Raw genomic sequence first — 144,179 nt, 5'->3', positions numbered from 1 at the left:
ATGTCAGCCGAGCAGTGAGCCGGGTTGAGTCCCCAAATTTCACGAGAGATGCATTCATATCATTTCACGAATACACCAATCAGTTTAATCTGGAAAGGACGATCTATCCGCCACCAGACAAAAAGCTCGACAAAAGCCAGGAGGTAACGTGGCGTCGGCTCCAGACGCGAGCCTTCTTTAGCCCGTCGAGACTAGCACACATGTATCCAACACAATACAACGCTACTTGCAAACAATGCGGCGAGATAGCCGGATATGACCACATTTTATGGAGCTGCAAAAAAGGCGCCGCCACCGGCGGACCTACTGCCAGTCCCTTCTCTAGACCGGTGGGAGGCTATACTGGCCAGCTCAGACCCGTTGACACAAGTCCGGGCCACTGAGTGGGCTCACAAGGTCGCCAAGAGCCATGGGCTCGAAGCCACCTAGTATAATGCCCACTAGGGCTCAGTGCTGACAATAAACGTTTTCCAATCCAATCCAATCCCCTTTCTTCCATTTCTCACTCAATTTTTCTTTTTAATTTTTTTGTTAATTTTGTTTTTTCTTATTTTTTTATGTTCATTTCTTTTTCATTGTTTCTGTATTTTTTTTCATTTGTCAACTTTTTTCTCACTCCCTTTTTATATTCTATCTTTCTATATCAGGTTCCTTCATTACTATCAGCGCTAATGCTATCATCATCATCACTATCACGAGCTCTCACTCTAGCTATCATCATCGCTTTCATCACTATCACTGTCTGTAGCACTATATCACTAACTCTAGCACTATTACTGTCAGTAGCTACCATTGTCAATATTACTATTTTTTATTATTTACCATCCCTACTCTCATTACAAACATGTTGCTTGTCAACTTTTACATTTTATTTTGATTACCATGGAACTAATGATTGATGATTTGTGCGGACACCTCCAGACAACTTCCGTCCATTCCACTTGTGAACCAACAAAGGTTTACGCCTTAAATATTGCAGATCGTGTAGTATGGTTTAGAATGGCTCAGCATGGAATGCCGTGAAATAGAGCTAGTTATGATGGGCACTTAAGGTCCTCACAGCCCTTTAAAATAAAGGCCTTTTGCCTAAGAGACTTTTACCTGAGGTCTTTACCAGGAAGACCTTCACCACAAGGCCTTTACCATCATCCTTTACTCTGAAGAAATTTACCTTGAAGGTCTTCATCCAGGTGAACGCTGAGGCACGCCGTAAGGGCAGGCTCTTATGGTGTACCTCGGTGGCTAATTCGCTTTGGCATTTAGATACCGGGTACGGAGTTGCAGGTTCAATTTTGGACACGGCGGTAAAAGTTTGATTGAAAAGCAACAGACAAACAGTCGTGTTCAATGACCTAAATCAAAATTCTAGGCATTGTTGCAAAGCCACGAATCACATAGTGCCTCCTCATCAGTGAATTACTAGCACCCCATAATTAAATAGAATTACTACACGCAACGCACTACCATTAGACGCTATTGTTTGTACGACATTCATTCGGCAGATTTTGCTGGCTGAAGAGACATTAAGGAGGAGAAAACATTTATCGCGACACTGTACTGAATTGGGAAAGGGAGGTGTGGATGGTCATTGACCAGGGTGGCAGTCCCTGTTCTGGGACACCATTGGCCGCCGCCAGTGCCCATGCTCTTTGGACCAGGGACCGCTGGGCCTACAGTTCTGAGCTGGACAGGGCCACCTCCCAGGCCTTCCTGGAAATTGGCTGATTTATAACTGCTATATTTGTATTTAACTGGCAGGCCCACACCATGTGGTATAGGTCAGCATACTGCCCGCAGAATTTGCACCTGCTATGAATGTCGGATCCACGTGTTTTAGTTTCAGGATCAGAGCTAGGCGGCTAGGCCTAGCCAGTTACAGAAAATACCAATGTCTTCCAGGGCCGGCCGGTGTGGTCGAGGCAACCAATATTGTGCTTTAGTTTTGATGGTAATTGTGATAAAATAGACATGCATTGGTCACCTCCAGTCTGTCCAGCGAGGTAGTTGAAAGCCGTTCCTCCGCAGCGCGCAGAACGTTCGCTTGCAGTACGGGGCTCACCACCTCAAGATCTCTGCCATTCCAAGAGCGACGTGCACCTCAGTCATGGTGGCTGGCAGCGGCGCATCACAGTGCGTGGCTGCACGCCAGCACATACCATCTATAGGCATTACATCAGTTACTCAAATAAAAAACAACTCAGTGTATGGATGATGAACATGATTAAAACTTTATTTCCATTGATGTAAGAGGCCCCCTACTCTCCACCCCTGGCATGCGGGCCTAGGGAACGAGTCCTGAACATCCGTGACTAAAGACTGGCGAAAATACACTGGTTCTTCGTGGCTTCAGCTGTCAGGCGGACAGCCCATTACTGGTCGATGGAGAGCTCGCTCCGTAGAAGGGCCTCCCAGGTTTCCCCGCTCAATATTTTCCCCAGCACCCAGGGATCTGGCGTCGTCCCAAATTTTGTGAACGAGGGTCGCCCTCACTCTGCAAGTTTTATACATTTATCACATTTCTTATTGTCTACCTGGGTGCAAAACAACCAAAAGAGGTTTCCAAAACTTTCAGCGTTTAATCGTCTCCAGGCGACAGCCTCTTTATTGTTTAAGCCTCGATCTGGTGGTGGCATCAGACATCTTCCTAAAAATAGTTCCTGACGATTTCCACGTATGTTGGCAAACTTTCGTCCATGAAAGAACAAAATGTTTTTTCCCTCCATGCGTTCGTCCATCCCCTGACATCGAGCGGCCGGGTAGCCGGAAGAAGAGATCTCGGGCTAACACGTTTCCGGGTACAAATGTGTGTGGTTGGGCCCAAATTGTGGAGAGCTTGCGATCGATTTTGGCTTCGGACAGGATGCGAGCCATTTCCAACGCGACCCAGCCCTTTCGGATCTTCTAGATTGCAGTTTTCTTGTCGCTAAGAATCAAAATAGCCCTGGTTTCGGAGCAAGTAGGCGGTATCGCGACCACCTCAGCCGTATCTACGTTTCTACTACTAACGGAGGTGACAGCGGCTGGTGCACCTCGGCTTTTGGCTACCGAGGTGACCGCCGCCTCCGACCTGCGACTCACTGCGTCCACGTAGGCTACCTCTCCTGCCCTAAATTTCCTGGCCCTTTTAGCTACTACCTCCACCCTCTTCTTCCGCCTTTCCCTATGGTGTTCTGCGTGGATGTTGCAGGGGAGGGGGGAACTATGATATTCTCGCGATATTTTGGCGGTACGGCAATCCTGTCACATATTCTCCGATTGATTTTTCAGCCCACCCACTCCCAAATGCTTCGGCCCGTACTCATTGTACTCAGTCTTTCTAGCTGGACAATTCGCACTGCCTCGGCTTTTATATACCCACATTGCGAACTGGTGGTCAGTAGCGGTGGAGATAGGCCTTTGCTAGGCCTTTACTATGAAGACCTTTACTCTGAAGGAATTTACCTTGTAGGTCTTCATCCAGGTGAACGCTGAGGCACACCGTAAGGGCAGGCTCTTACGCTGTGCCTCGCTGGCTAATTCGCTATGGCATTTAGATACCGGTTATGGGGTTGCAGGTTTAATTTTGATTGAAAAGTGACATTTTGATTGAAAAGCAAGAGAGAAACTGTTGCGTTCAATCACCTAAATCAAAACACTAGGCATTGTTGCGAAGCCGCGGATCACATGGTGCCTCCACATGAGTGATTTACTAGCCTGCCGTAATTAAATAGAATTACTACACACAACGCACTACTGTTAGACGCCATTGCTCATATGATGCCCATTCGGCAGATTTTGCTGGATGAAGCAACATTAAGAAAGAAAATTTTTCAAGATTAGAGCTAGATGGCGAGGCCTAGCCAGTTCCATAATATACCAATGTCTTCCAGGGCCGCCTCGTGTGGTCGAGGAATCATACATTGTGCTTTAGTTTAGACGGTAATTGCGATAAAATAGACATACATTGGTTACCTCCAGTCTGTCCAGCGAGGTATTTGAAAGCCGTTCCTCCACATCACGCAGAACGCGAACGTCCGCTTGAAGTACGTGGCTCACCACCTCAAGATCTCTGCCGTTCCGAGCGCGACGTGCACCTCAATCATGGCGGGTGGCGACGGCACACCACAGTGCCATGGCTGTGCGCCAGTGCATATCGCCTATAGGGAATAAATCAGTTACTCAAATAAAAAACAACTCAGTGTACGGATGATGGTCATGATTAAACTTTATTTCGAACAATGTAGGAGGCCCCCAATTCCCCGCCCCTGGCATGCAGGCCTAGGAAACGGGGGCTGGGACATCTGTGACCAAAGACTGCCAAAAATACAGTGGTTCTTCATGGCTTCAGCCATCAGACAACAGCTCGTTACTGGTCGGCGGGGACCTCGCTTCATAACAGGGCCTCCCAGGCTTCTTCACATTCAATATTTTCCTCAGCGTCCAGGCATCCGGGCTCGTCCCAGATTGCGTGACTGAGGGTTGCCCTCGCTCTGCAGGTTTCTCATTTATTGTCTTTCCTATTGTCTACCTGGATGCAAAACAACCAGAACAGGTTTCCAATCTTTCGGCCTTTAATCGTCGCCAGGTGATGGCCTCTTTACTGTTTAATCCTCGATCCGGTGGTGGCATCAGACGTCTTCCTAACAATAGTTCTTGACGATTTCCACGTATGTTTACAAAAGTTCGTCCACGAAAGAAGAAAATTTTTTTTTGTCCATGCTTTAGTCAATCCCCTGGCAGTCGATCTGCTATTTACCTGGAAGTAGAGATCTCGGGCTAACACGAGGGCCGCCAAGTTACCAGGAAAAATGTGTGATCTTGAGCCCAAATTATGGAGATCTTGCGATAGATTTTGGCTGCAGACAGGATGCGAGCCATTTCCAACGAGGCCCTGCCCTTTCTGATCTTCTAGATTGCAGTTTTGCTGTCGCTAAGAATCAGACTAGCCTTGGTTCCGGAGCAAGTCAGCGGCATAGCGACCTCCTCAGCCGTATTTACGTTTCTACCCCTAACGGAGGTGGCAGCAGCTGGTGCACCTCGGCCGTTGGTCCCCGGCCTGCCACTCGCTGCTTCCACATAGGCTACCTCTCCTGCCGTAAATTTCCCGGCCCTTTTATCTAGTGCCTCCGCTTTCTTCTCCCGTCTTTCCCTATGGTGGTCTGGGTGCGTGTTGCCGGGGAGGGGGGCAACTAAGATATTCTCGCGACATTGTAGCAGTAGGGCGAACTTGTCACATATTCCCTGATCGATATTTCAGCCTGCACACTCCACAATGCTCCGGCCTGTACTCGTTGCACTCAGTCTTTTGAGCTGGGCAATTCGCACCACCTCGGCTAGTTAAGTCCAACTTTTATGTACCCCCATTTCAAGAGGTGGTCTGTAGAGGTAGAGATAGGTAGGACCAGTGCCCTCTTGATACAACGAATAATAAGTGCGTCAATACTATCTTTCCTGTCCGCTCTCATATCGAGGAATGCTGTGGCGTAGTAAATTCTGCTAATGATACACGCCTGCGTGAATTTCGGGAGGCTATGTTCTTGAAGGCCTCTGCCCTTGAGCGCGACCCTCCTTAAAGCACCTGTTACTTGCACAGCGTAGTTGCTGAGTTTCTTGAGAAATGCTTTGTTATACTCCTCCTCTTGGTTCGAGAGTCTGAGGATCCTGCTTTTATTAACTTTCGGCACGGTTTTGCCTTCAACATTAACTTCGAAATTCCAGTCGCACTTCCTCTATCCAGAGTGATGCAGTGCATTATCGCTACTCGCTGTAATAGTGATGCTGTCACAAAGCTGCTGGCCTTTGCCTTTGCTAGACTATCAGAAACTTCATTGACTGTCACATTGCTGTAACCTGGTACCCATATCTTGTGTAAAAGGCTGAAATTCGGAAGGAGTAATAAGAAGGATGTGTTGCAAGTGCTTAGCATTCATTAGGAACATGCCATCATATACAATTTTCATAAAAGACCCATTGTTTTATGTTGGAGATATATTAGACAAGATTACATTTAAAGGTTGAATTTTTGTACGGTACTACCTATGGCGTATGAAATCTAGGCCAGTGGATTCCAAAGAGGAAGTCGGTTGCAAAACAAAAATAGACAGGGAGCGATGGAAACTTGATTCATATATCCTGAGGTACGTCTGAAGAGTGAGAAATTTAGATATCAATAATGAAGGTGTAATTCTTACAAATCTGGGGAGGCCAAGGCACAACCGTAGAGCCTCCCGCTCCAGATGAACCAGTGAGGCAATTTTCTAAATAGCTGTACCAGAAAACAGCACAGATAATTCACAAATTGGTTAGACGTACATAAAACAAATCAATAAAAGTCCATTTCTCCGCATTCCAGACCGAGGATTACTTAATCTACGCAAGATGCCCACAGCGCGAGCCCCTTTTACTGCAACATGGTCAGTGTGAGATTGCCATGGGAGGTTGTCGGGATAGATAACACCATGATATTTTAAAGACTGAACTTGAGGAATATTTTGTTGCTCATGAGTTAGAGACAGATGAACGGTATCTTTGATTAAAAAAACAAGGATAGCGCAATTGTTAACATATGTGAGTCGCAAGGCACACAACCAACTCTGAAGCAAATTCAGGTACGCTTGCAGACGCGCATAAAGAGATTGAATGTCAGAAGAAGCCAAGAAAAATGCAATGTCATCTGCATAAACGTACGTGCAAATTTGGTGATGGCTGGGAGTAGAGCTCAGCAGAATATTGAAGAGCATGGGTGAAAGGACTGCCCCCCAAGGAGCAACTCTAGTTTGGTTTTATCTTCCAGAGTTGACACCTTCGAGCATACAAAAAAACTCCCATTTTTTAGGAACGCAGATATTAGGAATGCAGATATATAGGAACGCAATTAGGTAGTATGGAAGCTGCAGAATGTGCAGTCTTTGCTAGAATATGTTGTGTCCCACACAGTCATAAGCTTTGGCTACATCTAATGTTACCAAAGGGAGCACGCATTTTTTATCGCCGCGCAACGAGAATTTGACTCTCGAGGTCGGCATGTGCGTTCCATATGGAACATTTTGGACAGAAACAATTTTGAAAGTGGCTGATGATATTTAACCATTTAACCACGTTGGATTTCAATAAAATAGGTCTCATATTGTGAAGAGAATAGCTGCCACCATTTTTTTAGGTAAAGGGATCACATTGTGGTGAGTTTCTAATCAGGAGGAATCCAACCATATTGAACGCTTGGATCAATGCTGTAATAAAGGGTTTGGAGACTCCTCAAAGAGAATCTTTATCATGTTAAGCATTACCCCAGGTTCACGGTGCAGCTAGTGGTAACCTCATCACTGATCGGGAAATGTTCTTAAAGGGTAATTTGGGAGATATTCTTAATCTGATTCACTGATGCTACAAACACGGATCATGAAAGGAAGTACAGATGAGAAACGCCTCTAATCCTTTGGCAATAGTTTCAATAGTTTCAATTGATTCTTGCAGAGTCAATACACATGAGGATGGGTAAATTTTCTGAAGCTGATGTCTTTTCCAGGCTTTTAAAAATCCAAAGAGTTCACGTCAGTTTCCTGATTTCATTAGGAGATCGAAATGCTCATGTTCATAATGGTTGTTCACTCGTAAAATTTGTGCGTTTAAAAGTAGCTGCAATCAACTTGCACTCGTGCCAATTTTTCGGGCAGAAATTGCAGAGGAGCTTCTTCCATTCCGCCTTTCTCTGTCTGTAGTCCCGCGAGCAATCTGCAGTCCACCATCTTGTTGAATTGCTCCCTTTTGATGTATGCATCAGAAATTCGAACATTTTACCAGTATTCTTCAGTAGGCGAGCATCCTTTTGAATTATGTTCTTCAGCAGAATTACCCGTTGACGTGAGACTAGAGCGCAAAGTAAACAAACTGGTTATAAAGAACATATGACCTCATCTTTGAAGACGCTGAAGGTAAGCGGCATTTAACATCAACAACGATACGTATGTCATCGCTAGATGTACCACAATCAACTGTCAACCGATTCAGGACAAGAACAAAAGGACTGAGAAAGTTAAATCTAACACACATGATGCGGATTGAGCATAGAGAATGCGGCCAAAGCTGAATTGATGCATGCAAGGTTGTTATTTGTAACCTAATCCCAAAAGCATTTGCTACAGAGATCCGTCTTATATCCCCACGACACATGATGAGAATTGAAGTCTTTGGCCAAGAGAATGGACTTCTAACAATTAACGAGTAAGAGATCTAGAGGCCTGGTGTTCTGCACACCACAAGGGACATAAACATCCACTAATGAAGAGGGATAGCACTCTGGAATTACAAAGCCAACAACTCACAGTTTAGAGTAGAGGACTGAAAAACAACCTTCCGGGCAGCAGGAACAGCCTGCCCCAAAGTATTTTCCTTTTGCTTAGAGCCCAGGTGTTTGTTGATTTTGGCAGAGGATGTAGAGATGACTGGTTAGACAGAGAAGCCACTGCATTTGATGATTGGCGTATCTAAATCCACCATGTCTGAATCATTAGTTATTGGGACATCATTTGAAATACCGGACCTATGAATAGGAGAAGGAGCCTTAATTTGTTCCTGGGGTGGAGATATTAGACAAGGAGGGTTGAGCCAGTAATGAAGGCATGGCTGTCATGGTAGAGGTCATTGCAGTTTAATCTGCTTTGCCAAGCATCAGATATGCACTCGGACAGTGGATAGAATCCTGTCAACAATTTTAGCCGCAGAGGCTTCCACAGGATTAACTATGGCCTGAGAAATAGAAGGATCTGGGGACACTCCTGAACGGGCTGACACACCTGCATAGCAGTGTGCCCTCTTTAATTTTGCTTATTGCTTCTTTGAGATCGATTATTTCAATATTGGAAATTCGTGAGCCCGAAAAGGGGCAATCCAAAAAATTGGATGCGTGAGTACCCCCACAAAAGCAACACTTGTCATTCTGTTCTGTGCATGAAGTTGATGTATGGTCATTATCATTTTTTCAATCATTTTTTTTGTTCTTCCCATGCTAGCCACCTTCTGGCTTCACCTCTTCTACCCTACAAGTGGAGAGGGAATCTCTCCCTCCCCTTCCCACCACCTGACAGCCGTGGTAGGTGGATGGTAGTGGCACGTGGCTCCACCTGCCAGGTCGCGAGATTGAAATGTACACAACAGCCCACCGCCGGAGGGCTGAATGGAAGGCCTGGGGTGTCTAATTTCACATTGTACAACCATGGACAAAAGTTCGGGTATGCGGATTTTCTAAAAAAAAATTCCACACAGCCTCGCCAGTATATCAGCTGGTATTATTCCAGTGGATGCAGCACGTGTCTCCCCTCGTGATTCAATGCTGTTCAATGGCGTGTTTTGGCATAGTGGTCTGAAATATTTTGCATCGTAACCACATACCGCAAGCTTTTGTGCATGGCTATGTAGTAATCACACGCAGAACACAAATTTTTGGCACGGAATTATTGTTGCGTTAAATAAACTGCGAAAAAGTACATAATGTGCCATGACTTGTAAACATAATGTGCATGGCAGCACAATACGCAATAGCGATGTATCAATACTGGGCCAAAATTAAGTAACTTGGCTCCTAAGTCTCGGAAAAACATACAAGGCCGCCTCTGTGGTCCCAAGTGTGTGGCTCCACTGGTGTCTCTCCAAGGCAGCCACACAACAGTCGTTGTCCAGCATGGGCCGGTCCTGCGCGGCCCTGTTAGAACACATAGCGACACAAATTCACAAACTAGCGAGATTTCTCATGTGGTCTGCAAAAACATTTGCTTTGGTCCAAGTGTTATTGTGCGGAGCAACACTTGTTTACCAGCACACAGCTCAATGCGGCACGGAACATCTGGGAATCTAAGACAATCATTCTACATGGGAACACGCAGCGCAAGCTCTTACTCAGTAACATCGCTGGGTTCGGCGCGCTACTGGTGGTACTACAAGGCCGTCACTGAGGCATGTCCTACATATCCGGAACATCCTGATTGTGTATTTATATTTTATGCCGCCTCTTCCACAGGAAATGCACAATCGCCAGCTCACCTTCACTAACCTCTGCTAAAGAAGCCATTGAATAGAAAGGCAGCCAGCAAGGCCTTTATGCCTCTTTCCTGAACTGTGGGGGCGAGGCTGAGAGCAAGAGTTTGCAATGTGTCGTGGACCACGATATAAATACCTATCAGTTGGAGTACGACCTTCCATTGCATAACCTCCTGACACCCTATACCGCACAAAACCTCCCCACTCCCCCTGCCACATGAAAACAGACTGTATTAGGACCGTAACTGAGGTTGAGGCTCGGCTAACCCCCTACAGAAATTTTCAAAAATATACAGCCCACTTGGTTTGTTTCTGGCGGCCCATGACTGAGGCTATTTAGACTCGCGGGTATTACGAATCTTTCGAAGGTGACACAGGTCTTGCCCTGAGCAGTCCTAAGCACATATCCTCAAGCATTTAAAAAAGAGCCGCACTACAAGGCTGAAAAGGAGAAGCTTTCAGCTGTCTGTTAAAATGATAAGGTTAAGGCTTCCATTCTGCAGAAAACCCTGCGGCGGTAGCGTAGTGAGTGAAAGATCCCCGGAGAAGGAGTCTAAATGAGCCACCTAGGTCAAGTGGCCTAGTGGCGTCATCACAATCTGTCCACCGGATTGTGAGCAAACTGACCACTGTGGCAGGTGGCAGCTCAGTTAATGATTTGTTGCAAGAGGTTGCTCGCGAAGAGTGAGCTGGGTCTCAAGCCCCACCGGTGGCACCACCGGGCAGTGGTGAATAGGTTATTCGCTGCACCACTCTGCCAGGGGTCGTATGAGAGCTCCCAGGGATCTATGCATGTGAAGTTGAGAATGACCAATTCCGCATGTAAGGGCAACAACCGATTAACGGTTTGGATTGGTTTAGGGGGTTTAAGGTCCCAAAGCGACTCAAGGTATGAGAGACGCCGTAGTGAAGGCTCCGGAAATTTCGACCACCTGGGGTTCTTTCACATGCACTGTCATCGCACAGTACACGGGCCTCCAGAATTTCGCCTCCATAGAAATTCAACCGCCACGGCTGGGATCGAACCCGTGTCTTTCGAGTCAGCAGCCGAGCACCATAACCACTGAGCCACCACGGTGGCTTAGCCCATTAATGCTACCTCTCTTTATCGTTATTAACAAATTCACACTTATTGTGATTAACGCTAAGGTCATGCTTAATCTCGACTCCATGTTTTTTATTGACAAAGATTGTACATTACAGTAATGAGTTCAGTATAACTGCTGAGACATGACACCAAGTAAATGCGGACACATGTGCATTGGTGTCTGTGTCCCAACTCATTTGTGGCCTCTCCTTACAGTTACGCTGGTTCTGCATACATATGTATACTGAACATTAGGAAACAGCATTGGAACAAAATGAGCAACAAATTCTAATTGGTTTATGTGGTTTAACGTTCCAAAGTGACTCAGGCTATGAGGGGCGCCGTAGTGAAGTGCTACAGAAATTTCGACCACCTGGGATTCTCTCACTCCAGGTGGTCATAACTTCCAGAGCCCTTGGCAGGAGCCTATGCGGAGACAGCACCTCTCACCAACTACCTAAAAACACCTCACCCCCCTTAACTAAAATACTGCCTATATACGCACCGCCACCCTCTGTCAACCTCCTCATCCCCGCCCACTACCACCTTCCAGAAACACCAATTAGCAACGAAATCTACTTTGCAGATGCACTACACACCACCAGCCTTCCTACCTCTCCTTCCACAAATTCCTCCACCCACTAGAAACCCCCGCAGGAGCTCAACCAACAATGCAATAGCGAAACATAATTTAAAGAAGCAGTGAGTAAATCAGCTGTCCTCCAGAAGCGCCACCCACCAGGTAGCTCCTCGTATCTTGGGGACTGCCCCACAGCCACCGCCAAACTTCAACCACCTGCCCTTCCCACCTGCACCTTCCACAGAACCAACCACCTCTACTCACTCATATCTGTACCTATTCACCCCCCCCCCCCCCAAGAAATCTCTAATTGCTTTTTCAGAATTGTCGCGTCATTGTCTGATCGTCCTGTAAAATTTTTTTATTCAAACTGTGAGCCAACCGTACGGAGGAGAAACTTTTCACCAGACCCAACAAGAAGTCTGTGTACCCAAAATACGCCCAAGAAAACCACAGGTGAACTCTAGCATTCAAAATAGTATCATTAGGTTAGAAGGGCCAGAAAAAACACAGAAATAGAAAACACTTCGAAAAGTGGCACAGAGATAACGCCGTTGAGTGCTTCATTTTCGTTTGTTCTCTTTAAATACTTCAAAAAATTTTTGTGGCAATTTCGTGCATCACTCTTTTTTCCTACTGAGCCAAGCTTGACATAGTTCCTGGCGCAGGTTAGGGGCCATAAATTTGTGCATTTCCTTTCAAGATTCCGCCCAATATTCCACAACATCGTATTGTTGAGCTTTCAGAGACTGCCTCAAACAGATGTTTTCCTAGATTTGAGCTTGGCCATTTTCACGTTTTTCTCTAATGTCACTACGATACTGGCATTGAGAATTAGTGTGCGAAAAGCACATTTTGTCTGGTGACCCTGAAGGAGCTGTTGATGACTTAAACATTACCACCATCCTCTTTTCACAGCCAGCTGGGGGCAGTGAGTAGTTGCAGGCCTTTTCCCACGGCTGACACAACATATGGTAGCGTGGCTCGAACGTCGATGCACGCTATGAGCTGCAGGAGGGCGCCCAAAGACAAGGCTCGTAGGCCGATCTTTTCCTCCTGCGGGAAATCAAATCCACTTGTGTTAGATTGCACCTTGCGTTTCTTCGCGGACCGCGATGAAACAAATTGAAAGTCAAAGGAGAGTGAAAGAAAACAGTGCGAAATTGAGAAAAAGTTAGGATTAACTACACTAGTCATTTGTATTTCCAATGTAATCTAAACCTAAGAACCATAAGGCTGAAACGAATTTCAACAGAGAATTCTCAGCCCATTCCTCTGATTCCTTTTTTCCCTTCTACCTCTTGGTCACTTTATGCATCGGTTACGATAACATGCTTCGCATTGTTGCTCTCAAGAAAATAAAGAAGCAGCCTATTCAAAAGCTCACTGGAAGTAAAAAATTCTTCGCAGTCATCTGCTCGCCAATGCAACAAGCGCTGTTCATACTGTGTTCTTCCCCTTTCAGCACCCTTCGGGTGTGCTTCTGCATTTGGTTTTTGAACAAAGCAATTAGTAACTCCTTATGATGATGAGGAACTTATGCGGATGGGAGTGAATTTTAACATCTCTGTTTGTCCTTAACATTTTTATTCATAACAAGCCTTTATTACCTCTAGTACTGATCTGAACAAGGATTAGGAGAATGTAAATAAACTGGACCACTGCAGTTTTCTTCATTGCAGAAATAAGTGTTTGCACATCAGCAACTTCTTTTGCAAGTCATCGTTGTCACATTACACTTATCGCGTGATCCTCGGATGATGTTGGCAGCTTTTCAATCTCAATCCTTTCATCTCTTCTTGCGTAGTTTGTAAGGTTTCAGTTATGTCAGAGAGAAACCATGTATGTTTATATAATAATCTAAAGAGTTCAAACTTGCTCTAAAATAATTTTTTTTTGTAACGTTTCTTAAGAATTGTGGCAAGGGAACTGTAGGGAGAAGTGAATATTTGTGCACTCGTGGTATTGAATCGAATCACACCCTTGCATATACCTTCAAGACCCGGAACACTATTTGGCAAGTGGATAGCTCAGGCATATTTTAAAATGCTGAAAAATACTCCTTTGGTTACAATATAAGAAAAATAATAGAATAACACAAAGATATGTTTTCATATCTATTACGCACATTTACTACTCTGAGGCTTAATCCAAACAGCTGTTGACACTCACCTGGTGCATCATTCGAGTTATCCGTGAAGAAGCCGGACAGGTTGAGGCGGTACTTGGGCACCACGACCTCCAGGTCCACTCTGGCCACTAGTGTGACACCTTCTTGCCGCTGAGGAACAGCAGGAGCGCTGGGGCTAAGCCAAGCTGCGGCAGCATGATACCCTCATGTAGGCATCCATTATGCCGCTTCAAGGTACCCATCTTGGAAGCTGCATTCAGACATACCAAAGAAAAATGTTACGTAGTGAATCAATTTTGTAGGAGTCGGAGCCATGTGTCCTTCATGTGATCTGCAACTATATCCACCACTTATTAATAGCTATGGTCACTAGCTCTACCATCACTATCTATGGCACTAACTGTCACTATCAGCAGCTACTATTAGCACTGTCACTATTTTTTGCTATTTACCATCACTACTATTATTATATACATCTTGCTTATCAAATTTTACAGTTTATTTTGATTACCACACAACTTAGATTCACAGTTTGTGTGGACACTTGCGGACGACCTCCGTTCATGCCACTCATGAGCCAAGGAAGGTTTACGCGTTAAAAATGGCAGATGTTTGGCATGGTTTTGCAAGGCAGTGCAGAGTATCACACAGTAGCACTAGTTATGATGGCCACGTAAGGTCCTTTTGTGCCTTTACCATAAAGGCCTTCAGCCTAAAGGACTTCTACCTGAGGTATTTACCAGGAAGGTCAAGGCCTTTACCACAGAGACCTTTACACTGAAGGAATTTACCTTGAAGGTCTTCATCCAGGTGAACTCTGAGGCACACAGTAAGGTTCACTTGCCACATAGCACTAAAAAGACACGGACACAAAGGAGAGACACAGGACGGGCGCTAGCGCCCGTCCTGTGTGTCTTTTTTGTGTCCATGTCTTTTTAGCGCCCGTCCTGTGTGTCTCCCTTGTGTCCGCGTCTATTTAGTGCTATGTGGCAAGTGAACCATCACCAACTCGCCCAAGCTTCTACACCGTAAGGGCAGGCTCTTACATTGCGCCTCGGTGGCTAAGTGGCTTTGGCGTTTAGATACCGGGTGCGGAGTTGCAGGTTCAATTTGGACACGGCGGCAACATTTTGATTGAAAAGCAATGGAGAAACATTCGCGTTCAATGACCTAAATCGAAATCCTAGGCATTGTTCCGAGGCCGCGGATCACAGGGTGCCTCCACGTAAGGTACTTTCTAGCATGCCAGAATTAAATACAATTACTATACACAACACACTATCGTTAGATGTTATTGCTCATAGGGCACTCATTCGGTACATTCTGCAGGATGAAGCAACATTAAGGAAGAAACTTCTTCAGGATCAGAGCTGGGCGGCTAGGCCTAGCCAATTACTGCAAATACCAATGTCTTCCAGGGCCGGCTGGTGTGGTCGAGGCCACATACATCGTGTGTTAGTTTTTACGGTAATTGCGATAAAATAGACATGCATTGATCACCTCCAGTCTGTCCAGTGAGGTAGTTGAAAGCCAATTCTCCGAATCGCGCTTTTCGAACGACAGCTAGCAGAACGTGGCTCACTACCTCAAGATGTCTCTCACTCTGAGACAGGGTTGCCAGGTCCTAATCTCAAAAAATAGCCACGAAACTGATAAAAGTAGCCAGAAAGTAGCCAATCTATGGCCACGGTAGCCCCGGTCTCAAAAGTAGCCAGAATTGGCAAGGCTCCGTCCGAGTCCGTCGTCAGTCGGTGTGCGGCAGCTAGTGGAGGAGTACGGCTCCCTAGGCGACAAAGGCTTTCGCCTAGCGCACTTTAGGCTGCCAAAGTGCCCCCATACTTTTTATGCTCGTCGCCCGGATTACGGCGAGGGACGCCACCCAACCAACGAACAGGCGCTTTAGCTGAGCTGCGCTGTAAAAATTTACATTTACGCTTTCACCGAGTCTGTTAAACTGTACACGATGTCGGCTCTGCGTGGCACGCACACTGCACATGTTCTGGCAGTCCAATGGCTATAGCTATTGCCGTGTTTCGTGCTTCACGCAGAACACAAAGTGCAATCTTTTTTTGTTTGTTTATGCTTGCGGAACCGCACTTCCCCATACACTCTTGCCGCGAAGAAACCTGTGCACCAGCACCATCGATTCGTCAAGACTGCCTTGTGATCGGTGAAGTGGTTTCTCCACTCGCACGTTCAGTCTCAAACAAGTATTTCACCGAGTGCATACACGCTTCGCTTTCGCGGGTGACACGTAATCCAAGCATATAATGACGCGTGCGGCGCATATCACCACCTATTATAGGTGTGACGCGGTGTTCTTTATTGTCCATGAAATGTGTGCGCACCAGTGGGGTAGCCAGAAATTTTGTTCGGGGGGCTCATGTTGTAGCGCGGCCTCCTCATAGAATTTGTGGAGGCCTCAAATGCAAGAATAATAACTGCATTGCCATTGTGTATTAGTTAACGCAACGCACTGTCTAGACAAGTGAAATATGTATTTTTTTTTAATGAAAGAATGCATTCGTATGTCTTAAAAACCGTGGCAGACATAACTGATACCAATGCTTCCATGTTTTTGAGTATATAATAAGTAAAGAAAATATCACATGATGTCTAGAACTATATCAGTCCGAAACCAGCAAAGCTGTGCATGCCGCTGATATGAAAAACTTACAGGACATGAAATTAGCAAGTAACCAGGACAAATATTTTAATGAATCTTTGTCATTCAAGAACCTTGAAATTTTTGTACTTAGAACGTCCAGGAAGAAATCTCAACGACGCTATCCTTCATTCCATTGTACTGGGCAGCAGAAGCTGTCACCGATCATGTATTGCGAGTAATTGCACCAAAAGTTTAGTCGCAACAACGAGAATATGTATAAACGAGGAGTTCTGCAAAATATACATTAGAAGTGCAAAGATAAAATGGAGTATTAGAAATGCGAAGGTACAACTTGATAAAGGACAAAAAAGTGTCAAAGGAAACAAAGTCACTGTATGTATACACAAAACCTCGTAACAAGATATTTAAAATACGTATGTCTCCATTAAATCTATGTTTCTAAGCAAAAGTCACTCTATATAATGCGTCAAACAAGGCAAATAAACACCTTGCGCAATCACAGATAGTAAACTTTGCACACGTTAGACAGACGATTCAGGCAAGCACAAAACTATAATAGCTGAAGTCGCGATACGTACTTGGGCCATGCTGCGCTCAGTACAGCACCATATGTTTAGAATAATAGAGGAACAATGCAGAAATCAATACGAAAGTTCGTATTTTTTAAGTGCCTGCACAGCAAAAATTATTCTGCACCCATAATTACAGAACGGTATTCCATTGGTTCAAAGAAAAGTAAAAGCAGTTAGCTATAAAGGAAATAGAAGGACAAACGAAAGCCACAAATGATGCTGCAAGCTGAAATAAGCAATAACTGAATGTGTATGTTGGGAAACGTCGCCTGGGCAGGTCTTTCAATAAGCACTCAGTGAAGATAGGTTTTTGATGTTCTCAAAATTTTCGTATTCGCATGGTAATTTTGACCATGATGCTAACTGATGCTTGGGTTCCGTGACTCCAGGTGCATGGGCGTTGCCACGAAATCCAACCCGAATCAGCAATGTTCGCTCCAAAATGTCTTTTCTAGTCTGAAAAAGACATTGTAGGTAACAAAATCCAGAATGACTTCCGGCGCCGGTGGTTGTTTTGGTCACCGGTGCGTGACAGTTTGAAAAAATTTCGGGGATGGTGGGGGGCTAAAGCTCCATAAGTACCCCCCTGGCTACGCCCCTGGTGCGCACAGACTTGCGGATCCCATCGGGCAGAACGTTTGGCGGCAGCGTCCCAAGCGTGCTCCATAACGTGCCAGGTGTATGCGGAGTTTGGCCTCCTGGTTACATGCAGCCTACAAATGCATTTCCTAGCGTTTGGAGTTGCCTTTCGACCGCGCGCGTACCACCCAATGACAAAGGTTTCACGAGGCGCGAGGCACAGGGTGGTCACGTGATCACGGATGCCCCATGCAAACCCGAAGGGAATAAGGTAACGTTCGGCTGCCCGCGCATCACACAACTCCTCGAACATAACAGATATCGCGCTAATCACAGTAAAAGCAGTTGTCGTTATTTTGCTTGCAGTTCTTGTTTTTGTGATGCAAGTTCCTATATATCTCACTATCACAGCTATGTTTCTGTGTAAAACAGCTTTTTTCGAGTAATAACAATCATTTAAGAGCAGGCACTTCGTCTGTCTAGTCATTTCTTTCTGTCTTTGCATCTTCGTTATCAGTTTGGCATGTTTTCTTGCACAACGAAGCGATGTACACAGCAGAAAACAACACAGGTAGTAGTCACAAGTTATACTGCTCATAATGCAACAACTAGTTGATCGTAAGCAGCCAAATCATACTATCCCAGTGCAAAATATCTTGAAATCATATGTTGATTTATTTGCAATATGTAACAGCTGGCTGTTCCAGTCTGTTATAATGCGGTACATGAATGACCTTCCATAAAGCAATGTGCATCACGTTATACATTTTGATTTATCATGGTCGCAGCACCTGAAGATTGCAGGGGGTGGCAGAAGGAAATCATCATACAGTGTGGGATGACAGTAAAATTCATGAAATAACGCAAGGCTCGCAAACTGCCGCCAACGTGACAATGACTCTAGCTCAACACAGTTTTTAATTTGCTTTATTTACTATTCATACAGTCTTGCTTGACGCTTTCTGAACTTCCAATGCTGACCACTTCACTTCATAAGTGCCTGTCATGCTGACATATCGGTCGGAAGCAAAGTGGGGGTATACCACTCAAGCTTCGCTTTGCATTGCCATGCCATTTCTTGGCAGCATCAACTGCCAAGACAAGTGAGGAGGTTAATGCTTTTATCTAGAGGCAAACCAGTATGCTCCAGTTGATCCTCGCCATTCCTGCACAACAAAAACATAAAAAGGCATCGCAAGAGCAGCAAGCAACACAGCATCACGAAGCATACAGCAGTTTTGCGCCTGGCAGTACACGTAAAGCTAGCCAACCAAAAGGCCTCTCACCAATTCCAAGGTTATAATTGGAGCGTGACCCCATGCAGACAACCACCAGACAAGTATGGCTAGTGTCAGTACTGGCTGCTATAATGCATAGGAGATGCTTCAGCGATATTTTTCTATATTTTGAGTGTCATATGCTTTTATAGGCCATGCGGAGTGGTGCTCCATCAAAATGTACTCATAAGGTGATGTCTACATTGTTAGTGTAGATGACACCACGCCAACCAGGAGAGAGAAGCATTAGGTTGCCACAGGAAGCATACGGACAGCCAGAGAAGTGGAATAAACACAGTAAGCTCATTGCGTAAGTGAACCATCTGAGGGCCGGTGAGCTAGAAAGCAATTGGTTTTGAGGAAAGGAAAGACGCGGTAATCTCCATGAAGACCTCAACTGTGCTATGAGAGGAGGGATGAAGGAGGGAGTGGAAGAAGAGAGAAAGTGCCATAGTGGACGGCTCTGGAAGAATTTCAACCACCTGGTGCTCTTTAACTTGCGCTAACATCGCACAGCACATGGGTACCTTTTGCATTTCATCTACACCAAAACGCAGCCACTAAACTGAGCTATGCTAACTCTGAAAGCATCATGCACCAGTATTGTTGCAGCCAGTACCTCATCACTGAGCTGTCTCACGGAAGAAATGTGACAGCAGGTAAAAGAAAAATAAAGAGCCAAAGCAGAGCTTGCTCATCGTGCGAAAACCCAACTCCAGACAGTGATGTTTTGCCCAAAGGAACAAGGAAAGAGGAAAAAAGCCCGCACACATGCTCAAAGTAAAAAAAATTTAATGTGAAGGACACTGCACAAGAAGGAAAATTCCAATACTACATCTTCAGTGCTTGCTATAAAAGAAAGCAATAGTGAAGCTCAGGTTACGATGGCAGACAAGTGCCTCAAAACTTGTTTCTCAAAAAGCCACTTCAGTGCTGTATTCAATGTATGTGTGAAACACACAGTTCCCATCTGACATCTTACTTCTGTTACAACACAAGCACCTTCACAAAGTATTCTTCACAAAAGAAGGCACACATGCATGTGTAGTTTGCTCTAGATGCAAAGCATGTTTGAACAACACTGGTATCCTAAGATTCTCCCGGTGCAATAGCTGCTAGTACCCTACTATATCATGAGCATCTTCTTACCCCAAAAAAAAGATCACTTTTGCTCAGAACTCAGTTCACAAACACTCTAACAGTACTGTCCAGCAGGTCATTCAGCTTTTCGAGCAGTCCTACAAAAGCCTGTGCTGTGCAATTTGAAACAAAACTGCATTGCTCTGGCATCAGTGCAAAAGTGCCCCGTTACAGCACAAGACCCCAATGCGATACCTGTGAGGGAGCCAACTTGTGTGTACTGACACGACAACATTTGCCATTGTGCTCAGAGATCATTTACAGCAAAATACATAGAAGCATGGCTCGTTTGCTAAAACTTCATTTTTTTATCGCTGGTCCTATGCCAAGCACTAAAATAACGAGAATCTCACAGACTGCAATTCTATCTCTGCACCCTGCTTGCCATTCTAGCTCTGGTTTCTCCTGAAACAGGCTGAACGCTTATTATTTCATTGCTGAGTATTTTTTAGATGTACTATAGGGAACCAAGTCTGAAGAGACGTATGTGGCAACCAAAGCCAACAGCTGTTTTTGCACTGTGGCTCAAGCCCAACTTGTAGATATGGGATGCCGGTTTATGGTTTATGGGGGTTTAGCACCCCAAAGCAACTCGGGCTATGAGGGACGCCAGCTAGAATCCTCTAAACTGTGGTAGTCCAATGGAAGTGATCCTTCACAGATATGGCAGCTATGTGCTTGGACCACTTTTTGCGTGTCCTATGGCCGTATTTTGTAATGGTTCCTTTCTATTCCATTTGGTCCTCTGCAATTGGTCACTGCTCCCATTGCCACAGGGCATTAGAGCAGGTGTCACACTGGTTACAACAGAGAGGGGAGAACAGAGGAGACTTTAATGAATAATGGAGAGGTCTGCCTGGTTATGGGCCTGGCATGCTACTCCAGATGAGTGTGAGAGAAGAGGGTGAAAAAGAGAGAGAGAGAAAAAAAGTTGACATCAAACATGCTCAACACTCACGCACTCACAAACACACATGATTGTCAAAGTATGTCCCCTAACATCGTGTCCCTTAGAAAACTAAGAATGCTTTTGTCCCTCGCTCAGCCAAAGTCGCATTAGTCCAGGGTCCAAGGACATGCTCTAGGTGCATGGGGTCGTCCTGACGAAGTCCTAAAGCACTTAACAGTGCCTTGCGATGGGTATTAAAGATTTGGCAGTGGCAGATCAAGTGTTGAAGATCCTCGTGCAAACCACAAGTCGGGCACAGAGGGCTACCTGATACACCAATTTTATAAAGATAGAATTTAGTAAGGGCAATGTCCAGACGAATTCGGTGCAGGCAATTAAAGTCACGTCTATCTAAATTACGTGGCATGCGGAATTCACAAGTGGGGTCGATGCGAAGGAGGGGTCTGTATTGACGCTGCGGATCACACCACAAAGAGCGTTGTGTCTGCCAGGATTTAGTAGCGAGAAGTCTCGCGCCATCACTACGAAAAAAGGCTATGGGTAGGAACAAGGAGGTGTCGCCATGCGCCGACCATGCTGCACCGTGAGCACGATCGTTGCCTGCGAGGCCGCAGTGACTGGGTAACTACTGAAGCACAACACGGTGATGTAGCTCACAGGCCTCAGTGTGTAATCTGTTCAAGTCATCGACGATCTGCTCCTGATGGCTTCCTGTTGACTTTATCGATTGTAGAGCAGCGCAAGAGTCACTGAAGATAACCCACGCTGTTGGCGGTTGTTGTAGAATGTAAGTAAATGCAGCACGCAGAGCAGCCAGCTCGGTAGCAGTAGTCGAGGTGCGGTGACTGAGTGTCGCTGAAATTGTGGTGCACGTTGACGGAATCCAGACGCCAATCACTGATAAGGACATGACAGAGCCATCAGTGTAGGTGTGGCGGTAAGCATTGTAGCAACCGTGGATGTGCTCAAGCGCAAAGTATTTAAGTGCAGGGATTGGGGTGTTTGTTTTTCTTTTAATGCCAGGGATTGTAAAAATGTGGAACGCTTCACGATTTTGCGTGTCATCCTTGGTAAATTTAACAAATTGGTAAATTTAACAGAAACATGCCTATGATGCCACCTGCATGCACAAACACATCTCGAGCTCATGTCACACTGGCTGACAAGCACAGACACCTGCAGGTGATGGTGAACGATGACGCCTTTGACATGCCTGATGAGCTTTATTGCACTCTGGGCAAAGAAACTGGATGTCGTTTGTGTGACAAATTGGCATGGCGTGGTCCATGTGACTCAGCCGGACTGGCTGAGGCAGCAAGATGCTGGCTAGTGTAGCGCCATGACCAGACCGGCTGTGTATGTGATTTAGGCATTAACTTTCCCACCTGCTGTTGCTTTTGGAACATTGACGTCATGGCCAAATGCAATGGATTGTTACAGAATACAGCCCCTGGAAACTTCCCCCAGTAGTAGCTAGTGCCACTAAAAGCATTTTTTTTTTGTGGTTTAATCTCGATTTCTGCACCCTTTGAGTGGTGCAGATGATGGAGAGGTAGAAGGAGAGCACCTAGAAAGGCGAAGACCATCAGCTTCAAACATCAAGGCTGGCATTTCTCACAAGCCTTCACTCTCTCTTGCAACTCTCGCTATAAATTGCATGTTATGGCCCACTTAGCAACCTTGCTTGCTCTTCCAACTTTGCCTCTACAAGTGTTGAGCCAGTGTAGAATGTACTCACATTTTACAGCGAGTTTACTATAAAAGCAAAGCACGTTATCCAAGAACTTTGCCTCAAGTGTTGAGCAAGTGATGAATGTACTCACATTTTCCAGCAAGTTTCCTACAAAGTACATTATAGTAGAGAATGAAGGTTTTTCTTCAGCTTCAATCCCATGTGCTGTTTTTGCAGACATTCTTGCACAGTCATTAACACTTTCATTCCTTGCACTATACCTTCAAATAAATGACCAGTCATTTTTCCTTGATGTACCTCAAGCACAAAAAATTTATTATCTAGTGAATGCATAGTGAAAGTTGTTGCTGTAAAAAAAAAGCACAAATCTCACACTTATTACTGAATTTTGGGACACAGTCATTAGGTTTGTCAAGGGTAAATGCATATAAATGATACAACAATGCACGTAATGTGAAACACAAAAGATCATGCACACCTAAGAAGGCCCCTTGAGGGCTTTTATAAAGATGGAGCACGCACTATTTTTGGTACAAAATCATAAAGTTCAGTCAATGGTAAATTCATCCACTTAACAATGCACACAAACTCAAACAAAAAATAAATGACCATCCACACCCGAGAAAATGTCATACTTGTTTGTATAAACATCAAAAACAAAATATCATGCACACTTTAAAAGGCACCATACGAGTTTTTGTAAAGGTGGAGCACACACGTAACTCTTCTTTGATCGACTGTCTCATGCCTTCATACAGTCAGTTACGTTAAAAAGCATATCGTCCTTGAAAAAGAATAGCCTGACATGCAGAAGTCCGTCCGAAATTCGGACAATTTCGACAAGGAGGTCTTTGCAAGTGATGCAGTCCAGAAATACCTCATTCATTTCCGTGTTCAAACATGTCTTGTCACCTGGACAGCTGAGTCCATCTGCCACAATGCAAGCCGGATACGCCTGCAATGGGAAGTGTGCAAAGCATGCATTGAGGGCTTTCACTTCCTTCACCGGTAGCCACTCACAAAACCCAAAGTCCACGAAGAACACCTGGAGAAAATCATTGTGGCCAACTGACACAACTTGTCCTCTGTACCAACACTTGTCGCAATTGCTCCTGGCAGCCACAAGCTCTCCTTTGGCCTTTATGAAAAATCTGTCCTCGCTTAAATTCCTGAGATTGCACTCATGTTGCATGTCTTCCACGAGGCCTTCCAAAGACAGCTTTGATTTGAAAGCTACATCTTCAACAATCTGCTCAACTGGACTTTCCCCATAAGGGAATATAAGGTAGAAGAAACTTGGGCTCTTCCATGCAGACACCTGCCCAAATACCCAGCTCTCCATAACAGGTGGCCGCATTTTTCTTGAAAGGCTGAGAACAGGCTCATTGACGTGCAGTAGCGCTGAGTTGGCTTCTTCAGCAACATGGCTGTAAACACAATATTGTCCCTGCTTACAAGTGCCCTGTGCACTGAAAAATTTACAGATGCGGTGACCATTTTTGACAGTAAACTTCGAGGTTGCCACGCCTGGGTCATCGGTGTTCACATCGTAGCTGTTGAGCACATCGTTGTAGTCATCCTGCATGGGATCAAACTGCATGTCTGTGAAATTTCCACTTTTTACAGGCGCTTCCTTTCTCGCCTTTCTTTCAGTCGCCATTCTTGCATAGCCACCTCTGATCATGCACTTAGCCACATTGCCGTGAGTCTTGCTAAACAGCTTTACTAGGTGGACTTTGTCTCCAAATTCGCCACCACAGCTCTGTGTCTCCAGAATTTTCACTGTAAGTGCCGTGTCAGCATGAGTGAGTGCTTCAAAACTCGAGACAGCTGCCTCCGTCCACTCTGACCATGGTTGAATGCCAGTAAGATGGAACCTCAGTGCAAGAGGGCTTATGGAACAAAGCCTTCTGTCCATCCTGAACAGGCACGAGGAACTCACGACTCTCCTATTGCCATAGTCTATTAAAAAGTTGCGACATTTTTTAAAGTTCAGAACCTCTTCAACTCGTACCCTGACTCCCGTCTCATGTGGCAAATCACGATAGATGAAGTGTGAGCCCTTTTTGATTTCACGTTTAGAGCATGCCCTCTCAGTGCACGAGGAGCTTATAATGCTGCACACTTCCGAAAGGTCCTTCGACTTGGCACTGAGCTGTCCATACCAGTGATCAGGTGCGCAAATATATGTGACCTTAATCTGCCAGGAATGTCCCCTTGGTATTTCCGCCACCGCTAATTCATAGCAGGACGCCGATCCCTCGCTGGGAGTGTCAGCGCGGTCTGAAAGAGTCGATGGTGATGCTTCACACGTCGTGGAGGCGCCTTCTTCGCACGGTCGCACGGAGGCAATGCAAGCCTGCTTGTAACTAGCGCCTGGTTTCCGTCTATAGCCGGGATGTCATCAAAGGTAACGCAAGCGCTGGGCATAGCAATTATGGACAAGCATCTCGCCAACATTTAGCCTAACCTCTCCCATGCTCTTTGTGGAGCACGTAACGAACAGGTCAACCTCGTAGACGCCTGCTTCTGTGACGCTGTGGAATGTGGCTTCGTATGAAGGTACGCAGGAGGGCAACAATTCCATCAAGTCCATGCGCGAGCTGCGCACTGTTGGCCGTATCCCACGCAGGCAACATTCCACGGTCCCACACGGTTCGGCTATCGCCCGCGCGTCGATGGGGTACACACAGTACAGCTCTACAAAATCCTCGCGGCCGGTGTCTATGTAAAGGACTCTGACCAGTGCTTGTAAGCCGCTCAAATTTGTGCGCACGTCTCTTATCTGCGCACGAAGCCCCTCTTCCATTCTGCCGTCCTGACACACCAGGCAATACATTCCAATAAACGCTTCGCGCACGTGCCGTCTCTGGTCATCAACGCAGAAGTTCTCGTAGGGGTATTCAGGCAAGCCATCCGGGTTGTAACGCAGGAAGACTCTGGCCGGTCCATCGTAGTAAGTCACACGAACTGGGACGCAAACTTTAAATGGCACATTACGCGGACACGGTATTGAATCCGTCGCAACCGCTGCGGTCACATTACAATTCTCCGGAGCCATCGTGGATTACCCGTAGACGCCCTATGCCACAGCTATGGTCCCGCGCAGTAAGAGAGAGATCGCGGCACGACACGATGAAGCCACTATCAAGGAAAAATTAATGGAGACTACCGAACACCCCGTCAAGAAGCGCTCGAAGCTGGCTGAACTGTGAGCACCGTGGCTCCGGGAAATACCAGTCTCTCGAAGCGTTTCAACACACACCTTGCACTCTGACGCCGCTGCCGACGGCCCTTTTGCGCACTGGCTCTTGGGAAATAGGCCCTCCACAGTTACCAGACTGCCAACCAGCGGTGTTTTTTAGTGAACGTCCGTGCTCCGATGTAGCGCAGAAGCGCAGCGCCTGTGTTGCAGCTTTGGCGGAATGTGTACCGAGCTCGAGGTTGTCTGAAGGCTCCGCGACTCAACACTTCTGTTGATTACACTCGAGTTTTTGGGTGCACTGTAGAAAACTGCAGGTAAACTTTTTATCAAAGGGTGCGGCCGCGACCTCGATCGTCACTGTTCAACTGTGGTTCATAAAGAGAATGGAGAGGAATTCGTTTCGTCGTTATACACACATACGGAGCGTTTATTTCAGCGCATGCTATAAGCGGAGAACTCGAGAGTAGGCGAAGAAAACGAGCCTCTAAAAAGGGCGCAATGGCTTCCAGAGCGCTCGCGGCGGACGGACGTGTTTAACGAGCACTCCGGCGCGCTGCGCAAGATTCTGTTTCTCGGGCAGGCGGACTTCGGCCCGCCCATGGGCCCGCCGTTGTCCGCTGTTCTCGAGGCACAACTCGCGCCGAATACGCTCGCGCACATACGCGGTTCCGACGTGAAATGCAGCAGTGAAGTATTTCTCTCTCTCGCTTTACGTCTGCCCTTGCGCGGGGTCTCCCGGCCACTGCGCACAATCACTTACAAAAAGAAGTAAACTGTATTTACATAGCCGCGCGCACGTAACGTCCTGTCTCGACTAATCGCGCGCGCGGCACACTGCGCTGGCGGCCAGGGTGGGGCGCCTGGCCGCGTATACCGTCCGAGGTAGCACCCACGGAGCGTTCGTGTCACGCGTGCACTACTTGGCGAAGAGCAAGCGGGAAGTCAAGCCCGCCTGCTCGATGAACGCACAGAGGCTCACCATTGTTCTGTCACGGGTGCGCGCATTGCCGCGCGGCCACAGGAGCGCTTCGAGACTGTCCGGTATGATTCCCAGCGCCCTGTAGGCCGCGAGCATCTCGCGACGCGGCACTGCAGAAGCGGCACAGCGAAGGAGCATGTGGTCTCCACTGCGCCGCAGTCATCGCACACGTCGCTCGGGGGTGGTGGCCGCTGCGGCGAGCGAGCAGTTTGCGCTCACCACGGAGCCGTCAGTGAACACAAGCAGATGGTCGCGCAGTTGCTCGTAGAGCGAGAGAGCGAAACCGAAATCCGGCTAAGAGCTACCGCTGCCTTGTCACGTGAGGGCCTATTTCCCTTGATGCTTTCCATTAGTCTGGTTGACATGCAAGCGACTGAATATTTTGGAACCTCGCTGCTTGCCGCCGCGAACACTTAAATTAAATTAAATCGGTTTTTTTAGAAGGGAAATGGCGCAGTATCTGTCTCACATATCTTGGTGGACACCTGAACCGCGCCGTAGGGTAAGGGATAAAGGAGGGAGTGAGAGAAGTAAGGAAAGAAGTGATGCCGTAGTGGAGGGCTCAGGAATAAGTGCGTTTGTATCCGCTATGCACCCTGGCCAATCCCCAGCCGTGGGTATGTGCCATTAGGCCCGAGGACATCATCATCGCCATCATTAATTTCTTTAATGTGTACAGGCACAGCCGCGACGATTCAAAATAGGTTTTTGCGCTGCGGTGGCAGGATTCGCTGGCGTTTTCACTTGCATATGAAACAGGCTTAAAGGGTTCATCATGGCATCATGACTCGTGAGGACGAGGGTAACGAGGATCCCGTCAGCGCCCGTCATTCCCGTGTCATGCTCGTGCCAAATGCACACCTTCTGGGGGTGGCTTGAGCATCTTGAAATGCGTGCCATGTGGCTAAGCACGGTGGTGTGAAGCTCGGCCTCATGCCCCGTGAGGGCGACATTGACCTTGGAATTGGCGCCAAGACACCATAAAAGGCAGGAAATTTACAGTTTAAAGACAAAGGGCAACCTATGGGGCAAGACTGCTTGTAAATAACTTGGATGCATAAGAGGTCTTTATGACATGACTTGAAAAGTGACCAGAACGAATCAGTTTCTCTTCGGCAGAGCAAATACTGTGTTCTTTTGACGCAGTCATAGTTATTAATGCGTGAGCATTAGAGGGGACATGTCGCGATTTCGTGACGGGCAAACAAAGTGAAGCCCTATGTGAAGCCCTTGTGAGTCTTACGTGAAGGCGTACGTGGAACTCTAGGAGTGAGGCCCTGCCTACCAGATTATGAGCACTCTCCCCACCGTGGCTTGTGGAAGTTAAATTACTGGTTGGTTGAGACTGGTTGCTTGGGAAGAGCATGCCCGGGCACAAGCCCCACCAATGGCAGCACCTGCCATCGCAGGGCAGTAGCGCATTGCTTAACCACTGCACCACGGCGCCAGGAATGGTAGGACCATGGAGGAAGATAGGACTCTCAGCGATCAGTAAATGTAGAGAATGACCAATTCCACATATCTGGGCATTAACCCATTAATGCTATCTCGTCATGCCCTTAAGACAGAGCTCAAGTCTAAGTCACCGATCTTTGTCTGAAGCCTGCTTGACGTGTAAAACCGAGCCTCAAACCGAAACCGAAGTGAAAATCGAAGTGCCTGCACAACTAATTCGCATTTGGCCTAGCCCCACTAAATTGTTTCCCATTTATCGACAACAAGGCAGGTACAACAAGATAATGGTGTTCATAAATAGCACTTCAAAAGTAGCCAAAACGTAGCCAAGTAGCCAAGCTCAAATTTTTGTCGCCAAGAGCTCTCAAAAGCAACGTTCTTAGACAGTTTCAGTTTCGCAGCTCCCTATAGACCAGATTTTTTTACCCTCGCACGCAGGCTGCGGACGCGCGCCTACTCTCGACACCAGTCGCCATCTGTCGGCGCGCGCGGCCCGAGGGACTGCGGGTCGTGCCGGCGCCGCGCATAGAACGCATATTTACGTGTTCGCTTCTGCCGTTTTGTGCTCCATCAGCTAACGTATGAGGGTGTGTGCTGTGCGTCACTACTCACATTTGCCCTCTTCCAGACAGTGCTGCGGTTATCTTGTGCGCAGTTACTCGTTAACGTGACATCCGAGGGTAGTCGACCAGGTAGTGTACGGACTGGAAACCGGCACTTCGAAGCAGATTTCTGCGCTGTCGTGTCGTTTGTTGTCGCCTTTTACGTGCGATATCATCTATGATAATATTATGCATCAGAATGTAGATCTATTGACTTGACTCAGTGGAGTAGTAACTGGATAGGCGAGCTGCAGGTTGTCCCGACGGAGCGCGTGTTTTCGATCACCAGTACGTGTTCAGCATCCTTGCGCTGAGCTTGCTCTTGTTCCCATTAAGAACATTTCATGCACAGGATTGTAAGCACGACCGCTACCGATTTCAGCTGCTTTTTCCGCACGCATGTCAGAGGTATCTGGGGGGTGAAGGTTTATCTATAGTATCTTTCTGCTGTTGGTATCTACCTTAGCTTGGTTTGGTTTATTAAGGTTTTACGTCCCAAAGCGACTCAGGCTATGAGGGACGCCGTAGTGAAGGGCTCCGGAAATTTCGACCACCTGGGGTTATTTAACGTGCACTGACATCGCACAGTACACGGGCCTCTAGAATTTCGCCCCCTTCGAAATTCGGCCGCCGCGGCCGGGATCGAACCCGCGTCTTTTGGGCCAGAGCAGAGAGCCGTAACCACTGAGCCACCGCAGCGGTGCGGTATCTACATTATTCATGGGAAAATATGCGCGATTTCATTACATTTTACACACTTAGCCAAACGCCTACGCAACGCTCTCACACGCGGCGAGAGCTCCTGAATAAAATAACGCGACTTCGGACCTCAGAATTAGTGAAAGCTGGATTAGCTGCTCATATCTATTCAAGCTTTGATAAATTAAGCGAAAGTACGGTTTTATGCACCAGGTTGCATAAACCATGACAAAATTTCTTTTCTGTAGGCGCTGCGACTCAGTGGGCTCACAGCGGTAATTTGTTGATAAACTGGCGCGGCGACAAGAAAGCCCTGTTTATGGAAGGGGGGGGGGCTTTATGTCCGGCCGGCAGGAAGGAATAAGAGTGCATGGGAATTGGAACTGCATGCTAGGCGCACACCTAATGCTTGATATTGAACAAAAGTTTCTTTGCGGTGGAGCACCAAGACGGAATTCGATATCAGCACGAGCGCGTGCTAAGCGCCGGCACAATTAACCTGAATGTCAAACTAAATGTCATTAAAACGCGTCAATGTTATCGCTTTGATAACGTAAATACTTCCTGCAACACAGCCACGCAGCGGAAGTATGCTCGACAATGTTTTTTTTAGCGCCCGAAGCGCGGCTATATGCAGGCGCGGCCGCGGAACTGCCGCAGCCCCGCAGTCCCCAAAGAAACGCCCGCACCGCGGCGCGCCAGTCGGTGCAAAATGGCCGCGCCCAGGAGAGGCTCAAAAATCTGGTCTATACTCGCCGCTTGATGGCGTGCCTATAGTGGACGTCGCTGGAACTAACGGCGCTGCAGTCGCGCTTTTCTACGCATCTCGCGCGTCGTCTGCTACACCCTCGTAGAGACGGGAGGCGCCGCGCCCATACCTGCAGGTTAATTATTTTTTTCCGGCGTGACCAAACAAGAATATGGCATAACTGCTGTTGGTACGTGTCGAAAAGCTGTTCCGCTTGGAGGGCAGAAGGGTACAACCTATGAGGTTGGGGCGAACAATATCTGAAGGAGGCACGCACGATCGGCGCGGTTCGCCTTTTAGGCGTCTATAGTCCCAACCTTCTCGTGTGTGTCATTGTATATATTATGTTTTTTCTGGCCGTTATAGCACTTCACACCAACCTGTGCAACGAAATAATCTACTGTTTCTTGTGTTCATTAGGTTCGAATAATTGAACGGGATCTGAATAAGGTAAGACAAACTTGTTTAAATGTTTCACTGTACAGCTCTTTTACGGCACATCGTTTGTTAAACTGCGCCATTTTTAAAAACAATTTATCGATCTCTTGAGGAGAAAATTATTTTAAATGTCAAACGCTTCCATGGAAAGAGAAAAAAAAACGTCTTGCTTTGTAAAAAGCGTTCCATTAATGGGTGCTTAAAGCAGTTTTTCTCTCTTTCTCGCCGACTGCACTTGAGCAGTTACCAGCATTTCAGAGTTCATTTTCCTGGAAAAAAGTTCATCCTCATGATGACGTAAAACTTGATCACTTTAGGAGTGACTTCCTGGCAGTGAGCATGACAACCGACTGCAGGCACAGAGGACTCTTCATGCTTGTCTAGTACCTCCCAGGACAGGTCGCCAAATACAACGCGTTTCTCAGGGGCTTTGTGAACAATGCTCTCTATCATATTTAATTTATGACTGCGTACAGCCTTAGCGACGGCTCGTGAAGGCATCCTGGCTTGAACGACCTCAGGTCAGTCAAGTGCCTCTGAACAACATCACTTGGGCTGGAGTGTCCAGGAGCAGTCGTCAGCGTGACCTGGCAATCCTTACAATGCACTGCCTTAGCTATCTTCTTATGCACATATCCTGCTAAGTAATAAACAACCATTTCTTCTGGTCCAGCTCTTTCGTATCCATGCTCGCCCAAGTCATCACTTTCACTCGAAAAAGAGCTTATGCTGAACTCAAGCTGAACTGTATGATCGATTTCAGCTGCTTTAAGGATGTCATGAACGAAGGCGCTGCAAAGGTGGGAGATCAACCAGTGCTGTTTCAATTCCTTGATCTGTAAGCGTTGCGAGCGCTGCTTTCAGTGCCACAACATCGCTCTGTTTCTTCTCCTGCGCGGCAGTTGCTCGAAAAGCTTTCCTCTTCAAGTTCTGCAGCTTCTGGCCCTTCTTAGGTGCTGACGTTTTCTTCCTCGCTCGAACCTGTTTTCGAAAACGCAAGCAACGCGCACAGATTAGCTGTTTCGAAAAAAAAAACATAACAGTGTTTGCGAAGAACAGCTTCCGACTTCGTCGGCTGTTCATGAAGGTTTGTATTTACTCCTGCACAGATATTTAAGCCATCTGTTTCCAGCAGAATGTCCTCAAGGTCAGTGACAGAAGCTACAGTTTTTAAAAGCTGCTTGTGCAGCTTGTTGTAGCCGTTCACGAAGCAGCTACCATCTTCCACGCCTTGGGAATGACTAGACGGCTTGCCGCTATAGCTTTCTGCAGTAGAAAACTGCACACACCTTCCCAGTTATTTCGTCCTGTATAGAATCATGTTGCCACTCAGTAGATGGCAGAGTCGCAGTCGCCAGGTCACCAATCCTCAGTGCAGTCGACGTAGTACTGGTTTCCGCTGAGCGGGAAAGAGGCATCAGCTCATTCGGGCTGACTGCCTCTACGCAAGGATCGCCTGAGGAGGACGTACTGTCGCTGCAAGAATCTTCACACTTATCAGTCTGCATGACAGCACGCGTTTTTGGTGACTTCCGTCTGAATTTCACAATTTTTGGCTTTGAGAATCGGTCTGGCAGGCCGGGAAAGAGTCGAGGGACGGCATCGCGCAATAGCGCCCAGTTCCCGCGGGGAATTCGGACCTCTTGCCTATTCACAACCTGCTTGTACTCCTTGATAATATCTTCATGCTCAAAATGATGCTCACATATCTTAGACGTGTGAGAGAGCCGTCTGTACTTGCCATGCAACGTCTGCTCCCACCTTTTAAATTCGCTTGCATCGCGAGGCGATTTGAAAAAATGACGACCGGTGGCATCGTTTCTGTTGCCACTTGTGCAGCCGGGCGCAAAGCAGGATGGCATGTGTACCTCTCGCTTGAAGTCACCAAGTGCACATATTTCACCACAAACACGTTTTCACAACACTAACAGCACCACCACACGGAAAACCAGCTTGAAAATCTGACTAGCCTGTCGTAACTGCAGCGAGCGAAACTCCCGCGACAGCAGACGATGTAGAAAAGCTCGACTGCAGCGCCACTAGTTCCCGTGACCGCCACTTTAGCCACCTTCCGAGCGGAGCTGCGAAACTGAAACTGTCTAGGAACGTTGCTCAAAAGTAGCCAATTTTGCGCAAATTAGCCAAACCTGGCAACCCTGTTCTGAGACAGAGCGCTGTCAAGCATAGAGGACGCTGTGGTCAAGCGCGCGTCATCTCCTTTCTCTTCTCCCGCATTGGGGCTAAAAAATCAAAAACACCGCTGAAATACCAGAAAGTAGCGAAAAATGTAATGTAACGAAAAAATTTCGGTACCGAAGATATTATGCCCAGGTAAAAAACTCCTCAGAAAACTGCTGCGCTGCTATTCACAATCGCACAGCCGCGCCACGGCGCTGTGACGCCATCTAACGTAGGGAGCAGGCTCCCTAATCTAACGCCGTGATCGATGTGCACGTAGCACACGAACTCCTGTTCTGCAAGCACATTTCCTTCAGGGGTCGCCTGCCGCTTGAATCAGCGCGTATGGGAGATTCGACGGGAAGCCGCTGGGCGCGATAGCCGCACGTAACAACTGCGCTTTCTAGCGTTGCTCGTGCCGCACGAGAAAAAAAGCGCAGCGACGAAAGTTGGTCGCGGGTTTTGGTTCCCCTCGATTCTAGGATCGAAGCGAGGTAGTGGCCAACGAATGCAGCGCTTCTGTGAAACCGGAGATGTGGTGGTGGAAAACATTTATTTACACATACACTACTGGAGGTTACGCATGAGCTGACCCAGAGGGGGTCAGCCCTTACAAGTACTAGGTGGAGGTCCCTAGTTCGGGACCCCAGTGGCGTCGGCCTCCGCCCGGGCTCGCGCGACCGAGGCCCGTTGGGCCTGCAGGTCAGAGCAGCCGAGCAGGGTCGCCTCCCAGTTCTCCCGGGGTGGGTTGGGGTGAGGGGGGATAGCAGGGTTGGAGGGGCAGGCCCACACCATGTGGTAGATGTCCGAGGACTTCTCCGTACAGTGCAGACAGCTGACCGAAAAAGAAGGGTCGAAAAGTGTTTCAGAGCTGCCGGGCACAGCAAAGTATTAGTATACAGGCGAAGCAGAAGCCGCTCCTCTGCCTTTGAGAGACCTTTACACGGGCGGGGATAAAGACCGTGGCCAGATTGATAAAGTAAAACAATGTCTTTGAAGGAGTAAGCGGGAGTGAATTCGTGTTCCTGATCGTCGGGGTCGGAGGGGAATGTCCGCTGAGAGAGCGCGCGGGCGGCGGCGTCAGCTGCCTCATTTTCCTCAAGGCCCATGTGAGCAGGAGCCCAAACGATACGCCGGTGCGCGGGTTCCCCGGTGTACACGCTGTTTTGGAGAATGCGGTAGGCTAGATACGGTACCCAGCCCTACTCGATGTTCCGACATGCCCCTCGCGAGTCGGAAATAATTGTTTTTGAATTGGAATCAGATGCAGCCAACGCAATGGCAACCTCCTCCGCGTGTGTTATGTCACGGGCTCGGAAAGTAAGGCCGTTCACTGTTTTGGATTCGTGGACGACTCCGGCCGTGTACCATCACCCATGGTGGGGGCCGGAGGCATCCACGTAGAATACGCCGGGTTTCGATCCATAGTGGCGGGCCAAGGCTTCCGCCCGCGCCAGGCGGCGGCCATTATGGTCCTCACGGTTCATATTCGCGGGAAGAGGGCGCACGTGGAGGGCGCATCTCCACTGGGCTGGAATACGCACTCTTCCATATGATTGGTGTGTTGGATGTGCAGTCGGGCAAGGAGGCGGCGACCCGACGATGTCTTCGAGAGACGTGTGTATTGGTTGGTCAAGTGGGCTTCCCGGAGCTCCCGAAATGTGTTCACCATGCCCAGCCCCAGGAGGCGCTTGTTGGAGGTGTTCACGGGGAGGCCCAGAGACCGCTTAATAATTTTGCGGAGGATGACTTCGAGTGAATCCTCGTCTTGCTTCCACAAGTGGAGGTATGGAGTCGAATATAGAATTCGACTGGTTACAAATGCATGCGCCAGCCACAAGGCGTCCTTAAATCGTAACCCACCACGCTTGTTAGAAACCCGGCGGACCAAGCGGCCCACCTGGTCCCCAACCTGACGGAGTTTGGCCAATGTTGTTTCTGACCGTCTGTTCTGATTTATGAAGAGCCCCAGTACCCGGATTTCGATATTTTCAGGAATTGGACCTCTCTCAAGAGACAATGAAATTTTGGCTGTGCACTTTGGTGAGGGGCGTATGTGCACAAATTCACTTTTGGGTGGAGCATTGGAGGCCGCAGCGGCGAGCATAACGGTCCACTATGGTCGCCGCCTCTTGCAGGTAGGCCTCAATGTCGCCAAGGGAACCCTGTGTGGCCCACAGGGTGATGTCATTGGTGTACAGCGCATGCTGCACACCGGCGACAGCGCCCAGCTGGGCCGGTAGGCGCATCATAGCCAAATTGAACAACAGGGGAGAGAGCACTGCGCCCTGGGGTGTACCACTGGTTCCTAAATGAAAAGGGCCATGTTCTTTATCCTGGATTCGAATGTAAGATTGTCTGTCTGTTAAAAATTGCCGAATGTATTGAAATGCGTTTCTGCCGCAGTTAGTTTGAGAGAGGTGGGCGAGAATGATCTCGTGGGTAACGTTGTCAAATGCGCCCTTCAAATCCAAGGCAAGTACGACCTTGTCATTGTGAGGACATTCGACGGAGTCGAGGACATCCCGATTGAGTTGTAGCAGGACATCCTGTGCAGATCTGTGTGGGCGAAACCCGAACATGGTATCTGCGAAAAGGTGTTTGGATTCCATGAACTCGGCCAACCTGTCACGTACCATTGTCTCCATGAGTTTGCCCACACAAGAAGTCAGAGAGATGGGGCGGAGGTTGTCCGTGCTGATGGCCTTGCCAGCTTTAGGAATGAAGGTGACCACGGCGGTCTTCCAGTCGATGGGGAGTGGCACTCCCCCAGGCCAGATTGAGTTAATGTAATTCAATAAAGATAAGGTATGCTGGGTCGGGTAGGTTGGCTAACAATTTGTCTTTAATTTTTTCCCGACCCGGAGCCGTGCCGCGTTTCATTTTTGCCAGGGCCGCCCTCAGGTCGTGGCGCTGGAACGGTTGATCCAGCTCAACGTTCTCAGAACCTGCATAAGAGTACGCCGGCCCGCGGGGGTACTGGTCCCGGAGCTTGTGCGCCAATTGAGTTGTGTTGCCCTGAAAGCTCTTTGGAGGCGTTTTTGAGTTTCCGTGCGTGTTTGCCTTGGGTCAATTAGGGCGCGAAAGAGCCGCCACGTGTTCCAGCTTGACATTTGACGCGCGGCCGTATTGCATCATACCACCCAGTTGGAGTCGGCGAGTTGGGCCGCATACTCAGCCGCTCGTTGAGTGAGCTCGGCGATGCGAGCTTTAAGTTTTCGGTTGTGCTTTTGCCGGCGCCACCGACGGACGAGGCAATGCCGGGCCTCCCAGAGGTGGAGCAGGTGGTTGTCCACAGCCGAGACCGCCTTTGAGAGCTGAATTTGAGCGTCGGAGGAGCGAAGGCCAGAGACCAAATATGGTGGCCAAGACTGGTAGCCTTGCTTATGTATAGGTGTGGTGGTGTTATAATTTTGCCTGAACTTGGTCCAATCTGGGAGTCGGATTTGTGTTGTTGGTCGCGCGAAAAGATGGGTCCTAATCGTAGTGTTTAGGAGGCAGTGGTCGCTGCCGAGGGTTTCCTCGGTGTTGACCCAGTCTGCATACTGAATGTTGCAAGTGAAGGTCAGGTCCGGACAGGTATCCCTAGTCACGGAGTTGGCGATACGAGTTGGGTGGAGTGGGTCAGTGTGAAGAGAGTCCCAGCGTTGACGCAAGCTCCGCCAACTTGCGTCCCCCCTTCTCTTCACGGCAGTAACCCCACATCCGAGCGGGAGCGTTGAAATCGCCCACAATCAGGAGGGAATCCCGACCCGCAGCTCTCAGCGCGCGGCTAAACAGGTCCGCGAATGATACATTCGGCAATTTCGGATTGCAGTATACACTGAGTATGTGTAGCGGTGGGTCCTGCTTGCGGAGTGGGAGGATGGTAACTATTACATAGGAGTATTCAAGTTGCATGTCTAAGTCGACCTGGTTGGCTGTATAATTTATATGGACTAATAGAAAGGAGGAGGGGTCCGGCTGGAACGTCGTATAATTTGTTAGTGCGGCGCCTTTCCGTAGCTCTTGGAGGGCAACCACGGCTGGCAAATGCTCAAAGGTTGAAAGGAAAAGTCGGAGGTCGGCCCGCTTGGAACGGGACCGGAGCCCCCGACAGTTCCATTAAGTAATCGTAATGGGGGAAGCCAATTTGGAGAGGGGGGAGCGCCTATACCGGAGGTGTCCTGCCATGCTCAGATTTAGAGGTGAGAGGTAGAAGTTAGGTTGCCCCCGAACTAGATACCAGGAGCTGAAGCTCAGCACCTAGAGGGGGACAGCTGTCTTCGTCATCGTCAAGGTCATTTACTCGGCGGGACAATCTGGAAGGCCGACCAGATACGTCCTTAAGAGGACCGGCTCTGCGAGAAAGGCGGATGTTAGTCGCGACGTGTTGAGCTTTCGTAGAGGGGATAGCCTCCATGACTCTAGCGATGAGGCGTTCCATCGCTGTCTCCAACAGGGTGTCAAATTTGGCATTAAGACGGGCTTCGAGTTCGGCAAGGGAATGTTCCAGAGCCGGCGTCGCCGCCGTCTCGCTCTCCATAGCGTCCGTGTCGCAGTTACTAGGGGGAGGGGGAGTTGTTCTAGCTTCTAAGGCTTCAATTTTGGCAAGTAGCATCTCGTTTTGTGCCCGGAGAGAAGCTACAATGTTGTGGAGCTCAGCGTCAGCCGCCGAGCGAGGGGGAGGGGTGAGGGGGTTGGAGGAGGAAGCAACCCTGCCTGAACCGCTCAACCGTTTGCCATTTTTGACGGCGTTGGCCCAGGAACACAAGCGGTCGCGCCATTGTTGCCTTGGGAGCGAGCTTGCTTCTCCTAGCCGCCGTGTGGGGGCGGTGGTGGCACTTGACAGCTCTTGGCGTCCTTCCCGCTGGTAGGCGTCTGCCGTTTTGAAGCATCGCTGCCGATGCTGCTTGGGTGACGTGGCTGCCTGCCCGTCCCGCTGGATTTCCCGCCCTTAGGGGCGGCTGGCTTGTTATGGCGATATTTTGCAGTGCAGTCCCGCGATTTCGTGGCATGGCCACCACCACAAACCGCACATTTTGGCAGACACTCGTGAGGGGCCCGCACCCCGTCTTTTATGGGTGCCTGCTGTCCACACAGGCCACACTTGTCTTGGGTTGGGTTGGGGCAAGAGTCCGCCCTATGGCCGGCAGTTCCACACAAGCTGCAGGCCGGAATAGTGCGCAAATATGGCTGCACTGTGACAATCTCGGAGTTGTAGTGCACGTATCGAGGCCTCACCGTGCCGGCAAAGGTGAGCCTGGCCTTGTTTGAGGTGCCGAACTTGCGGATATCTAGTAAAGTGCTGCTCTTCCACTGCACGCAAGGTTGTAGAGACTCAGACGTCTCTTGGTTGGCCACCGTAATGACCCCATAGCAGACGTCCTCTTCATGTGCTTTCAGATGGTAGGCGAGAGGGACATCTCCTCTGGCCGATTTGATTGAAAACTCGCCTAGCAGACTGTCTGCGACGTGGGCGTTCCGGGTGGTAGGTAGGATCAAATTTTGCTCCTTGCATTGGAGGAGGGTCAACTCGGCCGCGTTAGGCGCCCCGAGGAAAGCGCCGAACGCTGCACCGAGTTCGCCGTATTGAAAGGCGTCCCGGATGGCCACTGATTTCTGGGGCTTGATGACGATGACAAAGTCGTCTTGGATGAATTTTGGTAGAGGTTTGGGCCTCCACTTAGTCACGGGTTTGCGGCCAGCTTGGCGGGTAGCAGCTGCCTTGTCGGTGGTTGGCGTGGCGTTCGCCGCTATCTTGGCCTCTCGTCTGGTGCGGCACTCAAGCAGACGCAGAAGATTTTCATTGCCGATCGGGTTCGCGGGTGCCGATTTGGGTTCCACAGTGACGGGAACAGTCGACCAAGACATGGCGTCCGGGTCATAGCCGCGGTGCAGAAGCGTTTATGCCATCTTGCCGAAAGCGGCTCCCTCGCAGCCGGAAGCCGTGCAGCTGTTAGGCTTAGCGTCGGCGCCGGAGGCGGAAAAGAAAACCCGCTCTAAAATTTGTAAAAGTCGGCCCACCTAGATAAAATTGGTGTCCACGGATGCCGATGAACTTTCCAAATCCAAAGGGAGCAAAATTGATGTCCGATGACTTGAGCCGTGGCTCCTGCCAAAAAATGACGGAGCCAAAGCGCTGCACGTCTGGCAAACGCCGGCTGCGACGCTCGATCCCTTATGAAACCGGAGAGCCGCATGTAGTTCAGTCACATTCGCGTGAAGATATCGGTGACCCGGCGCAACTCGCTAGCTGCGGCGCGTGTGATGTGCGGGAGCACTTATATCCTCTTTACACGGGTAGCCTAACTATAGTTAAAGGCCCCCTGCCCACCCGCTGCCAGCAGACACTCTCTACCTCACTTTGAGCGAGCCTCCTCTCCTTCCATTCCCTCCTCGAAATTTTTCTCTCCCGCTCCTCGTCGAGTAGGCTCGGCAAGGCAAAATCACCCCTTTCTTCTCCGGTGTAAGCCGGAGGCGTGGTGTCTGTGGAGTGCGTCACAGGGCGACGTCATGGCCCCGCCTTCAATAGAATTATTTTCTTGGTTTTTGCATTTTCTCCGCACACTGAACGATAGAGAGGCGCGATCGGCTCGACCACCTAGACTTGTTAGCGAGCGCATCCTTTCATACATCTGTTTGTCATTCCCAGTTAACGAGCCACCTTTTCATTTTCTTTTAGGCCTCCCCACCGTTTCACGAGCGGAGGGGCGGAAGTCGGTTGTGTTCGAAACACACGGCGAAGCGCGGACCCGGCAACCGCCCGTTTGCTTTTCTCCATGCGTGTTTGTGTTCTGTGTGTTTGTGTGTCTTTTCTCCGCTCCAAAGCATATGTCATTCATTGGAGTCAAGGCGTACGCAAGATGCACGAAAGATAAGCGGTATGTGTGCGGAGCGGTGAAGTGGGCAAGCGAGGGAAAGGCTCTGCTGCACTACTAATTAAAACCTTGTTTTGGGGGGCTCGCATAGAAGAAAAGAAACTGAGAAGGGAGCGCGCACGCAGAGCGTCTCGTGACGGGATCACGGCGGGGGGGGGGGGGGGGGGGCGAGCCAACTCCCTCAGTTTTACTGTTTTTTTACTTTTTATGGCTAGGGTTCAAGGCTGTCGCCGCACGCTCCCTCCGCAGTTTTTTTTTTTTTGTTCCTTCATGCGGGTTTGTAGGCATGAGCCAGAACAGAAGGCGCTGCGGAAAGCGTTGTGCAGACGACGCGACGCCAAGGCTACGCCCAACCTTCTCCCGTCAGTCAGAACGATGCACCAATGGAGTGCCTTTAGCGAAAGTAGCCCCCCCTTGACGTCAGCGGGGTGCAGAGTAGTGGGCCGGGCCCGTTTTTGAAGGAAGGAAAGAACGAACGGGCTTTGATTTGAATTTTCGCAGCTTTTCGGGGCGCGCATGGCTCTAGTATTTTGCAGAGGTTATCTTCGATGCCTCATCTATGCAGTGGGCTTGTTTTTCAAAAATGTCCGGACCCTGGTCAGTGGCCCTTTAACGTAACTGCAGTTATAGGTCTTAACAATGGTTAGCGCAAACCATAGTTACCTGCGCTTACACGCGGTTTGGGCATGTCGGATAGAGTGACAGAAACCAGCATGTGATTTCCTCCATTGTGAATTTTTTTTGCAACTACAGTAGTGGATTATTAAACAAGATTACATTAAAAAAGGATAAATGAAAGAAAGAGAGGTTGTTTCTCGCACTACTACCTGCAGGGCAGAGCACTGCTTGCGCATTTGCGGGCATTAACGAAAACCTGAAAGGAAGTCTACAAACAATGATCATAGTTGACTTTATAGCCGACAATAGCCACCTGTAGCCACTACTTTCCTAGGAGCAGCAATGCTTTCCTTCCTCCATGAATGTGAGCCTTGTGCCTACAGTGAACTATAATTGTGCCGCTTTTGACAGTAATTGCAACGCGTGTGCGTCATTAGAGGAGTCAAGCGCGGTGCCTCGACTGGTGTGCGATATCGTGTCTTGTGAGCGTATCATTCTTTTCCGACGTTGAACACTGCGGCTGTGATGGCTTTGAGCAGGCCTGTGGCGGACGTTGCGGACGACGCCGACGCTGAATTTTGGGCTGCTTTCGCGGCGCATCAGGCAGCACTTCAACGCCTCCGCTTGCAGCAGCTTGCTCTGAGCGCCGACATCGACATGCTGGAAGCGAAGAGCAGGCGTCATCGAAGGCGAGCTAAACGCCTTTTGTTGGTGGCGATGGTGCAATGCACACGGCAGCGTGGTGTATGGATGCACCCGCGCCCAGAGTCGTGGTATGAAACGACGTTGCCACATCTTCCGGACAGCAGCTTCCGCGAGAATTTCCGAATAAATCGCTCCACATTCCAATACATTGTGGGCGCTTGTGAGAGCATGCGGCGGCAAGATACGAACATGCGAAAGGCAATTACGCTCGAAAAACGTGTGGCGATTGGCCTTTACCGCCTCGCAACATCAGCTGAAGAGCGGACTGTCGCCAACCTCTTTGGCGTGAGCCCTGCCTCCGTCAATCTGGTATTCAGAGAGTTCTGTGGAGTGATTGTGCAGAACTTGGAAGCGCGATTTGTGGGCTTCCCGAAGTGTCATGAATTGAATGAACATATGCGCCAGTTCACAGCAATTTGTGGCTTCCCACAAGGTGTTGGTGCACTAGATGGCTGCCATATTGAGGTGTGCCCTCCAAAGGAGGAGGCGGCAGATTACTACAACTATAAAGGGTGGTACAGCACCATCCTCCTCGCTGTGGTTGACCACAGTTACAAGTTCTTGTACACGAACAGTGGGAGTCCTGGAAGGAATAATGACTCTGCCGTGTTTCAGACCTCACGTCTTCCACGTATTCTGTCCAGTAGTCTCTTCCAGTCAGCAACAAAGGATATTCAAGGGGTACAAGTTGGTCCCGTCCTCCTTGCTGACCAAGCGTTTGCTCTGCAGAGGCATGTTATGAAGCCTTACCCCTTTCCTGGTGCTGCTGGGTCGCCCGAACAGACCTTCAACTACCATTTATCAAGCGCCAGACGTGTTGTTGAAAACGCGTTTGGACGAGTGAAGGCACGCTTCAGGATGTTGTTGAAGGGCCTTGAGTGCGATATTCACAATGTGAACAATGTGATCCGTGCTGCCTGTGTGCTACACAATATCTGCGAGTGCCTCAGTGATCAGTGCGATGCAGGCTGGCTGAGTGTGGTGCAAAGCGCAAACGAAAGGCGTCCTCAGCCATTATGCACAAGTAGCAGAATAGAGCCATCGGGAATAGCTGTGAGGAATGCCCTAGCTAAGCACTTTGCAGACAACTGAAACATTTTGCAAGAGTCTGCTATGTCAGCTGCTGGTCCTAATGAGTGTGAGCGTGCCACTTTCTCCTTCTTTTGCTCTTTGAAGGATTGTCATAGCTAGTGCGACTAGGCGAGCGAACAGTACAGTTCCATCACCACTTTGTACTGTGCTTCTACTCGGGCTGTCTGCATTATGTCGAAGTCATAGCACAATGCCATATGCATCCCCCCCCTCCCCACGCACACACACCAGAACAGCTTGCATAAGGGTACGTGCTCCATTATGGCACCTCCAAACATAGAAATGATCCTCCTGATAAGCAGGAAAGGTCCCAGGCAGCACAACAACATTGGCCGAACGTCGCGCAAGTGTTGGCAAAACTTGGCACGAACATCGGTCCTACACTGGCATTTGGGCCGAGCGCTACCACTTCACACATTGGCCTTACTTTCATGCCAGTTTTGGGCCAACGCTCGGCCGATCAAGCGGCCAACGCAGTCCCGATGTTCGTTCTGCTGCATGGACCAGCAAAGGTCTCATACTGGCATCCAACTTTCAAACATTGGTAGCCAACTTTCAAACATTGGTAGCCAGCTTTCGAATAATGGTTTCCAGCTTTCGAATATTGGCATCCAGCTTTCGAATAATGGTTTCCAGCTTTCGAATAATGGTTTCCAGCTTTCGAATAATGGCATCCAGCTTTCGAACGCTGGCACATGCAATTAACCCACTCGCCAATGACCGGCACTGTGGATGGATGTACATACATACCATTCTACCTAGCAAATATTCATAAATGAGGTTGCGAAAGAATTCCAGAAAAAAGACCCGTTTATTGCTTTGAGTTACAAGAATCACGCTTCTAGCGCACACAGGATGGTTTGCGCTACCACCAGCCACCGTGGGGAGTAAAGAAAAGGGGCCCAAGAGCATGGTGGCAGAGGCTGTGGGAAAACAATTTATTTTCAAGTTTGGTGCGTGCCGATCAGGTTGGACAAAGCATCTCGGCAAGCTGCTGCGGCACGGCTAAGGCATCCATAAAGCGCTCAACGGAGCTGTCCTCCAGTGAACTGATCAGTCATATCCAAAGTAATCGTTGCACTCCACTTGCAAGGGGACTGCTGGACTGCATTCAAAGAAATTCCTCGTCCAGTTCTTGCACGATGGCCTCACGAAGCGCCAAGCCTGCAAAGAGATGCATGATGTCATGGTAAGTTGAATTATGGCCATCACAGAACAAAAATGATTAAATAACACCGAATTCTGTGAAACACAGTCATCGTGAAGACACTAGCAACATATTTTACAGGATAATTTTGAATTTATTCTTAAGAACCAGCACCCCATTAGTTGCACAGTGGAATTTAATTTACTAAACTTCCCTTATACCAAATGGTTTAATTTAGTTTAATGCGTCGTGTCGCACTCCCAGTAAATATATTCAATGCGAGATAAGCAAATTAATGTGATATTAAAAACAGATTAATGTATTATTTTGTTTTAATATAACTCGTATCTCTAAATTGCGAGGTAATTTTTTATTCCAGTAAACATGCACAGGTTGTAGCGTCTCTTCCACATGGACGTCAAAACAACATTTTTGATTAGTTTCATTTAATGGGGTTAAAAATGCGGCTTGCGATTTTTGACGAAATACGCTGAACGCAAGGAACTCAGGGCACCATTGTTTTACCTTAGTTGCTTCGCATGCATGCTATAGTTGGATTCGAAACTGCAACTTGAAAACCACACAAAAATACTAGTCTTATAGTCCAGAGTAATTCCCTTTTTCATTGCGAGAGAACTTGGGCAAAAGCTTTAACCAGTAATTGCGGATTTTCTATTGAGTCTGCAAGAGTAGAAGGCAAAAAGAAACACTACGGAAGTATTACACATATCCTTACCAACTAGTCTGCAGTGGAAAATTAATTAAGCGGTTCTGATTTCCGTCGTGCATAAGCGGTAAAGGACATATTCCCGAATGCATCCTATCTCAAGTCATATGAGTTCAAACCCGCTGTTAGCCAAAGCAGTGAATCTTTAGTGAGTTCATCTCACCAAAGACGAAAAATTAAATTCTCACCATTCGGCCACAATTCCACTGCGCACGACGTCAAGCAAGCCATTTCGCAATGAGAGTGGGTACACAGAAGTCTTCCTCGTGCTTTTTGGCTCGCTCTCTTCTCCTGCCTAAAAAATAAAGGCGCATGTAGTCAAAGCAACATTTACTACAAAAACCACTTTAACTTCCAGACGTATATCAAGGTAAAAGAGTTTTAGTACTTACAAAAGATCTTGCAGGCGGTACGAACAGCGTTGGAGCTCTCCTAATATATGAGTGTGGCTTTTCGCGTGCACAGACTATGAACGGTGCTAGCTCGACTGTGCATGCATTTTCGTCGCGTTGGTTGTGCACGTGGTTGAGCTCTGCCGTGCAGTCAAGAATGTCTTATTGTGATGAGTCGCGCGGTTCCAAGACGAGCAGTGGAGACGATGGTGTGTGTGTGTGTGGGGGGGGGGGGGGGTTGCTGGAGGGGAGAGAGTAATTTTCCTTTACACAGGTTTTGTGGTTCCGAGAAAAGTCCTCGAGCTGAAAGGTGGAGACAGGGAGGTGGAGGAACAGCGAAGCGCGTAGCTGCGTGCGAGGGAAAACAGGTTTGAGAAAGTGACAACCAAAAAGAAAAAATAGCGCTTCGCGGGGTGGGGTGTTAGCCCGCTCCCTGGAAAAGGGCACGGCCGGGAGAACAGGTCGGGAGATATTGGACTTGAAGACTTGAAAGAGAGAGGGAAAGAGGCCAAAACACGTGAAAAGGGTTTGGAATTTTTGGAGAATGAGTCACATGGCCACAGGCAGTACAGAAAGCAATATCTACAAGAGAGAAGTGGATGGGAAACACGGAAGCGTCAAAGTATTGCTACAAAGCTGCAGCAAAAGCCTGAAAATTTTGAAGTGAAAAACTTGGAGCTTCAAGATGCATTTCGCCAAAACGACTTGAGACACTCGCGTATTTTGTGGGGCCGTATGATGTGGCTTCTGTTAGTTCAAGATAGCTTAAAATGTTACCAGATAATAACAAAAATATAAAGCAAAAAAAATATCCAAGCAGAATGCGCGCTCTTTCATAGTTTCATGTACCGTACATGCGCCAAACAAGCTAGGTTAACATGCGTCTAACGCCAGTTGTCAGTCCATTTATTCAGTGGTCGTCGAAGAATCCTCAAATTGTTTGTTGGGGTGGAAGTTTCGCGCAAAAAAAACAAACAAACAAAGGCACGTTGAATTGTGGTTCGCAACTACTTTCGATGGTTTTCATGAATAAAGGTGATGTTCGAAAGAAAAAAAAACCTGCGAGTAAATATGCAAAGACGTAAGCAAGAGCTATATAGCCCCCAATGCAAATTACGCAACAGAAGAATAAAATGGTCAAAAACAACAATTTCCAACACAACGATTTGCAGAAAAGGAAGGAAATAGCAAATCAGAAAACACGGGAAAGGCGCGATCACAGGGCACGACGTAGGGAAGCGTAGGAATCGCTTAGGACGTTTCCGCCTGAGTTTCTGAAGCACCCGCCTAATATTTCACGAGCGCAACGGATAATTTGAAATTACGAGGCGACTGCTTCGTTTCTGGACGTTGCCAAAACTGAGCACAATTTCGGTTTAGCGAATGCACTTGCGCTAATCTATTACGTTTGTATCGCGATCTCCATGAAGCAGACACCAGCTGCGCACTGCGGCAGTGAATTCCTAGAGCGAATAAAAAAAAAGTGATTTTTTTATTCCAAAAATTTAATCAAATGAAACTTATTTGATTTTTGTTGAAGGCACCTGTTGACAATTTTTGTTGAAGGCGTGTCGGGTGTAATCAGACCGTTAATTCTGATCAACAGGACTTCGATCGCAATTCTTCTAAACGTATTATTGCTGCTCACTGCGCAACCAGAGTGCAGCTTTTCCAACGGAATCATGGGTAGCTTTGCTCACAAACTGCAAAAGTGTTCGGTTAAAATATAATAATAAATCAAACCAAATCTTTGAACTCGCATGTTTTAGCGCGTTCGAAAATTATGAAATGCCGATATGGTACTCGACAATAAAAATAATTTTGAACCCATTTTAATGGATGACACAATGTTTACCAACGTTTGCCAGTATACTTTGAACACTGGATAAGCGGTGGCAATCCTAGGCCAATATAGCCAGCTCCCGGAAATGGCATAGCCAATTCTGGCAAAGAGTGGAACAACACTGGCTAACATGGCCCACGATAGCCAGGATTCGATGATGGCACAGCCAGCAATGGCAAACAGTGGGGCAATCCTGGCTAACCTGGCCCATGATAGCCAGGATCTAATTATGGCTCAGCCAATACTGGTAAAGCGTTGGACAACCAGGGCCATTGTTGGATGTGTTAAGGAGTGGCACAACCAATATCGGATGCTCACTGGCAACTCTGGGCCTAGTTAGGGCCACGCTTTGCCAGTGGATTTCCAATATTGGCCCGCTGCCGTGTGCTACCTGGGGTTGTGTCATTTGTGTTTCATGCCTGTCTACTGGTTTGGTTTGTTCATGATGAAGTTAGCGCCAAAAACAAGGACTAAAGTAGAAGAGAAGACACAACACGAGCGCTTTTTCGCAACTAAAACTTTAATGGAAGAACACATGACATATACCGTGTTCTGCAACTTTATCGGCACAGGTTTGAAAAATTCTCCCGCCACAACCGTTGGCTCGTTTGTGGTGAAACTGCGCACAAAGCTTCCTTATTGTTGTCCGTTTTAAGGCATAGTAAGTATAAAAGTGGTACTTACTAGGTTTGGTCACGCGAGATGCGAAACAAGAAGCACCCGTGTTGAGATCGAGCCGCCGTCATCGAATTTCTGCCGAAAGATACTTGTGGCGCCATCTGGCAGCGCTGAAGGAAAGCGCCGCGACGGAAGTGCCGAGGCGAGCGCTGCAACAAGCGCGGCGGCTTACTTTGAATGCGTCGTTCGGGCCATGTCGTCTGCTTAAGCGCGTGAAATATTTTTCGGCCAACGCATTTTGAAAACTATCGTAAACAAATTAAATGACTCGACGGTGATTTACCAATAAAAGATATGTTCTCCATTGTCTCGTCGTATTTCTGCCGTCTGCTTTCGCGGCGCTTTCCTTCAGCGATGCCAGATGACGCCACGAGTATCTTTCGGCAGAAATTCGATGACGGCGGCTCGATCTCAACACGGGTGCTTATTGTTTCGCATCTCGCGTGACCAAACCTAGTAAGTACCACTTTTATACTTACTATGCCTTAAAACGGACAACAATAAGGAAGCATTGTGCGCGGTTTCACCACAAACGAGCCAACGGTTGTGGCGGGAGAATTTTTCAAACCTGTGCCGATAAAGTTGCAGAACACGGTATATCCATCTCGTGATTTACTTCACGAGATGGATATGTATGTCATGTGTTCTTCCATTAAATTTTTAGTTGCGAAAAAGCGCTCGTGTTGTGTCTTCTCTTCTACTTTAGTCCTCGTTTTTGGCGCTAACTTCATCATGAATAAGATTCAACTCGCCCAACTTTCCACCTTACTACTGGTTTGGTTTGGTTTATTGGGGTTTAACGTCCCAAAGCAACTCAGGCCATCAGGGACGCTGTAGTGAAGGGCTCCGGAAATTTCAACCACCTGAGGTTCTTTAACGAGCACTGACATCGCACAGTACACGGGCCTCTAGAATTTCGCCTCCATCGAAATTCGACCAACGCGGCCGGGATCGAACCCGCATCTTTCGTGCCAGCAGCCGAGCACCATAACCACTGAGCCACCACGGCTGGGCCGTGCCTGTCTACTACTGGATGGCTGAATGAACTGGAATTGTTTTAGCTGGGGTAAATGAAGGTTTTCTTTCATTGTGGGCCACATAAATGTACTTAGGGTGAATACACAGTCTGCTCCTGCATGGCAGCTTCAAAGGAGATGCTGTTTAACACAAGTTGCCTGCTCTGGCATTGCTGGATTTTTTGTTGATTTTTATCGTTTGGTTTTCTTCAGCCTCAGTATTCATACTTTTCTTGGACTGTGGTTTAAGCCGTCATATTTTTTCTCACATGTGGGCTTCTGATGAATATGCTGCTCCTCTCTTTGAAATTATCTGCGACATTGACTTTGCGGTCCTGCGACATTGATCTGTGGTCCTCTTTTCATCACTGCTCAGTTTGTGATGGGTCAGACAGTTGCGTCTGACCGTCTTTCAAGGTTGTCTAATCCTTGGCATGTCTTTCTTGACAAAGATTGTTGTTTGGCTTCCAGTATGTTTTTCATCTGTCACGTTCATTAATATGGGTTCCAACAGCTTTGCTGCCTTTGGCAAAAATATTCTTGCACACTGACCCACCAGCAGCTGTGCCAGGCTGGAAATCAGCCTATGGCAGCGTGTTTGAGAAGTTAATTCTGGCTTGCTTTCTTCTGACAGTACAGTTCTGATGCCGTGTTTCCTGCCTTTCTTTAGTAGTGGATGGCTCGATGAGCTGAGCAATTCTAAATGCTTGGGCTTGTTGAGGTTTAGTTTTGTTCGGGGCTACGTGGATGTGCTCAAGATGAATAGATGTGTGTTCCTGCTGCGGAGCAGCTTGAGAGATGTGGCACCATGTAACAGGAGTGTGCTCTGTGTTTCTATTGAGGATTAGGGGAAGATGGTGGCCGCAGGTTGGCACACGAGTTTTGCTCTCGCTGCAGCAGAGCTGATGGGTTGCTGGTCAGCTGGCGCCATTTATTATTACTTCTGTAAGAAAAAGAGTTGGGGTTTGCTGCCTCAGCGGCTAGCGCTGCCGAAGGCGAGGAAGATGACAGAAGACGAAGCTCAGGTGCGCGCTTGCGAACGCCGGCCTGGTGAGCAGCACTGCTGGGACAAGGACTGTGCCCGACCACACTAAGTGCGAGTTTCCACATTACACTTGGTGGAGGTGCTGCTTGTTCTCCCCGTGGATCTATACCACGATGCCCAGGCTACCAGGCTCTACCATGACGTCCGACACCTCGGTCCAACCTGCCCAGGCTGTCATCTGTTCCGGTGCCGTCCGTCAGCGCGACCCGACAATCTTCAGCGGCACTGACGACACCGACGTAGAAGATTGGGTGGCCTCCTACGAATGCATGAGCGCCTACAACAAATGGGATGACGTCGTTAAGCTCACAAACGTCATCTTCTACTTGACTGACGTCGCCAACTTGTGGTTCCGCAGCCACGAGGCGGATTTTACTACCTGGGCGGCTCTCAAAACCAGCCTGACTGACGTCTTCGGCCGCCCCGCTGTCCGAAAACTTCGTGCCGAACAACGTTTGCGCAGTCGTGCCCAGCAGAATGGCGAGAATTTCACCAGCTACATCGAGGACGTTGTTGACTTGTGTAAGCGGCTCAATCCATCTATGCGCGAGGCTGACAAAATCAAACACATTCTGAAAGGGATTGAGGACGACGAATTTCAGATGCTGTTGTCTAAAGATCCTCAAACCGTCTCAGACATCGTCTCTTTGTGTCAGAGCTACGACGAGCTCCGAAAACAGCGTCATGCCACCCGGCGTGTCATTTGCCCGGACGACAACTTTTCGAGCTTGGCGGTAGGCGGTCCTGCTAACGATCAGCCGACCAAGCACGATCAGCACATCAAGCAGTTTGTGCAAGAGGAGGTCGCCCGTCAGTTATCGCTGGTTACCTCCCAACCCGCCCCAACGCCATCACTATCGCCTTCGATTCAGCGTGTAATCCAGGAGCAGGTAGCTGAGGTCCTGCCACCCACTAATTCACCTACTCTGGTCACTGCACCGTTGACATACGCTGAAGCTGAAGCAGTCATCCGGCCACGACCTCAGCCGGTTCTTCCGACTTATGCGCCGCCTGTCAACGTGTACCCTCAGCAGCAGCTCGCCCCTGCACTGCCACGCACTCACCAACCTTTGCCTCGCACCGATCCCCGCCCTGTGAATCCGTGGCGCACCCCTGACAACCACCCCATATGCTATGCCTGCGGTCTCGCTGGTCATGTGGCCTGCTGGTGCCGCACGCGTGGATCCGGTCCTTACGACTACGGGCGCTCGCCAACGAACGACGCTTCATTTCCCTCCGTCCCTGTCTCTTCTCCTCTGCCGCCTCCGAATCCCTCTACGCCTCGCTCCGACTCCTACAACCGAAGCCATCGGTCACCGTCTCCTCGACGCCGTTCGCTCTCTCCTATGCGCCGCCGGTCCCCACCTCTTCAAGCGGAAAACTAGGCACCGCAGTTCCGGAGGCAAGAACTGCGCCGTCAACGACCGTCTCAAGCCCTATGAACGTTATTCAAGTGATCGTTGAAGGTGTTACTGTTGATGCGCTTATTGACACTGGTGCTGCCGTGTACATCATTAGTCGCAACTTGTGCCGCAAATTAAACAAAAGTGATGTCGCCGCTTTCTGACCTTTCGCTTCGCACCGCCAGCGCTGACCCCATTCGCCCTCGTGCACTGCCCGCCTCGTCATCCAAGGCCTCTCATACACCATTGAGTTCTTCGTTCTCGCCCGCTCCTCTCATGACATCATGCTCGGGTGGGACTTTCTGTCCGCGCATCACGCCATCATTGACTGTGCACGTGCGGAAATTGATTTGTCGCCGCAGTGTGATGGTCTTGTGAACGCCTACCCTGTTACCGCCGCGCCTATTCTCGCCGCTGACGACGTCGACGTGCCAGCTTTCTCTTCTGTTCTCGTGCCGCTGACTTGTGCTGCCCTCTCTGACGCTACTGTCCTTTATTCACCCTCACTTCTTTGTGCGCACCGAAAGTCTGTCTTGCTCCCTCATGCCGTGCTCACACTTGCTGGTGGTTGTGGCGCTCTGTACGTCGCGAACCCGTTGCCTTTCCCCACCACTTTACTTCGGGGAGAATCGCTTGGTACGGTTGATGTCATCGATCTCGACGACGCTTCTCCTGTCCTTGATGACCCTGACAGTCATGACATCAACGCCCTCACTCCTCCCGTCGGCGTCGCCGACCCGTCCTCCCCGGATATGTTTTCCCATTCTGTCGATGCCGCTCTACCACCTCACCAACGCGCCCAGCTCATCGCTTTGCTGCAGCGCTTCCGCGCATCCTTCGACTCTCCTCAAGCACCGTTGGGTCGTGCCGCAGTGGTTCCCCACCATATCGACACTGGCACCCATGGACCCTTGCGCCAACGCCCCTACCGCGTCTCCTCCGCCGAGCGCCGCATCATTGATGAACAGGTGAACGACATGCTACATCGCGGCGTGATCCAGCCCTCTCACAGCCCATGGGCTTCTCCAGTCATGCTCGTGAAGAAGAAGGACGGATCCATTAGATTCTGCGTAGACTACCGCCGGCTAAACAAAATTACTCGGAAGGACGTCTACCCCCTGCCTCGTATAGACGACGCGCTGGATTGCCTGCAGGGAGCGGAGTACTTTTCTTCGTTGGATCTGCGCTCTGGGTACTGGCAGGTGCCGATGGTCGACTTTGATCGCCCGAAAACAGCTTTCATCACGCCTGATGGGCTGTATGAATTTAATGTGATGCCCTTCGGTCTCTGCAACGCGCCTGCCACTTTTGAGCGTATGATGGGCAACATCCTCCGTGGCCTTAAATGGCAGACATGCCTCTGCTACTTGGACGACGTTGTCATCTTCTCCCAGAATTTTGCGTCTCATCTTCGCCTCGAGAGTGTTCTTCGCTGTCTCAGTGACGCTGGCCTGCAGCTAAACTTGAAAAAGTGTCGCTTCGGTGCTCGTCAGCTGACTATCCTAGGCCACGTCGTGTCCAAGGATGGTGTACTTCCGGACCCTGCCAAGCTCCGCGCAGTTGCTGATTTCCCGAAGCCCACATCCCTAAAAGAACTCAGAAGCTTTCTTGGCCTTTGCTCCTACTTTCGCCGTTTCATCAAGAATTTTGCTGCCGTTATCGCCCCGCTGACGCAACTTCTCGCTGGTAGCCACGACTTGTCAGCTTGGTACCCTGCATGCGACGAAGCTTTTGCAACGCTGCGCCAGCTCCTCACCTCTCCTCCGATCTTGCGCCATTTCGACCCTTCCGCGCCAACAGAACTGCACACAGACGCCAGCGGCATTGGTCTCGGTGCTGTTCTAGCTCAGCGGAAACCTGGTTTCAATGAGTACGTCGTTGCTTACGCCAGCCGTGCGCTCACAAAAGCGGAGACTAATTATTCCGTCACAGAAAAAGAATGTTTGGCGATTATTTGGGCGATCACAAAATTTCGTCCTTACTTATACGGGCGCCCGTTCGATGTCATTACCGATCACCATGCCCTTTGTTGGCTGTCATCACTCAAAGATCCATCTGGCCGCCTCGCTCGTTGGGCTCTGCGTTTACAAGATTACGACATTCGAGTCATTTATCGTTCCGGTCGTAAACGCTCCGACGCCGACGCTCTCTCGCGCTCCCCTGTGCCCTCTGATCCTGACCCACCATCTATTTCCGGCCTCACACCTTCTCTCGACAGTATTGATATGGCTTTTGAGCAGCGCAAGGATCCTTGGATTACTTCTCTTCTGGATTTCCTAGCCAACCGCTCAGTGCGCCTCCCTTCTAGAGCACTCTGACGTCAAGCCCATCACTTTGCCGTGCGCAAACAGCTGCTGTACCGTCGGAACTACCTCCCCGATGGTTGCAAATGGCTGCTCGTGATTCCAAAGCATCTCCGCTCCGCCATTTGTGCCAGTTATCATGATGACGCACAATGCGCTCATGCCGGTCTCCTGAAAACTTTTACCCGCCTACGCCTTCAGTATTATTGGCGGTACGTACGCTCTTGCCTGGAGTGTCAGCGTCGCAAGAACCCACCACCGCTCTCACCTGCTCCTCTGCAACCTTTACCGTGTCCCGCCCGGCCATTCGACCGTGTTGGAATTGACCTTTATGGCCCTCTTCCCATCACTGCCGCAGGGCACCTCTGGATCATCGTCGCCATTGATCATGTCACGCGCTATGCCGAAACTGCCTCATTGCCAGCTGCGACGGCCTCTGACGTAACCGGTTTCATACTTCAGAACCTCATTCTTCGTCACGGTGCGCCTCAGGAATTGCTCAGCGATCGGGGTCGCGTTTTCTTGTCCGGCGTCGTGGAAGCCCTCCTTCGGGAGTGTCATATCGTTCACCGCACGACGTCTTCGTACCATCCGCAGACGAACGGCATGACCGAGCGCTTTAACCGGACCCTCGGCGACATGATGGCCAAGTACATTTCTGCCGATCACTCAGACTGGGACCGCGTTCTCCCTTTCGTTACATACGCCTACAACTCTGCAACGCAAGCCACTACTGGTTTTTCCCCGTATTTTCTTCCGTACGGACGCGAGTCCTCTTCCATCATGGACACCATACTCCCTTACCGCCCCGATTCGTCCGAATTTACAACCGTCTCTCAGGCCGCTGTGCATGCCGAAGAATGCCGTCAACTCGCCCGTTCCTTTACTGCACACGACCAGCACCGTCAGAACAGCTCCCGCGCCGCTTCTCCCGTCTGCCGCCGCCTTATCTTCCGGACTCCTTGGTTTGGCTTTGGGTGCCCTCCTCCAGCCCAGGACAGTCTACAAAACTGCTGAGCAAATACCAGGGCCCCTATCGCGTTGTTCAGCAGACATCGCCAGTTAATTATCTTGTGGAGCCCATCACGCCTTCGTCGGACCATAGCCGCCGCGGCCGTGAAATCGTGCACTTAGACCGCCTGAAGCCCTACTACGACCCAGCTCTCGTCTCGTGCCCTTAGGCCGCCAGGATGGCGCCTTTTCACCCCGGGGGTATTGTAATAAAGAGAGTTGGGGTTTGCTGCCTCAGCGGCTAGCGCTGCCGAAGGCGAGGAAGATGACAGAAGACGAAGCTGACGAAGCTCGGGTGCGCGCTTGCGAACGCCGGCCTGCTGAGCAGCACCGCTGGGACAAGGACTGTGCCCGACCACACTAACTGTGCGAGTTTCCACATCACACTTCTTTTAACGGCTTGGGTTTCTGCTGTTGCAGCCATTCTGCCACTGCTCCCTTCTCACAGGAATTCCTAGAATACCAATCCACCCTTCCTTTGGCAATTTCATCTGCTTGTCTCTCGTGCTGAGCTGCCATTTGCACCTTTCTGTTGGTGTCTCTTTGATTGCGTTGCATTTCATTTTAGTCTACAGGCACATGCATGCCTGTGGTAACAAGATATTCCTCAGATGCGTCTAAAGCTTCATGTAGCCATGTGATGTTTTGGTGGAAGGTGTGCCGCTTGCATACTTCTATTGAGATGGTGACTGTCGGCAGAGGGTATGAAGTGTACGGCTTCAAGCTGGACAAGACAACTCTTTTGCCAATTGTGTTGTCAAGCTTTTGCTGCTTTTTTCAAATCTCAGGCGCCGCATGAGGGACTGTTCGCGCTTATCCTCCAGAGCCCTACTGCGAGGCAGCCACTTTGCCCTCCCCTTGAGTTGCAGTGATCATCTTTCATCAAGCAGTTATGGTGACAAATATGACTGTGTGGCCAGCGTCGACAGTGTGCAAAGTGTGTGTGGGTGTGTTGTGCAGCATGGCATGAAGGTACTATCTAGGATACTTTGCTATTATGCTACTGGAATTAACCCCCTGTAGCAACATGAATTTGAATCTCTTCAACCACACGTTTGTAGTCCTGTACGTTTTGTCCAGCCGCGAGTAAAGTGCAGTGCGAAAGTTTTATCTTGCGCTTATCGTACATTATGTGCCAGGATTTTTTTATTTCTGTGTTACTTGTCATGATTTATTTTTGTGAATGATTCTGCTAGTGGACAGTTCTGCCCGGGTACGAACCAGTCCATTCATATTGATGCACGACTGTATGCTCCTTGCTGTTACTTAGCATTTGGGGAATGCTAGGAACCTGTTCGTGACATGGTGTGCACAAATTTATTCCAGTAGAAGTTCAACTATCTCCAAGTTCAGACTTGTTTCCTTTATTGTCGATGGTTTAGGCAACACATGGTTAATTATTTTGCCATAACAAAAGTTTTTGTATGCTTATGCAATCTGAAAATCAAGAACACAGGCCCTGGTAACAAAGCTACAATAAATCTCCAGTTCATTGTGTCAAGATTCTAGGCATTTTAATTGGCTTTTGCTAGTGAACAGGACTTTGAAAAAGTGTGATGTAATAAATATGTTTGCAATGACCTACTTGCATGCAATGCACATTAGATGTGCATGATTTTATGTCAGAACTAATTCATCAGCATCAGCCTGATTACACCCAATGCAGGGCAAAGGCCTCCCATTTTTCTCCTGTTAACCCTGTCCTTTGCCAGCTGCGGCCAAAGTATCCCCGCAAACTTCTTAACCTCTCCGCCCACCTGACTTTCTGCCGTCCCCTGCTACGCTTGACTTCTCTTGGAATCCACTTTGAGAGAAGGCTATATTTAAATTCGCAGTCTCAGCTGGAATACTCACTTTCCATAGCGGAAGCTCATATAGGTACAAACCAAATGAAATCCCTGTAGCAGAGATTACTCAGTGCGCAGGCACTGCTTTGCTGCGGTGAGGCAGGTGGTATGATACTGTAAAGATTAACTGTTTTAAGCCAAATGTTTGGGAGAATAGGTACATATGTAAGGATAAAAAACAGCACAAAGCAAAGGATGAGAACTTGACAAAACAAAGTGCTGATTGTGAACTCGTCTTCTATTCCACTTGTTTCAAATTGTACAGTTTGAGAAGGGAAACACTGCTGTGTAGGAAAATGTGAGATGGATAGATGGGTTGCTGTTTAATACATTACTAAGCAGCACTGCCAATCTGTAGAAATGGGCACAGTCAGCAATTTGGCCTTGCATTACAAGTTATCCCCTTAAAGAGCTTGCCCCCTTTACGTTGTAGGACATGCGTCCTGAAAAAATGTGGAAGCTGGAGATTCACCAGCTAGGTCAGCCTGCTTGAGGGAGAAATACAAGATTGCAAGACTACACAACTCCTTTAGTGCCTTGGCCCGGGCCTTAGTTTTTGAACTTAATAAATTAAGTGGCCCTTCCAAGTTATATAACGGTCAAAAATTATGCCCAAATATTTATTACTGATTGAAAATTTAATTGTACATTTGCAATTATGGTAATTTGATACATGAAAGAGCAGCGGTGGGTTACAAAAAGAGGTTTAGTTTTTTGCTGATTAACAGAGATTTGGTTGTTTCATTAACATTTTATAAAAGAACAGCGTCCACTTGCAAAAAGGTCATGCCATAAGTAAGACAGGAGTGACAACAGAAATGAATGGCATCTAAGCATATTGAAATAATCTGGGATGAGTAACAACACAAGACAAATTGGTAACATATAAATTAAACTAAACTATGAACAAAACTGAACTTTGACGTACGCCAGATTGTAAAAACTACAGAGAATGTTTACTACATTTGAATCGGAGCGAAAGTGCGGACTTGTGCTATGTAGAAGACGACGGTGAGTAGGCAGTGCTGGAGGACGCAGCAGATGGAAGTTGGTGAAGACCACGCTCTCCAATGCACAGGGCGAGAGTGTGGTGCAGTTTAACATGAGGCGTGTTAGCTACGGCGATAGCCCAGTGAAAAAGAAAAAAACGCAAAAGAAGCCGATGCACTAAGTGAGCAAGGCCTATTCTACCAGACTCTACAGGAAGAAATAGGTTATCGTGACGCAAGGGTTCCCATTGGGAACGCCATACGAAGGTAGCAGATATTCTGTGCATCACCTGCACTTTCTTCCTCACACAGTGGCGAACCTGCAGCACAGAGGCAAGTTTGGCAAATAAAAAAATGTTGCGTTTTTTCTTTTTCTGTTTCAAATTGGCAAACAACCCTTTTTAGTAGCTGTGCTTATTAGGCGTCTCAGTGCTCATTTGCCTTTCCTGTTCGCACCGACTGGAAACACTCATGAGGGGCCTTTATGAGGATTCCTTAAGTTGCCGACACCTTCAGTTTCCTCACTGTGCACTTTTCTTTAGACTACCTATATAGCCTATCCAGAAGGCAGGCACTTACAGAGTATTTGTTTCCTGTACCGTTGTATCGGCAACCTTTTCTGGAGTTCCTTGACACCAGTGTTTTAAAACATGTTAGGTGAATGTGCATTTCTTCTGCTGCCAAAACATTCCTTAAACTACACACATCTATGCTGCCTGTCAAGGCATGGCTTCATGCTAAGGATATGCTTGCGCCATGTACGGTGAATTGCTGCCTGTGCACTACACCAGAGACAATTGACCATAGTTTTTTTCTATGCTTTGATGCTGTGCTCTTCTGGGACATATTACTACAAACAATTAAGAAGGACATGGACATCGCACCCTACAGCATCCGTTTTTTGCCTGTGGAGAAAAACTGTTGTGCCATATGATCTATTTATGTTGCTGGGACTGTTTAGTCTCTAGAAGAGCCGCATGATGGACCACCATGCTGAATCACCAGGGTCGTTGAAATCTTTGTTTCGTGAACAATGCGCTTTGGTGCGGGAAGTATATGCTGCCCTGCAAGAGCCGCCTAGCTGGCTCCCCTATCTGGATGCATGTGTGTGCCTCCCAGACTTTTGATGTTTTGGAAGGTGGGGTCATGCAGGGGTATGGTGGCCTGGTGTTTTGGGGTGTAAACATGCTTAGGTTTTTTTTTTCGGCACTATTTCCATGCAATAAAGAAAAAAAATGCGGCGATAGTCTATAGAGCTCTCGCTGAGCGGCCCTTAAACGAGATCTGTTCATGCAGCTGCGGGTTCGACTCCCAGTCATGGATATTGATTCAATTTCTTTTTCTATTTTTCATGGTTTAACCTCTAACTCAGCTGAAGGTAAAAAAACTAGGCACCCGGCGATTGAAGCACGAGGTCCCGTAGTGAAGTTTTCGCTTCAAAAGTAGCTTGTTTGAATGATGTGAGCATGGTTACAAAAGTAGTTTTTCAAAAAACTAATAATAATCAATGTATTGTTTCGCAAATCTTTCATGTCTCGTGTTTCGCACTGTGCTTTCTATGCTCTGAAAGCGACAGTGACGTTACTGGTCACCTGCACCCACTCCTTATTCACATCTACTCTTGTAGTGCATATGCATGCTTACTGAATAGAAATTACTCTTGTAAAATATATTTGTTAACCTCATCGCATGCTGTTATATCGCGAACAGCAGACCAACAAATACTCAGCACTCATGATAAAGAGTTATTTATTTATTGGTCGTTATTTTCCTTATTTTTTTTTGAGACTAGATACCTGTCGAGCAGGCGAACCAAACTGGCATTGATATCATTTCCCTCTTGTGTCATGCGCAACATTTTCTTGCGGAACTTGTGAGCCCTTTTCTCGGCTTTTCTTGCTTCTGCTGCTTCATCTTTGTGGAGCGCAAGAAGCTGCTGGACAACAGAAGCATTTTGCCGCTTGCGGCGGCTTCTGTCACCTCCAGTTCTTCCGCCACCAATGTCCGCTTGGTCCATAGTGCCACTTGTGCTGGGTAGCACAGCAAGAGCAGATGTGCTCAGCACTGCAGCAGTGGTACTGGTACTTAGCGTGCTGGCAACGCTGACTTGGGGGTCTGTGGTAGCTCTGAGGGGCCGTCTTCCCCTGAAGCAAGCACCTCCGCATCTCCTGGTGCCTCAGTGACGACTGGCAGCTGCACATGACCAAATATAGTATATTGCATTTGCATCGTCCCAGGCGAGGGGTCAAGTTGCCCTAATGGTGTGCAATCATCAGCTGTCCCAACCTATGCTGACAAAAAGAAAGGTACAATTCGAGAACTTTAATCTGCACATAACTGCATAGATATATTATTGAAAAACTTAACAGTACAGGCTAGTGAGCTGATCACTCAAAAGCAATAATGAATAGTATGTTTAAAACGAGTGAGACATTGGAGCGCCATTCTTAATATATAATCTTGGCAAGAGGCCAAACCAATTACCCAAAGTAGAGATTAGGTGGGGACTTTAGTGAACACTTTGGTTTGAACGGGAGAGGGATAGTAAGTACCTTTTTTCGTCCTTAGCTGACAGCCACGGTTGTACAAGGGTTATTTTTTTCTGTGCAACCTCTCCCTCTTTTTCCTAGTCAGTTCTCTAATATCTGCATCCGGCCTGCCTTGTACAGTATTTTGTACATTTAGATACTAGTAGTCATGGAAATCGACAGTGATTGAGTGGTCTAATAACAGCTAATGTTTGAAACTGCAAATTACCTCCAAATTTTCCTCAACCCGTCCATCATCATTGATGGGTAGGCTACCGAGGAAACTGTGAAGCGGCCAGTAAAACTGCCACGGGACACCAGGAGACCCAGTGGACGTTGCTGTTCGTCTCAGCTGCCTGGAAAGATGGAAATGATTTGATCATTAAATGTGCTCTTTGTGATCTCTGCAGTTCTCTTCAACATCACTGTGAACACTGGAGCTGCAAGACTAATGTGACAAAATTATGCCTAACCACCTGGAAGGTACTGGTAAAAATGTGACTTAACTGCACCAGTTGGAGCTTTTCTAGTGGTTGGCTCAGCTGACATCATTCTAGCAACATCTGCATAGTAGGCCAATGAGGCCTACAGTTACTCTCTCTCTCTCTATATATATATATATAAACAATTGAGAAATTTGCTTAGCTGTTACCCTAGCTGGTAGCCAGAAGTACCCAAGCACTCTATGAAGTCTCCTTAACTCAGGCAAAAAAAGTAAAACTTTGAATCACATGTATTCGGTTCACTACACAATGCTTACACTTAAGCAGAAGTTGCCTGACTGAGAATTTGGCCCGCCAGTCAATGAGTGCTAGTTAAATAGGAGATGAGTAAAGATCACAGCGCTCCGTGCTCTAGTCATGCCTAATGACTGCTCTATGGCAAGGTCACTAGCTGTGTGGCAGTTTGTAGAAAAAAAATCTTGAACGAGAACAGTCCGCGCGAAAATGAGAACGACGAAGTTTGCATGCAGAGCGGTGCATGCACGCGTACGCAAACGAAGGCGAAAAAGTACTTATTTACGAAGAGTACGAACGAAAAAAAAAACGAAGAACAGTCTGGCACTGCATTTTGAGTGCAACATACGCTGATCCTGTCACGAGGCCTTCGTTGTTCAGTTCTTTGAGACGCTCGCGAGGTAAACAATACGCGACAACGTCGAGAAGAGTTTGCACATTGGTGAACCAACACATTACTTCCGCATGTGGGGCTAACGTCGCACCATGAAAACGGCGCTAGATGAGCAATGCGATGGGGATAAAGAGCGCACTTACCGGTATTTCTTGTTCAGGTTATCCATTTTCTGCTTAACCTGTTTTGCCGAGTAGGGGCCTTCGGCCGGCGCTAGACCGGCGTTTAACTCTGCTGCTATAGCAGCATATATACGCGCATTACGCGTATTTCCACGCAATGCAGGTAGCTGGTCCTCCCAGATACGAATCAAAGCCATTGTTGTCGCATCAGGCCAGCTGACACGCCTCAGGGAGGACGATTCCTGCGACACCGCTGCTGCACCAGCCATCCCTTCCGTGGGCGTCGCCATTTTGTATGTTTATCGCAAACGGTAGTTAGCCAGCTTGGTTACGCTAACTGCAGTTAGTGGCGTAACTATAGTTTGGCTTGTCGTGTGAGCACGGCTAACTATAGTTACGGAGAACCATAGTTACATTAACTATGGTTAAGGGCGCCCGTGTAAATACAGTATTAGGGTAAATCTCTGCCAAAAGGCGCCGATTATGTCTTCTGTGGGAGTTCTCTGGACACAATGTATACACATGGCCGGACTTGGGAAGCCTTGTCACCGCTCTAGATGAGTGGTTCTTTTGCTCCAAGGTGGTCGTAGATTGTCACAGCATCCGGTAAAGCAAAAATGGGCTAGGTATCTTGTCACCCATGCTCTGTGCGCGCCATGATGAAAAAAATCGACACGAGAGTACCTGCTACCTGAAACTTGTTAACCCGCGCTTTGTCAGTGTCGTGTCTTTTTCGTATCTGCATCTGACAACACAGTGCACGGTGCAAAATTAATGTTCCTTTTTAACAGGGACCGAGGTCACCGTGCCAGCTATTACCACTCTGATGGAAGTGCAGATTTCCCCTCGTCCACGATACGAAGACGCCGGTTGGGTATCCAGGACCCCACCGAAAAACAGAGCGCATGCCGCAAGAATTAATTTCAAGGTCAAAGATAGCACGAAATCACATCGTTTCAGTCAACTTTGAAGCAAACTGTGGTGATCGTACTGCGTTTCTTTAGGATGCACTTCGTCCAAAAATTTTCCAGGACAGCGAAATCTGAAGCGGTGCATCAAGGTCCGATATGTAGTAGAGCTTGGAAATCTACAGCTGTGCACAGATACGGAGGCGCCACTTATGCAAGGAGCACCTCAGACGCGCCGCAGCTATCGAGTGGCACCTGGACACCGTTCTCATCCCCGCGAATGTGCTTGAACTACTTGCGGCTCTTTGGTTTCACAGAAGCGCTACTGTCATTGACCACTCTCCGAGCTTCTATCCCAGAACTGAGGGGAACCGATCCCGCGACCGCCATTCGTCGCTGGAAGTGCCTCTTTTGTCGACAGGATCAAGCAGCGATGACAAGCACTGCTGCCTAATCGAATTGGAGTTCATTTATGACGTCGCTACGTGCGGCTGTCGTGCTCACCGACTACCGGCCGATTCTCCGGTGCACGCGAATTCCAAACAGCAGTCTGAATGCGACACGTGAACATGCTCACAGGAGTTCGCCTTCTACGTGCACCTCCATCATGTCGGCGGCGCACCGCAGCGCCTAGGCTGTGCGCTAGTGCGGACCACCTACAGGCGTTAAATCAGTTACTAAAAAAAAACTCGGAGTACGCATGATGATGATGATTAAAACTATTTCCACCGATGTAGGAGGCCTCCTACTCCCCGCCCCTCGCACGCAGGCCAGGGAACGGGGACCGGGACTTCCGGCACTAAAGGCGAAAATACATAGGTTCTTCGCGGGTTCAGCCGTCAGGCGACAACTCGTTACTGGTCGGCGGCGACCTCGCTCCGTAGCAGGGCCTCCCAGGCTTCTCCACTTTCAATAATTTCCCCAGCGCCTGGGGTTATCGGGCGTCTCAAATTATGTGATCGAGGGTCCCCCTCGCTCTGCAGGTTTTACATTTATCGTCTTTCCTATTGCCTACCTGGGTGTGAAACAACCAAAAGGGGTTTGCAAAACTTTCGGCCTTTAATCGTCGCCAGGCGACAGCCTCTTTATTGTTTAAGTCTGGATCCGCTGGTGGCACCAGACGTCTTCCTAACCATAGTTCTTCACGATTTCCGCGTATGTTTGCAAACGTTCGTCCATGAAGGAAGAAAAGTTTTTCTTCCTCCATGCGTTCGTCCATGCCATGGCAGTCGAGCGGCCGGGTACCCGGAAGTAGAGATCTCGCTCTAACGCGTGGGCCGCTTCGTTACCAGGGTGAATGTGTGTGCTTGGGCCCAAATTGTTGAGATCTCGCGATTGATTTTGACTGCGGACAGGATGCGAGCTGTTTCCAACGAGACCCTGCCCTTTCTGATCTCCTAGATTGCAGTTTTTCTGTCGCTAAGAATCAAACGAGCCTTAGTTCCATAGCAAGCGAGCGCTATTGCGACTTCCTCAGGCGTATCTACCTTTCTACTCCTAATGAAGGCGGCATCGGCTGGTGCGCCTCAGCCGCTGGCTACCGGGGTGACCGCCGCCCCCGACCTGCAACTTGCTGCGTCCACGTAGGCTCTCTCTCCTGAACTAAATTTCCCGGCCCTTTTAGCCAGCGCCTCCGCCGTCATCTCCCGCTTTTGCGTATGGTGTTCTGGGTGCATGTTGCGGGGAGGGGGGAACTATGATATTCTCGCGACTTTGTGGCGGTAGGGCGAACTTGTCGCTATTCCCCGATCGATTTTTCAGCTCACCTACCCCAAAATGGTCCGGCCCATACTCGTCGTACTCAGTCTTTCAAGCTGGGCGATTCGCACCGCCTCGGCGAATCCAGTCCAAATATTATGCACCCTCATTTCTAACAGCTGGTCTGTAGAGGTGTACATGCGTAGAGCCGGCGTCCTCTTGACAAGACGACTAATAAGTACGTTGATCCTATCTTTCTCGTTCGCCGTAATATCGAGGAACGGCGTGGCGTAGCAATTTCTGCTAATAATGCGGCTGCGTCAGTTTCAGGAGGCTACGTTCCTGAAGGCCACTGCCCTTGAGCTTGACCCTCCTGAAGGTACCTGTTACTTGCGCAGCTATAATTGCCGAGTTTCTTGATCGTTCGTTATACCTGTCCTCTTGGATAAAGAGTCCGAGGATCGAGATTTGGTTAAGTTTTGGCACCGTTTTGCGCTCAACTTACTTTCGAAATTCCAGTCGCGCTTGCACCTGAGCAATTTCGGATTTGATAGGAATAGTTCGGACTTTTGCGTGGAACGCGCAACGACCTTTTCGGCCGCATAGGACACCTGTGGGGTTTTTAACTGGGGAGATAAATACATTTTCCCGTTCAACCGCGGCTGACGGTTCAAAACTGCCAGATCCCACCCCGTAGTCGCGTATGCTACCGAGCGCACGCCGACCACGGCGGGCCTTACTCTGAGGGAGCAATTGAACGACACTCTGGCTGACACACACAAGGCATTTATTGCTACAACAACAAAAACGCCGGGTAGCAACAAAATACGCTGAGGAATCGAGTACGTCCGACTCACCAGCACGGTTACGAGCTAATGTCCGCCGATATTTGGGCAAGGGATACTCCGCGACCGGGCAGGACGAGATGCGGGGAAACGTTCCTCCCCACGAGGCTTCTCGCCAGAGGGCGAAAAGCGGAGGCTCGCGCCGAACGTCAGCGCGCGTCCCGGTCCCGAGCCAAAGAGGGCCGTCTCCCGCTGCGCGCGCACCAAACACGCCATCCGTGGCGCTGGCGTCGCTGTTACGTCGGCGCCCTCCCCTTTTAGACAAAGTAACTAACACGACTAAGAAAGGTGCATCGCGGGGAAGCGAGCCACAGGGGACGAGATGAGAATGGATTGCAGGGAAGCGAACCCCAGAGGACGAGTAAAGTGCATCCTATGGAGGAGTCTCCTGGTCTTCATACACTTGAGGCAGGTCTTGCAGCGGAGCTCACGCGGACAGCGTCTATGCAGACTTCCGCTGTATTCTGAAGGCGGAGTGAAGGTCTCCGCTGGGACGACTCGCATGGCCCGTGGACTCCGTGTCCGCAGGCCCGCGCAGAGAAGGCCGGTTGAAAACTGCAGGCGAAGGTTCTGCAGTAGTCGCCAGGGTAACAGGAGCCGGAGGCGGCTGTTGTCTGGTCTCGCCACGGCTGGCTGCCCCGGATGGAAGCGCCAAACAGGTTACAGGCAGCTCCGTCGCAGCAGGCGGCAGCGAGACGTTCTGCGCAGGACAGCAAGCCGGAGCGGCTCCACTGGATCTGCAAGATTTCCGAAACACACTCTGCATGCCTTTAATATAGGTCACAAGAGGGGATATGGAAATGGGAAAGCTCTGAGCATATTAAATGAAATTAAAAATATTGCCCCAAGACATGAAGCACTATAGTCGGATACAACTTAAAAAAAACAGCAGTTGCTAACACTGTGCATCGGTCCGCGGCGTCCTGTATTACTCCGCTGGCCAAACGCAACTGTAAACGAAATCAGCTTTTTATTGTTTGACTATATCAAACAATGCACATATCAGAACTCTAGAGCTCACAACTTTTTTGTTGTGGTAAGAGTCTTCTTTACGTAAGAAGAAACGTTTAGGTAGCGGACTAGTTTTTTGTCGTGGAAGAATTCTGTGCGCGGAGGCTGAATGTGGGCGGAGCTTCACTGCAGAATTAAGTTGTATCCGACTATACCACCGTGGTACGCTATCCCCACAGTGTGTGACGTCACACTAACACACCTCAGGAAAACCTGTACGCCACACGACCATATAATACAAGAATATCTAGCACTACAAGAAAAATTCAGAAATTACACTGCATTTTATACTGATGGGTCAAAAACTCATGCTCAGGTAGGAAGCGCAGTAATACAAGGAAAAAATAAAAATGCAGTACGAATGCCCTCATGTGCTACAGTTTTCACCACCGAGTGTTATGCCATTTGCGTTGCGGTACAGAAAATAACAAACGAAAACATCAAAAACAGCATCATTTAGATTCACTGAGCGTCCTTACAGCATTAAACTCCAAAAATGCCCCGGAGCCACTTATAGGGAGCATCATGCACAATATTGTAAAGGTCACAACACAAAAACATGTTATAAAATTCTGCTGGGTTCCCAGTCACGTTGGCATTAGGAACAATGAAAGAGCTGACATGTGTGCTGCACAAACGAGAACCATGGAAATAAAACATGTGAATTTTCCTCCTAGGGATTACATGAAATTAGTACATAGCAAGCTAAGAGCCCAGTGGCAAGCTTCTTGGGAAAATGAAGGAAACAACAAGCTGCATAGCATAAAGCCCATTTTAAAAGAATGGAAATCATGCCGCCATAAAGAGCGTTTTATCGAAGTAATTTTATGTCGTTTACGCATAGCTCACACACACATCACCCATAACTTCTCATTAACAAAAAAAGACAAACCTGTGTGTGAAATGTGTGGGGAGGAGCTCAAAGTAAATCACATTTTAATTTCTTGTTGGCATCTCGAATAACTTAGAAAAAAAATTTTACGGTATTTTACAATGAACACATTCCATTTCATCCAGCATTGCTTTTAGGCGAGCAAACACTTGTCGAGTTTTCACTTGTTTGTAAGTTTCTAAAGAAAGCCATTGTTTTAAATCTATTATAATGTAACCTCGAGATCTATACACTTGACATAAAATCATCTAACCTTGTGTTTGGCGCATGATAGCCGTAGTTGCTTATGCGCCTTAAAACCACATACAACTAACTACGAGGGGGTACCCAAAAGAAACCGGACTTATTTTTGTTTGAACTTATTTGTTCACATTTTCAGCACAGACCTTCAATATCCTTCAAAGTACCCTCCACTTACAATGATACGTTTGTCGAATCTTTCATTCCATTTTTCAAAACATTCTTTAAATTCATCTTTTGTGATGCTTGACAGTCCCTCCGTCGTTTTTTTCTTCACCTCAGCAACATCAGCGAAACGCTTTCCATTCACCTGTCTTTTCATTCTTCGAAACAAAGAAAGTAGCACGTGGCAAGGTCGGGTGAGTATGAGGGTTGAGGAACAGAGGTTATGGCATTTTTGGTCCGAATTTGTCGTAGAGACAGGGCTATGTGAGCAGGGGCATTGCCGTGGTGGAAAAACCAGTCACCCGTCTGCCACAAATCATGCCGCTTCCACCGCACACTGTTGCCCAATCTTTTCAAAACATACAAGCAGAAAGCCTGGTTAACTGTCTGACCCTGCGGAAAAAATTCTGAATGGACGACTCCTCTCACGTCGAAAAAACAAATCAGCATTGTTTTGAGGTTTGATTTCACCTGACGAGCTTTCTTGAGGCGAGGTGAATTTGAAGTTTTCCATTGGCATGACTGTTGCTTTGATTCAGGATTTAATTCAGGAACACTAGAGTTGTCCCCATAGCATCGTCCTTGAACGTCTTTCTGAATATTTCAAGAGTTTCCGTTCCACTTTTTTCGAGAAAAAATCAGAATTTCACCGACGCACGCTGTTGACGAAAATCAGCCATTGCAAAAACGACACTCACACAAAACAGTCGTCACTCTAAAACTCTGCCTAAACTAGTCTGACCTCCTTCAGCGACGGCACTCGGCTTACTGACTCTGGAATGTTCGTTTTATGCATTCCTAGCGGCAAAACGGTGTACCACAGAAGCTGTGCCAATTCAAAAAATTATTCCGGTTTCTTTTGGGTACCCCCTCGTAACTAACTAACAAGGGCGTTGTGGCTCAATGCTGAACTCGCTAGCAAAACGTGTCGGGCTGTTGTGCAAATGCAAAGTTCGAGCGAACAAAGCCCTTTCTTGAGTTGAACGAAACAGCTCAGTTCGTGCGAGGTTACAAAATGGGTGGGCAGCAAAGTGTGCCCCCTCTCAACTCCACGGTCCGATGGTCGTGTCTCTTCCATGTGCAGGTAGGCTTGAAAAGCCTTAGGCCTCACTACTATTGTGACGACAATGACCCTCAGCAATGAAAGATCCGAAATGGTCTACGTGCGCACAGCTGCGAGGCGACATATGCTCTGTGGGGTGGCCCTACCATGCTCATTGCACGAAGCAGTTTCTGAGCGCTCGGCACCCACCGTATCGGACAGTATCGGAGCGCCCGGTTCCCAGCTGCAATAACAGCGAGCTTGTAGCGGCACCCGTGGCCGCAGGAAACCCGGAGCCGCGACTCCCAGGGTCGAAACAGAGACAGTAGAGAAAATATGTACAGAAAACTCGGAGCACCGATGCGGCTTCCCTACTCACTCGCTTAGGGCTCGGAAACTCCGCGGGCGCTAGGCCTCGCTCTCCCTCGATGCGGACCAAGTGGTTCTCGTGCTGAAGAAACTCCCGAGAAAACTTGACAAAAAATGTGCTGATCATGTAGAAAAGTTCAAACACCTCGCGCTCAAGAAAACATTCTTCAGGTCATAGTGATCAAAATTCACGCTAAGCTTGTCAATTCGGGACTAAGATCATTCCTCAAACCGGACAGTCGTCCAGTGTTCCAAGAGCAGAAGCCACGTTGGGCGCCAGATGTGAGGTTTTTATTGGCGGAGATAAGTACGTTTTCCCCGTTTAACCGCGGCTGACACAATTAAAAAACCGCCGGACCGCACCCCATGATCGCGTACGCTACCGAGCGCACGCCGACTACGGCGGGCCTTGCTACGATTGAACAAAGGAACGGCACTCTGGGTGAAACAAACAAGGCATCGATTGCTACAACAACAATAACGCCAGCTGACAACAAAATACGCTGAGGAATCGAGGACGTCCGACTCACCAGCACGGTTACGAGCGAATGTTCGCCCACGCAACGGCAAGGGACACTCCGCGGCCGGACAGGAGGAAATGGGGGAGAACGTTCTTCTCCACGAGGCTTGGCGCCAGCCGGGGAAGAGCGGAGCCTCGCCCCAAAGTTCAGCGCGCGTCTCCGTTCCCGAGCCATTAGGGCCGTCTCCCCCGCGCGTGCGCGCGCAGCAACCTCGTCATCCATGGCGCTCGCGTCGCTGTGATGTCGTCGCCCTGCCTATTTAGTTAAAGTAACTAGCACAGCTAAGGAGGGTACATCTCTGCAGAGTCGGAGGGCAGGGCGGAGCATTAAAAGTGTCTGTGCTGCCTCAGGGTGCTAACAATGGATTTGACTGATCTCGATACATTTTCAACGACTACCAAATCGCAGTGCTTGCAGCACAGCGGGGGAAAGGTGAGAGCGGTGACTACGTAATAAACTTGCTTAAACTTTAGTTCTCGTGAATATTCAAGATGTCGAGCAGGCACAGCTCAAAAGACCATCTTCTGTCTTGCATATGAGCACGGCAGTTGAGGATGAGGTTCAGAAGTTCAAAAAGTTCCCTCCGAAAAAGTGGCCATAGCTCATTTTAACAAAGTTTTAAAGGCAATACATCGTTGCAGGCATTAAAAAATCTTTGTTTTTTCACTTCCATAGCCAGCAATTCTAGACAAAAGCATTTTTGAATGGCAAACTGTTTACGAATGCAATTTTTTCATATAATGTAATCTTCCATGATAATATATCTGCCGACCACTCGACGGCGCTTTGAATTTTTTTTGCTATTAGCCTTTTTGCCATCGTCAAAAGCGTTCCCCACCCCCACGCACCGCTGCGGTGGCTCCGTGGTTACGGCGCTCGGCTGCTGTCCCGAAAGACGCGGGTTCGATCCCAGCCACGGCAGCTGAATTTTGATCAAGCCGAAATTCTAGAGGCCCATCTGCTGTGCGTTGTCTTTCACGTCAAAGAGCCTCAGGTGGTCGAAATTTCCGGAGCCCTTCAATACGGCGTCCCTCATAGTGTGAGTTGCTTCGGGGTGTTCAACCACAATAAACTAACCAATAAACCAACCAGAAGCGTTCCCATTGGTTTCCTATGAAAGTGTTCAGTGCTCGATGCGAACAATAGAAACATGTTAAACAAAAGATTTTGTTACACATCCAAAGAATGGATCATTATTTGCAAATTTCCGTAACAGCATCTGCCAATTTTTCAATATTAAAAACGTTTTCCTGAGATGTTAAATATTTGTGCCAAAACGCAATCTGGTTGAGCCTTCTACAGCTTGAAAGATTTGCCATGAAGTCAAGCGATTAATTTCCCCATGCATTACTCTCGCGGCCGTCTGCACTGTTCTGCACATTTTTTTGCATTTCTGCTCGGGATTCCAGTTGAAGGCCTCCTTCGAGTGTCGGTCAACAACTGCTCCCTACAGCTATAATTTTTTTACTAACAATTTATTTGAGCATCAGTTCTCTATTCTTCCTATAGTGCTAATTTCATTAAATATTTCTCTTTGTTGTTTTACATACGTCTACCCAGAATGATGCAGTACATTACCACTACTGGCTCTAATGGTGATGCTGCCACAAGGCTGTGGGCATGAGAACACAAACAGATTATTGCAGAAGCCCACTGTCATCGATGCGGCGACTGTTAACTTTAGGGCCTTTCACAAGAGTTACGTCACCTTTCTTGCCCAGGAGACCTCTGTTGTCCTAAGATAAATGTCTTCAACACCCAAGCAGTCTATGTGGATTGCTAATGCAGCGAACAAGTAAATTTTTTTCCCCTTTAGAGCACAGCGAGGCCCCTTCGTGATGCATGGACGATTAAGTGGCACAATGCGTAACTGGAATGTTTTTTGGCATTGACCTAGTGTAACGAAACCGAAGATGTCCGACGTTGGACTTTACAATTACATCGCCAATCACATTCTCTCCCACAAATGCTCGCATCGAATGCAGATATACAAGACTGCTTCTCCCTAGCTGTAATGGTCTGGAAATTTCCAGATACACTAAAAAAATATGGGCGCCATTGATCATCATTATGTGGTTGCATTGCCTAAGCATTAGGTATACTTCTTGCTTTTCTTTATTTCTACTTAATGTTCCTTCATATTTTCATATATATTTTGTTGTGTATTTTCTCTTCAACAAATAAATAGCAGCGCAAGGAGACGAGGACTGGACGAGACAAGAAGGGCGGCGCTGAACTTCCAACTTTTATTTCCAACGAATCGTGCGAACATATATGCACTCTGAACAATTCCGCGTCATCGTCAGTGCATGCCTAGATATGTCAGCTCTTTTTCAGAAAGAGTGATAGAAGCGGAGCTAACACATGCTTCTCCCCGATTATAAATGAACTCTGATTCAATGATTTTGCGTGTTACACGTTGATTATTCTTTTTTCTATTGACGGTGCTAGCAAGGTCTCGGGAATATTCTTCGCACGTGAGACAGTGGGCAGCCAGAAGTCCTTCAAAATCTTTTTCTTTAAAGGCATTATCTACGTTTTTGGCATGTTCCCTCAGCCTGTCACTCACGCATCTCCCAGTTTCGCCGACATAAGTTTTGCCACCGATTAACGGAATTTCGTATACCACGCCTTCTGCGCATTCAACAAAGGGCCACCGATGCTTCTTCCCACAGTTCTTTTGCTTTGCTGTCTCGGGATCAGTCATCTTGTACAGCTTTGACAGCTTGTGAGGAAGTTGTGCCGTCCTTGTTGTCTCGTCTAGTCCTCGTCTCCTTGCGCTGCTATTTATTTGTTCAAGACATGTACCAACACGCCTAATTTTCCATGTTAGTATTTTCTCGCTCTTTACAGCAAACTGCTGAGCAACTTGCTGCGCTTTTCCTTAGTATTCTTGGTCATTTTTCCTTCCGCTGAGCTCTGGTAGCAATTATTAGCCCTTATCAATTTTACAATCTATTTCTTTTTGTCCTTCCCATGCTAGCAACCTTCCCGGCCTCATCTCTTCTACCCTACACTTTGAGAGGGAAATTCCTCGCTGCCCATTTTGCCACCAGACAACCATGGCAGGTGGATGGTAGTGGCACGTGGTTCCACCTGCCAGGTAGCACGAGTCAAGTGTGTGCACCACAAGGCCGCCGGACAACGACGGACACTTTTTCATGGTGAGGCCTGAAATGCTAATTCTTTCAAATACATTGAGCACTACAAACCACCTACGAGGAACTGAATGCAAGGTTTGGGGAGGTGGCTTCACAATGTAGTTATGGACAAAAGTGCGGGGTGTGCGCGTTTGCAGGAGAAAAAAGATTTCCGTGCCGCCTCACCAGTCAACCGGCTGTTAATCTTCCAGGGGATGCAGCACACATGTGGCCTCGTGATTCAATGCTGTTCATTAGTGTGTTTGGCCAACTACGAAGAATTAGTTTCCGTCGAACCTGCATGCCGCAAGCTTTTATGCACACTTAAGTAATAATCACACGCATAACACAATTTTTTAGCACACAGTAAATATTACATTAAACAAACTACAAAAAGTCGAGAATTTGCCATGACTTGTGAAAACAAAGTGCATGGCAGTACTATACGCCATCACGTCTAATTGATTCTGGGCCAAAAATTGATTTGGCTCGAAAGTCTCGGAAACATACAGTGTCGCTGCCAGAAATCTGCTTGGAGAAGTCTTTTCCAAGCGCTCGGTCCACTGCGCTTGATAAAGCTGGTAGCTGCTGGCCATGCATGTTTGCAGGTTCCAGAGGATGACATCACCAAACCCTGTGGCTAGTAGCTGCAGGCGCAAGCATGCTGCGGCTCCAGTGGTGGATGTCCACTGGTCTCTGCAGGGCCGCCACACAACCACTGTCGTCCAACGCGGGGAAGACCCTACATTCCAAGGGTCCGCCACATAGCAACACAAATTCACATACTAATGAGATTTGTCATGTGGTCTCCACAGAACACTTGCTTTGGTCCACCACGTTGTAATGTGTGAGGCAACACTTGTTCACCTTCCGCCTATACCAGCACACAGCTCAAAGGACCAGTGGAACTTCTGGGAATTATGACAAGCATTTGATATGTGAATAGGCAGCACAGTAACATCGCTGGGTTCTGTGGGTTCCTGGTGATACTACAGAGCCATCACAGAGGCATGTCCTACATATCTGGAACATCCCCTTTGTGCAAATACAATGTGTCCTGGACCACGGTGTGAAAACCATATTAGTTGAAGTACAACCTTCTATTGCCCAATCTCCTGACTCCACATCCCGCACAAGACTTCCCCACCTCCCCCTGACACACAAAAACATACTTTATTAAAACAGTAACTGAGGTTGAGGCTGAGATACTTCCAACAGAATTTGTCAAAAATATACAGCGCACCCATTTTGTGTCCGGGCCCATGCCCATGGCTTGTTTTACCTCATAACATTCCGAATCTTTCGAAGGTGACCACAGGTCTTTGCCTAAGCAGTGCTGAGCACAGATCTTTGACAGGGCAGAAACCTCAGATAAGCAGCCTCGGATAAGAAGCACTTGACCTAGGTCAAGTGACCTAGCGCCGTCATCACAACCTGGCCACCGGATTGTGAGCAAACTGGCCACTCTGGCAGGAGGGAGTTTAATTAATTAATTAATTAATTAATGGTCGCAAGGAGTTCCTCGGGAAGAGCAACATAGGTCTCAAGCCGCACCGGTGGCAGCACCTGTGATCATCGGGCAGTGGCGCATAGCATAACCGTTTCACCACCGCACAAGGGGTGGTATGAGGGCTCGCAGAGATCTAGCACTTAAAGTCGAGAATGAGCAAGTCTGCAGATAAGGGCAGTAACCGATAAACGCTGTCGCGTGATACTTTTGAGGCAGAGCTTAAGTGTCCCCTTCAATTAGATATTTATAATGTGTTCAGTATAAATGCTGAGAAATGATGCAAAGTAAATGCAGAAACAAGCGTAGTGGTGTCTGTGTGGAAGTTGTTTGTGTCCTGTCCTGACACTCAAGCTGGGTCTACATACATATGTTTACTGACCATTAGGAAATAGCTCTGGAATAAAATTACTAACAAATACTACTCGGTATGTGAGGTTTTATGTTCCTAAGCAACTCAGGCAATTAGGGACGCTGTAGTGAGGGGCTCTGAAATTTTCGACCACCCGGGGTTCCTTAATATCACGTGATCAAAATTTCAGGTGCTTTCTGATTCGTATTTGTTGTCAAACACGAAATGAGACATGCATGATCTAACTGTTACAAAATTATCTAGTACAGTGGAATCCCTTTAAATTAAACTTGATGGGGACAAGGAACTATGTTTCATTTATTGGTAGTTTTGTTTAAGGGTTGTGACCCCCAAAGATGCTGTGCAAAGTGGTTTGCTTCAGGCTGGTGTGCCGCTTCTTTACCAAGTACGCATCCATCCTGCTTAGGCCACACGTGTGCTCTAAGCATCCTTCTCTTTGAAAGAATTGCTGAAGCACCTCTACTGCCTGGCTTGCCTCGTTCACTGACGCTGGGCAGTCCTGGCTGTCGTCGTGACCGAGCTCTTCCTCACTTTCATCACCAGATGCTTCTTCAACTTCTTTCACGATGTCGGATAAAGTGTCCTCACGGCAGGTAATTATGTCATCATCAATTGCCTCATATTCCTGGACAGATAGCATGCCAGTGCTGCACGCAGGAGCCAGAAGACTGAAAGCGGCTTCCACTTCGGCAACATCAGTGGTTTCTTCATCCATGGCCACTGCTTCCGTGAAGAAGCCCGCATGATTGAAGCATCGCTGGATGGTTGTTGCAGTAACTTTGCCCCATGCATGAGCCAAAATGTGAATGGCAGAAAGAAGGTCTATGCTGTAGACCTTCTCTCTGTCCATACACAGAACTATCCTTCTCAGGACATGGAGACGAAATAACACTTTCAGGTTGTGAATGGCAGCCTGATTCCTGGGCTGGAGTATGGCTGTCGTGTTGACAGGGAGGAACTCTACCTGAATAGCATTTAGGTCTTTCAATTCCCCATGCGCCGGGCATTTGTCCACAACAAACACTACCTTCCTGCCTTTCCTTGCGAACTCGGCATCTCTCTGCCTCAACCAGGTCTCGAAAATGGCCTGAGTCATCCATGCCTTGGTATTGGCATGGTAAAGCACGGGCAGTTCTTTCACACCCTTAAAAGCACGGGGTCTATTCGCCTTCCCGATAACCAAAAGCTTCAGTTTTTCGGAGCCGTCCATGTTGGCTCCAACCAGCACAGTGACAAGATCTTTGCTGTGTTTTCCCCCACTTCTCACCTTTGAAGCTCAGAGACTTGTTGGGAAGGAGCTTATAAGAAAGCGCCGTTTCATCCACGTTGAAAATGTCTTTGGGATCATAATTTGCGAGGACGTCTTGGAGCTTCTGCTTTTGCCAGTCTGTGCATACATCCTTGTCTACCGCATCACTCTCACCTGCTACAGTACGAAAAACAAGGCTTTGGCGCTCCTTGAAACGGCTTAGCCAGCCGTCATTGAACCTGAAATCTTCAATTCCCATTTGGAGTGCGATCTTTCTCGCCTTCTCCTCCAAAATAGGCCCGCTTAGCGGAATGTTCGAGCTTTGGCCCACTTAAACCAAAGGAAAAGTACCTTCTCGAGCTGCCCGTGGTCGGCCTGGCGCATTCTTTTTCTGTTGGGGGCGAATGCGCCGCTGTTAAATGCTGTCTCAATCTTCACCCGATCCTTGAGAATCCTCGAAACTGTGCATTTTGGAATCCCGTGCCGTTTTGTGATGGAAGTTTTCGATTCTTTGCCACACTTCAAGTCTTGGAGAACCTTCATTTTAGTGTCTAAAGTCAACGCATTATGGGGACACTTTTTCGTAGTCGACTCCATAACCACGCACGTAAAAAGCAAATAATAACGTTGAGCAACGAACTGAGTAACGTGCACAAAGTACAAAATGACGTCAGAGGAAAAAAAATGAGTGCGGGAATGGATTGGATTGGATTCTGTGTATCCACAACAACAGAGACTGGCGATGTCGATGCGGCACATCTTCAGTTTCCGTTTCAATTATCAGTGTTGCACGAAGAATGGAGTTTCGATTGTCGAGCGTGACTTAGTACAGATATTAAAGGAAATCAAATAAGTGTTTTGAAATTGCTTAATTTAAGAGGCACTTTCGTTTATGCGAGATTCATTTAGCGCGCATCCACTGTACAACAATCCAAATATGTGCAGAACATATGAACTTTCTTCGTTGTTTACTCCAGAAGTAGCTACTGTCCATTGGCAAAACACCCATCTAGTTGGCTGAAGCCTGTGTGGCAACACCATGTCCTCCCAGCCCCACTCCACACATCACCCCCCTAACTAGGTAGCTGCCCATCTATGCACTGCCACCCTCGGTCAACCTCCTCATCCCCGCCCACTGCCACCCTTCAGAGGCACCATTCAGCAATGAACTCTACTTTCTGGATGCACCACGCACCACCAGACCTCCTTCCTCTCCTTCCAGAAGGCATCTGCCCACCAGAAACCCCTGCTGCAGCCGAACCAATCTTCGACGGTGGAATCGAATTTAAACAAGTAGTGAGTAAAGCAGCTGCCCTCCAGAAACGCCACCCACCAGGCACCTCCCCTTTTCTAGGGGATTTCTCCCCACCCACCACCAACCCTCACCCACCTGCACTTTCCACAAAACCACCCACCACTATCAACTCATCTCCACCTTTATTTTCTCTCCAGAAAAACTATTGCGTCCGAGGCTTCAACCAAAAGCATTCATTAAAGTGAAAACATCAAAGTGATAATTTAGGGTAAACCTATCTGCTTTCACAGAATTGTCGCATCAATTGTGTTATCGTACCATGATCTTTTTTTTTCCTTTTCAAACTGTGAGCCAAATGTACAGTAGAGAAAACTTGTCACCAGACCCAACAAGAAAACTGGGCACCCGAAATACACCCAACAGAACCACAGGTGAAACCTAGCATTCAAAAAAGTAGCATTAGATTAGAAGGGCCAGAAAAAAACACAGAAAAAGAAAACACTTCTAAAAGTGGCACAAAGACAACGCCGGTGAGGGCTCCAGTTTTTAGTTTTTTCACTTCGATTATTTTTAAACATTTTTATGAATAGTATTTCGTGTTTCACTGTTGTTTTTTTTCTTCACTGAGTTAAGCTTGATGTAGTTTCTGGCACAGGCTAGGGGACATAACTTCGTGCATTTTCTTTCAATATTCTGCCCAAATTCCGTACCGTCGTGTTGTTGGACTTTCCGAGACTGCCTCGAATGAATCCTTTCAGAGTTTCGACCGTGGCCATTTTCACTTTTTTCTGTAACGTCACTTTGATAGTTGCATTGAGAATTAGTGTGCGAAAAGCACATTCTGTTTGGGGACCCAGAAGGAGGTACTGATGACTTAAATGTTACCAGCTTCTTGTCACAGCCAGCTGGGGGCAGTGAGAAGTTGCAATCCTCTTCGCACGGCCGGCACGGCCTCTGGAAACTGAGCTCGAATGCCCTGTGTATGCACGCTTTGAGCTGCCAGAGGGCACCTACAGACAACACTCACAGGCCGTTCTTTTCTTCCTGCGGGAAATCAAATTCACTTGTGTTAGATTGCATCTTGTGTTTCTTCATGGCCCACTATGAAACAAACCGAAAGTCAAAGTAGAGTAAAAGAAAGCTGTGGAATAATCAGAAGAAAGTTGGGAATAACTAATCACCGGTCATTGGTATTTTCAATATGATCTATACTTAAGAACCATGAGGCTTAAAGAAATTTCAAGAAAGGCCCATTGCTGGGATTCCTTTCTTCCCTTCCACCTCTTGGTCACTTTATGTGTTGCTTACAATAACGTGCTTCACGTTGTTTCCCTTAACGGTGCACTGAAGAGGAATCTGAACTCGTCTTTTTGCCATGGGAACTCGATCTACATGTTCCGAGCATTCTTAGAAACTGCGACGTTTTGCTCTATATGGTTGATTTCCCTAATTAAATTGAATTAACGTTCGGCTCCCGCCTTTATTTTTTGAATTCTCCCCGTACGGGTGAAGTCGACCAACGTGTGGAGTGCCTTTCTACCAGCTGCGTAGAGGCTTTGCTTTCGATTTGTTCTTTAGGTTTCCGTGAATAAATCGTTTCATTCGCAGATAATATAGCCACAAAATGAGTCCGCAGAAATAAAAATACGCGCAGACTATTTGCTTCTATGGACTACTTTGTATTACTTCGCTGATGGCAGAGCGGCAAGCTGCCATGGAAGTGGGTGAAAGGCACTCCACGCGTTGGTCGACTCCGCCCACCATACAGGGGAGTTAAAAAAAAGCGGGAGCGAGACGTTAATTCTATTTAATTAGGGAAATCGGCCACACAGGGCAATAAATTGTGGTTTCTAAGAATGCTTGGAACGTGTAGATTGAGTTCCCGCGGCAAAAAGACGAGTTCAGATTCCTCTTCACTGCACCTTTAAGAAAATAAACAAAGCACCCTATCCAAACCACACCAGAAAAAAGGAAAATAAAATATTTAATAGCCTCGCCTCCTTGCATTACAAGTCGTAGCAGTCCTTTGCTCACCAATGCAAGAAATGCTGTTCATGCCGTGCTAATAAGTATGCCTTCTTCCACTTTGTGCACCCATCGGGCATGTTTCGCCATTTAGTTTTTGAAGATAATTATTAGTAACTCCGTCTGGTGAGTAGAAACACAGGCAGATGGCAGTGAACATTAACAGTTGTTTTCACCCTTAACTACCTCATTTGTGCACAAGCATTTATTATCTCTAGTACTGAGCAGAAGGAGGATAAGGAGAATGCTAAAGAATGGGAGCACTGCAGTCTGCTGCGTTGCAGGAATGAGCATTTGAACGTCAGCAGCTTCTTTTGCAAATCATCAGTGTCACATTGCACTTATCCTGTGACCCTTGGAACATGTTGGCAACTTTTCAATCTCAATCCTTCTATCTCATTTTGCAGAGTGTGTGACGTCTCAGATATGTTAGAGAGAAGCTTGGATATTTATATCAGTAATCAAAAGAGTTTACTAAGCTTGCTCTAAAGTAATATTTGATTTTTCTTTGTAACGTTGCTTGAGAATTGTTTCCACAACACTGTAGAAGTATGTGAATATTTGCGCCTTTCGTGTATTCAATCGAATTTTGCATTTGCATATACATTCAAGGCCCTGATCACTATTTGGCAACTGAACAGCTTAGCATATTATTTTGAAGTGCTGAAAAATACTCCTTTGGTCACAATGAAAAAAAAATAATAAAATAAAAAGAACATTTGTCTTTAAATCTATTACACATATTTACTGCTCTCAACATCAATCAAAACAACTCTCGTTTGTCTACACTCACACTGAACAGGTTGAGCTGGTACTTGGGCACCACGACCACCAGGTCCACTCGGGCGACCAGTGTGACGGCTTCCTGAAGCCGCAGCTTCTTGCTGCTGAGGAAGAGCAGGAGCGCAAGCGTGCAGCTCAGCCAAGCTGCAGCGTCAAGATACCCTCACGCAGACATCCATTATGCCGCTTCAAGGTAGCCATCTTTGAAGCTGCATTCAGGTATACTGTAAGAAAATGTTACGTAGTGAATCAGTTTTGTAGAAGTAGGAGCCATGTGTTCTGCATCCACAGCATCATTTATCACCCACTAGCAATTCTGTAGTAGCACTCAGTGCTGCTGGGGAAAAAAATTACAAGATTGCACTTGAGTCTGCTTACGAGCTGAAGTTTAAACGATTGATTCACAAATACCAGGGAACAGCCATGCACCTAATAGAGGAACTGAAGAGCAGGTACCTTAACACAGACAAATGGGGTTCATCTCCAGCTTACCAAGGAGCAGAAAACACACAGCTAGATGCGGACATCTCGATAGCGGAGGTATGGAGAGCAATGAGTCAACTAAAAACCACGTCGGCAGCGGGGGCAGTTGGGGTAACCAACAAAATGCTAAGGAACCTAGATCTAGTCTCGGTCACGGCAGTCACAGATTACCTAAATGAGATATGGAAACGAGGTAGTCTACCTTCACAATGGAAACATGCCAAAGTAGTCTTTATTCCAAAACCCGGGAAGAAACTTGAAGTGGGCAACCTCAGGCCGGTATCGCTAACGTCCTGCCTGGGGAAGCTGATGGAACATGTCATATTAAACAGACTCCAGGAATACGCAGAGGAAAGGGAGGTATTTCCTGAAACAATGCTAGGCTTCAGGAGCAAGTTGTCCACGCAGGACGTCATGCTCCAGCTCAAAGCAGACATCATAGACCCGCCCAGCAAAGGGGGCGCCAAAACTATACTGGGCCTAGACCTACATAAAGCCTTCGATAACGTCAAACACTAGGTCATACTAACTAATCTGGCGGAGATTGCCCCTGGAAAGTGGATCTACGATTACGTAAGGGACTTTCTAACTGGCAGAACCGCAGAAATAAATCTAGGAGACATCCAGTCAGAAACTATTAAGCTGGGAGACAAGGGAACTCCGCAGGGCTCAGTGCTCTCTCCTTTCTTATTCAACCTGGCGTTGAAGAACCTACCGCCGCTATTGAAGACTGTCGAAGGTATAAACCATACGCTATATGCGGATGACATAACAATATGGACGCATACAGGGAAGGATGGGGAAATAGAACAAAATCTCCAACACGCGATCGATATTGTCCAGGAATACGCGGAATGGGCAGGACTAAAATGCTCGCCAAGCAAATCCGAACTTCTGGTGATCCGGGGGGCTAGCAAACGCGATACCAACGCAGGAGACATTCACGTACTGGTAAATGAGACTCCGGTAGCCAGAGTTGACAAAATCAGGGTCCTAGGACTTATAATACAGGACAATAGAAAGAACATAGAGACAATAAACTGGCTTAAGTCCACAATTAACATGACAACGAGGCTCATAAGGCGAATAGCTAACAAAAGACGGGGAGTCAAAGAGAAAGATCTCTGCCGAATGGTTCAGGCTTTCGTGATAAGCAGAATAGTTTACGCCGTTCCCTACCTCAAGCTAGGGCTGGCGGAACAGAACAAAATAGATGGGATCATAAGGCAGGCATATAAAGCACCATTGGGGCTGCCCCACTGCACTCCTACGGAAAGACTTCTTAAACTGGGGATCTACAACACCACCACGGAACTATGCGAGGCACATATATTTGCGCAATTAGCGAGGCTTGCGACCTCACCCCCGGGGAGAAGATCCTGAGCAACCTAGGATTACATGATAGAATTCCGGAAAGAAACGCGCAGGCAAAATGACAGACCAAAGTTAGAAAATTACTCACTATTAAACCACTTCCAAAAAACATGCACCCTGCTTTTCACGAAGGCAGGAGGAGAGCCAGAGCAAAGGCCCTTGAAGCCAAGCTCGAAGGCTCGGAATACACAACCTATGTAGATGCGGCGGAATACGAAGGAGGCGACTCCTTTGTGGTCGTGGCCGTGAACGACTCAGGTGAAACATTAACGGCCGGTTCGGTCAAAACAAAAAACTCAGGGACAGCGGAGGAGGCGGCTATCGCCATGGCAATGGCCAGCACCAAAGCAGTCACCATAATTAGCGACTCCAAGGTGGCTATCAACAATTTTGCGCGGGGTATGATCTCCCAGGAGGCAGAACGAATATTAAGACATAAAGACTGGGATCAAAGAGAGGTGGAACTAATATGGGTGCCGGCACACTCAGGGAACAGGGGAAACAAGTTGGCTCACAGTATAGCTCGAGGTTATGTCAGCCGAGCAGTGAGCTGGGTTGAGTCCCCAAATTTTACGAGAGATGCATTCATATCATTTCACGAATACACCAATCAGTTTAAACTGGAAAGGACGATCTATCCGCCACCAGACAAAAAGCTCGACAAAAGCCAGGAGGTAACGTTGCGTCGGCTCCAGACGCGAGCCTTCTTTAGCCCGTCGAGACTAGCACACATGTATCCAACACAATACAACGCTACTGGCAAACAATGCGGCGAGATAGCCGGATATGACCACATTTTATGGAGCTGCAAAAAAGGCGCCGCCACCGGCGGACTTACTGCCAGTCCCTTCTCCAGAGCGGTGGGAGGCTATACTGGCCAGCTCAGACACGTTGACACAAGTCCGGGCCACTGAGTGGGCTCACAAGGTCACCAAGAGCCATGGGCTCGAAGCCACCTAGTATAATGCCCACTAGGGCTCAGTGCTGACAATAAACGTTTTCCAATCCAATCCCTTTCTTCCATTTCTCGCTCAATTTTTCTTTTTAATTTTTTTGTTTTGTTTTTTCTTATTTTTTATGTTCATTTCTTTTTCATTGTTTCTGTATTTTTTTTTCATTTGTCAACTTTTTTCTCACTCCCTTTTTATATTCTATTTTTCTACATCAGGTTCCTTCATTACTATCATCGCTAACGCTATCATCATCGCTTTCATCACTATCACTGTCTGTAGCACTATATCACTAACTCTAGCACTATTACTGTCAGTAGATACCATTGTCAATATTACTATTTTTTATTATTTACCATCCCTACTCTCATTACAAACATGTTGCTTGTCAACTTTTACATTTTATTTTGATTACCATGGAACTAATGATTGATGATTTGTGCGGACACCTGCAGACAACTTCCATCCATTCCACTTGTGAACCAACAAAGGTTTACGCCTTAAATATTGCAGATCGTGTAGTATGGTTTAGAATGGCTCAGCATGGAGTGCCGTGAAATAGAGCTAGTTATGATGGGCACTTAAGGTCCTCACAGCCCTTTAACATAAAGGCCTTTTGCCTAAGAGACTTTTACCTGAGGTCTTTACCAGGAAGACCTTCACCACAAGGCCTTTACCATCATCCTTTACTCTGAAGAAATTTACCTTGAAGGTCTTCATCCAGGTGAACGCTGAGGCTCACCGTAAGGGCAGGCTCTTATGGTGTACCTCGGTGGCTAATTCGCTTTGGCATTTAGATACTGGGTACGGAGTTGCAGGTTCAATTTTGGACACGGCGGTAAAAGTTTGATTGAAACAGACAAACAGTCTTGTTCAATGACCTAAATCAAAATCCTAGGCATTGTTGCGAAGCCACGAATCACATAGTGCCTCCTCATCAGTGAATTACTAGCACCCCATAATTAAATAGAATTACTACACGCAACGCACTACCATTAGACGCTATTGTTTGTACGACATTCATTCGGCAGATTTTGCTGGCTGAAGAGACATTAAGGAGGAGAAAACATTTATCGCGACACTGTACTGAATTGGGAAAGGGAGGTGTGGATGGTCATTGACCTGAGTGGCAGTCCCTGTTCTGGGACACCATTGGCCGCCGCCAGTGCCCATGCTCTTTGGACCAGGGACCGCTGGGCCTCCAGTTCTGAGCTGGACAGGGCCACCTCCCAGGCCTTCCTGGAAATTGGCTGATTTATAACTGCTATATTTGTATTTAACTGGCAGGCCCACACCATGTGGTATAGGTCAGCATACTGCCCGCAGAATTTGCACCTGCTATGAATGTCGGGTCCACGTGTTTTAGTTTCAGGATCAGAGCTAGGCAGCTAGGCCTAGCCAGTTACAGAAAATACCAATGTCTTCCAGGGCCGGCCGGTGTGGTCGAGGCAACCAATATTGTGCTTTAGTTTTGATGGTAATTGTGATAAAATAGACATGCATTGGTCACCTCCAGTCTGTCCAGCGAGGTAGTTGAAAGCCGTTCCTCCGCAGCGCGCAGAACGTTCGCTTGCAGTACGGGGCTCACCACCTCAAGATCTCTGCCATTCCAAGAGCGACGTGCACCTAAGTCATGGTGGCTGGCAGCGGCGCATCACAGTGCGTGGCTGCCCACCAGCACATACCATCTATAGGCATTACATCAGTTACTCAAATAAAAAACAACTCAGTGTATGGATGATGATCATGATTAAAACTTTATTTCCATTGATGTAGGAGGCCCCCTACTCTCCACCCCTGGCATGCGGGCCTAGGGAACGAGTCCTGAACATCCGTGACTAAAGACTGCCGAAAATACACTGGTTCTTCGTTGCTTCAGCTGTCAGGCAAACAGCCCATTACTGGTCGATGGAGAGCTCGCTCCGTAGCAGGGCCTCCCAGGCTTCTCCGCTCAATATTTCCCCAGCACCCGGGGATCTGGCGTCGTCCCAAATTTTGTGAACGAGGGTCGCCCTCACTCTGCAAGTTTTATACATTTATCACCTTTCTTATTGTCTACATGGGTGCAAAACAACCAAAAGAGGTTTCCAAAACTTTCGGCGTTTAATCGTCTCCAGGCGACAGCCTCTTTATTGTTTAAGCCTCAATCTGGTGGTGGCATCAGACATCTTCCTAAAAATAGTTCCTGACGATTTCCACGTATGTTGGCAAACTTTCGTCCATGAAAGAACAAAATGTTTTTTCCCTCCATGCGTTCGTCCATCCCCTGACATCGAGCGGCTGGGTAGCCGGAAGAAGAGATCTCGGGCTAACACGTGGACTGCCTCGTTTCCGGGTACAAATGTGTGTGCTTGGGCCCAAATTGTGGAGAGCTTGCGATCGATTTTGGCTGCGGACAGGATGCGAGCCATTTCCAACGCGACCCAGCCCTTTCGGATCTTCTAGATTGCAGTTTTCTTGTCGCTAAGAATCAAAATAGCCCTGGTTTCGGAGCAAGTAGGCGGTATCGCGACCACCTCAGCCGTATCTGTGTTTCTACTACTAACGGAGGTGACAGCGGCTGGTGCACCTCGGCTTTTGGCTACCGAGGTGACCGCCGCCCCCGACCTGCGACTCACTGCGTCCACGTAGGCTACCTCTCCTGCCTTAAATTTCCTGGCCCTTTTAGCTACTACCTCCGCCCTCTTCTCCCGCCTTTCCCTATGGTGTTCTGCGTGGATGTTGCAGGGGAGGGGGGAACTATGATATTCTCGCGATATTTTGGCGGTACGGCAATCCTGTCACATATTCTCTGATTGATTTTTCAGCCCACCCACTCCCAAATGCTTCGGCCCGTACTCATTGTACTCAGTCTTTCTAGCTGGGCAATTCGCACTGCCTCGGCTTTTATATACCCGCATTGCGAACTGGTGGTCAGTAGCGGTGGAGATAGGCCTTTGCTAGGCCTTTACTATGAAGACCGTTACTCAGAAGGAATTTACCTTGTAGGTCTTCATCCAGGTGAACGCTGAGGCACACCGTAAGGGCAGGCTCTTACGCTGTGCCTCGGTGGCTAATTCGCTATGGCGTTTAGATACCGGTTATGGGGTTGCAGGTTCAATTTTGATTGAAAAGCAAGAGAGAAAATATTGCGTTCAATGACCTAAATCAAAACCCTAGGCATTGTTGCGAAGCCACGGATCACATGGTGCCTCCACATGAGTGATTTACTAGCCTGCCATAATTAAATAGAATACTGTTAGACACCATTGCTCATATGATGCTTATTCGGCAGATTTTGCTTGATGAAGCAACATTAAGGAAGAAAATTTTTCGAGATTAGAGCTAGATGGCGAGGCCTAGCCAGTTCCATAATATACCAATGTCTTCCAGGGCTGGCTCGTGTATTCGAGGAATCATACATTGTGCTTTAGTTTAGATGGTAATTGCGATAAAATAGACATACATTGGTTACCTCCAGTCTGTCCAGCGAGGTATTTGAAAGCCGTTCCTCCACATCACGCGGAACGCGAACGTCCGCTTGAAGTACGTGGCTCACCACCTCAAGATCTCTGCCGTTCCGAGCGCGATGTGCACCTCAATCATGGCGGGTGGCGACGGCACACCACAGTTTCCGTGGCTGTGCGCCAGTGCATATCGCCTATAGGCAATAAATCAGTTACTCAAATAAGAAACAACTCAGTGTACGGATGATGGTCATGATTAAACTTTATTTCGAACGATGTAGGAGGCCCCCAACTCCCCGCCCCTGGCATGCAGGCCTAGGAAACGGGGGCTGGGACATCTGTGACCAAAGACTGCCAAAAATAGTGGTTCTTCATGGCTTCAGCCATCAGGCAACAGCTCGTTACTGGTTGGTGGGGACCTCGCTCCATTACAGGGCCTCCCAGGCTTCTTCACATTCAATATTTTCCTCAGCGTCCAGGGATCCTGGCTCGTGCCAGATTGTGTGATTGAGGGTTGCCCTCGCTCTCCAGGTTTTTCATTTATTGTCTTTCCTATTGTCTACCTGGATGCAAAACAACCAGAACAGGTTTTCAATCTTTCGGCCTTTAATCGTCGCCAGGTGATGGCCTCTTTACTGTTTAATCCTCGATCCGGTGGTGGCATCAGACGTCTTCCTAACAATAGTTCTTGACAATTTCCACGTATGTTTACAAAAGTTCGTCCACGAAAAAAGAAAATTTTTTTTTGTCCATCCCCTGGCAGTCGATCTGCTTTTTACCTAGAAGCAGAGATCTTGGGCTAACATGTGGGCCGCCAAGTTACCAGGAAAAATGTGTGATCTTGAGCCCAAATTATGGAGATCTTGCGATAGATTTTGGCTGCAGACAGGATGCGAGCCATTTCCAATGAGCTCCTGCCCTTTCTGATCTTCTAGATTGCAGTTTTGCTGTCGCTAAGAATCAGACTAGCCTTGGTTCCGGAGCAAGTCAGCGGCATAGCGACCTCCTCAGCCGTATTTACGTTTCTACCCCTAACGGAGGTGGCAGCAGCTGGTGCACCTCGGCCGTTGGTCCCCGGCCTGCCACTCGCTGCTTCCACATAGGCTACCTCTCCTGCCGTAAATTTCCTGGCCCTTTTTTCTAGTGCCTCCTGTTTCTTCTCCCGTCTTTCCCTATGGTGTTCTAGGTGCGTGTGTCCGAGGAGGGGGGCAACTATGATATTCTCGCGACATTGTAGCAGTAGGGTGAACTTGTCACATATTCCCTGATCGATATTTCAGCCTGCACACTCCACAATGCTCCGGCCTGTACTCGTTGCATTCAGTCTTTTGAGCTGGGCAATTCGCACCGCCTCGGGTAGTTAAGTCCAACTTTTATGTACCCCCATTTCAAGAGGTGGTCTGTAGAGGTAGAGATAGGTAGGCCCAGTGCCCTCTTGATACAACGAATAATAAGTGCGTCAATACTATCTTTCCTGTCCACTCTCATATCGAGGAATGCTGTGGCGTAGTAAATTCTGCTAATGATACACGCCTGCGTGAATTTCAGGAGGCTATGCGACCCTCCTTAAAGCACCTGTTACTTGCACAGCGTAGTTGCTGAGTTTCTTGAGAAATGCGTTGTTATAATCCTCCTCTTGGTTCGAGAGTCTGAGGATCCTGCTTTTATCAACTTTCGGCACGGTTTTGCCCTCATCATTAACTTCGAAATTCCAGTCGCACTTCCTCTATCCAGAGTGATGCAGTGCGTTATCGCTACTCGCTGTAATAGTGATGCTGTCACAAAGCTGCTGGCCTTTGCCTTTGCTAGACTATCAGAAACTTCATTGACTGTCACATTGCTGTAACCTGGTACCCATATCTTGTGTAAAAGGCTGAAATTCGGAAGGAGTAATAAGAAGGATGTGTTGCAAGTGCTTAGCATTCATTAGGAACATGCCATCATATACAATTTTCATGGAAGACCCATTGTTTTATGTTGGAGATATATTAGACAAGATTACATTTATAGGTTGAATTTTTGTACGGTACTACCTATGGCGTATGAAATCTAGGCCAGTGGATTCCAAAGAGGAGGTCGGTTGCAAAACAAAAATAGACAGGGAGCGATGGAAACTTGATTCATATATCCTGAGGTACGTCTGAAGAGTGAGAAATTTAGATATCAATAATGAAGGTGTAATTCTTACAAATCTGGGGAGGCCAAGGCACAACCGTAGAACCATCCGCTCCAGAAGAACCAGTGAGGCAATTTTCTAAATAGCTGTACCAGAAAACAGCACAGATAATTCAAAAATTGGTCAGACGTACATAAAACAAATCAATAAAAGTGCATTTCTCCGCATTCCAGACTGAGGATTACTTAATCTACGCAACATGCCCACAGCGAGAGCCCCTTTTACTGCAACATGGTCAGTGTGAGATCGCCATGGGAGGTTGTCGGGATAGATGACACCATGATATTTTAAAGACTGAACTTGAGGAATATTTTGTTGCTCATGAGTTAGAGACAGATGAACGGTATCTTTGATTAAAAAAACAAGGATAGCGCAATTGTTAACATATGTGAGTCGCAAGGCACACAACCAACTCTGAAGCAAATTCAGGTACGCTTGCAGACGCGCATAAAGAGATTGAATGTCAGAAGAAGCCAAGAAAAATGCAATGTCATCTGCATAAACGTACGTTCAAATTTGGTGATGGCTGGGAGTAGAGCTCAGCAGAATATTGAAGAGCACGGGTGAAAGGACTGCCCCCCGAGGAACAACTCTAGTTTGGTTTTATCTTCCAGAGTTGACACCTTTGAGCATACAAAAAAACTCCCATTTTTTAGGAACGCAGATATTAGGAATGCAGATATATAGGAACGCAATTAGGTAGCATGGAAGCTGCAGAGTGTGCAGTCTTTGCTAGAATATGTTGTGTCCCACACAGTCATAAGCTTTGGCTACATCTAATGTTACCAAAGGGAGAACGCATTTTTTATCGCCGCGCAACGAGAACTCGACTCTCGAGGTCGGCATGTGCGTTCCATATGGAACATTTTGGACAGAAACAAATTTGAAAGTGGCTGATGATATTTAACCACGTTGGATGTCAATAAAATAGGTCTCATAGTGTGAAGAGAATAGCTGCCACCATTTTTTTAGGTAAAGGGATCACATTGTGGCGAGTTTCTAATCAGGAGGAATCCAACCATATTGAATGCTTGGATCAATGCTGTAATAAAGGGTTTGGAGACTCCTCAAAGAGAATCTTTATCATGTTAAGCATTACCCCAGGTTCACGGTGCAGCTAGAGGTAACCTCATCACCGATCGGGAAATGTTCTTAAAGGGTAATCTGGGAGATATTCTTAATCTGATTCACTGATGCTACAAACACGGATCATGAAAGGAAGTACAGATGAGAAACGCCTCTAATCCTTTGGCAATAGTTTCAATAGTTTCAATTGATTCTTGCAGAGTCAATACACATGAGGGTGGGTAAATTTCCTGAAGCTGGTGTCTTTTCCAGCCTTTTAAAAATCCGAAAAGTTCACGTCAGTTTCCCGATTTCATTAGGAAATCGAAATGCTCATGTTCATAATGGTTGTTCACTCGTAAAATTTGTGCGTTTAAAAGTAGCTGCAATCAACTTGCACTCGTGCCAATTTTTCGAGCTGAAATTGCAGAGGAGCTTCTTCCATTCCACCTTTCTGTGTCTGTAGTTCCGTGAGCAATCTGCAGTCCACCATCTAGTTGAATTGCTCCCTTTTGATGTATGTATCAGAAATTCGAACATTTTACCAGTATTCTTCAGTAGACGAGCATTCTTTTGAATTATGTTCTTCAGCAGAATTACCCGCTGACGTGAGAGTAGAGTAGTGAGAGCGCAAAGTAAACAAACTGGTTATAAAGAACATATCACCTCATCTTTGAAGACGCTGAAGGTAAGCGACATTTAACATCAACAATGATACGTGTGTGATCACTAGATGTACCACAATCAACTGTCAACCGATTCAGGACAGGAACACAAGGACTGAGAAAGTTAAATCTAACACACATGATACGGATTAGGCATAGAGAATCTGGCCAAAACTGAATGGATACATGCAATGTTGTTATTTGTAACCTAATCCCAAAAGCGTTTGCTGCAGAGATCCTTCTTATATCCCCACAACACATGATTAGAACTGAAGTCTTTGGCCAAGAGAACGGACTTCTAACAATTAACGAGTAAGAGATCTAGCGGCCTGGTGTTCTGCACACCACAAGGGACATAAACATCCACTATGAAGAGGGATAGCACTCTGGAATTACAAAGCCAACAACTCACAGTTTAGAGTAGAGGACTGAAAAACAACCTTCCGGGCGGCAGCAACTGCCTGCCCCAAAGTATTTTCCTTTGGCTTAGAGCCCAGGTGTTTGTTGATTTTGGCACAGGATGTAGACATGACTGGTCAGACAGACAAGCCACTGCATTTGATGATTGGCGTATCTAAATCCACCATGTCTGAATCATTAGTTATTGGGACATCATTTGAAATACCGGACCTATGAATAGGAGAAGGAGCCTTAATTTGTTCCTGGGGTGGAGATATTAGACAAGGAGGGTTGAGCCAGTAATGAAGGCATGGCTGTCATGGTATAGGTCATTGCAGTTTAATCTGCTTTGCCAAGCATCAGATATGCACTCGGACAGTGGATATAATCCTGTCAACAATTTTAGCCGCAGAGGCTTCCACAGGATTAACTATGGCCTGAGAAATAGAAGCATCTTGGGACACTCCTGAACGGGCTGACACACCTGCATAGCAGTGTGCCCTCTTTAATTTTGGTTATTGCTTCTTTGAGATCGATTATTTCAATATTGGGGATTCGTGAGCCCGAAAAGGGGCAATCCAAAAAATTGGATGCGTGAGTACCCCCACAAAAGCAACACTTGTCATTCTGTTCTGTGCATGAAGTTGATGTATGGTCATTATCAATTTTTCAATCATTTTTTTTGTTCTTCCCATGCTAGCCGCCTTCTGGCTTCACCTCTTCTACCCTACAAGTGGAGAGGGAATCTCTCCCTCCCCTTCCCACCACCTGACAGCCGTGGCAGGTGGATGGTAGTGGCACGTGGCTCCACCTGCCATGTCGAGAGACTGAAATGTACACAACAGTCCACCGCCGGAGGGCTGACTGGAAGGCCTGGGGTGTCTAATTTCACATTGTACAACCATGGACAAAAGTTCGGGTATGCGGATTTTCTAAAAAAAAATTCCACACAGCCTCGCCAGTATATCAGCTGGTATTATTCCAGTGGATGCAGCACGTGTCTCCCCTCGTGATTCAATGCTGTTCAATGGCGTGTTTTGGCATAGTGGTCTGAAATATTTTGCATCGTAACCACATACCGCAAGCTTTTGTGCATGGCTATGTAATAATCACACGCAGAACACAAATTTTTGGCACGCAATTATTGTTGCGTTAAATAAACTGCGAAAAAGCACATAATGTGCCATGACTTGTAAACATAATGTGCATGGCAGCACAATACGCAATACTGATGTATCAATACTGGGCCAAAATTCAGTCACTTGGCTCCTAAGTCTTGGAAAAACATGGAAGGGCCGCCTCTGTGGTCCCAAGTGTGTGGCTCCACTGGTGTCTCTCCAAGGCAGCCACACAACAGTTGTTATCCACCATGGGCCAGTCCTGTGCAGCACTGTTCGAACACATAGCGACACAAATTCACAAACTAGCGTTATTTCTCATGTGGACTACAAGAACATTTGCTTTGGTCCAAGTGTTAATGTGCAGAGCAACACTTGTTTACCAGCACACAGCTCAATGCGCCACGGAACATCTGGGAATCTAAGACAAGCATTCGACATTGGAACACGCAGCGCAAACTCTTACTCAGCAACATCGCTGGGTTCGGCGCGCTACTTGTGGTACTACAAGGCCGTCACTGAGGCATGTCCTACATATCCAGAACATCCTGATTGTGTATTTATTTTTTGTGCCGCCTCTTCCACAGGAAATGCACAATGGCCAGCTCACCTTCACTAACCTCAGCTAAAGAAGCCATTGAATAGAAATGCAGCTAGCAAGTCCTGAACTGTGGGGGCGAGGCTGAGAGCGAGAGGTTGCAATGTGTCGTGGACCATGATATGAAAACCTATCAGTTGGAGTACGACCTTCCATTACATAACCTCCTGACACCCTAGTCACACAAAACCTCGCCACCCCCCCTGCCACAAGAAAACAGGCTGTATTAGGACCGTACCTGAGGTTGAGGCTCGGCTAATCCCTACAGAAATTTTCAAAAATATACAGCCCACTTGGTTTGTTTCTGGCGGCCTATGACTGAGGCTTGTTTAGACTCGCGGGTATTACGAATCTTTCGAAGGTGACACAGGTCTTGGCCTGAGCAGTCCTAAGCACATATCCTCAAGCGTTTAAAAAAGAGCCGCACTACACGGCTGGAAAGGAGAAGCTTTCAGCTGTCTGTTAAAATGATAAGGTTAAGGCTTCCATTCTGCAGAAAACCCTGCGGCAGTAGCGTAGTGAGTGAAAGATCCCCGGAGAAGGAGTCTAAATGAGCCACCTAGGTCAAGTGGCCTAGTGGCATCATCACAATCTGTCCACCGGATTGTGAGCAAACTGACCACTGTGGCAGGTGGCAGCTCAGTTAATGATTTGTTGCAAGAGGTTGCTCGCGAAGAGTGAGCTGGGTCTCAAGCCCCACCGGTGGCACCACCGGGCAGTGGTGCATAGGTTATTCGCTGCACCACTCTGCCAGGGGTCGTATGAGAGCTCCCAGGGATCTATGCATGTGAAGTTGAGAATGACCAATTCCGCATGTAAGGGCAACAATCGATTAACGGTTTGGATTGGTTTAGGGGGTTTAAGGTCCCAAAGCGACTCAAGTTATGAGAGACGCCGTAGTGAAGGGCTCCGGAAATTTCGACCACCTGGGGTTCTTTCACATGCACTGTCATCGCACAGTACACGGACCTCCAGAATTTCGCCTCCATAGAAATTCAACCGCCACGGCTGGGATCGAACCCGTGTCTTTCGAGTCAGCAGCCGAGCACCATAACCACTGAGCCTCCACGGTGGCTTAGCCCATTAATGCTACCTCTCTTTATCGTTATTAACAAATTCACACTTATCGTGATTAACGCTAAGGTCATGCTTAAGTCTCGACTCCATGTTTTTTATTGACAAAGATTGTACATTACAGTAATGAGTTCAGTATAACTGCTGAGACATGACACCAAGTAAATGCGGACACATGTGCATTGGTGTCTGTGTCCCAACTCATTTGTGCCCTCTCCTTACAGTTACGCTGGTTCTGCATACATATGTATACTGAACATTAGGAAACAGCATTGGAACAAAATGAGCAACAAATACTAATTGGTTTATGTGGTTTAACGTTCCAAAGTGACTCAGGCTATGAGGGGCGCCGTAGTGAAGTGCTACAGAAATTTCGACCACCTGGGATTCTCTGACTCCAGGTGGTCATAACTTCCAGAGCCCTTGGCAGGAGCCTATGCGGGGACAGCACCTCTCACCAACTACCTAAAAACACCTCACCCCCCTTAACTAAAATGCTGCCTATATACGCACCGCCACCCTCTGTCAACCTCCTCATCCCCGCCCACTACCACCTTCCAGAAACACCAATTAGCAACGAACTCTACTTTGCAGATGCACTACACACCACCAGCCTTCCTACCTCTCCTTCCACAAATTCCTCCACCCACTAGAAACCCCCGCAGGAGCTCAACCAACAATGCAACAGCGAAACCTAATTTAACGAAGCAGTGAGTAAATCAGCTGTCGTCCAGAAGCGCCACCCACCAGGTAGCTCCTCGTATCTTGGGGACTGCCCCACAGCCACCGCCAAACTTCAACCACCTGCCCTTCCCACCTGCACCTTCCACAGAACCAACCACCTCGACCCACTCATATCTGTACCTATTCACCCCCCCCCCAGGAAATCTCTAATTGCTTTTTCAGAATTGTCGCGTCATTGTCTGATCATCCTGTAAATTTTTTTTATTCAAACTGTGAGCCAACCGTACGGAGGAGAAACTTTTCACCAGACCCAACGAGAAGTCTGTGTACCCAAAATACGCCCAAGAAAACCACAGGTGAACTCTAGCATTCAAAATAGTATCATTAGGTTAGAAGGGCCAGAAAAAACACAAAAATAGAAAACACTTCGAAAAGTGGCACAGAGATAACGCCGTTGAGTGCTCCATTTTCGTTTGTTCTCTTAAAATACTTCAAAACATTTTTGTGGCAATTTCGTGCATCACTCTTTTTTCCTACTGAGCCAAGCTTGACATAGTTCCTGGCGCAAGTTAGGGGCCATAAATTTGTGCATTTCCTTTCAAGATTCCGCCCAATATTCCACGACATCGTATTGTTGAGCTTTCAGAGACTGCCTCAAACAGATGTTTTCCTAGATTTGAGCTTGGCCATTTTCACGTTCGTCTCTAATGCCACTACGATACTGGTATTGAGAATTAGTGCGCGAAAAGCATATTTTGTCTGGTGACCCTGAAGGAGCTGTTGATGACTTAAACATTACCACCATCTTCTTTTCACAGCCAGCTGGGGGCAGTGAGAAGTTGCAGGCCTTTTCCCACGGCTGACACAACATATGGTAGCGTGGCTCGAACGTCGATGCACACTATGAGCTGCAGGAGGGCGCCCACAGACAAGGCTCGTAGGCCGATCTTTTCCTCCTGCGGGAAATCAAATCCACTTGTGTTAGATTGCACCTTGTGTTTCTTCGCGGACCGCGATGAAAGAAATCGAAAGTCAAAGGAGAGTGAAAGAAAACAGTGCGAAATTGAGAAAAAAGTTAGGATTAACTACACTAGTCATTTGTATTTCCAATGTAATCTAAACCTAAGAACCATAAGGCTGAAACGAATTTCAACAGAGAATTCTCAGCCCATACCTCTGATTCCTTTTTTCCCTTCTACCTCTTGTCACTTTATGCATCGGTTACGATAACATGCTTCGCATTGTTGCCCTCAAGAAAATAAAGAAGCAGCCTATTCAAAAGCTCACTGGAAGTAAAAAATTCGTCACAGTCGTCTGTTCGCCAATGCAACAAGAGCTGTTCAAACTGTGTTCTTCCCCTTTCAGCACCCTTCGGGTGTGTTTCTGCATTTGGTTTTTGAACAAAGCAATTAGTAACTCCTTATGATGATGAGGAAGTTAGGCGCATGGCAGTGAATTTTAACATTTCTGTTTGTCCCTAACATTTTCATTCATAACAAGCCTTTATTATCTCTAGTACTGATCTGAACAAGGATTAGGAGAATGTAAATAAACTGCACCACTGCAGTCTGCTTCATTGCAGAAATAAGTGTTTGAACATCAGCAACTTCTTTTGCAAGTCATCGTTGTTACATTACACTTATCGCGTGATCCTCGGATGATGTTGCCAGCTTTTCAATCTCAATCCTTTCATCTCTTCTTGCGTAGTTTTTAAGGTTTCAGTTATGTCAGAGAGAAACCATGGATGTTTATATAATAATCTAAAGAGTTTAACCTTGCTCTAAAATAATTTTTTTTGTAACGTTTCTTAAGAATTGTGGCAAGGGAACTGTAGGGAGAAGTGAATATTTGTGCACTCGAGGTATTGAATCGAATCACACCTTTGCATATACCTTCAAGACCCGGAACACTATTTGGCAAGTGGACAACTCAGGCATATTTTAAAATGCTGAAAAATACTCCTTTGGTTACAATATAAGAAAAATAATAGAATAACACAAAGATATGTTTTCATATCTATTACGCACATTTACTACTCTGAGGCTTAATCCAAACAGCTGTTGACACTCACCTGGTGCATCATTCGAGTTATCCGTGAAGAAGCCGGACAGGTTGAGGCGGTACTTGGGCACCACGACCTCCAGGTCCACTCGGGCCACCAGTGTGACAGCTTCTGGCCGCTGAGGAACAGCAGGAGCGCCGGGGCTAAGCCAAGCTGCGGCAGCATGATACCCTCATGTAGGCATCCATTATGCCGCTTCAAGGTACCCATCTTGGAAGCTGCATTCAGACATACCAAAGAAAAATGTTACGTAGTGAATCAGTTTTGTAGGAGTAGGAGCCATGTGTCCTGCATCCACAGCATAATGTAACACCCACTAGCATTTCTGTAGTAGCACGCAGTACTGCTGGAAAAAAAAAAGATTACAAGATTGCACTTCAGTCTGCTTATGAGCGCAAACGGTTCCCTTTGCTGTATTTATCCCTTATTCCTTATTTTTGTTTTTTCCTTAGTTTATTTGTGTTCATTCTATATTTATTGTTTTTGTATTTTTTATTTTTAAACTTTTCCTCACACTTTTTCATACTTTAATTTTAAATCTCCTGCCTTATTTACTACCATCGCTACAGCAATCATCATCATTGCTGTCATGAACTCTCACTATAGCTATTTTCATCGCTGTGATCTGCAACTATCTCCACCACTTATCGATAGCTATGGTCACTAGCTCTACCATCACTATCTATGGCACTGTCACTATCAGCAGCTACTATTGTCACTATCACTATTTTTTGCTATTTACCATCACTACTATTATTATATACATCTTGCTTATCAACTTTTACAGTTTATTTTGATTACCATACAACTTATATTCACAGTTTGTGTGGACACTTGCGGACGACTTCCGTTCATGCCACTCATGAGCCAAGAAAGGTTTACGCATTAAAAATGGTAGATGTTTAGCATGGTTTTGCAAGGCAGTGCAGAGTATCACACAGTAGCACAAGTTATGATGGGCACTTAAGGTCCTTTTGTGCCTTTACCATAAAGACCTTCAGCATAAAGGACTTCTACCTGAGGTATTTACCAGGAAGGTCAAGGCCTTTACCACAGAGACCTTTACACTGAAGGAATTTACCTTGAAGGTCTTCATCCAGGTGAACTCTGAGGCACACAGTAAGGTTCACTTGCCACATAGCACTAAAAAGACACGGACACAAAGGAGCGACACAGGACGGGCGCTAGCGCCGGTCCTGTGTGTCTCAATTGTGTCCGTGTCTTTTTAGCGCCCGTCCTGTGTGTCTCCCTTGTGTCCGCGTCTATTTAGCGCTATGTGGCAAGTGAACCATCGCCAACTCGCCCAAGCTTCAACACCGTAAGGGCAGCAGGCTCTTACGTTGTGCCTCGGTGGCTAAGTGGCTTTGGCGTTTAAGCTGGATTCACACGACGGACCAAATCGCGAAGTGCCCTCGCGGATGGGCATCACGTGACCCTACGTCACTGATTCCTGCTGCTCCGCTTCACTCGCGAGCAGCGATTCGTGATATGGCCGAGAGACCTTTTCACACTTCGGATTGCTTGAGATCCTTGACCGTGACTCTCAAAGCAGTAGCGGTTAAACTGTTTAGTCTGGCAACGAGCAAGCTTACAAAATCCAATACAAGCCTCTGGTCGAACCAAAGTACATGAGAGCGCGAAAAACTACATAGTCCTGTTGACAGCTGCGAAGATGGAACCACTTGGCGAACTTTCTAACAGCCAAAGCGCGTCTTGTTCGTACGGTTCTAGGTTCACAGATGACGCAACCTTGTTTTTTCTTGCCCTTGTGGAAAGTTTTCCCGCTCTGTGGGATACGCACAGAGACGATTACGCCGACAATGCGACAATCCGACTGGCTCGTCCGCGCTGTCGTCTGCTGCTTCCTCCCGTCGTGTGAATGCTCGCCGCGGACGGGGGGACCGCGCGTCAGACATCACGTGAGCGATTGGTCCGTGAAGCGGTCCGTCGTGTGAATCCACCTTTAGATACCGGGCGCGGAGTTGCAGGTTCAATTTGGACACGGCGGCAACATTTTGAATGTAAAGCAAAGGAGAAACATTCGCGTTCAATGACCTAAATCGAAATCCTAGGCATTGTTCCGAGGCCGCGGATCACATGGTGCCTCCACATAAGGGACTTTCTAGCACGCCAGAATAGACGATATGCGAAATGCGCAGCGCCATCTCTCGACGCTCCGAGAACTAAGTCCTCCATGTTGGCACGGTACAGAAAACGAAACCGCTGCCCAGCGCTGGGTTAAAACGGCTGCGCTTCGTTTGAAAAGTAAAATGCCGATGCAGTGTTGCGCTACCCTCCCCACTGTGAAAAGACACTACGATGCGTGCCAGAACTAGGTGCGTTCCAGCTTTTCGCTTTTCTATTTTTTACTACTTCCCAACGTTTTAGTAACACAAAACGGCATGCGAGGTATCGTGTCAGCACGCGGATCAGTGCGCAGCTTTCACTTTCTGCGCTGATATTTGACAAATCTCTCGAGGTGATTTGCGTTTAAATTAAGATAAGGACCACAGCCTTTGTTGTCTCTGATCAAAATTAGAAGCCGATTTCGTGTATTTATCAACTCCCCGGTCGGGCGTGAATATATATAGACGCATACTTGAACAACGTAATAGAGAAGGTAATTTTTTTGAGCGGGCCAATCGCTCGTGCCGTGGCGAAATAAGTTCACTCGGAAGAACCATATGCCGATTACTGCTTAGTTTGCTACGTGTTTAGTTAATTTTTACCCGCGTTCAATTAGTTTTAGAAGGGCGAGCAAACTCTCTGGACCATGCGCATATGTTATGTGCGTTAAGGAGTCTTTGTGAACCAATACATCCTACGTATAAAAACTGAGGTGCGAATGCTTTATTTCTTGAGGATTCCTATACCTTCCATATCTGCGGCGACGAAAATGTAAAAAAAAAGAAGCGAATAATATAGCTACTTTATTATGAAGGAGGGACGCATTTCTAAGCTAGAAAGTTCGTGCAACAGTGTTCTGAAAACGCTTCACGCCATCAGATTTTATTATCGTTGTGGCAAGTTTCAACAGCTTGCTTCGCAACAAAGCCATTTGTCCAAGTTTGGGAGTAAGCTAATTAAGTTTCGGAAGCAACCGAACATGCTAATTTCGCCCCTGCACACACAACTTGACCAGCGTATCGAGTCCGTGCAGGCACCTACAGCTGTACGCTCTTTCTCTAATCAAGCCGCCGCGGTAGCTCAGTGCTTATCTGAAAAAAAAAAACTGCGTCTTTGCTTACATTTTGAATTATATGTGCTCACTTTCCTCTTGGTAATATCGATTGACAACATCACAATACTGGCTTCAACTGCGTCTTAAGCAAGACGCGGTTTCAACGAATTGCGGCGAAAATCAACCGACGCCGGGCTTTGAAACGGTGACGTTGAAAACCGCAGATGCGCATTGCACATTACAGTAAAGGAATCGAATTACGCAGCTGGTCGAGGGTCTTGTGTGATTATACTGCAATGCACGAAGCTCCTGGCGTCGGCGCGAACGAAAGTTCGCACTATCACAGAAGTTTGTCAACACACGTGCGCACTCACCGCAAAATAACCGCTCGCTACCCTACCAGATGAATTCACTTCCACCTGGGAATAAAATAGCCATGATAATGCGTGATCCTTGAACTGGTGCTTTAATGCGAGCATTAAAACGACAACAGCACACGGTCACGGTTCGACTTTCCAACCCACTTTCGAGTGCCGATTATTGCGATCATCAGCGCCAGACTTCAAGCAAGGCTGAGGACGCGGAAGGAGTAAGCTGGCGCTTATTGAAAGCACCTACATTTAGTCAAAGATCAGCTGTGAAAACAACGCAGCAGCTGAAGCTTGCCTGTTGAAATTCCACTCGCAAGAAGAAAGTACGCATAGCAAACGATGCACCAGCTCGACCGCGCCAAGATGGAAACCGGAAGTTATGGGCGCGGTGTTGCCAGACCGCCAAGCAATTTCGCATATCGTCTATTAAATACAATTAGTTTACACAACACACTATCGTTAGATGCTATTGCTCATATGGCGCTCATTCGGTAGATTCTGCGGGATGAAGCGACATTAAGGAACAAACTTCTTGAGGATCAGAGCTAGGTGGCTAGGCCTAGCCAATTACTGCAAATACCAATGTCTTCCAGGGCCGGCTGGTTTGGTCGAGGCCACATACATCGTGTGTTAGTTTTTACGGTAATTGCGATAAAATAGACATGCATTGATCACCTCCAGTCTGTCCAGTAAGGTAGTTGAAAGCCGATTCTCCGAATCGCGCAGATTTCGAACGACAGCTAGCAGAACGTGGCTCACCACTTCAAGATGTCTCTCGTTCTGAGACTGAGAGCGCTGTCAAGCATAGAGGACGCTGTTGTCAAGCGCGCGTCATCTCCTTTCTGTTCTCCCGCATTGGGGCTAAAAAATAAAAAAACACCACTGAAACACCAGAGAGTAGCGAAAAATGTAATCTAATGAAAAAATTTCGGTACCGAAGATATTATGCCCAGGTAAAAAACTCCTCAGAAAACTACTGCTCTGCTATTCACAGTCGCACAGCCGCGCCACGGCGCTGTGACGCCATCTAACGCCGTGATCGATGTGCACGTAGCAGACGAACTCCTGTTCTGCAAGCACATTTCCTTCGGGGGTCGCCTGCCGCTTGAATCTGCGCGTATGGGAGATTCGACGGGAAGCCGCTGGGCGCGATAGCCGCGCGTAACAAATATATTTGAGTGAGCAACTGCGCTTTCTAGCGTTGCTCGTGCCGCCCGAGAAAAAAAGCGCAGCGACGTAAGTTGGTCGCGGGTTTTGGTTCCCCTCTATTCTAGGATCGAAGCGAGGTAGTGGCCAACGAATGCAGCGCTTCTGTGAAACCGGAGATGTGGTGGTGGAAAACATTTATTTACACATACACTACTGGAGGTTACGCATGAGCTGACCCAGAGGGGGTCAGCCCTTACAAGTACTAGGTGGAGGTCCCTAGTTCGGGACCCCAGTGGCGTCGGCCGCCGCCCGGGCTCGCGCGACCAAGGCCCGTTGGGCCTGCAGGTCAGAGCAGCCGAGCAGGGTCGCCTCCCAGTCCTCCCGGGTTGGGTTGGGGTGAGGGGGGGGGGGGGTAGCAGGGTTGGAGGGGCAGGCCCACACCATGTGGTGGATGTCCGAGGACTTCTCCGCACAGTGCTGACAGCTGCCAGAGAAAGAAGGGTCGAAGTGTTTCATAGCTGCCGGGCACAGCAAAGTATTAGTATACAGGCGAAGCAGAAGCCGCTCCTCCGCCTTTGAGAGACCTTTACACGGGCGGGGATAAAGACCGTGGCCAGATTGATAAAGTAAAACAATGCCTTTGAAGGAGTAAGCGGGAGTGAATTCGTGTTCCTGATCGTCGGGGTCGGAGGGGAATGTCCGGTGAGAGAGCGCGCGGGCGACGGCGTCAGCTCCCTCATTTCCCTCAAGGCCCATGTGAGCAGGAGCCCAAACGATGCGCCGGTGCGCCGGTTCCCCGGTGTAGACGCTGTTTTGGAGAATGCGGTAGGCTAGATACGGTACCCAGCCCTACTCGATGTTTCGACATGCCCCTCGCGAGTCGGAAATAATTGTTTTTGAATTGGAATCAGATGCAGCCAACGCAATGGCAACCTCTTCCGCGTGTGTTATGTCACAGGCTCGGAAAGTAAGGCCGTTCACTGTTTTGGATTCGTGGACGACTGCGGCCGTGTACCATCACCCATGGTGGGGGCCGGAGGCATCCACGTAGAATACGCCGGATTTCGATCCATAGTGGCAGGCCAAGACTTCCGCCCGCGCCAGGCGGCGGCCAATATGGCCCTCACGGTTCATGTTCGCGGGAAGAGGGCGCACGTGGAGGGCACATCTCCATTGGGCTTGAATACGCGCTCTTGGTGTGTTGGATGTGCAATTGGTGTGTTGGATGTGCAATTGCTGTGTTGGATGTGCAGTCGGGCAAGGAGGCGGCGACCCGACGATGTCTTCGAGAGACGTGTGTATTGGTTGGTCAAGTGGGCTTCCCGGAGCTCCCGAAATGTGTTCACCATGCCCAGCCCCAGGAGACGCTTGCTGGAGGTGTTCACGGGGAGGCCCAGAGCCCGCTTAATAATTTTGCGGGGGATGAGGTCGAGTGAATCCTCGTCTTGCTTCCGCAGGCGGAGGTATGGAGTCGAATATACAATTCGACTGGTTACAAATGCATGCACCAGCCACAAGGCGTCCTTACATCGTAACCCCCCACGCTTGTTAGAAACCCGGCGGACCAAGCGGCCCACCTGGTCCCCCACCTGACGGAGTTTGGCCAATGTTGTTTCTGACCGTCTGTTCTGATTTATGAAGAGCCCCAGTACCCGGATTTCGATATTTTCAGGAATTGGACCTGTCTCAAGAGACAATGAAATTTTGGCTGTGCACTTTGGTGAGGGGCATATGTGCACAAATTCGCTTTTGGGTGGAGCATTGGAGGCCGCAGCAGCGAGCATAACGGTCCACTATGGTCGCCGCCTCTTGCAGGTAGGCCTCAGTGTCGCCAAGGGAACCCTGTGTGGCCCACATGGTGATGTCATTGGCGTACAGCGCATGCTACACACCGGCGACAGCACCCAGCTGGGCCGGTAGGCGCATCATAGCCAAATTGAACAACAGGGGAGACAGCACTGCGCCCTGGGGTGTACCCCTGGTTCCTAAATGAAAAGGGCCATGTTCTTTATCCTGGATTCAAAGGTAAGATTGTCTGTCTGTTAAAAATTGCCGAATGTATTGAAATGCGTTTCTGTCGCAGTTAGTTTGAGAGAGGTGGGCGAGAATGATCTCGTGGGTAACGTTGTCAAATGCGCCCTTCAAATCCAAGGCGAGTACGACCTTGTCATTGTGAGGACATTCGACGTAGTCGAGGACATCCCGATTGAGTTGTAACAGGACATCCTGTGCAGATCTGTGTGGGCGAAACCCGAACATGGTGTCTGCGAAAAGGTGTTTGGATTCCATGAACTCGGACAACCTGTCACGTACCATCGTCTCCATGAGTTTGCCCACACAGGAAGTCAGAGAGATGGGGCGGAGGTTGTCCGTGGTGATGGCCTTGCTAACTTTAGGAATGAAGGTGACCAGGGCGGTCTTCCAGTCGATGGGGAGTGGCACTCTCCCAGGCCAGATTGAGTTAATATAATTCAATAAAGACAGGTGTAAGGGATCGGTGGTGTACGCGGGGTTATCGGAACGCGGCTGGGGGCGCTTAAAGCGAAGCGTCTCCTTTCTTGGAACGCGGCCGCTCGCGAACGCGCCGGCAAGTACGGGTGTCCCCCCACCCCGCGGAACCGATTCGCGCACGCGCTGGAACGAATGTGTATTTGAGTTTGTTTTTAGTTTTATTTTGTGATGGAGAGGATGATTTACCCTGCGGTAGTTGGAGGGTTGGCCATGCTCTCGATTAACCAATCATATGAAGAGAGAGAGAGAGAGAAAAACTTTATCATGGCAAGTGTGTTTAGACCCCCCTTGGGTCCCTGGACCACCGCACGGTCCCACTCTACGTCGTAACGTTCATGCGGTGTTTGTCCATGACGTCGGCACCCCGAAGCACCGCAGCAAGCTGCGATGGCGGGTCCGGAGACGAGAGCACGACCTCCCAGTCCTCCCAACTTGATAACGCGGGCTGTCCCTGCGGGGGAGGATCAGCAGGGCAGCCGAAAAGGATGTGGGAGAGTGTGGCGTGAGGGTCGCCGCACAGGGTGCATGCAGGGGAGGTGCCACAGTAGAGAGATAGCAGCTGAGGGGATGAGAGAGAGCGGGTCTGGAGGCGTCTCCAGAGGATCTGTTGGGAATGGGTAAGGGAGGGGTGTGGAGGAGGGTAAGTCCGACGGTCCAAGCGGGGCATTTGCGTGAGCTCTGCAAAGGTGTGAGTAGAATGATTGGGTGCTACCAAATGTGGGCCGGTCCTTGAGGTCTTTAAAACCGGGCCCCGGAGCCGGAAGCGGGGTTCTGGGCTAAGGTGAGATGCTATGCATCTTCGGCTACGCCGAGTAGGGGCCTCCCCTTGTGTTAGCCAGTTCCGCCTTTTTGTTGTTTGTCCTTTTGCCGTTGTACCTAATTTGTATCTATTGTAAATATATGTGCATAAACTTGAAGTATTTGCCTTTATCCCTGCATCTCGACTCTTCGAGAGACCGTCTCTGACGGGACACCCCTGGTGCGAAGAAAGAAGCTTCAGTCTTCCAGTTGGAACAAACCGTCTCTGACGGGGCACCTCTGGTGCGAGGAAGAAAGATAATGAACCTGTGAAATTTACTGGCGCAGTCGACAGGATCCTGCGGCCATCGGAAGACGGCGCAGGAAGAAGACTGAAGGCAGGGAGAAGGGCGACGATCAGGCAACAGCAGCGTTCGAGAAAGGACCTGCAGAGAGACGGCGGCAAGGACGCAAGGACCACGGCAGTAGTCCAGCGACGCGGGACTGCATCCGGTCAAGAAAAGCAGCGCGTGGAGAACTTGACGGTCACCGGCGGGTCACAGCAAGTGACGACAACGTGTACAGGACCAGCGGCGTGCGACAACTCATCGCAGCGTCCGGTGAAAGTGGCGGTGGACTCCGACGCCAAGGAGCTGGCAATGCGGATCGACGCATCGAAACTGTGAGTTTCCTTCGTCGCATTGTTCACGTCCCTGTGCATGTGTTTAGCCGGTAGGACAGTTGAGGGATACAGACGGCGGTATGGAGAGTTATCCATGCCGGCCCGCACTCGATGTGAGGTACCAAGTGGAATTAGCGAAGGCGCGCTTAGCGTACTTTCAGGCTGAACTTGCGAAAGTAAATGGCGGAAAGGCGCTGCTTCGCGAGGAAGAACTTCAGGATGTTAAGTATATCTTGAAGGTAATCGAAGCAAGACGCCAGGAGGTAGAGCTCGAGATCTCTCAGATCAAGGAGAGTAGAAGAGCCAGAGAATCAGCCAGGGAGAACTGCTCCGAGTCCCGAGAGGTGAGGCCGCCTGTGCTGGAAGACAAAGGATTATGCTTGTCATGCACAGGTCAGGGAAACAGCAGTGAGGACGCTGAAAGCAATCAGCCGGTATGCGGGAACGCATCTTTGTTAGGAAACGCCGCAAAAGGTTCAGGAAGTGAAAACAGGATTCCTGAAGGACGCGGAAATATCACAGCTTTTCCGCCACCGCGATGACTAGCAAAGAACAGGAGCACCCCAATTCTCATGATCTAGGGCCAATCGAGACCAAGGTGTCCGATAACAAACGGGACAGCGGTGGAATTCTTGCAGGCTTTATGACTAAGAATGTGACCTCTGACACGGAGCTAGTAACAGGTGAAAATCTGGCGTTGCTGCAAACACACACTTTGTCGGCCATAGGGCATGAAGTGCCCCGTAGCGTTACTGGTGGCAAGAGCCTTTCATTCGAGGCAGAGAGCGGAGGTGGGCCTGCTGGGCCGACCGGGCAGAGCGCCGCGCAGTTGTCGAACGCACCAGGTGTGTGTCCGGCCAGGTCATTCGATGACCCGGAAATGAGTGGCAACTTGCCGCAAGGCAAGCTCAGGTCAAGTGACTGCGAGGGAGCTCATGGAGCCTCGGAGTTAGACGATGTCACGAAGCCGGCAAATACCTATCAAGCAGAGAACGGCAACGTCAGTGTTTACCCGAGCAGGAACGGGGCAAATGGCTCTAAGCGAGGCGAAGTGCCAGGAGGCAGGTGCGCGGCTTCCATGTGGAAAGTCGGTTCTTGGAACATTAAGTTCCGTGCTGCAGGTCGCCAAATCAAGTGTAGCGAGACCGGCTGCATTGGTATGGTTAGACGGGGCAAGGGCTATGGTCCTTACGCAGCACGCGGTTCGTACCGGCGCGCCAGAGAGAGCGGGCCCTCAGGTGCGTCGTGTAGTCAGAGGTTTGGACCCATCAAGGACCGGGACGTTTTTGACCCTGGAGGGCACCAGCTTTTGAGCTCCCGCCCTGCTGTGGCGCCAGCCTAATGAGCATACCGACCATTAGGTGTTAATCGTGTCGATTGACACAGGGACGCTCGGTGCGACCAAGGACGCTCACGTGGCCGCTAACGGACCCCATATCAGTGCTACTGAACGCTCCAGTTGCGAGTGTCTGTGTGTGTGCGCGCTCGTTCGAGAGCAGGACGAGGGTGTGTACTTGGAGGTGGTGAACTGGATGCAACCCACCAACTTGGACGCCGTGTTACGGCGCACAGCAAGCATGCCACCGTGTGTATTTGTGTCATTTGCTTATGTTGTGTTGGTGCCTGTGTGCATTTTGCTTTTGGTTTTGTTGGTGCCAGTGCTGGTGTGGATGCGGTATGTCACCCACAGGGTGGTTTTGTGACCCGTACCGATCCCTTCTTGTTATAATTCTAAAAGTGGCATTTGAGCCCTTTGTAGAATCTTGGGAAGGGCGTGTAAGGGATCGGTGGTGTACGCGGCCAGGGTTATCGGAACGCGGCTGGGGGCGCTTAAAGCGAAGCGTCTCCTTTGTTGGAACGCGGCCGCTCGCGAACGCGCCGGCAAGTACGGGTGTCCCCCCACCCCGCGGAACCGATTCGCGCACGTGCTGGAACGAATGTGTATTTGAGTTTGTTTTTAGTTTTATTTTGTGATGGAGAGGATGATTTACCCTACGGTAGTTGGAGGGTTGGCCATGCTCTCGATTATCCAATCATATGAAGAGAGTAGAATGATTGGGTGCTACCAAATGTGGGCCGGTCCTTGAGGTCTTTAAAACCGGGCCCCGGAGCCGGAAGCGGGGTTCTGGGCTAAGGTGAGATGCTATGCATCTTCGGGTACGCCGAGTAGGGGCCTCCCCTTGTGTTAGCCAGTTCCGCCTTTTTGTTGTTTGTCCTTTTGCCGTTGTACCTAATTTGTATCTATTGTAAATATATGTGCATAAACTTGAAGTATTTGCCTTTATCCCTGCATCTCGACTCTTCGAGAGACCGTCTCTGACGGGACACCCCTGGTGCGAAGAAAGAAGCTTCAGTCTTCTAGTTGGAACAAACCGTCTCTGACGGGGCACCTCCGGTGCGAGGAAGAAAGATAATGAACCTGTGAAATTTACTACAGGTATGCCGGTTCGGGGAGGTTGGCTAACAATTTGTCTTTAATTTTGTCCCGACCCGGAGCGGTGCCGCGTTTCATTTTTGCCAGGGCCGCCCTCAGGTCGTGGAGCTGGAACGGTTGATCCAGCTCAACGTTCTCAGAACCTGCATAAGAGTACGCCGGCCCGCGGGGGTCCTGGGTGGTGCACAAGTACTGGTCCAGGAGCTTGTGCGCCAATTGAGTTGTGTTGCCCTGAAAGCTCTTTGGAGGTGTTTTTGAGTTTCCGTGCGTGTTTGCGTTGGGTCAATTAGGGCGCGAAAGAGCCGCCACGTGTTCCGGCTTGACATTTGACGCGCGGCCGTATTGCATCGGACCACCCAGTTGGAGTCGGCGAGTTGGGCCACATACTCAGCCGCTCGTTGAGTGAGCTCGGCGATGCGAGCTTTAAGTTTTCGGTTGTGCTTTTGCCGGCGCCACCGACGGACGAGGCAATGCCGGGCCTCCCAGAGGTGGAGCAGGTGGTTGTCCACAGCCGAGACCGCCTTTGAGAGCTGAATTTGAGCTTCGGAGGAGCGAAGGCCAGAGACCAAATGTTGTGACCAAGACTGGCAGCCTTGCTTATGTATAGGTGTGGTGGTGTTATAATTTTGCCTGAACTTGGTCCAATCTGGGAGTCGGACTTGATTTGTTGGTCGCGCGAAACGATGGGTCCTAATCGTAGTGTTTAGGAGGCAGTGGTCGCTGCCGAGGGTTTCCTCGGTGTTGACCCAGTCTGCAAACTGAATGTTGCAAGTGAAGGTCAGGTCCGGACAGGTGTCCCTAGTCACAGAGTTGGCGATAAGAGTTGGGTGGAGTGGGTCAGTGTGAAGAGAGGCCCAGCGTTGACGCAAGCTCCGGCAACTTGCGTCCCCGCTTCGCTTCACGGCAGTAACCCCACATCCGAGCGGGAGCGTTGAAATCGCCCACAATCAGAAGGGAATCCCGACCCGCAGCTCTCAGCGCGCGGCTAAACAGGTCCGCGAATGATACATTCGGCAATTTCGGATTGCAGTATACACTGAGTATGTGTAGCGGTGGGTCCTGCTTGCGGAGTGGGAGGAGGGTAACTATTACATAGGAGTATTCAAGTTGCATGCCTAAGTCGACCTGGTTGGCTGTATAATTTATGTGGACTAATAGAAAGGAGGAGGGGTCCTGATGGAACGTCGTATAATTTGTTAGTGCGGCGCCTTTCCGTGGCTCTTGGAGGGCAACCACGGCTGGGAAATGCTCAAAGGTTGAAAGGAAAAGTCGGAGGTCGGCCCGCTTGGAACGGGACCGGAGCCCCCGACAGTTCCATTGAGCAATCGTAATGGGGGAAGCCGATTTGGAGAGGGGGAGCGCCTATACCGGAGGTGTCCCGCCATGCTCAGATTTAGAGGTGAGAGGTGGAAGTGAGGCTGCCCCCCCCCCCCCCCGAACCAGATACCAGGAGCTGAAGCTCAGCACCTAGAGGGGGGCAGCTGTCTTCGTCATCGTCAAGGTCATTTACTCGGCGGGACAATCTGGAAGGCCGACCAGATACGTCCTTAAGAGGACCGGTTCTGCGAGAAAGGCGGATGTTAGTCGCGACGTGTTGAGCTTTCATAGAGGGGATAGCCTCCATGACTCTAGCGATGAGGCGTTCCATCGCTGTCTCCAACAGGGTGTCAAATTTGACATTAAGACGGGCTTCGAGATCGGCAAGGGAAGGTTCCAGAGCCGGCGTCGCCGCCGTCTCGCTCTCCATAGCGTCCGTGTCGCAGTCACTAGGGGGAGGGGGAGTTGTTTTAGCTTCTAAGGCTTCAATTTTGGCAAGTAGCATCTCGTTTTGTGCCCGGAGAGAAACTACAATGTTGTGGAGCTCAGCGTCAGCCGCTGAGCGAGGGGGAGGGGAGAGGGGGTGGGAGGAGGAGGCAACCCTGCCTGAACCGCTCAACTGTTTGCCATTTTTGACGGCGTTGGCCCAGGAACACAAGCGGTCGCGCCATTGTTTTCTTGGGAGCGGGCTTGCTTCTGCTGGCCGCCGTGTGGGGGCGGTGGTGGAACTTGGCAGCTCTTGGCGTCCTTCCCGCAGGTAGGCATCTGCCGTTTTGAAGCATCGCAACCGATGCTGCTTGGGTGACGTGGCTGCCTGCCCGTCCCGCTGAATTTCCCGCCCTTAGGGGCGGCTGGTTTTATGTAGCGATATTTTGCAGTGCAGTTCTGCGAGTTCGTGGCATGGCCACCACCACAAACCGCACATTTTGGCAGACACTCGTGAGGGGCCCGCACCCCCTCTTTTATGGGTGCCTGCTGTCCACACAGCCCACACTTGTCTTGGGTTGGGTTGGGGCAAGAGTCCGCCCTATGGCCGGCAGTTCCACACAAGCTGCAGGCCGGAATAGTGCGCAAATATGGCTGCACTGTGACAATCTCGGAGTTGTAGTGCACGTATCGAGGCCTCACCGTGCCGGCAAAGGTGAGCCTGGCCTTGTTTGAGGTGCCGAACTTGCGGATATCTAGTAAAGTGCTGCTCCTCCACTGTACGCAAGGTTGGAGAGACTCAGACGTCTCTTGGTTGGCCACCGTAATGACCCCATAGCAGACGTCCTCTTCATGTTCTTTCAGATGGCCGGCGAGAGGGACATCTCCTTTGGCCGATTCAATGGAAAACTCGCCTAGCAGACGGTCTGCGACGTGGGCGTTCCGGGTGGTAGCTAGGATCAAATTTTGCTCCTTGCATAGGAGGAGGCTCAACTCGGCCGCGTTATGCGCCCCCAGGAAAGCGCCAAACGCCGCACCGAGTTCGCCGTATGGAAAGGCATCCCGGATGGCCACTGATTTTTGGGGCTTGATGACGATGACAAAGTCGTCTTGGATGAATTTTGGTAGAGGCTTGGGCCTCCACTTGGTCACGGGTTTGCGGCCAGCTTGGCGGGTAGCAGCTGCCTTGTCGGTGGTTGGCGTGGCGTTCGCCGCTATCTTGGCCTCTCGTCTGGTGCGGCGCTCAAGCAGACGCAGAAGATTTTCATTGCTGATAGGGTCAGCGGGTGCCGATTTGGGTTCCACAGCGACGGGAACGGTCGACCAAGACATGGCGTCCGGGTCATAACCGCGTTGCAGAAGCGTTTATGCCATCTTGCTGAAAGCGGCTCCTTCGCAGCCGAAAGCCGTGCAGCTGCCCTAGTAGCACGCTTTGTTGCCTCAGTGTGGCCACAACGTTACCTTCTAACATTGCCTTAACGTGGCTAGCGTCCTCTTTTTGCCACGTTAACGCAACATACATAAGACAACGTTGAGACAATATTGCTCCAATGTTACATCAACTTTCAGTCAATGTTAAAGCAACTTCTGGAGACAATATTAATGCAACGTTGCTACAACATTTTCTTAATGTTGATACAACTTTTTATTCGCACACATGCAACATTCCCACGACAATGTTACTACAATATTGCTGCAATGCTGTCATAATGTTTCAGAAACATTCAGACAGCATTCTAAATTACTGAAATATTTCAGCGACCAATAATGGCTGCTGCTCAATAAAGTGATCTCTTGAAAGACTAAACTGTGTACAATGGCATCATCATACCAGAATGGTTACAGCAGCTTAAGGTCACAAGAATTAGCAATTGAGCATTACTCCTTGCTACACAGTAATGCGGTGCTTGCTATAGAATACAAATACAAGACTGCACTGCACAACACATTGTTTTTCCATACTTTCCAGACCGCTTACTCTAGATAAATCCTTAAATGTTACATTCATTAGCTCTCTACCAGTGCTCCTATCGTTTAGATGCAACAAGATTCCATGACATGGTTATTCTGACAATTAGACTGATTTATTTAAATAGACAGAAATATAATTTCGAAAAAGGAAGCAGACTTATAATACACTCAACAATACAGCTTGAAAAATGCAACACGAGGGCTTACATTTTCACGGATATGATTTATTTATTTACTTCATAAAGAAACTTGCAAGAAATCTAAAAAAACAGTACACATGTGAGCTACTCGGGAACAAGAACCAGAGCTAATGTTTTAAACAGTTACTAGGCACATTACCATAGCATGAAAACGTGCACACACCTCTCAACTGGCATGTTATAAATACAAAACACTTGAGTAAACTATTTACACAACAATAGCACACCTTGAAAACATGCACCACCTGGACTTTGTATTTCCCAAATATAACACATTCATTTTGTGCACAAAATTGCAACAAATAAACAAAGTAGCAGTTCAACCCAGTTGGCCATTCAGAAACAAGGAGCAGAGGTATTATGAACAGCAGAGTTAGTTGTTGGGCTGTTTAACATCACTGATTTAAGTGCATAGTTTTCCAGCCCTACGGAACACACACACACAGATACATGAGCCGCCGCGGTGGTTCAGTGGTTATGGTGCTCGGCTGCTGGCCTGTTAAGACACGGGTTCTATCCTGGCCGCGGTGGTTGCATTTCGATGGAGGCAAAATGCTAGAGGCCCGTAAATGCAAACTGCATGCAAGAGATCTAAAGAATGAAGACAGGTTCCAAACTTGTCAAGCACTGCAGTGATTGTACAGAGATTTTCAAGTGTGAAGATCCTTAGCAGAAGCAGACCAAAAACCACATGTGAAGCGACAGAGACGCATCATATTAAAAAAGCTGGTTCACAATGTGCGAGCAATACTTCAATTGTATCATATAATGCAGATATGATGTTTCTTTCATAGTTTTTATGATAAAGGCTGGTCTGAGGGCATTTAAGCAGTGTCTGTGCCGTTAAATAACCAGTTGTCAGTGAGCGCTGTGTTTTATCCTTCTTCCCAACTTCAGTAAAACGGCAAGTTGGTACATACTTGAAGAAAACAGCGCAGCAACAAGCACAAGAGAGAAGATGGGACAGGTGCTGACCAGCAACTGAAGGTTTATTGAAAAGGAACACTTAAAATATACTCACTTTACAACCAAGAGCGCACATGAGTTGCACAAACAACACCGATAAGCTATAAACTTCAGTCATGGTGGTCAAGATTCAACAGTTCACAGTCATGAACGACTGTCCGTCCTTGTTCATGATTGTGAACTATTGTATCCTGACCACCATGACTGAGGTTGACAGGTTATCAGTGTTATTCGCGCAGTTTATGCGCACTCTTGGTTGTGAAGAGAGTATGTTTTATGCGTTCCTTTTCAATAAACCTTCAGTTGCTAGTCAGCACCTGTCTCATCTTCTCTCTTGTCCCTGTTGCTGCGTTGTTTTCTTCAAGTATCCTTCTTCCCTTCTTTGGTCATGCACCGTTGCACTGGAAAACTACAAATTTAAAGTACTGTCAACAGTTGCCTGAACAATTTAGCACGTCTAAAATATGCTTGTCTTCCGGTAGCCTCCAGCTGCTCACGATGATGGTCTCTTCTAATTCATGATGTCACAAGCGAAGCTGCATCCCTGCAAAAAAAAAGAACAAAAAAGTTCCTGATGTAAGCATACACGTCTAATAACAAATCTTCTACACTGCTCAAGGAACACAGACATTGGACAGCTCTGTTTAAAGAACTTATGTCCAGTCACTTGGCTCAAACAAAATAGTGAAAAAAAAATGCCCTTCCCTGGCACCGCGAGCATATTTTAACAGCCTGAGCAACAAATTGTTCTGAAAGTGGCTAAAAAATGCATTCATTACATAAAAGACATCGACTATTCATGCCACCTAAAATTCCTCCAAAGCAAGCAAATAATTTACAAACAAAAATTTCCATTCCCGCACCTCACAGCAATGGCCAGTGCTGCTGTCTCGCTTGAATCTTGCCTTACAAGCGGACATACTGATGTCATCCATGGGGACGACCATTCAATTGCTTAAAACCACAAGGGCGCTTGTAGATGAAGGCGTAGCCAGCTGGAGGTGGTTGCACATCACTCCCTTTGTCTTCCCTCAATTGTGCCATGGCAGGTGGCCGACAAAGTAAACCGAGCGAAGAGGGCAGGCCCAGCCTATAGTCTTTTTCAGTCTCACTGCTGTGCACAATTTGAAAGGCAAAGTTGCTAACGGCCGATTCTTCCTGGGCTTCATAAGCTAGATCACAAACTGATGATGGGTGCAGGGGTCAAGTGGATGCAGCTAGCACAGGAAAGAACTAATTTGGGGAATATGGGAGAGGCTGTCGCCCTGCAGTGGGTATAGTCTGGCTGACGATGATGAAGGATGATTGAATACCAATGAATATTTCACTTTTCTTACCCTTGGCGCAAATCGCTGCACAGTCCCATAAATGTTGGTTATAAGGGTATACATCTGACTGGGAATGAGAGGGCAAAGACTAGTATAATGCAGCAGCGTCAGTTTCGAGTGAAAGAATAAATTCTGGTTCCTTGCTTAAAATGCCGCTGGATTTATGCTATCTTCCAGTAGAATGCATGAGAACTGGTGTAATGCCCTCGCACAAAGTGCAGACGTTAAGGAACATGCACATGTTCTTCCAGAGAACGAAACATTCCAAAGTAGTGGTAATGACCATCGGTCATCACTGCTGGATCAGTATGCCTCTGCGTCTTTAGTAATTTTCTAGCATCCGTGGGTAACTCTGGATGGTATGGCTACAGCACTTTAAGCAGGGAATGCAGGTGAGAAGCAGGCTATTAATTGTCCACATGCGCAAGTCGTGCTCTAGACATTGAGTAGCGGCACCAGACTCAAGTGTCATCCTATCTTTATAAACCACCAACTCCTTATTGTCAGAAATCCGCGACAACTCCTATGTTGCCCTTTCTATGTCAGAGATGCTGCTAGCGGTGCTAAAATCCGACAAGTGAGAACTGCGGCTTTCAACTGCGTCCTCGCCTGGCGCTGATAAAGAGGATAAAATAATATTATGCGATCAAAAGGCATCTTGATACTGTTCTGCTCATGTTGCGTACAATCTGCTGCCATGACCATTATCAAGCCTAACAACAGAAAAACAGTTTTCTAGTTCGTCGTGAACAACCTCTGCTGTTCTTCGGCGTCCTTGCTGAATGGACACTTCGCTTAGCGAACACTTCATTCTCTTCATGATACAACGAATGTAACACTTTATCAAACTATCACGAAGAACCAACACAACTCACAGCACAACAATGGAAGTCTAGAAATCACTCACCATTGAGGTCATCCTCTGGGCAAGCCTTTGTTGTTTCAGCTGAATTCCAGTGAAACCACAACGAAACACAGCAGCGCGGGCACGGCGACCGCAAGAAAAACTGTACTAGAAGAACAAAAAACGTGAATATCTTGCCACGACTGCCGCTGACACGCAACACAGGTTCTCCGATGAGCGCGCATCGCAGGATTGGCTCTCGGCGCGGCCGCGGTTTGGATTTGGATTTGTGATAGTGATCTCCATGGCCATTAGACTGCGGGGCGTCAGTGAAACCAGAACTAAATTTCTTCGGCAGTTTTAGTTTTGTCTGCATGTTTAATTGAAAAACAAAGTACTTCCAGCTCATTAAAAATATTTTAGATAGAAATATATCTTTCTACATTAGTGTCACAGAGTGCAAGTACACTTGGACTGCTCACCATTTGCATACACACCACATGCAAACTTGCCCTCGAAGTAAAAATTAATAAATTAATACTGTCATGGTGAGTAGAAGTGATCTGGTACCGGCTTTTCTATTTGGGCTTCAGAAATAGCCCGAGAGGGCAGACAATTAACCTATAGCATGAATGTTATATCAATGTCATCGTATGTGATTCAACATTTATTCATCATTTGACAATATTGCTGCAATGTAAAAAGACCACTTTAGGGCAACGGTATCAGCATGTTGCTTGGTAACATTGCAGCAACATTATCTAATGTTAAAGAATGTTAGCGCAACATAGTACAACATTGGCAATGTTGTTGCAACGTTGCAGTAACATACTGTGCTACTAGGGTGTTAGGCTTAGCGTAGGCGCCGGAGGCGGGAAGGAAAACCCGCTCTAAAATTTGTAAAAGTCGGCCCACCTAAATAAAATTGGCGTCCACAGATGCCGATGAACGTTCCAAATCCAAAGGGAGCAAAATTGATGTCCGATGACTTGAGCCGTGGCTCCTGCCAAAAAATGACGGAGCCAAAGCGCTGCACGTCTGGCAAACGCCGGCTGCGACGCTCGATCCCTTATGAAACCGGAGAGCCGCATGTAGTTCAGTCACATTCGCGTGAAGATATCGGTGACCCGGCGCAACTCGCTAGCTTCGGTGCGTGTGATGTGCGGGAGCACTTCGGGTAAATCTCTGCCAAAAGGCGCTGATTATGTCTTCTGTGGGAGTTCTCTGGACACAATGTATACACATGGCCGGACTGGGGAAGCCTTGTCACCGCTCTAGATGAGTGGTTCTTTTGCTCCAAGGTGGTCGTAGATTGTCACAGCATCCGGTAAAGCAAAAATGGGCTAGGTATCTTGTCACCCATGCTCTGTGCGCGCCATGATGAAAAATATAGACACGAGAGTACCTGCTACCTGAAACTTGTTAATCCGCGCTTTGTCAGTGTCGTGTCTTTTTCGTATCTGCATCTGACAACACAGTGCACGGTGCAAAATTAATGTTCCTTTTTAGCAGCGACCGAGGTCACCGTGCCAGCCATTACCACTCTCTGATGGAAGTGCAGATTTCCCGTCGTCCACGATACGAAGACGCCGGTTGGGTATCCAGGACCCCACCGAAAAACAGAGCGCATGCCCCAAGAATTCATTTCAAGGTCAAAGATAGCACGAAATCACATCGTTTCGGTCAACTTTGAAGCAAACTGTGGTGATCGTTATGCGTTTCTTTAGGATGCACTTGGTCCAAAAATTTCCCAGGACAGCGAAATCTGAAGCGGTGCATCAAGGTCCGATATGTAGCAGAGCTTGGAAATCTACGGCTGTGCACAGATACGGAGGCGACACTTATGCAAGGAGCACATCAGACGCGCCGCAGCTATCGAGTGGCACCTGGACACCGTTCTCATCCCCGCGAATGTGCTTTAACTACTTGCGTCTCTTTGGTTTCACAGAAGCGCTACTGTCATTGACCACTCTCCGAGCTTCTATCCCAGAATTCAGGGGAACCGATCCTGCGACCGCCATTCGTCGCTGGAAGTGCCTCTTTTGTCGGCAGGATCAAGCAGCGATGACAAGCACTGCTGCCTAATCGAATTGGAGTTCATTTATGACGTCGCTACGTGCGGCTGTCGTGCTCAGCGACTACCGGCCGATTGTCCGGTGCACGCGAATTCTAAACAGCAGTCTGAATGCGACACGTGAACATGCTCACAGGAGTTCGTCTTCTACGTGCACCTCAATCATGTCGGCGGCGCACCGCAGCGCCGTGGCTGTGCGCTAGTGCGGACCACCTACAGGCGTTAAATCAGTTACTAAAAAAAAACTCGGAGTACGCATGATGATAATGATTAAAACTATTTCCACCGATGTAGGAGGCCTCCTACTCCCCGCCCCTGGCACGCAGGCCTAGGGAACGGGGGCCGGGACTTCCCGCACTAAAGGCGAAAATACATATAGGTTCTTCGCGGGTTCAGCCGTCAGGCAACAACTCGTTACTGGTCGGCGGCGACCTCGCTCCGTAGCAGGGCCTCCCAGGCTTCTCCACTTTCAATAATTTCCCCAGCGCCTGGGGTTATCGGGCATCTCAAATTATGTGATCGAGGGTCCCCCTCGCTGTGCAGGTTTTACATTTATCGTCTTTCCTATTGTCTACCTGGGTGTGAAACAACCAGAAGGGGTTTGCAAAACCTTCGGCCTTGAATCGTCGCCAGGCGACAGCCTCTTTATTGTTTAAGTCTGGATCCGCTGGTGGCACCAGACGTCTTCCTAACCATAGTTCTCCACGATTTCCGCGTATGTTTGCAAACGTTCGTCCATGAAGGAAGAAAAGTTTTTCGTCCTCCATGCGTTCGTCCATGCCATGGCAGTCGAGCAGCCGGGTACCCGGAAGTAGAGATCTCGGTCTAGCGCGTGGGCCGCCTCGTTACCAGGGTGAATGTGTGTGCTTGGGCCGAAATTGTTGAGATCTCGCGATTGATTTTGACTGCGGAGAGGATGCGAGCAGTTCCCAACGAGACCCTGCCCTTTCTGATCTCCTAGATTGCAGTTTTTTTGTCGCTAAGAATCAAACGAGCCTTAGTTCCATAGCAAGCGAGCGCTATTGCGACCTCCTCAGGCGTATCTACCTTTCTACTCCTAATGAAGGCGGCATCGGCTGGTGCGCCTCAGCCGCTGGCTACCGGGGTGACCGCCGCCCCCGACCTGCAACTTGCTGCGTCCACGTAGGCTCTCTGTCCTGAACTAAATTTCCCGGCCCTTTTAGCCAGCGCCTCCGCCGTCATCTCCCGCTTTTGCGTATGGTGTTCTGGGTGCATGTTGCGGGGAGGGGGGAACTATGATATTCTCGCGACTTTGTGGCGGTAGGGCGAACTTGTCGCTATTCCCCGATCGATTTTTCAGCTCACCTACCCCAAAATGGTCCGGCCCATACTCGTCGTACTCAGTCTTTCAAGCTGGGCGATTCGCACCGCCTCGGCGAATCCAGTCCAAATATTATGCTCCCTCATTTCGAACAGGTGGTCTGTAGAGGTGTACATGCGTAGAGCCGGCGTCCTCTTGACAAAATGACTAATAAGTACGTTGATCCTATGTTTCTCGTTCGCCGTAATATCGATGAACGGCGTGGCGTAGCAATTTCTGCTAATAATGCGGCTGCGTCAATTTCAGGAGGCTACGTTCCTGAAGGCCACTGCCCTTGACCTTGACCCTCCTGAAGGTGCCTGTTACTTGCGCAGCTATGGCGAGTTTCTTGATCGTTCGTTATAGCTGTCCTCTTGGATAAAGAGTCCGAGGATCCAGATTTGATTAAGTTTCGGCACTGTTTTGCGCTCAACTTTACTTTCGAAATTCCAGTCGCGCTTGCACCTGAGCAATTTCGGATTTTATAGGAATAGTTCGGACTTTTGCGTGGAACACGCAACGACCTTTTCGGCCGCATAGGACACCTGTGGGGTTTTTAACTGGGGAGATAAATACATTTTCCCGTTCAACTGCGGCTGACGGTTCAAAACCGCCAGATCCCACCCCGTAGTCGCGTATGCTACCGAGCGCACGCCGACCACGGCGGGCCTTACTCTGAGGGAACAATTGAACGACACTCTGGCTGACACACACAAGGCATTTATTGCTACAACAACAATAACGCCGGGTAGCAACAAAATACGCTGAGGAATCGAGTACGTCCGACTCACCAGCACGGTTACGAGCTAATGTCCGCCGATATTTGGGCAAGGGATACTCCGCGACCGGGCAGGACGAGATGCGGGGAAACGTTCCTCCCCACGAGGCTTCTCGCCAGAGGGCGAAAAGCGGAGGCTCGCGCCGAACGTCAGCGCGCGTCCCGGTCCCGAGCCAAAGAGGGCCATCTCCCGCTGCGCGCGCACCAAACATGCCATCCGTGGCGCTGGCGTCGCTGTTACGTCGGCGCCCTCCCTTTTTAGACAAAGTAACTAACACGGCTAAGGTGCATCGCGGGGAAGCGAGCCACAGGGGACGAGATGAGAATGGATTGCAGGGAAGCGAATTCCAGAGGACGAGTAAAGTGCATCCTATGGAGGAGTCTCCTGGTCTTCATGCACTTGAGGCAGGTCTTGCAGCGGAGCTCACGCCGACAGTGTCTATGCAGACTTCCGCTGTATTCTGAAGGCGGAATGAAGGTCTCCGCTGGGACGACTCGCATGGCCCATGGACTCCCTGTCCGCAGGCCCGCGCAGAGAAGGCCGGTTGAAAACTGCAGGCGAAGGTTCTGCAGTAGTCGCCAGGGTAACAGGAGCCGGAGGCGGCTGTTGTCTGGTCTCGCTACGGCTGGCTGCCCCGCATGGATGCGCCAAACAGGTTACAGGCAGCTCCGTCGCAGCAGGCGGCAGCAAGACGTTCTGCACTGGACAGCAAGCCGGAGTGGCTCCACTGGATCTGCAAGATTTCCGAAACACACTCTGCATGCCTTTAATATAGGTCGGTCACAAGAGGGGAAATGGAAATGGTAAAGCTCTGAGCATACTAAATGAAATTAAAAATATTGCCCCAAGACACGAAGCACTACCACCGTGGTACGCTCTCCCCACAGTGTGTGACGTTACACTAACACACCTCAGGAAAACCTGTACGCCACACGACCATATAATACAAGAATATCGAGCACAAGAAGAAAAATACAGAAATTACACTGCATTTTATACTGATGGGTCAAAAACTCATGCTCAGGTAGGAAGCGCAGTAATACAAGGAAAAAATAAAAATGCACTACGAATGCCCTCATGTGCTACAGTTTTCAACGCTGAGTGTTATGCCATTTGCGTTGCGGTACAGAAAATAACAAATGAAAACATCAAAAACAGCATCATTTATACAGATTCACTCAGTGTCCTTACAGCATTAAACTCCAAAAATACCACGGAGCCACTGATAGGAAGCATCATGCACAATATTGTAAAGGTCACAACACAAAAACATGTTATAAAATTCTGCTGGGTTCCCAGTCACGTTGGCATTAGGGACAATGAGAGAGCTGACATGTGTGCTGCACAAACGAGAACCATGGAAATAAAACATGTGAATTTTCCTCCTAGGGATTACATGAAATTAGTACATAGCAAGCTAAGAGCCCAGTGGCAAGCTTCTTGGGAAAATGAAGGAAACAACAAGCTGCATAGCATAAAGCCCATTTTAAAAGAATGGAAATCATGCCGCCATAAAGAGCGTTTTATCGATGTAATTTTATGTCGGTTACGCATAGGTCACACACACATCACCCATAACTTCTTATTAACAAAAAAAGACAAACCTGTGTGTGAAATGTGTGGGGAGGAGCTCACAGTAAATCACATTTTAATTTCTTGTTCGCATCTCGAATAATTTAGAAAAAAAAAGTTTTAACGGTATTTTGCAATGAACACATTCCATTTCATCCCGCATTGATTTTAGGCGAGCAAACACTTGTCGAGTTTTCACTTGTTTGTAAGTTTCTAAAGAAAGCCAGTGTTTTAAATCTATTATAATGTAACCTCTATACACTTGACATAACATCATCTAACCTTGTGTTTGGCGCATGACAGCCATAGTTGGTTATGCACCATAAAACCCCATACCACTAACTAAATAAGTAACAAGGGCGTTGTGGCTCAATGCTGAACTCGCTAGCAAAACGTGTCGGGCCGCTGTGCAAACGCAAAGTTCGAGCGAACAAAGCCCTTTCTTGAGTTGAACGAAACAGCTCAGTTCGTGCGAGGTTACAAAACGGGTGGGCAGCAAAGTGCGCCCTCTCTCAACACCACTGTCCGATGGTCGTGTCTCTTCCATGTGCAGGCAGCCTTGAAAAGCCTTAGGCCTCACTACTATTGTGACCATGACCCTCAGCAAACGAAAGACCCGAAACGGGCTACGTGCGCACAGCCGCGAGGCGACATATGCTCTGTGGGGTGGTCATACCATGCTCATTGCACGAAGCAGTTTCTGAGCGGTTGGCACCCACCGTATCGGATGGTTTCGGAGCGCCCGCGGTTCCCAGCTGCAATACCAGCGAGCTCGTAGCGGCACCCGTGGCCGCAGGAAACCCGGAGCCGCGACTCCCAGGGTCGAAACGGAGACAGTAGAGAAAATATATACAGAAAACTCGGACCACCCACGCGGCTTCCCTACTCACTCGCTTAGGGCTCGGAAACTCCGCGGGCGCTAGGCCTCGCTGTCCCTCGATGCGGACCAAGTGGTTCTCGTGCTGAAGAAACTCCCGAGAAAACTTGACAAAAACTGTGCTGAGCATGTAGAAAAGTTCAAACACCTCGCGCTCAAGAAAACATTCTGCAGGTCATAGTGACCAAAATTCACGCTAAGCTTGTCAATTCAGGATGTGGGTTCCTAAGTGGACACAGGCCACCACCCACCGCGGGTTCGAGCTTCGCGCGAGCCAAGGGCCCCGATCAGCCGTCACCACACACCACTGGGACACCGATGCGGCGCACTCAACCTCCGCTGGGAGGAGAGCGATTCGCCGCAAAGAAATAGGCCTCCAAGTTCACAAAGGAGACGTTTATTCACGTCGTCCTTCAGCAGTACACACACACTCAATCGTCACCCCGTCCCGGGGGCGCGCGAGGAGCAAGGCTCCGCTGCGCGCACGAAGCGACTCGAGCAATGGGCGACGCTAGCACGCCGCTGCAGGAGAATGTCCCCGCGGCAGTGCTGTGATCTCTCTCTCTCGTGTCGACCGTTGGGCCGGTTGCGAGAGAGAGTGGGCAATCAACGCAAGGTACGCCTGTCTGAGGTCGCTGGACCCCGAGTGACAGGCTCGAGCCGCTGCAGGTCAGAGGACACGTGCGGGCGAGCTCGAGTAAGCACTGGTCCGAACGGCAAGGCCGGCACGGACAAACAGTAACGTACGCACCTTACGCTGTCTCGGAGGGATCTCTCTCTCTCTGGGCCCCGCTCGGACGGTCGCGGGATCCGCGGCCGCCAAAACGGGTCCCGGATTCCCGCCAAAAGGCGCCAATGGCAAAGGCCCTTGGGGAGCCGGGGCGGAGCTGTGGCTAAATGACAGTGATTAGTCACCCAGCCGCCTCTCCACCGCCTGAGGCGGGAGCAAGGGAAAGAGGAGAAACAACGCGGGCGGCCGGCACAGCCGCGCAAAGGCGACGGCGGAAAGCCAGATTCCCACATCCCCCTCTCCTTAAATGCCCTCCTACCCATCGGCAAAGCACGCGGCCAAAATAAAGAAATCAATACACAAAAAAAATAAGCTACACTTCAGTTCCAAAATAAAGAAATGAATACACAAAAAAAAAACTAGATACACTTCAGTTCCAGCCACAACAACGTAAGAAAAAAAACAACACAAACAAAGGAAAACAAGGCAAACAAACAAACACGGGCATACGCTTCAGTAAATCAAAACAGCTTGCAGATTATATACACGGTTCACAAGGAGACGTGAATACAACTGTACAGCTATGTTACAGGTGGATGCCAGCCTCAAAGTTCGATGGCGCGGCCCAGTGGGCCGGTCGGCGACTCACCGCTCGCAGACTTCAAGTTGAACGCGTTGGGAGGGCCGACGACTGATGCGGTCTTCTTTCCGTTGATGTAGGGTGCGTTGATGACGACGGGGCCGCGGCAGGGTACTGACCTCGCGCCCTTGGACACGACATCACGTTCGGGCACAAGACAGTTAGTGCCCCCCCCTTCACGCCGGCTGAAACGGGCGAGGACGTTCGGCGGCGTCCTGATGTGTAACCTTGGCCACAGCGAGGGGTCCTTCTCATCCTCGCGCTCACGCAGAAGCACACAACGGCACAACCTACAGGCGTCGCCTTGGCTCATGGTTACGCGCGCACACAGTCACAGCCACAAACACGCATACACCGGCACGTGCGCGGACGCTGGTCGGCGACAACGATCCCCTCATCAGAAGCGTCCAGAGGCGCCGCGGCGAGGGTCAAAGGGTGCACTTTCCGCCCTCCCATCGTCCCAAACGCCCCGCCAACTTCCCCTCCATACGGGCCGCACAAAACTCGCACCGCGACACACGGCTCCTTAACGAGCCAACCACCCACCGTCGGGCCGGAAATGAGAAAAGGCGCCGTACAAACGACAGGCAAACTCTGCGCTTCAAAAGATAAGCGCAAGAGAGAGCGGCTGAAGTATACATATGTACAAGTCTGGTTAAAAAAAACTGAACGCCAACGCAGACGCATGTTACCTATGTACATCTCGGTACGTTAGAACGAAAACAGACGTACAAGCGGGGAAACGAAAATGGCTAGAAACTGACTCAAACAAAAAAAAAATAAATAAACTGATAAACACACAAGGCTGGAACTGAGCATGCTGCAAAAACAAAAAAAAAAACAAAAAAAATAACACACCGTGCTTCGCCTAGGTAGGGCCTGACGAGAAAGCTCGCCAGCTAGCTGAGGCTGCGTGCCTTCGGTTGCGGAAAAGTCCGCCGTCCGGCATCAATCACACCGGTGACCCTCGCCTCAGATTGTACCGGTGCTCCGTACGCTTGCGTTCCGCAGCACCAGTTGTGCCTTTGCGCTTGCCTTTGATACCAATGGGTACCGGCGCAAGCTCGTCAGACCGTGACGCGTAGGCCTTCAGGTCATTGAACCCCTGCTTGCTCCTGGGGAAAGGCCCCATCAAATCGCAGGTGGCCATCTGCCACGGACGCACACTGTCAAACGGTTTCATCATTCCAGGCGGCTTGCCGCCCCGTGACTTCACCGCTTGACAGACATGGCAGGAACGGCAATAGCGGAAAATGTCACGCTTCATGCCAGGCCACGTCACCGAATGACTCAGTTTTGCAAAAACTTTGGAGCCACTCAGATGACCGGCCAGTGGTTCGTCATGAGAGAATCGCAAAAGTGCGCCTCTCAGACTTTTGGGGATAACCACCTAGAACGGGTCGATGGACTCGTCATCGGTGGCTATGTACTTCAGCACGAGCCCGTCATTGTCCAGCAAATATGAATCCCCGGGGTTCGCCGCGACACACGCTGGCTTCTGCCCCCCTGCGCCCGCTACAATACAAGTAGCGTCACGACGCTCCGTCTCCCTGAGACCGTCGCTCACCTCGCGACAAAACGGGTCATTTTGCTGGGCTTTCAGTAGCTCTTTAGGGCTGAAAACGATTCCAGTCATCCCAGAGGGGAGCCTGGTCTCGTCCCCACTCAGGTTTGCAGCCAAAATTTCCGTTCGCGTCGGCACCTCCGAGGCGCTCACGCAGAGCTTTGCCTCTCGTCCGCTTTGCGAAGCGCTGCTCGCCTGGTTAGCGGAATGGGTTAACCCGTTTGCGGGTTCCCCCTCCTTGCCGCCCGGCGGCTCGTCCGCTGTTTCGCCCCCTCCGCCTACAGGCGTCAAGGCGCCGCTGGCGAGTGGGGCACGGGATAGCGCGTCAGCTACCACGTTTGTGCTCCCCTTTCGACACTGCACGGAAAAGTCGTAATGCTGTATCAGGAGAGCTCAGCGCGCCAGCCGACCCGCAGGCTCGCGGAGCCGCATCAGCCAACTAAGCGCACTGCACCCCTGCCTCAGTGGAGGCTTGGGTGGGCTGCACGAACGAGGGAGGCAAGGCTCCTAGTTCGATGAGCGGCGTGGTTTCCACAGGGAACCGGGCCAGCGCCTCGCCGTTCCCAGAGCAGAATTGACTGCTCGCGGGGCACGGCTGCTGCTGTTCGAAACTGCCGGTTGCGGCAGCGTGACACGAACTGCTTTCGCACTGGGCGGAAAGCATGCACAGCTGAGGCATGTGACCAGCGGATGCACCGCAGGGTGCTCCCGGTACAGCTCCAATGGGAGCCGCGTGGTCGACATTTTGGGTTGTGTCGCCGTAAACCCCAATGGGGGCCGCGGCCAACCACGATGTCTAGCTATTCGTAGGAACAGCAGCCAGCGGATAAAACGACGCTACAACTCCGTAGGGAGCCGACATGTAGCTGCCGAGTGCCCCGCTGGGGGTGTTAGACATGGTGCGCAAGCGTGATCGTCAAGGCGACCTGCTCGGCTAATGTGCCATCAAAGGCGTAAGCGCCAATGACTTAGCACGTTGGTCGCCAGTTGTGGGTTTCTACGTGGACACAGGCCACCACCCACCGCGGGTTCGAGCTTCGCGCGAGCCAAGGGCCCCGATCAGCCGTCACCACACACCACTGGGACACCGATGCGGCGCACTCAACCTCCGCTGGGAGGAGAGCGATTCGCCGCAAAGAAATAGGCTCCAAGTTCACAAAGGAGACGTTTATTCACGTCGTCCTTCAGCAGTACACACACACTCAATCGTCACCCCGTCCCGGGGGCGCGCGAGGAGCAAGGCTCCGCTGCGCGCACGAAGCGACTCGAGCAATGGGCGACGCTAGCACGCCGCTGCAGGAGAATGTCCCCGCGGCAGTGCTGTGATCTCTCTCTCTCGTGTCGACCGTTGGGCCGGTTGCGAGAGAGAGTGGGCAATCAACGCAAGGTACGCCTGTCTGAGGTCGCTGGACCCCGAGTGACAGGCTCGAGCCGCTGCAGGTCAGAGGACACGTGCGGGCGAGCTCGAGTAAGCACTGGTCCGAACGGCAAGGCCGGCACGGACAAACAGTAACGTACGCACCTTACGCTGTCTCGGAGGGATCTCTCTCTCTCTGGGCCCCGCTCGGACGGTCGCGGGATCCGCGGCCGCCAAAACGGGTCCCGGATTCCCGCCAAAAGGCGCCAATGGCAAAGGCCCTTGGGGAGCCGGGGCGGAGCTGTGGCTAAATGACAGTGATTAGTCACCCAGCCGCCTCTCCACCGCCTGAGGCGGGAGCAAGGGAAAGAGGAGAAACAACGCGGGCGGCCGGCACAGCCGCGCAAAGGCGACGGCGGAAAGCCAGATTCCCACAAGGACTAAGATCATTCCTCAAACCGGACAGTCGTCCATTGTTCCACGAGCAGAAGCCACGTTGGGCGCCAGATGTGAGGTTTTTATTTGCGGAGATAAGTACGTTTTCCCCGTTTAACCGCGGCTGGCACAATTAAAAAACCGCCGGACCCCACCCCATGATCGCGTACGCTACCGAGCGCACGCCGACTACGGCGGGCCTTGCTCCGAGGGAACAAAGGAACGGCACTCTAGCTGGGTGAAACAAACAAGGCATTGATTGCTACAACAACAATAACGCCAGCTGACAACAAAATACGCTGAGGAATCGAGGACGTCCGACTCACCAGCACGGTTACGAGCGAATGTTCGCCCACGCTACGGCAAGGGACACTCCGCGGCCGGACAGGAGGAAATGGGGGAGAACGTTCTTCCCCACGAGGCTTGGCGCCAGCCGGGGAAGAGCGGAGCCTCGCCCCAAAGTTCAGCGCGCGTCTCCGTTCCCGAGCCATTAGGACCGTCTCCCCCGCGCGTGCGCGCGCAGCAACCTCGTCATCCATGGCGCTCGCGTCGCTGTGACGTCGTCGCCCTGCCTATTTAGTTAAAGTAACTAGCACAGCTAAGGAGGGTACATCTCTGCAGAGTCGGAGGGCAGGGCGGAACATTGAAAGAGTCGGTGCCGCCTCAGGGTGCTAACAATGGATTTGACTGATCTCGATACATTTTCAACGACTACCAAATCGCAGTGCTTCCAGCACAGCGCGGGAAAGGTGAGAGCGGTGACTACATAACAAACTTGCTTAAACTCTAGTTCTCGTGAATATTCAAAAGGTCGAGCAGGCACAGCTCAAAAGACCATCTTCTTTCTTGCATATGAGCACGGCGGTTGAGGGTGAGGTTCAGAAGTTCAAAAAGTTCCCTCCCAAAAAGTGGCCATAGCTCATTTTAACAAAGTTTTAAAGGCAATACATCGTTGCAGGCATTAAAAAATTTTTGTTTTTGTCACTTCCATAGCCAGCAATTCTAGACAAAAGCATTTTTGAATGGGAAACTGTTTATGAATGCAATTTTTCCTTATAATGTAATCTTCCATGATAATATATCTGCCGACCACTCGACGGGGCTTTGAATTTTTTTTGCTATTAGCCTTTTTGCCATCGTCAAAAGCGTTCCCCACCCCCACGCACCGCTGCGTTGGCTCCGTGGTTACGGCGCTCGGCTGCTGTCCCGAAAGACGCGGGTTCGATCCAAGCCACGGCAGCTGAATTTTGATCAAGCCGAAATTCTAGAGGCCCGTCTGCTGTGCGGTGTCTTTCACGTTAAAGAACCTCAGGTGGTCGAAATTTCCGGAGCCCCTCACTACGGCGTCCCTCATAGTCTGAGTTGCTCCGGGGTGTTCAACCGCAATAAACTAACCAATAAACCAACCAGAAGCATTCCCATTGGTTTCCTATGAAAGTGTTCAGTGCTCGATGCGAACAATAGAAACATGTTAAACAAAAGATTTTGTTACACATCCAAAGAATGGATCATTATTTGCAAATTTCCGTAACAGCATCTGCCAATTTTTCAATATTAAAAACGTTTTCCTGAGATGTTAAATATTTGTGCCAAAACGCAATCTGGTTGAGCCTTCTACAGCTTGAAAGATTTGCCATGAAGTCAAGCGATTAATTTCCCCATGTATTACCCTCGCGACCGTCTGCACTGTTCTGCACATTTTTTGCATTTCTGCTCGGGATTCCAGTTGAAGGCCTCCTTCGAGTGTCGGTCAACAACTGCTCCCTACAGCTATAATTTTTTTACTAACAATTTATTTGAGCATCAGTTCTCTGTATTCTTCCTATAGTGCTAATTTCATAAAAATATTTCTCTTTGTTGTTTTACATACCTCTACCCAGAATGATGCAGTACATTACCACTACTGGCTCTAATGGTGATGCTGCCACAAGGCTGTGGGCATGAGAACACAAACAGATTATTGCAGAAGCCCACTGTCGTCGATGCGGCGACTGTTAACTTTAGGGCCTTTCACAAGAGTTACGTCACCTTTCTTGCCCAGGAGACCTCTGTTATCCTAAGATAAATGTCTTCAACACCCAAGCAGTCTATGTGGATTGCTAATGCAGCGAACAAGTAAATTTTTTTCCCTTTAGAGCACAGCGAGGCCCCTTCGTGATGCATGGACAATTAAGTGGCACAATGCGTAACGGGAATGTTTTTTGGCATTGACCTAGTGTAACGAAACCGAAGATGCCCCACGTTGGACTTTACAATTACATCGCCAATCACATTCTCTCCCACAAATGCTCGCATCGAACGCAGATATACAAGACTGCTTCTCCCTAGCTGTAATGGTCAGGAAATTGCCACACTAAAAAATTATGGGCGTGCATAATCATCATTATGTGGTTGCATTGCCTAAGCATTAGGTATACTTCTTGCTTTTCTTTATTTCTACTTAATGTTCCTTCATATTTTCATATATATTTTGTTGTGTATTATCTCTTGAACAAATAAATAGCAGCGCAAGGAGACGAGGACTGGACGAGACAACAAGGACGGCGCTGAACTTCCAACTTTTATTTCCAACGAATCGTGCGAATATATATGCACTCTGAACAATCCGGCGTCATCATCAGTGCATGCGCAAATATGTCAGCTCTTTATCAGAAAGAGTGATAGAAGCGGAGCTAACACATGCTTCTCCCCAATTATAAATGAACTCTGATTCAAAGATTTTGCGTGTTACACGTTGATTATTCTTTTTTCTAATGACGGTGCTAGCAAGGTCTGGGGAACATTCTTCGCACGTGAGACAGTGGGCAGCCAGAAGTCCTTCAAAATCTTTTCCTTTAAGGGCATTATCTACGTTTTTGGCATGTTCCATCAACCTGTCATTCACGCATCTCCCAGTTTGGCCGACATAAGTGTTTCCACAGATTCACGGAATTTCGTATACCACGCCCTCTGCGCATTCAACAAAGGGCCACTGATGCTTCTTCTCACAGTTCATTTGCTTTGCTGTCTCGGGATCAGTCATCTTGTACAGCTTTGACAGCTTGTGAGGAAGTTGTGCCGTCCTTGTTGTCTCGTCTAGTCCTCGTCTCCTTGCGCTGCTATTTATTTGTTCAAGACATGTAGCAACACGCCCAATTTTCCACGTTAGTATTTTCTCGCTCTTTGCAGCAAACTGCTGAGCAACTTGCTGCGCTCTTTCCTTAGTCATTCTTGGTCATTTTTACTTTCACTGAGCTCTGGTAGCAATTATTAGCCCTTATCAATTTTACAATCAATTTCTTTTTGTTCTTCCCATGCTAGCCACCTTCCCGGCCTCATCTCTTCTACCCTATACTTCGAGAGGGAAATTCCTCGCTGCCCATTTTGCCACCAGACAACCATGGCAGGTGGATGGTAGTGGCACGTGGCTCCACCTGCCAGGTCGCACGAGTCAAGTGTGTGCACCACAAGGCTGCCGGACAACGACGGACACTTTTTCATGGTGAGGCCTGAAATGCTAATTCTTTCAAATACATTGAGCACTACAAACCACCTACGAGGAACTGAATGCAAGGTTTGGGGAGGTGGCTTCACAATGTAGTTACGGACAAAAGTGCGGGGTATGTGGGTTTGCAGGAGAAAAAAGATTTCCGTGCCGCCTCACCAGTCAACCGGCTGTTAATATTCCAGGGGATGCAGCACACATGTGGCCTCGTGATTCAATGCTGTTCATTAGTGTGTTTGGCCAACTACGAAGAAATAGTTTCCGTCGAACCTGCATGCCGCAAGCTTTTATGCACACTTAAGTAATAATCACACGCATAACACAATTTTTTAGCACACAGTAAATGTTACATTAAACAAACTACAAAAAGTCGAGAATTTGCCATGACTTGTAAAAACAAAGTGTATGGCAGTACTATACGTCATCACGTCTAATTGATTCCGGGCCAAAAATTAATTTGGCTCGAAAGTCTCGGAAACATACAGTGTCGCTCCCAGAAATCTGCTTGGAGAAGTCTTTTCCAAGCGCTCGGTCCACTGCGCTTGATAAAGCTGGTAGCTGCTGGCCATGCATGGTTGCAGGTTCCAGAGGACGACATCACCAAACCCTGTGGCCAGTAGCTGCAGGCGCAAGCATGCTGCGGCTCCAGTGGTGGATGTCCACTGGTCTCTGCAGGGCCGCCACACAACCACTGTCGTCCAACGCGGGGAAGGCCCTACATTCCAAGGGTCCGCCACATAGCAACACAAATTCACATACTAACGAGATTTGTCATGTAGTCACCACAGAACACTTGCTTTGGTCCACCACGTTGTAATGTGTGAAGCAACACTTGTTCACCTTCCACCTATACCAGCACACAGCTCAAAGGAACAGTGGAACTTCTGGGAATTATGACAAGCATTTGATATGTGAATAGGCAGCACAGTAACATTCTGGGTTTTGTGGGTTCCTGGTGATACTACAGAGCCATCACTGAGGCATGTCCTACATATCTGGAACATCCCCATTGTGCAAATACAATGTGTCGTGGACCACGGTGTGAAAACCATATTAGTTGAAGTACAACCTTCTATTGCCCAATCTCCTGACTCCGCATCCCGCACAAGACTTCCCCACCTCCCCTGACACACAAAAACATACTTTATTAAAACAGTAACTGAGGTTGAGGCTGAGATACTTCCAACAGAATTTGTCAAAAATACACAGCGCATTCATTTTGTGTCCGGCCCATGCCCATGGCTTGTTTTACCTCATAGCATTCCGAATCTTTCGAAGGTGACCACAGGTCTTTGCCTAAGCAGTGCTGAGCACAGATCTTTGACAGGGCAGAAACCTCAGATAAGCAGCCTCGGATAAGAAGCACTTGACCTAGGTCAAGTGACCTAGCACCGTCATCACATCCTGGCCACCGGATTGTGAGCAAACTGGCCACTCTGGCAGGAGGGAGTTTAATTAATTAATGGTCGCAAGGAGTTCCTCGGGAAGAGCAACATATGTCTCAAGCCCCACCGGTGGCAGCACCTGTGATCATCGGGAGGGGTGTTATGAGGGCTCGCAGAGATCTAGCACTTAAAGTCGAGAATGAGCAAGTCTGCAGATAAGGGCAGTAACCGATAAACGCTGTCGCGTGATACTTTTGAGGCAGAGCTTAAGTGTCCCCTTCAATTAGATACCGTATTTACACGATTGTAAGTCGACTCTAATGTAAGTCGACCCCCCCACATCACAATTGTGAAAAAAAAAAACTTGAGGTCATTTAAACTTGGCCTTTATTAGTAGAACTAGAACGCGACAGTACTATCCTGTGGCCTCCGCTGATCACCAGCCGCTATCGGCTGCCGCACGCGGGAGTGCCCGTGGGCACATTCCAAAACAAAAATGTCTTAGTCACTGTGCTACTCGTCCACACTTGCTCCATCGTCCTCGCTAGCGCTGCCGTCGTCATGTAGTCATGCAGTGAAATCCTGCACTTCGCAAAAAGCCACATCATGATATCGCGAGGAACAGCTGAAAATTTTGCCTCGTTGTAGCTGCCACTCCTGTATCACTCAGTGCGAAGGTCGAACTTGCGGCCCGGCGCGCAGTTCGTTTCTTCGGCATAAAGAATGACAGACATCTTGAATGTAGCCGCGAACGAGCGCCGGTCGCTTATCAGACCTGGAGCACAAATGACGAATGACGAAGCACTACATTAAAAACTTGTGAAACGCGGCCGGCAGTAGTCGAATGCGTCAGAGCCAGAGAGAAATTTCGCGCGAGCGGCGTCGGCTCTTCCTTCGGCTACCGACACTCCCTGGTGCCGCTGCGGTTCGGAGGGGGGTGCCGCCACGATTGGAACAGCAGCCCTTCCATCAACTACCGACGCTCCCTTCGGCGCCGAGTGCGCGGTTGAAAGTAAACAAAAAAAAAGTAGAACGCGAAGGCGTTATCGGGCCGCCGCCGCTTATCAGCATACGCAATCTGCGGCCACGTGCGGGGAGTGGGTTGGTGCTGGTTTGCTGCTTATCGACAGCCACCATCAGCGGGCCACTTCGCGCGGGGGCGGGGATGCCGGTTCTGCGTGTTGACATAGCTGCTCAAGGCAAGAACGACGCGACGGAGCCGCGCAGCAAAAAATACAACCACGCTTGTCTCGTTTGTCTCGCCTTTATTTATAGTGTGATGCTTTGGTTTCGATTGTAAGTCGACCCCCCACTTCGGATTTTCAAATTTTGAAAAATGGGTCGACTTACAATCGTGTAAATACGGTATTTTGTAATGTGTTCAGTACTGTAATGTGTTCAGTACTCTAGTACTGAGCAGAAGGAGGATAAGGAGAATGCTAAAGAATGGGAGCACTGCAGGCTGCTGCATTGCAGGAATGAGCATTTGAACGTCAGTAGCTTCTTTTGCAAATCATCGGTGTCACATTGCACTTATCACGTGACCCTTGGATGATGTTGGCAACTTTTCAATCTCAATCCTTCTATCTCATTTCGCAGAGTGTGTGACGTTTCAGATATGTCAGAGAGAAGCTTGGATATTTATATAAGTAATCGAAAGAGTTTACTAAGCTTGCTCTAAAGTAATATTTGATTTTTCTTCGTAACGTTGCTTGAGAATTGTTCCCACAACACTGTAGAAGTATGTGAATATTTGCGCCTTTCGTGTATTCAATCGAGTTTTGCATTTGCATATACATTCAAGGCCTTGATCACTATTTGGCAACTGAACAGCTTTGGCATATTATTTTGAAGTGCTGAAAAATACTCCTTTGGTCACAATGAAAGAAAAATGATAAAATAAAAAGAACATTATTCTTTAAATCTATTACACATATTTACTGCTCTCAACATCAATCCAAACAACTGTCGTTTGTCTACACTCACACTGAACAGGTTGAGCTGGTACTTGGGCACCACGACAACCAGGTCCACTCGGGCGACCAGTGTGACGGCTTCCTGAAGCCGCAGCTTCTTGCTGCTGAGGAAGAGCAGGAGCGCAGGCGTGCAGCTCTGTCAAGCTGCAGCGTCAAGATACCCTCACGCAGACATCCATTATGCCGCTTCAAGGTAGCCATCTTTGAAGCTGCATTCAGGTATACTGTAAGAAAATGTTACGTAGTGAATCAGTTTTGTAGAAGTAGGAGCCATGTGTTCTGCATCCACAGCATCATTTATCACCCACTAGCAATTCTGTAGTAGCACTCAGTGCTGCTGGGAAAAAAAATTACAAGATTGCACATGAGTCTGCTTACGAGCTGAAGACTTCCCCTTTCTTCCATTTCTCGCTCAATTTTTCTTTTTAATTTTTTCTTAATTTTGTTTTTCTTATTTTTTTATGTTCATTTCTTTTTCATTGTTTCTGTATTGTTTTTCATTTTTCAACGTTTCACTCACTCCCTTTTTATATTTTATCTTTCTATCTCAGGTGCCTTCATTACTATCATCGCTAACGCTGTCATCATCATCACTATCACGAGCTCTCACTATAGCTATCATCATCGCTTTCATCACTATCACTGTCTGTAGCACTATATCACTAACTCTAGCACTATTACTGTCAGTGGCTACCATTGTCAATATTACTATTTTTTACTATTTACCATCCCTAGTCTCATTACAAACATGTTGCTTGTCAACTTTTACATTTTATTTTGATTACCATGGAACTAATGATTGATGATTTGTGCGGACACCTGCAGACAACTTCCGTCCATTCCACTTATGAACCAACAAAGGTTTACGCCTTAAATATTGCAGATCGTTTAGCATGGTTTAGTATGGCTCAGCATGGAGTGCCGTGAAATAGAGCTAGTTATGATGGGCACTTAAGGTCCTCACAGCCCTTTAACATAAAGGCCTTTTGCCTAAGAGACTTTTACCTGAGGTCTTTACTAGGAAGACCTTCACCACAAGGCCTTTACCATCATCCTTTACTCTGAAGAAATTTACCTTGAAGGTCTTCATCCAGGTGAATGCTGAGGCTCACCGTAAGGGCAGGCTCTTATGGTGTGCCTCGGTGGCTAATTCGCTTTGGCATTTAGATACCGGGTACGAAGTTGCAGGTTCAATTTTGGACACGGCAGTAAAAGTTTGATTGAAAAGCAACAGACAAACAGTCATGTTCAATGACCTAAATCAAAATCCTAGGCATTGTTGCGAATCCACGAATCACATAGTGCCTCCTCATCAGTGAATTACTAGCACCCCATAATTAAATAGAATTACTACACGCAACGCACTACCGTTAGACGCTATTGTTTGTACGGCATTCATTCGGCAGATTTTACTGGTTGAAGAGACATTAAGGAGGAGGAGGAGGAGAAAACATTTATCGCGACACTGTACTGAATTGGGAAAGGGAGGTGTGGATGGTCATTGACCTGGGTGGCAGTCCCTGTTCTGGGACACCATTGGCCGCCGCCAGTGCCCATGCTCTTTGGACCAGGGCCCGCTGGGCCTCCAGTTCTGAGCTCGACAGGGGCACCTCCCAGGCCTTCCTAATTGGCTGACTTATAACTGCTATATTTGTTTTTAACTGGCAGGCCCACACCATGTGGTATAGGTCAGCACACTGCCCGCAGAATTTGCACCTGCCCATGAATGTCGGGTCCACGTGTTTTAGTTTCAGGATCAGAGCTAGGCAGCTAGGCCTAGCCAGTTACAGAAAATACCAATGTCTTCCAGGGCCGGCCGGTGTGGTCGATTCAACCAATATTGTGCTTCAGTTTTGATGGTAATTGTGATAAAATAGACATGCATTGGTCACCTCCAGTCTGTCCAGCGAGGTAGTTGAAAGCCATTCCTCTGCAGCGCACAGAACGTTCGCTTGCAGTGCGGGGCTCACCACCTCAAGATCTCTGCCATTCCAAGAGCGACGTGCACCTGTCATGGTGGCTGGTAGCGGCGCATCACAGAGCGTGGCTGCGCGCCAGCACATACCATCTATAGGCATTTAATCAGTTACTCAAATAAAAAACAACTCAGTGTATGGATGATGATCATGATTAAAACTTTATTTCCATTGATGTAGGACGCCCCCTACTCTCTACCCCTGGCATGCGGGCCTAGGGAATGAGTCCTGAACATCCGTGACTAAAGACTGGCGAAAATACACTGGTTCTTCGTGGCTTCAGCTGTCAGGCGGACAGCCCATTACTGGTCGATGGAGAGCTCGCTCCGTAGCAGGGCCTCCCAGGCTTCTCCACTCAATATTTTCCCCAGCACCCAGGGATCTGGCATCGTCCGAAATTTTATGAACGAGGGTCGCCCTCACTCTGCAAGTTTTATACATTTATCGCCTTTCTTATTGTCTACCTGGGTGCAAAACAACCAAAAGAGGTTTCCAAAACTTTTAGCGTTTAATCGTCTCCAGGTGACAGCCTCTTTATTGTTTAAGCCTCGATCCGGTGGTGGCATCAGACATCTTTCTAACAGTAGTTCCTGACGATTTCCACGTATGTTGGCAAACTTTCTTCCATGAAAGAACAAAATGTTTTTTCCCTCCATGCGTTCGTCCATCCCCTGACATCGAGTGGCCGGGTAGCCGGAAGAAGAGATCTCGGGCTAACACGTGGACTGCCTCGTTTCCTGGGACAAATGTGTGTGCTTGGGCCCAAATTGTGGAGAACTTGCGATCGATTTTGGCTGCTGACAGGATGCGAGCCATTTCCAACGCGACCCTGCCCTTTCTGACCTTCTAGATTGCAGTTTTCTTGTCGCTAAGAATCAAAGTAGCCCTTGTTTCGGAGCAAGTGAGCGGTATCGCGACCACCTCAGCCGTATCTGCGTTTCTACTCCTAACGGAGGTGGCAGCGGCTGGTGCACCTTGGCTTTTGGCTACCGAGGTGACCGCCGCCCCCGACCTGCAACTCACTGCGTCCACGTAGGCTACCTCTCCTGCCCTAAATTTCCTGGCCCTTTTAGCTACTACCTCCGCCCTCTTCTCCCACCTTTCCCTATGGTGTTCAGCATGGATGTTGCAGGGGAGGGGGGAACTATGATATTCTCGCGATATTTTGGCAGTACGGCAATCCTGTCACATATTCTCTGATTGATTTTTCAGCCCACCCACTCCAAAATGCTTCGGCCCGTACTCATTGTACTCACTCTTTCTAGCTGGGCAATTCGCACTGCTTTGGCTTTTATATACCCCCATTTCGAACTGGTGGTCAGTAGCAGTGGAGATAGGCCTTTGCTAGGCCTTTACTATGAAGACCTTTACTCTGAAGGAATTTATCTTGTAGGTCTCCAGCGAGGTGAACGCTGAGGCAGACCGTAAGGGCAGGCTCTTACGCTGTGCCTCGGTACCTAATTCGCTGTGGCGTTTAGATACCGGTTATGGGGTTGCAGGTTCAATTTTGATTGAAAAGTGACATTTTGGTTGAAAAGCAAGAGAGAAAGTATTGTGTTCAATGACCTAAATCAAAACCCTAGGCATTGTTGCGAAGCCGCGGATCACATGGTGCCTCCACATGAGTGATTTACTAGCCTGCCATAATTAAATAGAATTACTACACACAACGCACTACTGTTAGACGCCATTACTCATATGATGCTTATTCGGCAGATTTTGCTAGATGAAGCAACATTAAGGAATAAAATTTTTCAAGATTAGAGCAAGATGGTGAGGCCTAGCCAGTTCCATAATATACCAATGTCTTCCAGGGCCGGCTCGTGTGGTCGAGGAATCATACATTGTGCTTTAGTTTAGACGGTAATTGCGATAAAATAGACATACATTGGTTACCTCCAGTCTGTCCAGCGAGGTATTTGAAAGCCGTTCCTCCACATCACGCGGAACGCGAACGTCCGCTTGAAGTACGTGGCTCACCACCTCAAGATCTCTGCCGTTCCGAGCGCGATGTGCACCTCAATCATGGCGGGTGGCGACGGCACACCACAGTTTCCGTGGCTGTGCGCCAGTGCATATCGCCTATAGGCAATAAATCAGTTACTCAAATAAGAAACAACTCAGTGTACGGATGATGGTCATGATTAAACTTTATTTCGAACGATGTAGGAGGCCCCCAACTCCCCGCCCCTGGCATGCAGGCCTAGGAAACGGGGGCTGGGACATCTGTGACCAAAGACTGCCAAAAATAGTGGTTCTTCATGGCTTCAGCCATCAGGCAACAGCTCGTTACTGGTTGGTGGGGACCTCGCTCCATTACAGGGCCTCCCAGGCTTCTTCACATTCAATATTTTCCTCAGCGTCCAGGGATCCTGGCTCGTGCCAGATTGTGTGATTGAGGGTTGCCCTCGCTCTCCAGGTTTTTCATTTATTGTCTTTCCTATTGTCTACCTGGATGCAAAACAACCAGAACAGGTTTCCAATCTTTCGGCCTTTAATCGTCGCCAGGTGATGGCCTCTTTACTGTTTAATCCTCGATCCGGTGGTGGCATCAGACGTCTTCCTAACAATAGTTCTTGACAATTTCCACGTATGTTCACAAAAGTTCGTCCACGAAAAAAGAAAATTTTTTTTTGTCCATCCCCTGGCAGTCGATCTGCTTTTTACCTAGAAGCAGAGATCTTGGGCTAACATGTGGGCCGCCAAGTTACCAGGAAAAATGTGTGATCTTGAGCCCAAATTATGGAGATCTTGCGATAGATTTTGGCTGCAGACAGGATGCGAGCCATTTCCAATGAGCTCCTGCCCTTTCTGATCTTCTAGATTGCAGTTTTGCTGTCGCTAAGAATCAGACTAGCCTTGGTTCCGGAGCAAGTCAGCGGCATAGCGACCTCCTCAGCCGTATTTACGTTTCTACCCCTAACAGAGGTGGCAGCAGCTGGTGCACCTCGGCCTTTGGTCCCCGGCCTGCCACTCGCTGCTTCCACATAGGCTACCTCTCCTACCGTAAATTTCCTGGCCCTTTTTTCTAGTGCCTCCGCTTTCTTCTCCCGTCTTTCCCTATGGTGTTCTGGGTGCGTGTTGCCGGGGAGGGGGGCAACTATGATATTCTCGCGACATTGTAGCAGTAGGGCGAACTTGTCACATATTCCCTGATCGATATTTCAACCTGCACACTCCACAATGCTCCGTCCTGTATTCGTTGCATTCAGTCTTTTGAGCTGGGCAGTTCGCACCTTCTCGGCTAGTTAAGTCCAACTTTTATGTACCCCCCTTTCCAGAGGTGGTCTCTAGAGGGAGAGATAGTTAGGCCCAGCACCCTCTTGGCGAACAAACAATAAGTGCATCAATACTATCTTTCTCGTATGCCCTCATATCGAAGAGCCGTGTGGTGTAGCAAATTATGCTAATGATACACGCCTGCGTGACTTTTAGGAGGCTATGTCTGCCGAGCACAGCCCTCCTGAAGGTACCTGTTACTTGCGCAGCATAGTGTCTAAGTTTCGTAATAGTTCCTTCGTTGTACTCGTCCTTTTGGTTCGAGAATCTGACGATCCTGATTTGATTAACTTTTGGCACGGTTTTGCCCTCAACTTTAACTTCGAAATTCCAGTCGAGCTTCCTCTACCCAGAACGATGCGGTACATTATCGCTACTCGCACTAATGGCGATGCTGCCACAAAGCTGCGGGCATGATAATATCAACGGATTGTTTTAGAAGCCCACTAGTGTAGATGCAACGATTGTGATCTTTACGCTCGTTTACAACAGTTAAGTCACTCTTCTGGCCCAAAAGAACTCGGTTGTCCTAAGATAATTGTTTTCAACTCACAAGCAATCTATGGGGGTTGCTAATGCAGCAGACAAGAAATTTTTTTTCCGATTTGAACACAGTGAGGAATCTCTGTAATGCATTGACAATTAAGCAGCACAATGCATCACTGCAATGTTTTTGGTGTCGATCAAGCGTAGTGAAACTAAAGATGCTCCATGTTGGACTTCATGATTGCATTGCAAATCGCTCTCTCACATGTACACTCGCATCGAATGCAGATATGCAAGACTGCTTCCCCGTAGCTATGGCCGCACTTATTCATCATTCTCTCGTGGCAATGCGTAAGCATTAGGTATACTCATTGCTTTTCTTCACTTCTACTTATTGTTTCTTCGTATTTTCTTACAAACGTTGCCGTGTATTTCTTTTGCTCATTAATGAAAACTGCTGAGTAACTTTGCTGCACACTTTCTTACGTCATTCTTAGTCATTTCTACTTTTGCTGAGCTTTTCCAGTCGTTAATAGTTGTTGTTAACCTCGTACAATCGCGCATACCCACACAGGGGGATTGGCCAAGAACTGGGGTGCAGGGAGAGTTTTTGTGACAAATTTTCTCATCGACGAAAAAGAAAATAATGCTGGGGAAGAGAAAAGTAAACAGAAAGCAAAAACACCAGATTGAAACTGAAAATTCATAATGCACGCAGGCAGGAGATGGACACAGTGATTTGTAGCCGAGAGAGTAATAAAAAAATAATTTTATTAATAGAAAAAAGGTAGTGATAATAACTTTTAATAAAAGTTAGCAAGGTAACTGATTAGACTCCAGTAAAAAAATTTTGAATGGTGGTAAAAACAGACCTGTGGCTGTATCCAAGTATGGTGGCGCCAAACGACAATATTATGGGGCTGCTCAAACTAATGCCAAGCTGTTGCTGTGGCTTCTCTAAAAACTATTGTCTCATCATGGAGATGAGGTGACAAAACAACAAGAAATGCTCTATTGATTCTTGTTCACCACAGAATGCGCAAATGGGAGAAAGCACCAAACCTGACCTGTGCAAATAAGAATTTAAGGGTGGGATCCGGCAGCGCAGCCTAGTTATAGAGACCTCAAGCTGCCAGAATGACACAGGTTCCTGCTTCCTGAATACCTGAGATGCAGGAAATCATCAGATCTTAAATAGATGCAGATGTCATGCTTACCAAAATACTTCTTGAAAATCACGCAGTTGTGATGTACGCTGTAGCCGGGAGGATAGGTAGCAGGGGGCATTAAGGAACGCCCTTGCTAGGCTATCAGCAGCTTCATTGACTGTCACAATGCTATAACCTGGTACCCACATCTTATGTAAAAGGCTGAAATGTGGAGAGAGTAATAATAAGAATGTGTTGTAAATGCTTAGCATTCTTGAGTAAAATGTCATCATAGACATTTTTCATGGAAGACCCACTGATTTATGTACATTTAAAGGTTGCAGGAAATTTTGTGCCAGTACTGCCTGTGGGGTATGAAATCTAGGCCAGTGGACTCCAAAGAAGGAGGTTGGCTGGCAACAAAAAATGGACAAGGAGCAGTAGAAACTTGATTTATATATCCTGAGGTACGCCTGAGCAGTGAGAATTTTATATCTAGATAATAAAGGTGGAATTCGTGCTTCTAGGTAAAGCACGTTGTGGTCTACAAATTTGGAGAGGCCAAGGCACAACCGTACAGCCTCCTGCTCCAAAAGAACGAGCGAGCCAATTTTGTAAACAGCTGTACCAGAAAACCCCACAGATAATTCTAAAATTGGTATGACGTACATAACATAAATCAATAAAAGTGCGTCTCTCCGCATTCCAGACCGGAGATTACTTAATCTACGCAACATGCCCACAGCACGAGCCCCTTTCATTGCGATATGGTCAATGTGAAAGCGCCATGCGAGGTTGTCATCATTGATGACACCAAGATGTTTTAAAGATTGAACTTGAGGAATATTGTGTCGCTGGTATGTTAGAGACAGATGAACGGTATCTTTGATTCAAAAAGCAAAGATAGGACAATTGTTAACATTTATGGTAAGTCGCAAACCAGAAAACCAACTCTTAAACTAATTCAGGTATGATTGTACACGCACATAAAGAGACTGAATATAAGAGGCAGCCGAGAAAAATGAAATGTCATCTGCATAAACGTACGTGCAAATTTGGTGATGGCAGGGAATATAGCTCAGTAGAATATTGAAGAGCACGAGTGAAAGGACTGCCCCCTGAGGAACACCTCTAGTTTGTTTTTATCTTCCAGAGTTGACACTTTTGGGTGCACAAAAAAAAACTCCTGTTTTTTAGGAACGCAGATATCCAAGCAATTAACCCAAGCAATTAAGTAGTATGGAAGCTGCAGAGTCTGCAGTCTTTGCTATAATATGTTGTGTTCCACACTGTCATAAGCTTTGGCTACATCTAATGTAACCGAAGCAGCACTCATTTTTGGCTCCGTGCAAGAAGAATTCGACTCTCGAGGTCGGCGTGTGCATCCCGTATGGAACATTTTTGACAGAAACAAATTTGAAAGTGGCTTAGGACATTTAATTACGTTGGATGTGAATGAAATAGGTCTACTACTGTCCAGAGAATAACTTCTGCCATTATTTTTAGGTAAAGGGATCACTTTGGCGAGTATCCATTCAAGAGGAATGCAAGCATGTTTAACGGAATAAATTACCAGCTGTAATAAAGAGTTTGGAGACTCCTCACAGAGGATCTTTATCATTTTTGATCTTACCCTATCAGGTCCAGGTGCAGCTGGTGGTAACCTCATCGACTATTGAGGAAAGTTCTGAAAGGGTAATCTGTGAGATATACTTAATCTGATTCACTGATGCTACAAACACCGATCGCAAAGGAAGTACAGATGAGAAACGCTTCTCTAATCCTTTGGCAATAGCTTCAATTGTTTCTTGCAGAGTCAATACGCATCAGGGTGGGTAAATTTTTTGAAGCCGGTATCTTTTCCACGCTTTTAAAATCCGAAAAGCGCACATCGGGTTCCTGATTTCGTTAGGAACTCAAAATTCTCAGATTCATAATGGTCTTTTAATCGTGAAATTGTGCATTTAAAAGTAGCTCTAATAAAATGGTACTCATGCCAAAGTTTTCAGGCACGAATTGTGGAGGAGCTACTTCCATTCTGCCTTTCTTCGTCTGTAGTCCTGCAAACAATCTGCATTCCACCATCAGGTTGAATGCCTCCCTTTTGATGTACAGCCGCCGCGGTGGCTCAGTGGCTATGGTGCTCGGCTGCTGACCCAAAAGACGCGGGTTCGAACCCGGCCGCGGCGGCTAGAATTTCTTTGGAGGAGAAATTCTAGAGGCCCGTGTACTGTGCGATGTCAGTGCACGTTAAAGAACCCCAGGTGGTCGAAATTTCCGGAGCCCTTCACTGCTGCGTCTCTCATAGCCTTAGTCGCTTTGGGACGTTAAACCCCACAAAACCAAACCTTTTGATGTACGTATCAGAAATATGGACATCTTACCGCATTCCTCAGTAGCCGAGCATGTCTTTTGAATTATGTTATGGAGCAGAATTAACCGCTGACGCGATATTAGAGTGCAAAGTAAACTGAAACTGCTTATAAATAGCGTATGACTTCAGCTTTGAAGATAATGAAGTTAAGTGGCATTTAACATGAAAAACGGTACGTATGTCATCACGAGATGTACCAGAATCAACTGTCCACTGATTCGAACCAGGAACACAAGGGCTGGAGAAAGTTAATTTAACGCAGATACGGTTTGAGCATGGAGAATATGACCAAGCCCAAATTGATGTACGCAAGGTTGTTATCTGTAACCCAATCGCGAAGCCCTTTGCCGTAGAGATTTCTCTTATATCCCCTATGACACATGGTGAGAATTGAAGTCTTCAGCCAAGAGAACTGATTTCTGACAATGACTAGTAGGAGATCTAGCAGCCTGGTCATCTGCATACCACAAGGGACATAAGCATTCACTAATGAATAGGAATAGCACTCTGGAATTACAAAGCCAACAACTCACAGTATAGAGTAGAGGACTGAAAAACAAGCTTAGCCCTGTGACAAAATTGTAAACTAGTATGAGCAACACTCCTCCTCTTGGCTGTCGATCTTGTCGAAATGAAGAATAATTTTGTAAATGCAAATGTTTTTCAGGTGAAAGCAAAGTTTCTAGCAAAATAATTATGTCTAGATTATGTTGGGAAGAAAGGTAAAGTAAATTTGTTGAAGCTGAAATAAGTGACTGACAGTTCCACTAGAGAACTCATAACACCCCTATTGTTGTGTAATCCGGGCAGCAGCAAACACCTGCCCTAAAGTATTTTCCTTTGGCTCAGAGCCCAGGTGCTGTTTCTTTGATTTTTGCAGAGGATGTAGAGAACACTGGTTAGACATAGAGAAGCCACTGCATTTGAGGATTCGCGTATCTAAATCCACCATCTCTGAATCATTAGTGATTGGGACATCATTTGAAACACCGGATCTATGAATAGGAGAAGCAGCCTTAATTTCTTCCTGGGGTGGAGATATTAGACAAGGAAGGTTGAGCCAGTAATGAAGGCATGGCTGTCATGGCAGAGGTCATTGCAGTTTGCATTGCTTGCATAATCTGCTTTGCCGAGCATCAAATATGCACTCGGACAGTGGATAGAATCCTGTCAGCCATTTTAGCCGTAGAGGCTTCCACAGGAGTCACTATAGCCTGAGAAATAGAAGCATCTTTAGACACTCCTGAACGGGCTGACACACCTGCATAGCAGTGTGCCCTCTCTTTAATTTCGGTTATTGCTTCTTTGCAGTTGATTATTTCAATATTCGTGATTCATGACCCCGACAAGGGCAATCAAAAAATTTGATGCGTGAGCACCCCCACAAAGGCAACATTTGCCATTCTGTTCTGTGCATGAAGTTGATGCATGGTCATTATCAATTTTACAATCAATTTCTTTTTGTCTTCCAGTGCTTACCACCTGCCGGCCTTGCCTCTTCTACCCTGGCACCTGTAGTGGCACCTGGCTCCACCTTCCGTGTCGTGCGAGTCAAGTGTGCCGGACAACCGAATGCAAGGTTTGGGGTGTCTAAGTTCACATTGTGCAATATGGACGAAAGTTCGGGGTATGTCGATTTTCTGAAACAAAAAATAAATTCCGCGCAGCCTCACTAGTATATCAAGATTTCAAGATTTCTTTATTTCTTCCTTTTCAAGAAAGAGGGAGCTGAGGCAAAAGGCTGTAGGGCCTGACGAGGCCTCAGCTTCCATGTACAGTTTGCAGTATATCAGCTGATATTATTCCAGCGGATGCAGCACATGTGTCGCCTCATGATTCAATGCAGTTCAGTGGCATGTTTTGGCCTCCTGCACAGAAATATTTTGCATCAAAACCAGATACCACAAGCTTTTGTGCATGGCTAAGTAATAATCACTTGCAGAACACAAATTTTTAGCACGCAATAAATGTTGTGTTAAAGAAGCTACGAAAAAGTACATAATGTGCCATGACTTGTAAACATAATGTGCATGGCAGCACAATACGCAATCGCTATGTACGAATACTGGGCCAAAATTGAGTAACTTGGCTCCTAAGTGTTGGAAAAGCACCGGAAGGCTGCCACTGTGGTCTCAAGCATGCAGCCCCAGTGCGGCTCTCCACTGGTCTCTGCAAGGCAGCCACACAACAGTCGTCCAGCATGGGCAGACCCTGCACGGCAAGGTTCCAACACATAGCAACACAAATTCACAAACTAGCGATATTTCTCATGTGGTCTACAAAAACATTTGCTTTGGTCCAAGTGTTGATGTGCGGAGCAACACTTGTTTACCAGCACACAGCTCAATGCACCACGGAACATCTGGGAATCTAAGACAAGCATTCGACATGGGAACAGGCAGCACAAGCTCTTACTCAGTAACATCACTGGGTTCGGCGCGCTACTGGTGGTACTACAAGGCCGTCACTGAGGCACGTCCTACATATCCGGAACATCCTCATTGTGCATTTATTTTTTGTGCTGCCTCTTCCACAGGAAACGCACAATGGCCAGCTCAGCTTCACTAACTTCAGGTAAAGAAGCCGTTGAATAAAAAGGCAGCCAGCAAGACATTCATACCTCTTGCCTAAACTGTGGGGGTGAGGTTGAGTGAAAGAGGTTGCAATGTGTCATGGACCACGATATGAAAACCTATCAGTTGGAGTACGACCTTTGTTTGCCTGACCTCCTGACACCCCATGCCGCACAAAACCTCCCTGTCTCACAAAAACAGACTGTATTAGGACCGCAACTGAGGTTGAGACTGGGCTACTTGCTACAGAAATTGTCTAAAATGCACAGCCCACTTGGTTGTTTCTGGCCCATGCCCGATGCTTGTTTAGACTCATGGGTGTTATGAATCTTTCGAAGGTGACCACAGGTCTTGACCTAAGCAGTCCCGAGCAATGACCGCAGTACACGGCTGAAAAGGAGACCCTTTCGGCTGTTTATTAAACCTATAACTTCAAGGCTTCCATTCTGCAGAAAATCCAGTGGTGGCAGTGTAGTGAGTGATAGATCCTCGAAAAAGGCGCCTAATTGAGCCACCTAGGTCAAGTGACCTAGTGGCATCATCACAACCTGCCCACCGGATTGTGAGCAAACTGGCTACTGTGGTAGGTGGCAGCTCAATTAATAATTGGTCGCAAGAGGTTGCTCGCAAACAGCAACCACGGTCTCAGTCCCCACCGGTGGCAGTGCCTGCTATCACCAGGCTGTGGTGCATAAGGTAACCGCTGCACCATTCTGCAAGGGTTTGTATGAGGACTCCCAGGGATCTATGAAGATGAAGTTGAGAATGACCAATTACGCATATAAGGGCAACAACCAAATAACGGTTTGGATTGGTTGATGGGGTTTAACGTTCCAAAGTGACTCAAGCTATGAGGGGCGCCATAGTGAAGTGCTACAGAAATTTCTACCACCTGGGGTTCTCTAATTCCAGGTGGTCATAACTTCCTGTGCCCTTGACTACAGCATCCCTGATAGCCTCTGTTCCTTCGGGATGTTAAATCCCATAAACCGAGTCGTATATGTTGCCAAAGACCAAATGAGACATGCATAATGTAACCATTGCAAGATCACACAGTACAAGAAACCGAATGCGCACAGAAGGTATGAAATTTGTTTTTTGTTTTTTTACTACAGAAGCCATTACTGTCCATCGGCAAACCACTAACCTGCTTGCCAGAGGCCTATACAGCGACAGCACCTCTCACCAGTCACCTACCACACCTCACCCCCTATCTAGGGAGCTGCCCATCTACACACCGCCAATCTCGGTCAACCTCCTCATCTCCGTCCACTGCCACGCTCCAGAGGCGCCGTTGAACAACAAACTCTACTTTCCAGGTGCACCACGCACCGCCAGGCTCCTCTCCTTCCACAAGGCCTCCATCCACTAGAAACCGCCACAGCAGCTCATCCAACAGTCCAACGGCGAAACCTCATTTAAAGAAGCAGTGAGTAAATCAGCTGCCCTCCAAAAGCGCCACCCACAAGGAACCTCCTCGTATCTAGGGGCTGCCCCACAGCCACCACCAGCCTTCACCCACCTGCACCTTCCACAAAACCAAT

The 144,179-nt window shown here is 48.2% G+C and overlaps 3 protein-coding genes, 2 long non-coding RNA genes and 2 pseudogenes across 10 annotated transcripts in view; 2 read left to right on the top strand and 5 right to left on the bottom strand.

The window, feature by feature from the left end:
• Window positions 1-8,208: 8,208 nt before the first annotated feature.
• On the bottom strand, window positions 8,209-14,658 carry LOC149354961 (uncharacterized). The gene is made up of 5 exons (XM_089576046.1): window positions 14,601-14,658; window positions 13,851-14,012; window positions 12,578-12,734; window positions 9,578-9,676; window positions 8,209-8,224 (listed from the first exon to the last, which is right to left on the bottom strand). Exons 1-5 carry the CDS (start codon window positions 14,656-14,658, stop codon window positions 8,209-8,211), a joined length of 492 nt encoding a protein of 163 aa, XP_089432172.1.
• Window positions 14,659-22,964: 8,306 nt separating this feature from the next.
• LOC149354960 (tudor domain-containing protein 1-like) lies at window positions 22,965-25,867 on the bottom strand (annotated as a pseudogene).
• Window positions 25,868-42,980: 17,113 nt separating this feature from the next.
• Window positions 42,981-44,476, bottom strand: LOC149354959 (uncharacterized). The gene is made up of 2 exons (XR_016289682.1): window positions 44,251-44,476; window positions 42,981-43,352 (listed from the first exon to the last, which is right to left on the bottom strand). It is a non-coding gene; the product is annotated as an uncharacterized LOC149354959 (long non-coding RNA).
• Window positions 44,477-57,250: 12,774 nt separating this feature from the next.
• Window positions 57,251-57,716, top strand: LOC149354958 (uncharacterized; annotated as a pseudogene).
• A 13,371-nt stretch (window positions 57,717-71,087) lies between these two features.
• LOC149354957 (uncharacterized) lies at window positions 71,088-90,048 on the top strand. Its single transcript, XR_016291407.1, has 3 exons — window positions 71,088-71,225; window positions 78,413-78,586; window positions 89,652-90,048. It is a non-coding gene; the product is annotated as an uncharacterized LOC149354957 (long non-coding RNA).
• On the bottom strand, window positions 81,578-134,917 carry LOC149354956 (uncharacterized). The gene is made up of 7 exons (XM_089576045.1): window positions 134,905-134,917; window positions 134,638-134,793; window positions 132,770-132,846; window positions 130,810-130,935; window positions 127,289-127,367; window positions 94,497-94,658; window positions 81,578-90,341 (listed from the first exon to the last, which is right to left on the bottom strand). The coding sequence occupies exons 1-7, from the start codon at window positions 134,915-134,917 to the stop codon at window positions 90,061-90,063; spliced, it is 894 nt and encodes a 297-aa protein (XP_089432171.1). The 3' UTR covers window positions 81,578-90,060.
• A 6,825-nt stretch (window positions 134,918-141,742) lies between these two features.
• The window catches only part of LOC149354955 (CLIP-associating protein 2-like), an 8,422-nt gene continuing 5,985 nt past the window's right edge, over window positions 141,743-144,179 (bottom strand). Inside the window, exons 4-5 of one of the 6 annotated variants that reach the window (XM_089583563.1) lie at window positions 142,174-142,273; window positions 141,743-141,930 (exon numbers count right to left, since the gene is read on the bottom strand). In XM_089583563.1, coding sequence (XP_089439689.1) covers window positions 141,893-141,930; window positions 142,174-142,273 — 138 coding nt within the window. In that variant the 3' untranslated portion in view covers window positions 141,743-141,892. Of the gene's footprint in view, window positions 142,275-143,870 lie in introns of those variants that run through there. The other 5 variants (XR_016291406.1, XM_089583562.1, XM_089583566.1 and 2 more) reach the window with 5 other exon arrangements.

Source organism: Amblyomma mixtum, chromosome 3, assembly GCF_055824585.1.
Source record: "Amblyomma mixtum isolate Tamu chromosome 3, ASM5582458v1, whole genome shotgun sequence".
Lineage (NCBI taxonomy): Eukaryota > Metazoa > Arthropoda > Arachnida > Ixodida > Ixodidae > Amblyomma > Amblyomma mixtum.
The sequence above is the reverse complement of the archived record's forward strand: the minus strand, read 5'-3'. Positions and strand labels throughout refer to the sequence as shown.

Bases quoted from the DNA above. Each gene is read 5' to 3' on its own strand.
- LOC149354956 (XM_089576045.1), bottom strand. The intron at 132,847-134,637 runs GTCTAAACTAAA...GCTGGCGCGCAG, and splicing joins TCTATTTTATCGCAATTACC to CCACGCTCTGTGATGCGCCG. The intron at 94,659-127,288 runs GTATAGGGTAGA...TGCCTACATGAG, and splicing joins CGAGGAATTTCCCTCTCGAA to GGTATCATGCTGCCGCAGCT.
- LOC149354961 (XM_089576046.1), bottom strand. From the start codon at position 14,658: ATGTGGCAAGTGAACCTTACTGTGTGCCTCAGAGTTCACCTGGATGAA. The intron at 14,013-14,600 runs GTAAATTCCTTC...TGCCTACATGAG, and splicing joins CCTGGATGAAGACCTTCAAG to GGTATCATGCTGCCGCAGCT. The intron at 9,677-12,577 runs GTAATGTTTAAG...GTGTTCTAACAG, and splicing joins GCTGTGAAAAGAGGATGGTG to GGCCGCGCAGGACCGGCCCA.